Raw genomic sequence first — 139,859 nt, 5'->3', positions numbered from 1 at the left:
TTACGGTGGGAGTTAACCTCAGACACCGCTTTGGGGTCCTGGCTTAGTGATTAAAGCACAGACGGGGGTCGTTTGGTATCCGGTGAACAGAGCAGCTCATTGCCAGAATTTTTTAGGAAACTCATCACCAAAAGAAATTGTTTAGAAAAATGGAAGGGTAAAGCTGAGACTCCAGAAGAGAGTAAATTGTGCTAGTTTGGCACCTGATAAATAACATGCTTTGATTGTTTTCCATTAAGAAATAATTTTGTTTTGAAATGTGCTTCATCTTTTTATTAAGGTTATAAATATTGAAATTGGAACAAAGCATTTTATTCAGCCTGAAACAATATTTTCCCAGCTGGCTGAGGAGCAGGCGGCGAGGCACAGGGTGTCTGTCCCTCGTGCCGCTGGCTGGGGGAAAGGCACACGGGGTTTTGTTGGTCTGCGGGGGTGGTGACATGAGCAAAGCCTCTCTCTGTCTCTGCTGAACTTCCCGAAGCCTCGAGCAGGTGTTTGTTTGCGATTCAGCAAAGCAGCAATTCAATTACTCTGGGCAATAAATTTCAGGGTATGTGTTGGAAGCTCCACCACTTCAAGTACCAATGTTTTTCTTTTTCCTCCCAGTCTTTGAGCTGGTATCATCAGCGGTGGAAGTAATGAAGCCTGGTTTCCTATGGATTTCTTTCTCATGGTTGGATTCTTTGATAACTAAATAAGTGCAAGCTTTGACTGAATGCCTTGGCCATGGAAAAAGCTTCAGAAAAGCTGCGTTGTGTGTAAATTCGCTACTAAGAAGTGAGCTTGCGTTGCATCCTGCCCGTCTGTGAGGATGCTGAGGGACTGCCTATTGTCTGGCAACTATTTTTGTGAAACTGGAGGTATGTGAGGGAGCTGGCTCCATCGGATTCGGCTGCAGGTGGCTAGTGGGTTCATTTCTGGCTGTGGGCGGCTGGCAGACAGCTGCTCGGCGGAGCTGGTTTCCATAGGAAAGCAGGTCAGAAAGAGAGGTGGGTAGCGAGAGATCTGAGAGACGTACCTTCGGCGCGACCCTGGGGGAGTCAGCAGAGCGGCTTGTGGACTGGCAGGGGGAGGAAGGAGCAGGTTTTTTACTGGGGAGAGGGGCTGTGGGAATGAAGATGCCCTTTAACGTGGTGACAGACGGGATAAGGCTGGGGCAGGTAGCATCGGAGCTGCTAGCTAGCCGGCGGAGGAGGGTTTAGATGCATCAGGTTTTGTTTTGGGCGAGTAGCGCATCCACACCTGTCGGGGGTTAGTTAAACGGCGGGCAGCGCGTTGAGAAACGATCCATTCCTCCGCTGTCGACGCAGCCTCCATAAATCACTTCACCTTTTCAGCGTTAGTCATTTCCAGGAGCGTGCTTAAACAAAAGCAGCAACGAGACGCACGCGGGTGCCTGGGCGATGCGAAGCGAAGCACACGCTTCTTCTCCCGCACAGACGCCGTCCCTTCTGCCGAGCCCGCGCTCGGCTGGGCGAGCTCCCCCAGCTCTCGAGTTGCCGGGGTGCCGCTGGCGTTCTCCTGCTTCTTCGTCTTCAGCAGCCAACAAGGGAGGAGGAAAAATCGGGGCGGGCAGGGAAAATCAGGTTGGGAGAGTAAACTGACAAATCTCCCTCTGCAAATAACTACGGGTAAATTGGTAACTGGTGACCCAGATAAGCGATTAACACAATTGGTGAAATTAATTGATTGCAGAGCTCTCCTTTATGTAGAGCTCTGTCCTTTCTGAAGGGCTGTGGGAAAGAGCTGTGGACAATAGACATCTTCAGAAATTAACAGCGACTTTCAAGCAGAATAGATGATTAATGAGAATTTATTGCACTTGATGGACAAATGAAGCACCTCCAGTTTTCTTGTGAGTGATGTTCAGCTTGCCTTTCTCCAGTAAATGATCCAGCCACTCCAACTCGGCTCTGAGAACAATTAGAGGTAAAGAGAGGGGAGAGAAGGGAAGAACTGGTCCCTCTCAGCTTGATTTATTATCTAACTGTTTTGTAACAAGACTTCCAGTCTTGTAAAATATTAAATACATCCTTATATTCAATATCACATTTTGAAACATTTCATGCCTCATTTGCTACCGGAGTCAAGGACAACTTCACATTTTTCATGGCACAAGGCCCAGATTTGTCTATTTATTTATTTTTAATCACTACATTTTTCTTTCTTTCCCCCCCTTTTTTTTTTTTTTTTTTTTTTTACCTGTATCAATTTGGATTAAATCTTGGCAACCATAGCAACCTATTCCGCTGGGTGGTTTCAGGTCTGGAGAACGTAGGAACCTTGTTGGATTGGCTTATCCCCCACGGGATGCCGAGCTGTAGCCATCTAGAGAGGATTGTGGTTAGCAGGGATGGGCGAGGTGTGGGTTTGTGCTGAATGTCAGAGCGAGGCAGGCAGCTCTGTCTGTCACTGGCAGTGTCACTTCTAAACAAAAGGCTATTTTGTTTAACAGCTCACGTGATGTAATGAGGGGGATTAAGTGGAATTCGCTGCCGCAGTTAAAGGGAGAAGCACGTAACTCCTGCTAATTAGAAGAGGCTCAGTATTTGTCTTTGCCTTCATCTGTGTGGGAGTTTTTTGATTATTGCGTTTCCCATTGGGGAGCGACAGCTGAATCCTGTCGCCTTCTGCATCAAGTCGCCGGTGCGCTTCTGCTTGCAGGTAGGGATGGCGGCTTGGGATGTGACAGAGCCAGCGCTGCGTCTTTGTGGCTGGAACATGAGCACCACCCTATGTCAGGTGTCTGGCCTTGGGTGCATCATTCTAAATTCGTGTGTTAAGCCATGGATTTTCTATGGGACTACTTGAACAGCCGGGCCCTGCACAGGCTGAGCGGTGACACATCTGTGTTGGCTAGGAATCAGATATTGTAGGGTTCAGTTCTCATAGGGATACCTCATCTTGGAGCCATCCCACCTACCTTCGATGAGGCATCGTCTCCCTCTTAAGCCAGCATACAGGAGCTGGTCTGTGATCCCTCTGGAGGAGGTATCTCAGGTACGAAGCATCGTCCTGGGCTCAGTGTCTGATTTCTCTTTACAAAATCCTACTTTTTCGTCCAGCTGGAAGGTGACCGCACGTCTTTGTCTAAGAAAGTACAGTTAGAGCCACTTGCAAATAACTGGAGCTCAAGAAACCCTGCCTAGATATAACACATTTTTGAACAGCGAGAGTAATTAGAAACTGTAATACCTCCCCGAAGGCTTGTGGCCAATTGTCCATGAATGGCAACTCTACACTGCGATCGGATGCTTTTTCTGAACGACGTGCTCTAGTTGAAGTTGGATCGAGTTCAAGAAGGCCCGTGGCTGGTTGTTTTGGAAGGGGGCCTGGATGGCTGCGGGGATCCTTGCTGATCTGTAAGTGGGAGCTGGATAAGCAAGAGAGCCCTGCATTAACGTGTTTTTTCTACGAGCTCTTTCAGACTGCTCCAGCTTTGCCACTGAAGCGGAGTTCTTGACAGAATGGCCCGGAGAGTCTGAAGAGTTTGGCTGGATGGAAGATTTCGTGGTGAACCCGGCGGTGGTGTTGCCCTCCTGGTTCTCAAGGGTGCTCTTCTCTCTTCTTGGAGGCGGCCAGCACCCAGAAATTAAATCCTTTCAGGTTTCAGTGATAACATCTCCTAACAGCAGGCTCTTTGCTGCCTTGGGGACAGGTGGTCACCAAGGCATGGAGCCCAAAGGGAGGGACTTTGAACCTGTGGTCCGTGGCAAAGGGCTCTGTGGAAGAAGAGAGCTTCACAGATGATAAACAAATAGGCTTTCTCTGTAGGAAAGCTCGTCTCTGCACTGGAGAGCTTCTAAGATTTTGGATCAAAAAAGCTTGAAAGCTTTTCTTTTTAAATGAAAGTATCGATAGGAGTCAGGGGCCTTATTAGTTTAGGGACTCTTAAATATCCCACAAGGTGTTTATCGGCCTCTTTTAGTACATGATATCCTTTGAAAATCTGTCCCAGAGTACTTGAATCACTCCTGGAAATGGAACTTACGCCTCTGAATTACCTGGTTGCATGAAAACATTATTCATGGCTTCGGCTTTTTCTAATAGCCACGTCAATTAAAAGCCTTTCTGCATCTCGCTGTCAGCAGACCCCTGTGTACGGTAGGAGCGCAGGAGTTTAACTCAGGCTGCTCTTTATGATCTTTATGTTTTGCAAATGAAACAAAATTTAGTGAGGGAACCTGTCTTTGTTCCCCTCCTTCCCATACAGCAAACTAATTGAAAACAACATGAATGTTAATGATGCATTTCGCATTTGGAAGTTAGAGGGGTGATTAATATATTGTAGGCTGTATATTAACACCTTCTCAGGGGCATAATGAAGACGAAATATATGCTCTGAGATGAGGCTGTTTATTTCGCGGTGTGTTTCCTGTGTTCCACCATCCCTTTTCACGTTGAAATACAAGCTTTCTGATCCAGAGGGTTTTGTTTCAAAGCATAATTTTAAATCAATCAATAAACTTTTATGTCTTAATCCTCTTTTCCTTCCCCTTTTGGTTAGGTAGCTGAAACAAAGTGAATGGAGATGTGAGGGAGGCAGGAAGGGGGAAGAAAAGCAAAGGGATGGTGTGAAAGGCCAGTGAAGTGATGGGTTCGTGAACTTGAAGCTGTCGTCTCCTCGTGTTGGTTTGAAATGATCTGTTATTGGGGAGAAGGCGAATAGAAGGTAACCCGTTAGAGTCCAGCAAGGCATTTTTCCTCCTCCGCTCCGTGAGCGATGGCTGTCTCCACAATCCTTGTAGCGCTTTTTTTTTTTTTTTTTAATTACTGTGATAAATTGCTCTGAAGTCTCTGGCATGGCTGGAGGCTGAAGCTTTTGATTAATCTGCAAGGCAGCCGGATGCGCTGAGTGCATCCGTGTGGCAAGCCGCGATCAGCTGGCCCCTGCTGGTGTACCAGTACCAAGGCTGCTGGCTTAACTGGGCTGCTGTGGCCCGAGACTTCTCGAGCACCTGTGTGCGCGCTTCCTCATGCATGCCCTCACTCTGCACCTTGCCTTCTGAAACAGTTTGAAAGTTGTCAGCTTCCACGATTTTGTTGTATGAACGGGCGTGTAATTTTACCGGAAAGCTGCAGTTCCGCGAGTCCTGCATTTTTCATGCAACATCTGCGTTTCTTTTCTAAACTGAGAGTAAGTTCAGCTCTTTGTTTATGAAAAAAGAATAAACCAAGACGTTGGTGTTTGCCTCTTGCCGTGGCCTGATGGGCTTCCTGAGGACCACTGAAGGCGATGAGCATCTGCGTGTTTGTGTCGCTCCGTAAAAAGCGCTGGGAAATGACTGCTTAGCAGGATCTGGCCCTCGTGCTGCAATGGTGGTGGTGTTGTAGGTGGAAGCGTGTGGTTGTGGCTGGTTCTGTAACTCACTTCGGGAAAGGAAGGAGATCACACAAGCTATAACACATCTATAATTAAGTACAATGAACGGCTATAAAACAACAAACACTTTTAAGTGCCATTCTTGGCCGTATCTGAATTATTTTTCTCCTTTGGCAAAATCATTAAAGGAGAGGGAAAAAAAAGCAAGCGTGTATCAATCCACTCTGCGTGTTTGAAAGGGTTTTTTATTATTATTATTTTTTGATGAATGAAAATTGAAATGTGAGTATGGGCAGAAAGTCCCGGTAGGAAGGGCTGAGTTCCTCCAGGCTGTAGGCAGCCTCTTATTAATAGCACCTGGCACTGCTATTCCCACCGGACTGGTGATAAAGAACCCCAATTCTGGCTTTTTTCTCAGAAGGAGGGGGGGAAGAAGCAACCCATAATAATTACGACTTGGCAAGTCCAGTATTTATTGACTTTCTGAATGCTGATGAATGAAAATGTGCTTTATTAATTAAAACACATAAAATGCCTTTTTTCTTCAGACCTTACCTTTTTTTTTCCAATGTTCTGGCATCCATTTAACCCTACTTTTCTCTCAGTTGCGTTTGTATGAAACTAGCGCTGTCTCTGTGTGCTTTGCCTGAAATGATGATAGGCTCAAATTAAGCCTCCTGAGCCTCTTGATTTTCTTGGCGCTGTCTCCCCGCCTTAGGAGCAGTGTCCTGTGGCTGTGCCCATGATCTTAACCTGCTGTGGCTTGGCCTTATCTTAAACAGCTTCCTTGTTTGGGTCTAATTAATCTTCTTACAGTAACAGAGCCCAAGTGATAGAGCTATGGATTTCAGCAGTCCACTTGGGAAGATCTGAGATTGAGAGCGACGGTACCAAGAACGTTCTGGGCAAACCGTGTCATCGTGCAGGATTGTGTAAGAGAACAATTTTATCCTTCTTCTGTAATTTCCAAACCAGCTGTGGGAGGAGGCAGGATTTACTGCCGCTCTTCTCTGGCAGGCAGGGTTGTTCCCCTGACCTTCTGCTCCAGCAGACGTTCGAACCTGGACATAAATCTGGGGCTCCTGCTTCTCCCAGGCATCTCGGTGATCTCACTGCTGCCTTCTGCTCGCTGTTGCATATCCATCTGTCTGCCCGCCTCTGCTCTTGTGCTCACTACCAAGTTTTTCAGGTCACGGGGCTGTGTCCTCCCTTATCTGGTTCGGGTTGTGGCTATCAGGGAGCTGGAAACATGCACGAGAGGGAGAATTACGCTTTCATAGCTTTGGTGACACACTGGGTGTGTAACTTCGTTGGCCTGAGGGAAACTTGGTGCTTCGGAGAACATCAGGGAGGGATAACTGGCTGGAGCTGGGTTACAGTAGACTGGAAAAGTGGGATGGTGCAGGAAGCTCTAGGGAGATGCCAAGGCGTGGGTACCACCTATATCCTTGAAATTAATGATTATTTCCTACAAGGGAAACGCTTTTAGAGGAGGGAGAGGTAGGGTCCTGTACTGCCCGGCTGCTTGTGGTCAGAAATTTCCCAGCCCTCTTTTGTAGGGTTTGGCACAGTTGGTGCTATCCTTCTATGCTGTACGAGTGGCTGTGTTGTGTTGGCCCAGCTGCCAGCGCTCAAAAGCCCGTGAGGGTTACAAGTTAGTGATGGCTTTGCTCGACGATCTTGATGAGATCAGGTGGGATGATCCAATGACTGCATGGGCAATTGAAGTGTGCAGGAACGGTCAGGCAGGAGCCATAAGCGACTACTCGTAGGGCTATTTGTGCATGGAAGTTTCCATACCTTGACGCAGTTGAGCAGAGTGACTCCGAACTGTCACAATCCATAAGCGCAAGTCCTCATTTTCAACCTCTTTAGCAGCCTGCAAGAGCTGCTTCCAGAGCAATAACTCAGGCAGTAAGGAGTCCCTTGGTTCAGCGCGGTAATGGCTTGTGATGACTCCAAGGGAGCGATTTCCAGCTCCGTAATCCTCCCAGCCGTACCCACCTTCTGCAGTGGCATCTGTGAGGAATCACACCTGTGTCCCTCGTGGAAAAGCTGAACACGGTGGTGTTGGTGGGGAGCACAGGTGCAAATCTGGGGGGTTGTTCTGGGAGATGGAGCAGGGTGTTTCTGTCGAGGAGTCGGGTTTGGTGGGTGGGGACCAGCTCTGGGGCGAGAGGAGGCAAAGGGCTCTGGGCTGGCTGATAGAGCGGGTACGGGAGCAAACCTGAATGTCATTTTAGAAACCTTGAACCAAAAAATTCAGTCCAAGAGACTATTAAGACCAGGAGGAAGGCTCAAATCAATGGGCTTTGAATGAATTCCCATAAAAAGGAATAATCTGGTTTTGACTTTGTAGGCACGCTGCAGGAGAACGTAATCCATTGTCCCCAAAGGAGCTGTTTCAGCCCTTCTCTCATCAAGACATGCAAGGATTTTAAAACCTTCCCGGTTTTAGTGGGGCTGGAAAAGAAAAAAGGTGGGGGAAGGTGAAAATTAAACCACAAATGTTCACAATAAAATGATAAGAGATGGAGGTGGACGGAGAAGAAGAGAGCATCTGAATTTAGTCTCCGGAGACCAATAACTTCCTAGGGCATTTCTGACTGCTGTCTTCTGCCTGTGTGCTGCAAAGGCTCAAGTCAATCTAGTGCTGGGGTTTTGGTGTATCTTGGTGGCAGACGTTGTGATTCCCACCCAGCTAAATGCTTGGGTGCCCCCCACCTTCCCATATGAGAGTCATCTGAGCCCAAAAGCCAGGCATCGAAGTGAGCTCCGTGGTGGCGAGCACATGCCTGGATGTTTTGCTGGAGCGGGGCCAGAGTGCCTGGCATCTTGTCGAATCCAACCTCTCCAGGCATATGTTCTGCAAACGGAGAGGTTTCCCACCTCAGAGCCGAGCTGTGCCTGTATATATATGGAAAACTTTTTTTTTTTAGTGATATTTAATTTTTCTGGGGTGTTTCTCGTCTCTGACTCTCCAACCTCTTTAGAAAGGGAGGTGTGACCTTGTCAGCGTGAGCATATGTTGCTGTGCACTCTGAGAACGAGTTGAAGGCATCTTCTCTGTACGTAGCTGGTAAGGAGTCATCACAATCCACCTTTGAAGCAGTGTCGGGACTTCCCGGCAAGCGTGTGGCGCAACAGAAAAGGTGTTTCCGAAGCTCATTTGGCTAGATCCATGCAGTCCCTGGGCACGAAGGCCTAGTAGGGAATATTTCCCATTTCGTATAGGGGAAACAGTGGGAAGAAGAGGCAGCGAGTTATTTAAGGATAGGGAACAGGGCAGTTGCAGAGCTAAAAGTGGATTTGTAGAGTCCCAATTCAGTAGACCAAACCATCACGCTGCGCGTGTTATCTTTTACAGGCTCACTAGCAGGCACCATCATGTACCCACCCACACAGTCTTAATCTCAGTTGCTGTGTCAGACATTGCTGATGGGTGAACCCTGAAAACTGTGAGGCAATTTTGGAGGCATTGCCAAAATTTCCCTGGCTGTTAGTCTAAGAACGTCTGCCCCTTGGGTCTACCAAACCGAGCTAGGAACCCTTGGAGAAGCATCTGTTATTTCTAGCGGCTCATTTCCTGGGAAGCGGATTCCCCCACGGACTAGTGAGCTGTGATTTTGTCCCCTCCAGTCTCGTACAGAGCCTAAAATGGGAATGAAACCATGAAACTTGTGCCTCTCCCCACCCTTGAGCATGCAAAAATCGGAGCCCTGTTCCGGTGGGTGGAACAGAGCGTGCGGCTGAGACCAGGTCCTCTCTGTATTTGCTCGAACCTGCTTTGTTGGCAGGTGCGTCGGGTGCTGCCGAACACAAATCTTGTCTGAATGCTCCGAAAATGCTGTCATTATTCCTAGACCCGCCGGACTCCTACTGAGTCCAGACATTAGGAGATCAAAACCTGAAAGAAGTTTGCCAGCTCCGTCTCGTGAAATCTTGCCCGTAGTGTTTTCTTTGGCTTCTTTCAGTGGGAAGAAGAAAACTGGAAAGTTTCAGTGCTCGGTGATCGCAGGTCGATGTTCTGGCAACCGCGGGCTCCCTTCGTGGTTCTGGACAAACAGTTTTGTCTCTTTGTGTCTTCTGCAAAGCGCGGATGGATGCTGGTACCGAGGGGTGGGAGGAGAAGCAGTACGCCAAGCAGGCTGAGGAGGGATCCCGGTGTTTGCTTCCTTCTGGCTCTTGCTAGTGGCGATACCGGCGTTATTTGGACGTGGCTGTTCAGAGAGGGCTGCTTAGGCTCCTTTCTAAACCCCAGCAAATCTGCCCGCCAAGAGCTGCCGCCCAGCTTTGATACGCTATTTGCAGATGACAGAAATGAATTGTAGACACAGCGGATGGCTAAACAGATTAGTTACCACATCGTTAATTACCTTCAGCCCAGCGCTGTCCTGGACGAGGCTCTGAGGCAGAGCGGTGACCTGACGGTGCTGGAGCCGTGTCGCGTGTCCTGAGCCGTCAGCGGGAGAGTTATGAGAATCGCTCGAGCTGGTAAATTGCTGGCAGCTGCTTTTGTTTGGTGTGAGGGAGAGAGACTCTAGAGAAGGAATTTGCTTCGCATAATCCATTTGGATTGGGTTTGCAGTCATCTTCCGCTGTTACTGGTTTTGGAGTGGCTTTCGTATGCCCTGTCCCACTGCAGAGGGCAATAGGAACGGCCAAGCTGCCTGCGCTGCAGGAGGAAAAGCTCTGTGAAATTCCGTGGAGATGGCAGTGTTGTTAAAACATGTTAGCGTTTCATTTTCCTAGATGTTAGTCCCGTCTGCGGGCTCTGGCTGGAAACTTGAGGTATGCAATGTTAATGGCAGCATCTTTCAGTGAGCACGGTGGGGGCCGCCCTCCGTTCTGGGTTTCCCTTCTGACTTTGGCTGCCGTGTGGCCGTGGGCTTGTCGTGGCATGGATGACAGAAGCTCGGTGTCTGGGGGTGAGGATTTCATTTGGAGTCACAGGTCAAATAACTGCCAAAGCGAAGCAGAAGAGCAGGGTGTGGGTTTACTGGGGTTCGAGGGAGGGAGACGTGTTCCAAGCACAGCTGGCAAAATGCTGCTCCAGCCTTCCAGCCCCCGGGTTATTCCTGGCTGGACATGATGATGATGAGTCTTGCAGAACACTCTTCATCACGAGACCTCAAATCCCTTCACTGAGGAGGTCTGCAATGTTATTCTCACATCGTACGGTGGTAAAAGTAATGCATTAAGAGAGAACAGTTTATCCAAGCAGCAGAAGTGGGGATGAAGCCTGGTTTCCTGGAGGCTGGAGTCTTGCTTTGCCTCAGAGGAGCCATTGCATTTTCCAGCTCTTGAACCTTCCTGGTACTTTGATTTCGAAGTCAAGCCCTGCTGTTGTGGGAGGTCAGCAAGTTTATACCTCTCATTCGTGAGTGCTTGCTGGCCTGTTAGCTTCAATGAGACCCCATAAAGTGTTCCCAACCCCGTCTCTCAGCATCTGCTCTGTGCTTACAATGACAAAATCAAACACGAGTTTATAAACAGTATCACCCTTCTGCTGAGCAGCTGCTGTGAGTACCGCATGCCAGTGCTTTTACTCTCATAGATTGCTCGCAAAGCACAGGCAGAGGTGTCATAAATTTGCCAGGCTCTCTCTGGCATATGAGAGCTGCTGCAGCTCTCTAAACAGCCCTGGGGAAAAGCAGGCCTCGTGGCTGATTTGGGACTGTGCTCTCCCCTAGGATCACGTCCCTGAGCATCGCCTGGTCCTGAGCTTTGCAGGGAAGGGACTGCAAGCACAGAGACATCCCTTTGCTTATCAGGCAGCTGGGACGTAATCCTCAGCTTAGTGTGGTCAAACCAGGTGTAAGGGCTGAGTGGTATCAGTGAGCCAGCCCGGCACGCGGGCTGCTCCTGGGACAGCTCTGTGCTCCCGTCTCCCCCTGCTACAGCACGCAGCAGTTCGTGTCCCTCTGCTGTTCTCTGCTCCCTGCCCTCTGGCTCTCAGCTATTAACAGCCGAAGTCTGTTTATTTTGTTTGTTCTTCAGCTCTTTTCCTTCAGTGCGTAACCTTCACAGGCCCCGAAAAGCCATTTCACACCATCCCGGATAACTGCCAAGCGTGTGTCTGGCTCCCTGGCTGCAGCTAACGCCGTGCCACCCTTGCTCAAGCCCCTGTCTTAGCTGTGGGCATTTTCCTCGTCCCCCAGGCTGGGTGCGAATCCCTCGGTCCTCTCCTGTTGAGAATATCGGGGCTGGCTGCGGGATCTTGGTTTGATTTGAGCCTCAGCTTCCCTTCTTTGTACAGCAACACTGCTTCTCCTACGGCACTGCCAGGGTGGGCGTGCTGGGCCCTGAGAAAGCCAGGTACCCAAGCTCTTTGGCTTGGTTTCTTTGGTTGCAGCGAGAGGTTTTGGTGCACGTAAGGACATCCCCAGCACGTTTACTCTTCCTTGGGGGCATCCTGGGCTGGTCCCGATGCGACCGCAGCAGCTCCTGCGGTTTTGCTCTTAACCGGTGTTGTTTCATGGCTTGTCCAACGTCTGCTGATGGACGCTTGAAAGGGGATCGTGGCTCTGTGGGGAAGCTTCTTGTTCATTAGGGAGTTTACCAGATGAAAAAGTCACTGGGGCGGAAGGACCTATTTCTGTCTGTCACAAATCCCTGCGGCTCGTGAGCGAAAGGTCAGCGTGGCAACCTCCCCTATATATACCCTATGTATAGATAAACCGTGAAACCTTCCCTTCTCCGCTGCGAGCCACCCCTTGCTGCACCGCTTTTGGGTATTTCCTCCTGCAGGAGGAAGCAATGGGTCGGGGGAGATGCCGGTGCTCGGGTTTCTTGCTAACTTGGAGGCTTTATTCATGTCCCAGCCGTGCGCAGATGTTGCTTCTGCTGACCAGGAGCTGATTAAATGCAACACATCGAAGTCAGAGAGAGCTGGAGATTGCCCCTGCAGCTGCGATAGGCTGACAAGATGCTGCACAGCCCCAAACGCTAGTCAGGCTAAAATCAAATTAAAGTTTCCCAGCATGATATTTTAGGAGGGGGGAGAAAAGAAAAAAAGGAAAAAGAGATGGGAAAAGAAATACCCAAAACAAAAAAGCCCCCCACGGAGTTCATCTGGTGATTGGAGTTACATTAAGTGAGTGGAAATTAAAGGCTTTTCATAGAGATCTTCAGCATAATTTGATGGAAGACTTTAATTATTTCAAAGCGTCTACGAAAAGGAGCTTGGAAGGATTGGGTGGGGGCTCATAAAAATCTCTCTTCGCAAGCATTTCGAGCTGTTCTCGGGCTGAAAGGCTGCTGTCAGCTCAGGAAAGAGGGATTGGAAAATCCTGTGCCCCCCGTTCTCCCCAGAGACCAATTCCTGCCTGAGCGGCAGTCGCTCTCACAAGAGGAGGCCAGGGAGGAGGCGGGCGGAGGAAGAGCAGAGCCTGCAGTGCTGCCAAGCAGCTCTCGATCGGCCGCCTCGAGGCACGTAGGACGAGGAGGGCTCCTGGCCGTTAAGGCGAGGACGGCAGGCTGCGGTGGGCTCGGATCTCTCCTGGAGTTTCGGGCAGCAGAGCCAGAAAGCGCATCTCCTCGCTGGCACCCCGGGGAGAGGCTCCATTGAAGTCGTAATGCTCGAGTTGTCACCCATCCAATTCTCCCTTGGACAGCCCAGGGATTAATGGGTCTTTGTCTAGTCTCCAGGTTGACATAAATTCAAGTAGCTGGAGACCGGCCATTCTTACCCTGGGACTTGGATGCTCTCCTCCCGTCTCCAGCCTGCTGCATTTGAGGCAGAAACGGGGCTCTTCAAGCTCTGAATGCTGGGCTTTTCCACCTCCTCATCCCCGTTTGGAGCTGTCCTCGTCTTCCTCCGCCCACGCCTCCCAGCAGGGTGGCCCGATGGCATTGCAGGAAGGTGAAGGAGGGGGGCAAATGGGATCAAGGAGTGCTTTTGGCTGAGCAGAGCAGCCCCAGCCAAAACGCCCTGCAGGGCAGAGATTGCAGGATGCCGCCCAGAGCTGCCCTTGCTCTGACAGATCCGTACTGCGCTCCCGGACTCTGGTGGAGGCCGGCAGTCAGAAATGGCAGCGTTACAACGAAACTGGGAGCGGTGCCCAGTTTGCTGCAGCCCCGGGGTTGCGAAGCACCAGGGATTTCCCGTTAGGCCCCGGGATGCCTTTCCTTGCCGTGTCGGTTCGCGCCGTCCCTTCCGATGGGGTGAGCGGCCCTGGTGTCAGTGTGCCTGCGGGGGCTTCGTGGGGCTGCGTGTGCCCACCAGAAACTGGCTGGGACCCCCCTGTGCCAGCCGAGGTGCTGGTAGCAGCACTGCCCTGCTCTGCAGGGGTGCTCCGGGGAAAAACACAGCCAAAGAAGTTGGGGAAAATGGAGCCATAAGTAGGTGAGATGGGGAGGACAGAGGGATCTGCTCCTGGGGGCTGCATTACATAGGGGTGGAGGGCAGGTGCTGGTTTCTCCTCCCCCGAAGATGGGCAGAAAGGCGGCCAGGCACACAACCGAGTGGCAGAGGCGGACGAGGCCGATGAGCCGCCCCCGTCTCAGCAGCCCATCGTCCGAGGGGCTGGGGAGCCGCGGGGCCGGGAGGCAGCCAGCGGGATAAACGTCCCCAGCAACCCTCTAGAGAAACGGAGTTGGGTTTTGGGAGGCTCGAGTGGTTCTGGGATCGTGCAGCAAGGAGAGAGGCAGAAGGCACGGCGACTTCAGAGAAGATGGACCTGGAGGGGCAGGGCGTTTGTTCAGCCCTTTAATGAGCAGCTTCTGGGAAGCGCCGTCACAGCGTGTCCTGCAGGGTGATGTGGCTGAGGCCGTCCAGGGCCCGGAGTTAATCCAGCACTTCATTAACAAGAAACTACATGCTGTTTATGCTCTTTTTCTTCTTCGGTGTGTCAAAGGATTTCCGCGCCCATCTTTCTTCGCCGCATCTCTGCACTAACACCGCTCCCGCAGGAGCAGGAATTCGTGCTGCGCGTGCGGCCAGGCTCCTGCGGGGTGTCCCTGCAGGTCGGGGGCCGTGCGCTTACCCAGCGCTCTGTCATCCCGACACCGTCCCGAGCCACCTTCCTCCCACACCGTGTCTCCTGGGCTGATGCACACAGCATCAAGCTGATGCTTGGGGAGAGCGAAATGAGTCCTGTCCGAGCCCGCAGGTCGAATCTGTGGCTGAAATCCAGGTGTGAAATTGCCCTCCTCGTCTCAGCAGAGGAGCCGCTTCGGTGGAGCGGCTGTTTGGGCGCAGGACTGGCTTCCTACGCAGCGTGCCTCCGGGTCAGGCGTGCTGTTTGTGTGGCAGGAAGCGACCGAGGCGATGGCCGCTCGTTTTGCCTTTAATTTAAGGGTCTATTTGCACACCGCAGGCTGCCCTTGTGCTGATGACACCGGCGGCTGCGTGCTGGGGTCGCCGTCTTGGCGCGCTCTTCGCGGGTTTGTGGTTTAAGCGTTGGTGTTTGGGGGGGGGGTGCCACAGCCGAAATGGCCCCCCGGTGCCTGTGCTTTAACTTCTGGCGAAGTCGGATGAACGGTGGAAGCAGGGACGAGGGCCTGGGGCTGGGGTTGGACGTGTGGCTGCCTTCGCTCACCACCAAAATGTCCCTGTGTGCGTTTGTCCCTCCCCACCAGCAGTGTCCAAGCTACTTTCGGGAAAGGACAATGTGGAGAGGGGCGTTAACAGCTTTTCTGCTTGGGGTGGGAGAAGGACGAGGCTGCTGTGCTGGCATCTGGCAGCCAAACCAACTGGGCTGGGGTGGGGGGAAGCCTGCTGGGCTCCAGACTGGTTCGAAATGAGCTGGGCTGAGTCACAACTGCTCAAAATTTCCTGTGCTTGGGGCGAACCCGAGCAGAAGCGGGTGCCAGAGGGCGTGGGGAGAAAACCCAAGCAGTTCCTGGGAGCTGGGGCAGCCTCGGTCATGGTGTGCGCCTCGTGGCGGAGCTCAGCGAGCGCTAACTGATGATTTCCTCCGATGTTTGGGGCATGCATAATGCCTTTCCCTTGTGGGTGCCTTGGTGCCTAGTGGGAGTCGAGCTGAACTTGCAGTTCTTTCTCCTCTGCCGGAGTATTATTTCACGAGGCTCGTAGTCCGATAGAGGCTGGTGGTTTGGGGAGCCTGCATCTGCTTGGAATTTGGTTGAAAACTGGTCATCAGACTGCCCGTTGATTGGGAGTGGGCACATCAGTGGGTATTGAGAGCACAACTGTGTAAGGCGCACGTGCTCTGGTGCTTGGACAAGAGCAGCAAAACACGGATCAGGAAGAGCAAATCGAGGCTGTCAGATGTCTGAGCCCCCTTGGCTCGTCTGGCCAGACAGTCTGCGAATTGAGGCTTCGGGATAACAGCTGCCTCGGAATACGGGGCTGGAGTTTGGATGGATTATAGGTCAAGATGCAAACATTAAAGTTGGGCTAAGGCTGGCTAATGAGGACAACTTATGCTTATGGCTGGAAGAGAACGATGTGATCGGGGTTTTCGGAGTGCTCAGCATGGGCATAACTTAGTCCTTTTGTACTTTCCTCATTTAGCCGGAATTGATGTTAAGCCAGTGATGAGAACGGCTGAAAAGCCAGCCCTGGACAGGGTTGCTCCTTGCTTGGTTTGGAAATTGGATGTCGCTGATGAGGATGAGTGCTCTGGGAGCAGTTCTGAGAACGCTGCAAAGCCAGGAGCGCAGGCAGCCTGATTAGAGCTCACTCGGAGCTGCGGCAAGCAGAGGTGTTCAGAAGGGATTTATTCTGTGGGCGTATTTATTTTTCACGCCGAGGCGTCGTGCCTCTGCAGAGCTGTGCATTGTGCTTTGTTGGTGAAGCCGAGTGATCTTTGCTTGCTCCCCGTTGAACCCCAGGACACAATCCACAAGCGTGGTGTCATTCTTCTGCTTATACCACGCTGCGGAGAGGAAGGAAAGAACTAAGGAGAGGCCTTCAGGTGTCCCTGAGATTTATCCCATACCTAACTCTGCACAGGGATGGTAAAATGCAGGCTCTGTTTGAAGCAATGGTGAAATTCTTTGCTGGGTCTGGAGTTTTACTCCGGGCTTTCTGAAGGTCAGAAGTCATGGCTATTTAAAGATCCCTGCTGGCCTCCAGGTGCAGCAGAGTTTAGGAGCTGAGATCTCTTGCAGGGGTGGCTCAGTCTGGGCAAATTCTCTGCGAGTGAGAGGGCTGATGGCGTGTGGCTTACAGGAGAGGTGATAAAGAACTTACGCAAAACCATACGTAAAGTCCAGAGCTGTACACAATTTATGTGTGCTATGGCCGTAAGTGAGTTCAAGTGGCCGGAGATTAGAGAAACAAAGGAGAAGCCAGACGGAGCAGTTATCTTCAGGCGTGTCAGCTTCGAGTGGTTTGTTCAAAAGCACTTCTCGTATCATCAGGCAAGCTGCTCCGCGCCCAAATTCCCCAGAACGCAACAGACTCCACGAGAACAAGCACATTAAAGGCCACGAGACAGAGAGAAGAGGATGGTGAGAAACTGAGAGGTGCCAGAGCCAAGCCTGGGGAGAAGTCACGTCTCTTGCTGCGTTTTCTCTGCTGTCACTAGGCAAAAAAAAACCACACTTCTCTGGTCTTTTGCTCAGCTATGTATCAGCAGGCCTAATCGGAAATGTCCCGTTGTTGGCAAGCACTGCCTCTCCTCTGTGTGCTCACCGTTCCCAGCAGCAGGGTGCTGCTCCAGGAAGGAGAAGCTCTCTTCCCAGCGAGCTCTTCTTAGAAATCTCCGTTGGAGAGCCTCGTCCCTCAGGGTCCAGTCCTGTACATGTCCCGGTGAGAAAGGTTGGCGTTTATTTTTTTGGCAGGAATGCTGTACGTTTGCACTTTGTCCGAGTGGCATTCCTCACGTGCCCAGGGATCCCCTTGCTCTCTCCTCTCTCCAGCTGCTGCTCGCCGTGGGATCTGCTCGTCCTTGCAACAAGAAGGGGAAAAACGCCAGAGCTGCCCGTTCTCCTCCGTCCCTCTGGGACCTGCATGCTTCATCCTAGCAACCCAGTGGTGCTGCACCTCTAATTGGATGCTCTTTGGTGTCAAACTGTTAACCAAACACATAGGTTTCTGGTTCGAAACCTTTTTTTTTTTGTATTGCTTCTGTTACGAGCAGGATTAAAAGCTTCTCATGCAAATCATTTCCTTTTAAATGCGACATCAGTTACCGGCTTGGACTTCGGTCCTGCTTCCTTGTGCAAGACTATTTATTCCTTGCTACAAACCATTACTGCGCCAACTCTTTTGCATCTGGCTGTCGTGTGCAGCCCTACTGTTGCACGGATGTTCACCTGCTGACTCCTGTGATGGTTTTCCATGGGTACCTTTGGTTGTGCCCGTTTCCTTACTCTGGTCTGCAGAGATTTCCCCAATGCCCCTCCTCTGTCTGCTCCGAAATTTACCACCAGCCCTGTGTTTTCTTGTGCACGTTCTTACCTTGGCATCTATCCTCTTTCCCATCTCCTTTCAAATACATATGCTTGCTGTCTTCCAAGTGCGTACCCCAAAATCGCTGCCCCATGGCGATACGCAAACCAACCGAGTCTTCCGAGCGCCTTCAGCCAGTCCTGAGCAGCCCCCTCCCAACCTCAAAGTGCAGGATTTTGGAGCTGGAATGTATCAAAATGTTCTTTGGGCGATAGATGGCAGATGAATCTATTTATTTCACTTACAGTTTTGGCAGCTGTAAAAAGAAGCAAAACTAGCTCTTTTTTTGGCCATAAACTACCTCTTGCAGGTTGATTTGGTAGAGGCTCCTTTGTTTTCCTTTCTTTCCCCTCTTGAATCTGCCAGGGAGTTAAGTGAAATAAATAGATTAATCTTCTTTCTGTAGCCCAGAGATCAGGTTGATGCATTTAAGAGCTTTTTCTCCCCCTCAGACTCCCGAGATGTTGCGGATCCGATTCATATTTTAGAACTTCCTTCATGTGTAAAGAGGCGCGGTGGCGGCAATAATTCTTCGCTACCAGCGAACGGGGGGTAGTGCTTGGTGGGTTTCTTCTCTTCGGAGAGAGCTGAAGATTTTCCATCAAAGCATTTTTGATAAAAGGAATTTTTTTGGGGTAAATATCCATCTTTGAGGGCGGGGGGGGGGGGGAACGCTGAAGACTTCAAAGGGAAAGTCGGTATTTTTCACGAATGGGCGTCTTCGGGAAGGTTCAACTGCTGCGAGCCGAACGGCTGGAAGCAGCTTCCCCAAAGCGTATGTATTTACCAAGAAAGAGCTGTGGAGAGAAAATGTGGCAGATCCGGAAAAATCACCGGTTTCGAGGAGGATGGGGGAGGGATTTTCTGAGCGGCTGTTTTCTGCAGCCAGAGGCCGTCGCCGTGAGAAGGCCTCGCGGAAGGGGTCTCGGCCAGCAGTTCAATCTGAATGCTGTCACGGGGTGATGCTGGGCTCCTGGAAGCTGTTTTATCCTTTCCAACACGTGCGGTCACGTCACAGCTTGGTGGGAAATAGCCAAGCAAGTCTGAAGAACTGGAGGTTTCATGCTGTCCAGGCACCTGGGTCTTACGCTGCTTTGGGGCTAGATACACGGCCACTAAAATTGTGTCCTCTCCCAGCGAGATTCTCGTGTCAGCATCAGGTTTGTTGTGCACTAGGACAAAACTGTAATTTCAAACCTCTGCTCTTATTTGCCTGCTTTTCAAGCGAAACAGCAGTTGGTTTTAAGGCTTTTCGTTTTGTCTGGTTAAGCTTTTTATGAAGCCAAGGCTCTGGCTGTTTTAATTTCTTCGGGGTCCCCCAGGTCTCTTGGTAAGAAGAGGGTTGTTGGGCAACCGAGATGCTGCTGGCCCTGGAGCTTCCCCGTGCCACCACGGCTGGTGGCAGGTGCCCCATCCTAAAACCCTCGACGGTTTGGGGCTGGATGTGCTACAAACCAGCTGCTCCCTCCGTGCCAGAGGTGCTTGAATGGAAGCGACGACCTGCAGAGGGGGCAGGATGCTTCTGCTGAATAAGTGTGGGATAATGGTCGATAGGAGAGCCCCGGCCTCTTTATACGGGAGGAACAGCTGGTGCGAGGATGGATGCTGAGGCTTTCCGTGTGTGCCAGGTGTGGGAGGTAAGCAGAGCTTTTCCCGCTGCTTTTTTAGGTGATTTAGTCTCAGACACGGCCAGAAACTTTATCCAAGGTTAACAGCCCTCATCTTTGTGATGATCATTACCGGTGTGCCTAAAATGGCTAAAAAATTGAGGTGATGTCAAGAAATGCAGCTCCTTAAATCCCAAGAGCAGCTACGGTGAGGGCAGCTCCGGCCTGTGCCCGATGGCAGCTTGCTGTCCTCAGCTGGAAGCAAATCTGCCGCTCTCCTCCCGCCTCCAGCCGCTCCCCTTCCCCCAGCCTTGTCGTGATTTCTCCTGCAAGATAACAGCTCCAAGCCAATTACGAGTGTCTGAAGTGGGTAGAGCAGACGTCGCTGTGTGAGACCACAGTGCTTTTAACTGCGATTGTTTGCTAATAAAAAGAAATTGTGGGCACCAGGGAGGAAGAAAATCCCACGTGATCTGAGCTTTCTCTTTCCCCGCCCCCCCCCCCCCCCTTTTTTTTTTTTTAATTTAATATAAACTCTTGAGATGTGAATTGTCAGAGCCAGGGAGGTTTTTGGCAGCTGATCTCTGGTGTGGTGCTGGGGGTGCTTTGGCTCCTGGTCCTGCAGCCCCTTGCGCTGTCCGCATCCCCTTGGCTCAGCTGCTCCGACGCGGATCATCCCTTACAGGCTGGATGCTCGTGGTGCTCTACGAGCCCATCGTGTCTGCTCTGGTTTTTTTAATGCTGTAGTGTTCGGAGGCTTTGTGCTCTGCACGGTGAAGCAGGGCGGTGAGATGGGGGCGCAGCACGCGGGCAGGATCCCCCGTGTGCCTCAGCCACCGCCTGTCCTCGCAGCATCTCCTAGGAGAGAATCGGCTTAAGCCAGTCCCCTAGACCACCGTAAGCTGCCCCAACAAATGAGTTTTAATGCTATCAAGTCGCTGCCTGTAACGGGACTTCTGTAAGCATGACTGAGGGGGCGGGGGGGGCGTTCACACTCCTAATTCGCTTGGCTATGCCAATGAAGCTTTCGGATAGTGCCCGGCCCTGCGGGGCCTGCTAGGTCGTGCGAGGAGGCTGCGGAGGAGCAGATCACTGAAGGAAGCCTCCTGTGCCTCAGCCTGGGGCTCGAACCCCCGAAGTCTCCTTGTTTTCACAGGCCTGGGGCTGATAACGCCGCAGAAAATTTGACTTGAAGATGGCTGAGCCTCCACACGGCTTGTATGCGGAATCGGGGTGGGGACGTATTGTTTTTATCCCTGAGCAATGGTAGCAGAGGTTGGTCAGGCTTTGCCAATGCTGGGGAGGATTGAGAAAGGTGAGGCGAGAACTCAGGATTGTGGAGAGAGAAAGCTAAAGAAAATAATCCACGGGCATGGGACATGTCAGGAACACACGTGTCCTTCTGCTTCGCTGCCTCCAGAACTCTCTGCTCCTCGAAGTTCCTTGCTGCTTTTTCTGGAAGTCACGAAGGGGGGAAAGAGGAAAAAAAAAAAATAAAAATAAAAGAACACAGCATGGAGAATGGGGAAAAAAAATCCATTTCGAGTATCAGCTGAGCAGGTGTTTATCTCCAATATCCCCTCCCCTTGAACATCACCTGCTGTGGTGCTGGCTGAATGCCCCTTCTGTGCCACCACTGGTGTGGTGTGGGGCCAGAGGTCCTCCTGCACCCCGGCGAGCTCACCCAGCACGAATACCGCGAGGACAACGCGAGAAGAGGGAAGGCATGGTGGCTGAAAGTCAAACGGCCTCCTCGGTGCTGCTGGAAGCTGGAAGGAGACAGAGCTTTTGTCGGAACACAGAAATTGCCAGACTGGAACCGAGCTGCGCCTCGTATTGTTGCGCATCCCTTTTTAGAGCTGGCTGCTTCAAGAAGCGGGGCGAGGAGGCTTGCCCCAGGGGTGATCCTTCCAACCCTCGAACGCAGGGAGTGAGCCTGCGCCTTGCAGCGTGAAGGGTTTACCCGCCGTCCAAAAGCGTATTTTCTCTCTCGCTCCTGTTTTTTTTTCACTTTACTGTTGTAATAGTAGCTATTCATCCTCTGTATAAATGCCTGATCCTTCTCTCAATCTCGCTGAGGTTTTGACTGCAGCAATACCTAGTGGTAATGATTTACCCATGCTAATTATGCATTTTGCAGAGGAAAACATATTGTTCGCAGCTTTAAATGGAGTGATTTTTCAGTTTAATTGAACTTACATCTCTGTATCCCTGGGGCAGGCTCGCAGTTCAGTTCCTCCCCTCCTCCTGAGCCACGCAGGCGCTTTCTCAAGCCCAGCACCAGTCACCTGTTGAAATGTTTTTCAGGCTCTTTCCCTCCTGTCAGTTCCATTTAAATTTGAGCCTCTCTGCAGATGAAGCTTTGCAATAGGAAATAGCTCTTTGCCTGGTGGAAGAATGGGAGAGGCTCCGTTAAGTTGTTTGTTGATATTTCCTGACAGTTTTTCCGAATTCCTCGCTGTTCTGCAGCTGTTAAATTTGTTGTCTCAGCTGCGAGGATTACTCTAGCTTTGCTCGGGCTGCATTTTCTCACCATTCGTCAAGCTTCTGGTGTTGCACAGAGAGATCCATCAACACCAGAGCCACCTCCAGAGCAGCGTTTGGGTGGAAGTCTGCCTCCCCTGCCTGCCTGGGACCGAACTCGCTGCCAGTTTTGGAAGGGTGTTTGTGGTTTCTCAGCGAGCCTCAGACCACGGCGTACGGCTTTTGCTGTAGAAGTAAAAGGAGGCCGAATCAGGAAGAAGCGTGCATTGGGGTTTTTGAAAGCCTGGGCACGCGGAGCAAGGCTTTTGTGGGGCAGGTGCATCCTTGGAGGCGCTGAGCAGAAATAGCGACGCACCTGGGTTTCCTGAGTGCCCTTGGCAGGTCGGGCAGGGGCAGCGAGAGGGAGAGACGAGAGGTGGCTGCCTTTCAGGGGTGTCTTCGCTACTGGAGTGGCAGCTGCAGGAGAGATTTATCCTGTGATTTAACATTTTATCCTCCCTTTTGGCTCTTGCTGTGCCGACGAAGAAATTTCCTGCAGAAATCTCAACGTATCAGGAGGACGTGGCACTGGCAGCGAAGGAGAGCACCATCTCGCACGGTCGTTAAAAATGTAGAAGTAGTTTCAGAAGCGAGTTCCTTCCTCTGAGAAGCAAATCGTTCATAATTCTGCCTTGTATTTAGAGACTTTTATCTCCAGAGAGAGCTCCAAACCGTTTGGTATAGTCTTGATTTATTTTTTTTTTTTTCCTCCTGAATTTTCAGAGCTAAACTCGAAAAGGGACTTAACAGGGGAAAGAAAGCGTTACGTGCTTGTACTGTGCAGAGAGAAGCCAACGGCCAGTCGGTGATCCACCACCAGCTTTCCAGCAATGCAGGCACCACCTGGAGTGACCTTACGAAATTTTTTGTCCAGCCGTCCCACCCATTTTGGGGGATTCAGAGGCTTTTGGGGGGATACAGCGGATTCAGACTGCTTTATAAGCAGCTGTCCCTCAGCCAGGCTCGCTTGCTGTCTTAGCGGGTTGCCAGTACAGCGAAGAGGAGCCACGAACGCAGGAGCTGTAACCACGCAGGCTGAATTGAATAGGGGAAGTTCATCTGAAGCACTTCCAGCAAGCTGTGGCGAGGGTGAGTCGGGAGAAGTCATCCTCGCAGGAACAAGAATTAGCGCGGCGAATTGCTAAACATCCCTGCTCTCTTCTGCTCAGCCTCGGCTTCCGAGGCTTCCTGCTTTGTGCTGTGTGAAAGCAGAATCTCGTCTCCGGCCCTGCCCGTGCAGAATTTCGGTCTGCATGGGGCAGATCCCCCGGCCGTACCTGTGAGGCATCGCCGAAGCTGGGCAGAAAATGTTTTAAGGCTTCTGATGGGGCGACGAGAGGGAGGCAGGTGCACCTCGCAGCCGCAAGGCAGCAAAAGCTGTTGGGAGCGTGACTAGCTCAGCGAGGCAGAAGTGACTTGACAAAGGGGTTTGAACCGTGTTTACGGTGCTTTCATGGCAGAATTTAGAGAGGAGGGAGCAGGAGGAACTTGGGGCACCGGGGAGATGAAGAGAGCCGGGAGAACTGAAATGTCTCTTTGTTCCTTTGAGAGTAGAAACCCTGATGCTCGGCTAGGAAGAAAAATGCGCGCTCTCCCCTCCCTCTCATCCTACGTCTTGAGTTCCTCCGTTTGTTCCCACCGCTCGGCGGCTCAGGTGTGCTGTGGGGAAGCGTCCCCGTGCCGCACTCGGGGTTTTGCGAGCACCCCCATCCACCAGATGGGCTCGGGGTGCGGGTGGTAGGAGCCCGTGCGCTTCTGCTGTCTGGTGAACCCCAAGGTGTATTTCTGTTGCTGACAGCTGTTGCTTGGGTTCGTGCTCGAAAAGCAAAGCACTGGGAAGCTGCTCTTAGCAGTGGGTAATGCGCTAGGTGAGCGCAGCGTCCCTCTGTGCTCCGTGTTGTAGGTAATTACAGCCCCGCCGCTCACGGAGCAGAGCACAGCGGGCGCCCCGGGTTTGTTATTTGGCTTTGCTGTTAACTCCGGGCTGGGGATGCGAAGGCAGCTGCGTGCCCGGGGATCGCGTGCTTTGCCCCTTCACCAAACCCGGCTGCAAAGAGGAGAGGCGGCCTTGAGGTCTGTCCCTCGGAGCTGCAAGTCCTGGGTCTTTCGCCTGGATGCTCGTGCAGGTGGAGCTCATCCTCATGCAGGTCGCCTTTGGCTGGACCCCGTGGTTTATTTCCTCTGCCTTTCCTTGCTGTAGCCCCGAGGTACAATGAGGCTGCTGCCTTTTCCTCCACCGTGGTTGCCTTTTGGATGCAAGATGTTTGCTGCCGGTGGGATGGTTGCAGTTACCTGCAGGAAGTTAAGTCTCAAGACTTGCATGCGGCCACGTGGGAGCGCACCTTTGGCGAAGGAGGACGGGAGGAGAACGGGAGGAGTGCAGCCCCAGGCTGTCATCTCTCTGTCCTGTCGCAGGACGGAGCTCAGCACGGCGACGGCGAGATTTGTTTTAGCACTGCCATCTTCCCAGGCCTGCCTGGCTTTGCATCTCTGCTGAGAGGTCTGGGAGGGGACGCGTGCGGCATCGGTGCCCGTTCCGCGGCCCGGGCTGCAGCGCCTGTGCGGGGAAATTTGTCTCGATCCTGCTGTTTTTCTCAGTCTCTCAGAAAGTTTTGGAATAACTGCTTCAAAGCGCTCAAATGCTGTGTTGCTCCACTATCCGTCTCTGCCGCTGCCGGTGCTTCTGAGGAGCCAATTTACCATGTGCTTAACCTTCTCGGGCTTTTCCCCCGAAGGCGTTACTATAACTCCCACTGAAAAAAAAAAAGAGAAAATTGCCGTTGCCCTTCGCAGAGGTGGCTAATGATTTTTAGGTGGTTTCTGGCAGCTTCTGCTGCATCAAAATGTGCTGAGCAGGCACCTCCTGAAAGCAGGACACTGGAGATGTCCAGCTGGCACCTGAGCATGGGGTCCTTTGATTTTCTCCAAGCTGAGAGCTTTGGGACTCAGCTTCCTGGTAGCGATGTGATGCAGGAGAGCGAGCCCCGGGACCCGTAAGTGGTTCCCTGTTCAGCCCCTGCGTTGTCTTCATCCCTTTGGCCACCTCTCAGTGTTTCTTCTGCATCCCTTCCCTGCCTGTAAAAAGGGATTTGCCCCTCTGGGGAGCGCTGAGGCAAGGTGGCAGGGGTCTAAACGCAACCTAAAAGTAGCTGCGTTGAAAAACTGCGAGGAAAAAGCTTCAACTTTCTCGAGCAAAACTCCTGGTAACTTCAAAGGCAGATTAAAGACTTTGCCTGTGTCAGGACTTCAGCATTTGGCCCAGGAATTAGACAAATGGAATAGCGCGAGAGCCTTTGCCAGAAAGCCGGAGAAGGGAGAGATAAGGTAACATGAAATACTCAGAGTCAGCATTTAAGGGCATTAGTGCTCATGGAGATAATTTTATCAACATGAAGGACAATAATTAAGTAAAATCTCCGTGTCCCTGTTGGAAACGGTGTTTGTTAACAACCTGTTCAGCTCTGCTGGGGGATCTGCTGCGGGACGACGTGTGCTGATACCTGCACTAGCGGTGGCTCCGTGGGTTCTTCATGTATCCCTCGTTGTTCTGGCGGTGTTTGGACTTGGAAGGTGTTGGGAACGGGGCTGCCTGGTGGGAGGAGAAAGAAAGGGACCTGGTCTTTGGCTCATCCTGAATCCGAATCCTCTTGGGCGTGAAGGGGAGGGAAGGAGACGGGGGCTGCCATCGCTCACTGGGCCCGCAGCAATGTCAGGAACTGCTTTCTGCTTTGGTTGCCAAAGTGACTCAGTCTCTGACTCCCATCCCTCGCCGCGTGTTTTGCTCTGAAAATGTTTGGTCCTACCCTAAAAGCAGAAGTCAGTGTAATATTTTAAGTAGCAGGCTGCTTTAAATTTAAAAGAGAAAAAAATGAGAAATTAAGTAGATGTGACTCAATATTGATTTCCACTTGTTTTTGTGGAAACTCTAAAAATGCCAAGATGAAATATTTGGACTTTTCCTTGGGTTTCTTTTCCATATTTTGTTAGAAGCTCTTCGCCCAGTTCGACTCGAATTCCTGAATAATTCATAGTCTGTAAATAGCTTCCTCCTCCTCCCTCTGGTAAATAGACTCTTTGTCCCCCTGCCTTGGCACGCTCCGAGCAGTGTCATCGTGCTGAGTCGCCGCTTGGAGAGCCGGGGTGCTCACGGTGCCGTGTGTGCTCTCTCCGCAGAGTTATGTCATGCCCAGACCACCGAAGGGCTCCATGAGGATTTATAGAAGATGCCCCGTGCCTTGGCGCCTCTGGTGCTCCTTCTGCTGTGGCTGATGAGGATCGCTGCCAGCCCCCACTCCCTGAGGATCGGTGAGTACAGAGCTTGCTGCGACCTTCCGCTGGCTGCTTGGACCGCTCCGCGTAGGCGTGCTGGGAGAAAGCTCTGCCCGTGGTCTTTGGGCTGCTGGTGGTCGTGGTCGCGGCTCCGATGGGGCTGGGTCGCTTGCAGAGCTCCGGCCTCGTGCCTGCCTTCTTGAAATGTCGTCCCCATCTTGTAAACGCAACGCGGTGCATGGTGAGCGTACGCATCTGCATTGATTTTTACGGTGGTAACGCTCCCTGATGGGAATCTCTCTCTGTATAAACGTGAAGTGAAAGTCACTCCTCGAGGAGACGCTGAGGGATGAGGCTCTTTCCCCGACCCTGCATCCCCCCCTTGATGCTCGCCTGAGCTCCAAGCAGAAGGAAATGGTTTTCTGTTGCAGATTTATTTGTCCCCACGTTGATGAGCAAGGAGTGTTTGAGCCCAAACTGAAAGTGTCACGAGAACGTTAATAACTCCAGAATGCTCTGTTTGTAAGAGAGTCCTCGCATTTGTTCTCCTTTGGGCTTTATTAAAAAGTGTTCAGGAAGAGGCACCGTCGTCTTCACTCCCTGCCTGTGTGGATTAGGGAAAAGAAATGCATCCAGAAACCTGGTAATGAAACTTGCTTCACAGCACTGACACCGAGCTCTGCTGTTTGGAAAGCAAACGGCTTCTCCTGCCTGTTCTCTCTGGAGCTACCAGCTGTTTTTATTAACTATTTGTTGCAGATAAGCTAATCTATTCCCGTCCCCATTTGCAACTTTCACGGGTGACACTTGAAATCAAATTACTTCTCCCCTTTGCCAGCAGAGCATGGAGCAGCTCAGAAATGTAGCGAGGGAGGGTGCGTGCTGGCAGGAGCCGGGGTGGTTTATGGCCCCGGCATCCCTGATTCACGTGGAGCACTTGTGCTGGACCGTCTCTGCTCCGCGGGCTGCGTTTCACGTCGATGGGCAGATCCTCCACTTCAGGCAGCGGATGGGGATGGGGATGGACGGGTTAGGATCTGCCTGCCGTGGCTCGGTTTGTGCGTGCTCAGGGGTCCCCTGATGAATTTGGTGGCCGCTGTGAGGCCAAGTCCCTGCTGGTCTCTGGGGGCAGGCGAGAGGAAGCTGGGGTCTCAGTGTTCGGGACACTACCCACGAGCAGCTGCGGTGGTGGTAGGAAGTCCTCCTCCCTCCGTCTGTTCCAGGTACTGGTTTTGTCTTCCGTACCTGGTAGCTGCTCCTGGTAAAGGAGATCTTGATGCTCTGCTGGGGTTTTAAGTCACATCCCGAGTGTAAATGACTCGTGGGTATCACTCGCATGTCCAAGTTGCACGCAGCAGGGATGCAGGGTGGTGAACAGCACAAACACGCTGGTTAAATGTGAGCATCTCCCCACCAGCATCGTGTGCCTGCAGAGGCCCAGGGCTGCAGCAAAGCTCCTCTGGTGCTTTGGTCTCCATCCCAGAGGCTGCTCCGCGGGTGGTTCTGCACTCCCTCACGCTGCGGTCGTGCTCCCTTGGACCCCTCTCTCCAGTTTTAAAATCATTGTGCGTTTAGGAATTCTGTGCTTTTGACTTTTCGTGGCAAAAATAATGGAGCTGCTCCAGAAATCGTTGCTCTTAAAACTTAGAGCGCTGCTGCCCAGTCCTGGTTAGAGACGCTGGATTTCCTTAGCCTGCGTAGGGCAGAGAAGTGCAAATTTGCCTCGGACTGAAGCACTTGCATTTGGGCGCTGCAAAGGGGGCGTAGAACTCCGGACTTCAGCAGAAGGAGTAACGTTGTTGTGGGGATGGGAAGGAACAACTCTGATCCTTCTAAAATGCACCAGAGGTCGTGGCTTTTGTGCCAGATGGTGTTAAATGTTGGAGTGGCCAGAGACCCTGCGGCCAAGTCCTGGGGGTCTCCGGGTACCCGCCACCTCCTGGGAGTGGGACACCAGCAGTCCTGACCTTGGGCGAGCTCATGAAGGAGGAACAGCTTCTTAAGGAGTGACTCCAGGGGTTTGGGACCCAGTGAACCCAGCCCCATGCTGAAGTCTAAAGCAACTTCTCCGAAAATGGAGTCTGAAGCAGATGGGCGAAGAGCTGCGGGGGGGTTTGGGGTTTTGGTTTTGTCTCTTCGAGACACAGCTTTATTTTAAAAATATATCCAGCCAAAAAGTTAATAAAAAATAAAGTACAACATAAAAGGAGAGGAAAAATATTACTGGCAGCCCTGAAATCATTCCCCAAAGCATGCTTTTGGCAAGGCAGGGGGATACGGTATCTAGCGACATAAATCAATGCACTGCATCGCGAAGGAAAGCAGACCAGCACGAGCCTTTGAATATTCAAAGCAAATGCAAGCGAACACTCGGCATCGTTCTGCGAGCCGTCTGGTAATGGACCACTGAAAGGCGCGGTTTTGCGGTCGGTGTGCGAGGTGAACGCAGGCAGTGCCCTGCCCTGGTTCCTCACCAAGTAGCTGGAGAGGTTGTTGCTGCTGCGCCTGGCTGGAAGGAGGCAGGATGGTGCTGAGCCAGGGGCACTCGGCTTTCACACCAAGCTCTGAGCCCCCCCTGCTGCTGCTTTCCCGGGGCTTCAGGTGGGTCTTGGCCCTGACACCTCTCGGTGGAGTTTCTGGTGGTGGATTGCTCCGAGTACACGGTGAGGAAGGGCTGCGTTGCTTTGCTGGCGTGGACAGGACCCGCTGCGTGTTGCGTTGCAGGGAGCTTCAGAGGCATCGGCTGTGCAAAAAGGGAGCAGGACACAGGCTGTGGGTGCCCTTCCTCGCAGCCTTGCTGTGCACAGGCACAACTTGTAGCCTCCTGTCCACTTGGAGCTGTTGCAGTTCTATTTCTCCCCTCGATACACAAGAAACACCACTGGCTTGAGCCTTTTTTTCAGCATTTTTCTTCAGGCTTAAACTCTGCGTTCCCTTCTGATCCCATCCCGGAGAAGGTCTCCTAGATCATGTTGTTTGGGAGACCCTTGCGGGGAAAAACACGGACCTGCGTGCTCCATCCACGAGAGCTTCTCTCTTCAAAGAGTCTTGTTGATCAGCCAGCCCTCCTGGTCCATGTCAGCGAGGTTTTCTCTCCATAGATGCTCAAATGCTGATTGAGATCGGGGATGAAGAAGCAGGCAGGACTGGGCGTCTTCTCAAATACTTGAGCTGGGGACCGTTTAGCCCGGCTCCCCCAGCTCCCAGAGGACATCCGTCACTCTCCTGAAGGCTCTGCAGAGAAGATGCCACGCGGCAGCGCGTTATTTAACACCGACCTCACCCAGGGAGATGCTGATGGTGAAGGCGCAGTCAGCCCCCGGGGTGCTGCGAGAGGCAAAATGCCAACGTTAGCCCCCGGGGGCAGGCCGAAAGGCTGCCAGGGTTGTGTAGCAGGATGGGGGGGACGTGCCTGTGCCTCTTAGGGCAGGCAGGGAGAGCCGAGGCGCTGTGGCAGGTCGGCTGGTGCCAGCCCCAGCACCCCGGCGACAGCTTGAGGCTCCCCTTGCCCGTGCCGGGAGGCAGAGCAGCGTTTGGTGCTGTGACAGACAAAGCACCGGCTCCCTTCCGTACGCAGCGCTGCTTTCTGGCAGATCGCGGCCCTTTTGTGGATGATAGCAGTGCGAGCGCAATAAACTGCTGCTCACCAATGTGCTATTCCCCAGCAGAGAAATGGCCTTACCCTGGCTTTGAACCCAGCAGCCAGGCTGCTGCCATCAGCTGAAAGCAGAGAGACGATGCCTGAGGCTCACGTGGTGGTGCTGTTGCTGGAAAACCTTTCTGCTGGTAATTATGATGAGTGTTTCATAAAACAAAGCTGCTGGCAGGGGCTGGGTGCCTCCTCTCCTCCGGTCAGTTGTCCCATGGGCATGGGAGGGGAAGCACTGGGCTGGGAAGGCAGCAGGTCACCGAGACACGTGCGATTATCCGGCTTCTCCGTGTGCGGATCTGTTGTTTTTAAAGGCTTAAAAATAATTGAATTTGGAGAAGCGAGAGCTGTGCCCATGCTGCAGTGGCGGGAGCGAGTCTGGGCTGCAGCTGGGTGACATTGAGGTGGGGGTAGCTGCTTGCCCAAACGTGTGTCGGGGTCCCAGTCCCCAGGAGCCCCAGCTGGAGGCTTGCTGGGGGTGCCCCGAGGTTGCCCGTCTCCCAGGGACCCGCCTGGATGTGGCCACCAGCACCCCCAGCCGCTGAGCCCCCTGCTCTGGGTCCCTGAATTTCCTTCCCTTGCTCCATTTCTGCTTCGCTGGGCTCATCTGAGCGCTCACGTGTAGGGTTCGCCCTCTATTGATTTTATTTTTTTAAAAGGCTTTCACAGGACTTTCCTAGAACCTGAGCGCCTGAAGAAACAGAGAATTGGGCAGGAGGAGACGTGTCCACGTCTTCGTTGATGCATGACTTGCTAAATTTGTCTGGCTGAGCCATTATAAATGTTTCATTTCCCCCAATATTAAAAAGGCCCGGTTAAGTTCATTTAGGTGAATTAGATTGGTAGTTATTTGTCATTTGCTACCGAGTGGGGAGAGGAAGAGAGAAATACAATACCAATTTGTTAACTATTTGCCCTTTTAATTTTGTTTTCGTTATTCTTCCAGGAGAGTGATATTTTATTTATGTTTTCTGAGTTCTGTGCATAAATCATTATTTAAAAAAAAAAAATCACCCGTGGAGATGGCAGGCCCTTGGAGCAATTCGTTGGCTACAAATCCTCGTGGTTGTCCCCAGATGTCCCCTGCCTGGGAGGCAGGCGTAAGGCGTGTCTGTCTGTCTGTCTGTCCGTCTCCAGGCTGTGCCTTTGCCACACGACACACAACGAGCCGCTGGTCTACGGCTAAGGAATCCAGCCCTGTAATAATATGAATAATAAATTATAAGCAGATTTATGTCTCGGATCGATGCTACAGGGCACGGCGTGAAAGGAGGCCTGGACTCGGTGTGACGGAGCATCTCCTGGTGCGTTTGTACCCCCGTGGAGGAGTTACCTTCCCTGATCTGCTCCTTCGTGCCGGAGACCAGGCTACGCTGCACACCCCAAGAGGCCCCGAGCTTTGTTTTGATTCATTATTACATCCACATGCACATTACACAGGTATGCACCTTGGGGAAGCTGCCTGGCCACGCTGCAGCTCCTAATTCAGCAGGAAGTGGAAAATTTGCAGGGGGAGAGGGGCTGATGGCTGCAAATGTCCCGCATCACTCTTACAGGCACGCTTCCGTGGCGGAGGACGGACACGGAGAGGTGCGCGTACAGAGCTCTGCTTTAGAGCTCTGGTTTTTGCTCCTGGATGTCGAGGAGTGTCCCCGAGCCAAGGATCGGGATCTGAGAGCCACACAACCTGCTTTACATCTAAATACCGCCCCAGCCCCTGGGCAGCACTGTGTGTGTGTAGCCGCTCAGGCATTTTTAGGGGGGATCTTTTTCTTTCATAGAGTGAAAGCTAGTAAGAGCAAGAGCTACTCTGTCATGCCTTTCATTATTTTTTTCATATATATATATATGAATAAAAAAGTCAATTACATGAATGAAAGACGCTTGGTTCCCTGCCTAAACAGCTGCCAAAATTAATTCCAGCTCGGAGCCAAACTCAGCAAAGCCGGATTTTCTGCAGAAAGCTCCAGTGCGGCTTGAGACAGGCTCGTGCACCGCTCTGCGTTACCGATTGCCGCTGCCCAGCGCCTCGCCCTTGGCTTTGCCTGTGGCCAGTTGAGGAAGGATGGATTTCACGTGCTCGGTGGTGAGCCTGACTTCATGGCAGAATAAAGCAGAATTAAATGTCCCTAGCAGCCCCTCACTGGAGCGAGCACCGTCATACTGCAAGGCAGTGCTCGTTTGATGGAGAGCAGCTGTCTTGGCAGCTCAGAGCACCTGAAAACTCAGCGCCGGCGTCAGCAATACTTTGAGCTTTAAATTTGTTCCTCCCTGTGGACCAATTGCCTTGCATTTAAAGCACCACCTGAATTGAGCGGGATGTGGACAGGAGCTGTGCTGAGTTACAAAACCGGAATAATCACGCAGGGTAAGCAAGCCCTCGCTCCAAGCTGCAGCTTCTGGTGCAAGGCTGAGGCTGGGGCACCTGTGGCTGAAGGACGGGGTTGCTCGTCCTCAGGTGCACGTCCCCAGTGACTGGGGCACGATTTTAAAGGTGTTTTCAGGACATGAGGTAGAATATGGCCTTGCAGCTTGAGGCAGCAGCCCAAGTTCCTGAAGGTGAGCTGAGATGAAGCTGAAGTCATTGCTCGTGAGCTGGTGTAACCTTCCCGAGAAGGCAAGCTGAAGGGTGGCAGATGGGAGGACAAAGGCAGCGAGGCAACTCCAGCCCGTAACAGGCTGTTGGAGCAGAGCGAGGTCCCCACACTGTGAGCGTAAGGTAGGGTTTCCTTCTGTTTGAAGCATTATGCCTTGTGCTTCGAGGTTTATGCCTCGTTCTCCTGCTGGGTAACTCTTGGCAAGCCCACTTGTCCTTGCCTTTCAGGGCTGCAGGCTCAGGGAGCAGCTCTCCTGGGCACAACGCGTGCAGCAGGCAGCTCGGTGAGGTGTTAAAGCCCTCCTGCAAGCGTAAGGCAGTGCAGGGCTGTCGGGCAACCTTCCCAGAAAAGACGCTTTTGACCCAAAAGGGCGCTTATCTCAAGTGCCCCCTCTGCAGCTAATTGCTCGTGGCTCCGTGTAAGATACGCACAGCCTGTAAGGCTAAAAGCCCAGATTGTCCTGGCGTACGTTCAGAAGCTCTAGCTCTTGGTATCCAGGTGTTTTGAACCTCTACCATTTGAAAAAGCCCCAAGACCCGAGGTAGAGAGCAACCTGCTGACGGAGCAGCTGGGACGGATCCTGGCTCCCTGTGTGCTGCTGCCAGGCGCCCCGGGGGCTCTGCGAGGGGCTGATCCTGCCCTTCCCCACGCAGCCTGCCTCCTGCCTTTGTGCTCCTCTTGCTCCTTCTCTCCCTCACCAGGACCTCACCGTGGTGGGATTGAAGCTGCTGGCTGAGGGCTAGAAGGAGCTGAGGAGAAGGGGAAGGATGGAAGACCTTGAAAGAACGAGGTTTGTCTTGCTGTAGGATGTCTCCTGTGGAAAGCACAGAGCCGCGGGCTGTGCTAGAGGGCTGGAGAAGCAGTGTGCGTGTGGGAGACGAGGGGAGAGCACCCAGGGCATAATTCCTACCCAGACCAGGAGGGATGGCTGTCCTCAGCATGGATTTCGTTTGTTGCTGGGAAGGTCCAGGAGGGCGAAATCACGTTAAGGGCAGCGCCGTTCCCCAGAGCCCGCTGCTGAGGTGTCAGCTCCGGGGGGGGAGATGGGTGCAGGAAGGAGCACGGTGCTGCTCCCGGTGTGCCTGCGGGGCCAGCTGATTCCCAAGATGTGCACGGGGGGGGAATCAGTCCGTGCCGTGACGAGGACCGCAGAAACCTGCGATAACAGCAGCCAAATGCCTTTCTCATGCCTTCAGCATCCCTACGTGCTGCCCAGGAGCATTCAGCGCCCTCTCCGCAAGAGGTCTGGGGGCGCAGGCTCCTGCCAGGGGGAGCAGGCTGGGAGCGAAGGGGCTCTCGGGGCCAGCAGAGACCTCCCTGCAGGGGCAAAATGCAGACCTGGGCCTCGAGGGAGGCAGGGAGCAAGCAGGGTAAAGACTGCAAGGTTTTTGCTCCGTGGCCCATAGATAAAAGCATGGCCCTAAGCGTCGTGGGCGGAGAAGCAAAGAAGGCAGGTGCTGGTGTATCGGCGCGGAGGTGGCCTGAGCAGGGAGCTGGAGGGGAGCATCGGGGGGCATCTGCCGTGGAGGAGCAGCTCAGTCTGACAACTGCCAGCTCTGCCTCGAGCCCTGCCAAGCGAGGACGGTGGCTGGAAGGAGGCTGCAGGGAGGGGTGGCTCGTTTTCCCAAAGACACCGCTAATGAATTCCTCTTGCACCTCCAGACGCTGTAGGGATTTGGAGAGGCTAAATGGAACTTTATGCGAAAATGATGGCTGAATGTCAATTCTGCTGTCGAAGCCAATTTGGGAGCCGGAAAGTGCTAAAAGAATTAAGACTGTTAAATGGAAATAAGTCTACTTGGTAGAGATGAAATAGGGTTTAAATGAGTGAAATTATCTGTGGATTACCCTTGTTAGAGCACGGCCTTATTTAATAAACTGAGTTTTAATCTGCTGTAGGGCTTTTGGAGGAAAAGCTTAGCCTATGGGGTATGTCCATGTGAAGGGAAGGACGGGCTGTGCCTCCATCCTCCAGAGCCACGAGAGTCAAGGGGAGGTGATGGTTTGCCCGTGAGTGCTTCGTGCTTTATGAAGGTCTTGTTGACTGCTCGGTAAGTGGTTTGATCTTTGCTCAAGCTTGGGCGCTTCTTTTGCTGGCTTGATAGGAGGCTGCTTAGGCGATACCTTCTCGGGGTACCGTGCGTCCCTGCGTGGCTTTCCTGGCACGGAGCCACGCAGCACGTCGTGCTGCCAGGGTGAATAAACGTGGCCAGCCCCCCCTGGGGCTCTGGGAGGGAGCGCTGCAAGGGAAGGAAACCTCGCTGGATGCAGGAGGAGGGGAGGAGAGCACAGGAAATCTCGAGGGCTGCAATTTCATTACGAAGAGAGAGCCTAGTAATTATTAATAGGCCCTGATTATCTGCTTCTGCAAGAGCGGATCTGTTGCAGGAGAGCAACCAGGTGCTTCTAGCTGACTTTAGCTGCCCACCTGACTTAATGCAGATGTCACCTGTCATCGCACGTGTTTCTGACCCATCTCTCTCTTCAGCGATACTCACGAAAGCATAATTGCTCCAGATGCTTCTAAAACCATCCATGGAGGGAAGGACCTGACCTTAGCCTGAGCAGTCAGCTCGCAGCTCTGTGGGACTGATTTTTGCTGCTGCCGCCGGGACCTGAGCTTAAGACCTGGGTCTTACAGCAGGCAGGAGGGGCTGAGTGAGAGGTACAGAGGGGTTTTTACTCTCAGCCATGTAACTGTGTGGTTTCACAATGTTGCATGTTCTGTACTTGGAAAATACAAGAATTTTCAAGCAATTTTAGGGCTGGGGTAGCAGGGAAGGGGCTCTGTGCACCCTTATTTTGTCTCTGGCTGAGGGGTTTGCTGTTCCAGCCCTGTGCTCTGGCACAGTGCAGACAGCGGGGCTGATCAGTATGTGCCGTGTCCTCTGCAACGAGTCCTGGTTTCATGTCGCAGAGGTGCAGGCCAGGCTGAATACCGAAGATCTAGCCCTAGGCTCGTCGCCCACGAGCTTAAGATTTCCGTGATCTTCGTGCCAAGCCTAAGGGTAACGAAGTCGGAAAAGTCACAACGTGGTGTCAGCTCAGATTTGTCTGAGGATGTCTACATTGGCTACAGATTCCAGCCCATTCCCAGCCCTGATTTGCGGTGGTTCTGCCTGGCAAGACAAATACACCAACCTGTGCCCAAGAGGTAGGGTCGGCTGTCCCATCTCGCTGCTCCGGAGTTTTCCAGTCATCAGCATCCTACAGGATTTGTGCTTTTGAATATGCGTGCGCCCTCCATGGGGTCCAACAACACGTTTGACAGCATCCACCTTGTACCAGGTCTGATTCACAAGCATTTAATTTTGCCATGGCAGGGTGCCCCTAATCATCCTTGCTCCTCTCCTGCCGCTGCAGAGTTGTTTTCTGGCCGTACCCAGCTGCCCTGTGCGTCTTCCCATTTGACCAGCGGCAAAAGTCTGCTCTGTCATTTGGCTCCTGCGCTTCAGAACATTTTGTTCCGCGTCCCTTGCACAGAAGATAGCTTGGCAAGTTGCGAACCTTTAGCATTTATTATCTGCTGTGGTTCTACCCATTTCGGTCGCATGTGGAATTTTTTGGCATGCTCCTTTCGCTGGGGCCCTGGTACAGCGGGAAGAAGTTCAGAAATATGATCTTGGTGATAACACAGCACAAAGCAAAAGAATGGTTGGGTTGCTACCAAAATATTGCAGTATTTGTGCAAAGTCTTAGCTAACCCATGCCAGAGCCTCCCCAGCTGTGCAGGTTTGTTGCGGGAGCTGGTGCTGGGCCGTAGGGGCCCGGTGGGGCTGCAGTGGCGTCCCCTGGCACCAAGCACTGCCTTGTCCAGCTTGGCATGGCTGAGGAGCATTGCTAGGGTAGGAGGTGGGGCTGAGCACTTGGGTTTTGGAGCAGAAAGCTTGTGTTCATCGCTGTGGCTGAAAAGCCTCTTCTCTCACGCGTTTAAATCCCATGGAGCATCTCATTAGAAACAAATGATGCCTCAGGCAAGCGGAGCTATAGCAAAGTAATCTTTATTAAGCACCCTCAGTGGTCAGAGTTACTTGATGAGCTCCGGAGTTTTATTTGCAGGCAGCTTTGGGTTGTCATTTAGCAGGAAAGCTCTTTGAACTCCCTCCTTTCCCCGTCTCTAGGTTACTGTTTTCTATTTCTGTGTGTTTTCGGTCCCAACAGCCCTGCAAACGCTGCTGGTGGAATTGTTGATACTGGGAACAAAATGAATGGAGGAGACGGGGTGTGCACAGTTCAGGATCACGCAGCCAGGCTTCGGGAAGGGGAAATGAGGTGCCCTGGGTGCATCACAAATTGTACTGGGGGGGACACAGCCACCACCGTTTCCTTGGGAAATGGTGCCCAGAACCCCTGAGTCGCTACGGGAAGTTTTTCTCTGAATGCCTCACTGTGCATATTTGGGGCGGGAGAGCAGCAGCTCCTCTCGGGGCCGTCCTCCCTGCCCCTGGTACGTACAGCAAGCTGCACGGCCGTGTTTCCTCCATCTCTGGACTTTGCAAATTCTCCGCAGGTGATGGAAAACGAGCCATAAACTGCAAGCACAAAGGGCAGTGAAAACCAAAATAAATTGGAAGCAGCATCCTGCCAGATGCTGTGCGTTCTGCTGGAGGGCGGGAGGGAGAAGGTGCAAAGAGCTCCGAGAAACAAAGCAGGAGCACGGGGCGTGAGCGCGAAGGTGCCGCACGCCTCGGCCCTGCTGCTAACCCCGCTGGTCGTCCGGGGCTCTGCTGCTGCCCGGAGCTTCAGGGGGTGTTTGGAGGGTGACGTGGAGGCAAGCCCAGCCTCGCCCTGCGCTTGAGCGATATCAGGGCATCTCAAGGGAAGTCCGGGAAGAAAAGGAGAGAGAAAAATTCATCTGCGGCCGCTGTGCTTGGCTTTATGAAAAGGAAATGAATCGAAGGCAGGAGGCTCAAGGTTCGCCTGCGTCTGTCTTGTCAAGCATGTGAAGCTGACACAGCGATGGAGTCATTACAGGCTCCTGTGTAAATACAGCCTCCTTACTATTTTTTTCCCCCCTATAACATGTCTCATTTACTTGATAGTCTATAATAGCTCTGGAGGAGCAGTCGCTGCTTATCAAGTCACAGCCTCTCCTCGGTCATCTCAGCCGGCTCTAGCGCTCACGGTCCACGGGAGCTTTTTGGCAGCCAGCCTCTTGCACGGAGGTCTCTTGGCAGATGCTTTCGGTCCCCCAGCTCTGCAAGGTGGTGGGGACGGGGCTGCCGGGGCAGGCGTGCATCGCTGGGGATGGCTTTGAGCTGGTCACGGCCCCCCTGCTGCCTTCTCTTCTCCTCGTGGCCTGGGTCCCGTGGGTTTTGGCGGCAAACTGCAAGGGATGGGGGGCTGTTTGGTGTCCTGGGGGGACTGAGTTTATTGCGAGGATGTGGGAAGCAGCTTCAGGCAGTAGCTAGCAACGCAGAGAGTCTCTGAGCAGAAGTTCGTGCCACCAGGCGTGCTTTGAAAGACGTGCCCCAACACCTAGGGAATCAATGAACCTCCCAAAGCTTTGGTGCCTTGGCTTAGGAGCCGCCTCTAGCGTGGAGCATGGATGCTTTCTAACACTAAAACTGAGAACAAATGTCAAATAAACCAAACCAAGCCTCCGGCAGAAATGCCGGAAAGAACATCAGAGTGACTAACACCCAAAGCCCTTTTGAAAAGCAGTCATTTCCTGAATATAGCTGCACGCTTCCATTTTAAATGTCCTGGCTCTATTCTTTGCTGTCCCCCACCCCTCCATCTGGAAACAGTCCGGCGTTATTCATGCTGGAAAAGGCAGAACTGGCTCTCTGGGAGCTGCCTGAGCTACGGCCAGCACCTGCAGGGAGCGGCGCAACAGGTTGCTGTCTGCTTGCCTTGTATTTTATTTTATTTATTTATTTTATTTTATGTATTTTATTGTCATCTGCGGGCAGTGGGGGCTGCCCATCCGCAGCCTCCTGGCTTGCGCAGGTGAGTGCAGCTTTCCAGGGCTGAAGCTCGCTGCTCTCCCGGGAGGTGCAGGAGCACAGGCTCTGCTGTGCACCGTGGTAGTTCACGGTGGCTCGCTCTCGATGCTTAGGATATCATCTCTCCTCTCCTGGTTTTATCGATCTCTCTAGCAGAGCGGAGTCAAGCAGGCTCTCCAGTGCTTCCTGACCAGAGCTCCTAACCACCCCGAGCATCCTTCCTGGTGGTGCAGTGCTGCCGAGGGGATGGATTTTGATTTCGGGTGCATAAATGGAAAATGCAGTTGAATTAAATTCAGGCATTGCTTTTTCTTGCACCTCTCTTTTCTTTCCCTTCTGATTCTGCCAACAGATTTCAGCCAAGTGCACACCCGGGTTCGGAGACCTTTGGGCTGGCTTCAACGTTTGGCCACTTCCAGACGAAATGCGAAACACGGTCTTTCCCTTTACAGAAAATCTGTGCCTAGCTAATAAATCTAAAGGTATTAAGTTGAAAGCTGAGCATTTGGAAATATCCATGAAAAACTAGCATTGTTTATATGTGTTTTTCTAGTCGGGAAATTGAGGTGTGAGTGCTGAGACTGAGCAGATTCCTTGTTGTGCAGAAGAGTTTGTCTCTCGGGGAGCAGCAGGGGCTGGCCGCCGCGCTAAGGGACAGCGCTGTGCTCCTTGCTGGCTTTTTTTTTTTTTTTTTAATAGGCCTGGGCATGACACACCATGATTTGGATTTCAGTCTCAGCTCGCTAATGTGCTCCCTGACCTATGGTGGAAAATAGCACATAATTATTTCTTTACTTTGTGCAATTCAACAGTGCAAGAGCTGCATTAGAAAAGGCAGCCTAGGTGATTAGTAGAGGAGGATGAGTTTGTTTTCCCTGTCACGTTGCCTTTTAATTTGGTGAGACGGGATTGCTTGGTTTTGCCATCCGTGGGAGCCCTGAACCCCTTTACTGTGTTAAATCAGCAACAAGGGGAACCAACAGCAAAACCCTCAGTCTGCAGCAGTGAGGAATCGAAAAGCCGGTGCCTATGTGCTGTATTGCCGCCGTAGGGAGGCAGGAGCTGAGCAGGTGAGCATCCACCTCCACTCAGCAAAGCAGAAATGTACTGAGCAATTTGAACGGGACTGTGAGGCACAGAATTTGCTGCAGCAGGTCCTTCTTTCCCTCAAATCGTTCCTCAAAGTCAATCTGATCCTGCTTCGCACTGCATTTCCATGAAAGCTGGAGGATGCTGAGCAGATGCAGAAGACAGAAACTCTCTTTCAGGCTGGGATTATTCGACTAATCTTGTGATTATGGTGATAATCCCCTTTGCAATGGTGTCCCTCTCCAAGGAGTTCTTCCCTTGGGGACTTCCTAGTCCCAAATCCCATTTTCCCTTAATGCTGAAGTGCTCTGTATTATATTAAGGCTCTCCAAAGGATCCGAGGTCTGCAGGTCCTTTGGTATTTATGGCATTGGGGTCTCTGGTAGTTTAGCCATATGGCCTGCTGCCTTACTGACCTTCTTGGGGTTTGGGGTAGGGATGGAGCCCCAGGGGCTCTCCTTTTGGAGACGGCTTTTCAACCTCAAATCCGTGTCCTAGCAGCAGAGAGGATGAGACGGAGCTGCCCCACCAGCCGTGGGCACCGCTGCAGCCTGGCCAGCGGTGCCTGGGGCCCGATGGATGGTCGGCTGTTTTAGAAGGGATTTTTGGGCACCCACGGAGGGCAGGTGGCCGGCGTGCCGCTGCCTGCGAGGGCGGGCGGGGAGGCAGTGGAAGCAGCGCTGCTCTCCAGGCTCTAATCCCTTCCCTCTCCTGCTGCCAGGTGCTTGGCGGCAAATAAATATTTTGCTCACAACTCATTGGAGGTGGCACCTAACCAGATGTGCTCTCACTTGGTATGGGAGGAGATTTATTTGGTTGTCCATTTATAGCTTATTATTTTCTTCTCTCTCCCCCCCCAACTTAATAGCAGTTTACTATCCACCAGGGTATACATTTTCTTCTGATTAAGTGCCATTTAGCCGCTGGCTGCTTGCTCATTTTACTTTTATAGACACATTTAGAGCGGCACAGACAGAGGCACCAGCGCCTGGGAGCGAGGGGAAGGAGAATGGAGAGGCGCAGCAGCTTGATTAGATTGGATCCTAATAAAGTTTCTGGCTAAGCTGCATCACATCCAGATCTCGGGGCGGAGGTGCTGAGGGTGCACAGCCCCTGGGACAGCCTGCAGGAGCTGTGCCGGGTCCGGCTGGAGGCCTGTCGTGAAATCCTTGGCCATCAGGGGTTGTTTGAACTCCCCGTGGCTCGGAGCGAGTCTCTCCGGGGCGAGGAGTGATTTCCCAGCTTTCGGCAGCTGCTAATTAGTTGCAGATGATGAGATAATTTATAAAAATTAGGAGCGATTTTCTTCATTGTGCTAATATCGCCTGGCAATAAAACCGCTCCGTTAAAAGGGTGACTTTTCTGTAATGCAGGGATCAAGGGCTAAAAATACATCCGTGTGTAGAGCCCGGGCGAGGGAGCGCGCTCCTTAACCACACGCCACGAGGTGTTTCAGAAGTTCATCTCAACCGCGAGAACGAACTCAAATTGGAATGCAAATTTCGGCGGCGGCTTGGAGCGCTGTTTGGAGAGGGGGAAGAAAAAATAAAATAAATGTTTGATGGTGTCAGCTTGGTGGCAGGGCAGTGGCGAGGCGCTCTGCAGCCTGCTGGGGGGGAAGGCAGCGCCACGGAGCAGACAGCTTGCGTTGCGGGGGGGTTTTGGCAGCGCATCGGTGGAAGGAAGGTCGCTTCTCTCCCCGTTATTCCCCGGGAGCGGCGGTGACTGGTGACTCACTGCCAGCGCATGGCGTCATGCAGCAGCGGTGACTGGCAGGGAGAGCGATAAGAGGGATGTTTTTGTCTCCTGTGAAGTGTGCCCGGGGGGCAACAGGCTACGGGAGAGCGGCAGGGAAGGGCGCTGGCACCCTGTGCTGGTTAACCAGGGCGTAGGATTTGCTCCCCGTGCCGCGGCGGGGTTTGGAGGGCTGCAACGCTGGGGTGTTGCTGCTGAACCCCCGCGCTTGTCCCCACCTTCAGGTGTTGTTTGCCCTTGAGCTCGTCTAGGAGCTGAGCCCTGACACATCCACGTGCATTTCTGGCTGGTCCAGGGGGACCCGAGGAGCAGGGGCGGTGCTGCTGTGGTTGCTGGGAAGCCGGCGTTCATTAGGCTGAAGGATGAATTTTCTGCAGACTCCGAAGGCCTCCGGTACTCCATCAGGTTTCTAACGATTTTGTCACGGTGTTAATCCCGCAGGTGAGTGGCAGCATTTTGATATCAGCAAACAAATTACGTTTCCGCGCAGATAACCCAATATGGAGCCAAGCAGGAGAGCAGAAAACAATTCATCAGCTGGTAATGGGGCTGCAGGTTTCGGGCAGGGCCAGACTCAGCCGCTGTGCAGAAGGGAACCTGTGCCCGGAGAAGCCCTGAGCAAGCCCCAGGTGTACGGTGAGCGGGTGTCCACGCTGTACGAGTGCACACTGAGAAGCTTTTTCCGCTAATTTCCACAAATTGTGATGGCCACGGTTCCCAGCTGAGGTGGAGCCCCCTCGGTGCCACTGCTGTGCAGTGTTATTTTTAACGGGAGGCCACGTCTGTACCAAAGCGCTTACAGGAACGGAAATCGTGAGCAGAATGGGCAAGGTGGAGAGCATCACTTGCTCTGCGTGTCTCCTGCTGTGAGACCTGGGGAGTTTAAACTGGGTATCAGCAAGAATTTCTTGGCAGAAGGAGTGGTTATGCATTGGAACAGGCCGCCCAGGGAAGCAGTGGAGTTGCCATCCCCAGGGATATTTAAGATCTGTGGATGTGGCACTTAAGGACGTGGTTTAGTGGTGGACTTGTAGTGTTAGGTGATGGTTGGATTTGATGATCTTCTGGGTCTTCTCCAACCTAACTGACTGTACGATTCCACGTTGGTGTTGGTTTTGTTCACCAGCGATTGACACGTTGAGCTCAGAGGATGTTCTGAGTACAAAAGGTTTCCATACATTTTAAGGCTCTGGCCAAGCAGAGAGAAGAGAAAAGCACTTAAGAGTTATTAAATATATAAACAACATCGGTTTCAGAAGTTTCCTAACCTGAGAATAGCTGAAGGCTGGGAAGCTATTAGTGCGAATTATTGGATGGACTTTTGGTTTGACGGTAACATTCGTTCTTACGGTCTAGATATGAAGCAGAGGCGCAGAGAAAATGAAAGGAATCGCCTGTAGCAAGCTCTCAAATTAACACCTGCAACTCCCAACTCCCCGTCTGGTACGCCGTCCTTCAAGACTGAAAGGGGTTGAAATCCGCCGGGCCGCGAGCAGCAGGCAGCGGAACCTTGCAGCACCACAGAGCCGTGTCAGCAGATGCAGGCGCAAGGGGCCAAGCAGGTGCCAGCAGCTGGGTGCAGCACCCGGAGGTGGGAGCAGTTTGCTGTCCGCTGCTCGCTGCTGTCTGTGCGCGGAGCTTTTGCTGCCCCGGGCATCTGGTAGTGATTGCCTGGGAGCCCGCAGCGCGCGCGCACGCATAGGGTCGAAAGCAGCCTGAGCATGAAATTGCCTTCCCAGCCAGGAGGTACCAGGAGCGAGGGCGTCCCAAGGATGCGTGGAGCAGGGAGGGATGCCAGCGGGCAGCTGCCGGTGCGCCAGCCTGGCAGAGAGCGGCACACGCAGCCGGGGCGTGCAGGGTGGGGGGCGTCCGCGTGCGAAAAGCTCGGGGATGGAGCAGCCGTGGGGTGGCAAAGGAGCAGGGGGACCAGCGGCAGCTGTGCTGCTCTCGGTAGGCAGATACCGATGTGTGTGGTGAGAGCCAGAAGTGCCCGCTTGCTCTGGGGGCAGCAGGAGCTGCCAGCAGACTGCGTGCAGGGGGGCGTCGCGGGGTGCAGTGCCCCTCGGCATCCCACACTTGGGGTGAAACCCTCCAAAGCTCGGCCAGCGCGTGCTGCAGCTCCATCAGCAGCCACAGGCACTCCTCTGGGCCAGGCAGGCTATTGCAAACTGATCAGCAAAGCTTTTTGAGGAGGTCTCTGCACAAGACGAGCACTGGAAACTTCTGCTTTGCGATCATTCCCAGGTTTTGGGGAAGCAGAATTAGTTTAAACCGAAGTTCGTTCGTTTGTTTTTTTTCTCGCGTGAAAAAACGCCCTTCTCCCATTTCCATAGTTTCATGTTCATTTCTTCCGTTTAATGCCATCCTTAAATATCTTCTTCATCTTCATCTAAGTGATTTTCTCTCGCACTTTATGGCGGAGCTATCTTGCTCTCCCAATCTCTCTACCCTCTCATGTGTCAGTTTTAGTTGCTCCTTTTCTAGGAATAGCATGTTACGCTCCTTCAGCCTCCACGTAGATGTTGACACATAATTCCTTCCAGCATTTTATTAACCTCCTTTGGATCCCTGCTAATTTCAACATCTGTTTTTATAGTTGTGGGTGCCTTGCTTTATCTTTCTGTATGTACGCGTAGTGCTATGAGAGTAACCTCGCTGAGACTCCATTAGGAGGAGTTATGTCCTGGCCTAATGTTATCCGTGATATGCCTCTGAATCTTTCCTTATTGCAAGTCCTTTTCTAATTCAGTCTCCCCTACCTCTTCTCTTCAGCCTTGTTTTTCAAGCCAGAAGTCTTCTGATGCACCCTTGATGCTGAAAGCCCACGAGATGAGACTTGGTGATAGGCACACGCAGGAACTTTCCTAGCTGGTGCTGGGAGACGAGGACTTTTCTTTTCTCTGGAGGTTTTTTCTTTTTTGATGTCTTCCTCCTTGTGTCCTCCCAGATGCTGGATGCCTGATTCTTGCCAGAGACAGCGTGAAGTCTTGCCTCTTGTAGTCCAAAGGAGCGATCTGAATAATAATTATTAACCCAAAGGATGCCAGCTCTGCAAGTTTGTAAATATTTGAGGCACAGAGAGGCTAGGAGCTGGCACGAGTCCTTTCCTAGCTTTCCAATCTGACAGCTGAGCAGGAGTGCAGCAGACTCTTTTCATCGCTCTTGCAAAAATCTTGGATAGCATCTGGCTCTGGCCTCATTGAAGCAGTGTGGATCAGAGTGTTTAAAGGAAAAAAAATGCGGGTGAAGGGAGGCGGCTGATGTCTGTGTAGGTCCAATTTCTGAAGAAGCAATAAGTGTCAGGGCTTTGCATCAGGCTTCTGCAAGGAGTTAGGGTCCGTCTGGTCCAGGGAGGGAGACCTGCTCTGGGTGGGCTGGGAACTTTCCGTGGCAAGAGACGAGTGGGGATGTGAGAGTGTGAGCGACCAGCGTTGTCAGTCAAAATGCCAGTCATTGCCAGGCTCTCTGTGGGTTTCAGCAGCAGCTGGATGAGGCAGAGAAGGGAAGGGTGAAGCAGAGAGATAATGAGGAGGGAACCAGGCCATCTCTCATTAGCAAATGATGCTTGCTGCTTGGAAGGAAACAACAAAACAACTCAGTCCCCTTGCCCTTCAGGTCAATAAAATGAGCACTTACTAATGCGTGAATCAGAGACTCAACAACTTTATTACATGGGTAAAATCAATTGCCATTATCTAGCGCTCTTTCTATTGATCTGTGCTGCACTATGTCAACATGTTCTGGCGGGTGGCTACGAGCAGACGGTGGCCCACTTAATAAATGTCCATGTGCAGGTTTGCTGAGGCCCGTTAGGAGATGCACAGAACAGATCGGCCTCTTTCTTGATGGGTTAAAGCTTTTTTGGGTCTTCCCTTCGGGCTCCCTGCAGGTAGGTCCCCCATGGACGTGCTCTGAGCGGCTGGCCAGGAGCGGTGCCGCAGCAACGAGGCCACAAGCTAAGCAGAGCGATCAGCTTGCGATGTAAAAGGCCGTGCAGCCTTGCAAGAAGGGCTACCGGGGCAAATCTGTAGCTCCTGGACTGCTGCTGAGAGCCTCGGATGTAAATGACAACGTAGCTAATAAAGCCTAATTGCCTATTAAAGGAGGAAGCAGCCCCAGAGATGCAAAGGGCCAATTAACCCCAGGAGCTGGGAGCGTGGCACTGTATCGCTGTGCAGCCGTGTGTGCAGGAGCCTCTCAGAACCGGGCCCAGCAAAGCACCGGAGGTCCTCGCCAAAATCCTTTTGAAATTCCTCAGGCGTGCAGCGAGTTAAGTGCTCGCGTGCTTTTGTAGCTGACTGAAGGCCGGGTGAGTGGCTGCGTCTGCGGGCACACCCAGCGCAGATCTCACCGAAATCCTACGGGGATGAAAGGTGCCCTCGTAAGATGAAACGCCTCAGATGGCTTTTTTTTATTTTATTTTATTTTTTTGGATATGCTTAGCTCTGAGGAACTGAAAGCTGTACCTGGTGCAACAGATCCACGGGGAAGGCTTATTCCTGCGTGCCGGCACGTGTTAGCGGTGCGTGCTGATGCTGGGAGGATGCTGCAGGCTGTGCGCGAGGCGGGCGCTCGCTTAAACCAGGTACGTGGTGCCCACCGGTGCACCAGCCCCGGGGAGCTCTGCCAGAGGACGGCCACGCAGCAGCAGGGAGGCTCTGCTCTGATAACCGACGGGCCTTGGGAAGCTGAGATCATCTCACGAGCGAGCCAGCCCAGAGCCTGGTGAAGGCGACAGGGGACCGGGAGCTCCATCAATCATCCGGCCTCAAAACCTCTGCTGAGGTCAGGGCCCTGGGGAGCCCGTGTTTTGACACAGGCTTGTCACTGATTTGGCTAAACAAATTTCATCTAATGGCTTTGTCTTCTAATTGCTGCCAGTGTGCCTTATTAAAGGAAAATAGACGCTTAATGTTGCAAAGCAAGCTACCTTTTTTCGTCGTCTACTTTTTTCTGCTTGGAGAGCGCAGGCAAGGAGTTGGTGCATTTGACTAGGAATTGGGACCTGGCAATCTCTGCTTATTGTGAGCCGTGGGGCATCCCCTGGAGTCTCCGTGCGACAAGAGACTTGTGCTGGTGACCTCTGGTTTGTGCACGTGCTGATGTGGAAGTGAAGCAGCCCGAGCTGAGGGCACAGACTCGCCTCCTTCCCCCAGCAGTGGAGTTAGGGATGCTCGGGGAGGCTTTTGCATCGGCATGGTTGCAAGCGCTGAGAGCTGCCAAGCTGCTCTTTGCTTCTGTGCTGGGGTTTGGGCTCCCAAGAGCCAGCACAATGCATCGGGCGCGGCGGTCCAAGCACCCCATGGCCTTGGGGTCTGGGGAAAGAGGGAACTCAGGGGTTGCTTTCCAACTCGACTAAGGCACAGAAGAGACAAAAGCTGCTTTTAGCCAAATAGCCTGAAGTGCTTTGCTGAAATAATTTCTCTTATCTTTTATCTGCCTCAAAGGAACGCTTAAAAAATTATCGTGCCCATAGAGGGTAACCTGATGAGCCTAATTTGGTGCTACGAAAACACAGCCACTCGCTGCTTCCCGTTCCGTGTTCTGGCTAATTAGAAACACCTCCCCTGCTAGCTTTTGCTCGCTGTGCAGCGTTGTGTGTGTTCAAACACCCCGTCAAGAGCAAGAGGTGTCTGCAAGTGCGTGTCTTGGCTTATACGTTCGTGGAGGTAGGAGTTGACGTTGCTAATAGTCAGCCCTACAGAAAATAGGATGTGGCGTCTCCAGCTGTAAGGGGGAGCGTGCATCTCGCTGCTTCCCCAGCCCCAGGCAGCGGGGCGCGGGGGGAACGTTGCTGTTTGCTTGTCTCTTTTGCCTCGAGCTTTGGTTTATGTTAGTAACCTGTTTGCAGGCAACTTTGGAGGGGTTTGGGGGGGAAGGGAAGAGTACTTCTAGGGCTGCGGAGTCGCTTTCTGTTCGTTGTTGGAGATCGTGGTGGCTGAGGAGGATACAAGAGGGATGGTACCGCAGGGCTTGGCCTGGACGAACACAGCTTGGGGTTGCTGCCACTTCCTGACGATGCCCAGAGGGTGCAAGGGGACGGCATCCCATCCCCGGGGCCCTCAGAGCACCGAGGAATGTTGAACCCTCCGCCAAACAGATTGTTTCCCGTGGCCACTTGCAGGTGCCCCCAGTACACGTCGTGTCAGCACCTTTAGTACAAATGTCAGCAGCGGGGGAAAGGGACGGGAGCTCAAAGGAATCCGGTTGAGGTTTTCACCGGGGCAACGAATAAACCGGCGGCTGTTGCTGGTCTCGTCTCCAAATCGTTGGTACCTGGAGCAGGGCCAGCTTCTTCTTTCTCCGGGAGGCACCTACTGCTTCTTTATGGAAATCTCTGGTGGGACCTGGGGAGCAACGCTGGCTTGTGCTTGCAGCAAGTGGTGGCATGTTGCAAAGGCTAATTGCGTTTGGCCGGGGTGCCGCTGCAAAGCAGCATTTAGGGATGAAAAATTGCTGCAAAATTGAATCCCTGGTATTGCAGTAACCTCTGCCCCAGGTGTGCAACGCTCCCGCCCCCTCTCTCTCTGCAGGGGGAAGCGGGCACATCACGTAGGTGCCTGGGTAGCAGTTTACAGCAATATTCTCATCCGTGTTCGCACCCAAGCTCTCCCACGGGTGAGCATTCGCACGCCGGTGAGCCGCAGAACATTACCGGTCGTGCCTATCATGGCCGAGCGCATGCTGCAGGCTTTTGCTTAAACAAAACGCGGTGTGTTGAGAAGCTGCGTGCGCTTCTTAAAGAAAGCGAGATGTTAGCAGGAAGTCTGAAGCCAAACAGAAGGCTCTATTGACCGTCGGATGCTGTTGTTGAAAGGCTGCTGCAGGTGGCTGCTTGAGTGGAGCGCAACACGTAGGGTTGGTCTCCGTGTGGTGTTTTTTTTTTTTCAGACAGCTAAGAAACCAATAAAGTTAAATTGGTCGAACTGTCTAATGTGATTACAGCGAGATGGGGATAAATGTGGTTTCATTAGATCTTGTTTTGAAGTAGGAGACTGTCATTTTGTGATGGAAAGCCGAGATGACAGGGAGTATTGGTATTTGAAGTGCCTTTTTTAAGAATGACCTGCTCTGCCTTTTTGACATCCAGCATATGTATGCAGAAAGAGAGCACTAGTTTATTTTTTTTTTTTCTGGTGCAGCAGAAAATGGAAAGTTCCATTTTTAGCCTTAAGTTTTCTATCAAAGCATTTCACGAGGGAGGGGAGAAAACCTTGGCTAAAAATGCCTCAGTGTGTTTTCAGCGGGGCCTGCGCACGATCCCTGGACCGAAACGAGACCAGAGCTGGCGTGCTGGAAGCTGCTGAGCTGGTGGTAGGACAAGGTGCTCTTAGATTTCATCTCCCTCTCCTTGAGGTTTCTCTTCTGGGGAGGTGGGGGCTACGTCTCGGGATAACTCCAGTCCTTGACCCACCTGGAGTCTGAGCTGTGAGACTCCTGTCGTGCGAGCAGTCTCCTCACCCTCGGCACTGGGTAAAGACCCCAAAGTTGCCCCGTTGGTGCCTTGCCTCGTGGTGGGAGAGGGCTCAGAGGTGATGCTCGGCTCCAGGCTGGTTTCTTTGCCCCCTGCCTCAAATCTCGCTGTTGGTTATGAACTGGTTCAAAGGGACATCCCCGGGACTGCAATTCAGAGACCTCTAGCCTTAAAAACCCCTTTGTACTCTGATTTTTTCGCAAATAGCTACAAAGTAGATTGGTGTTTATGCCCCCTGTTGTCTCTGTGAGACCAGCTCTGGCTGGAGCCACGCGCAGATCGATCTTTCCTGGTGGCTGGGGAGGGAGAGAGATGCAACGCCTGGTGCCCCCTGAGCAGGAGGGGAAATCTGGGAGGCCGTGGGTAGAAAAGCACCGAGGAGGGCAGGACAGAAAAGGGATGGCCTGGATCCTGTTATAGAAAACATGATACGCCATTAAATGACTAATGCTGATGGAAAATGTAGCAAATGACTAATGTTGCAGGCAGAGTAATTGTTTGGAGGACTGGCATTTCTAGTATGGAAAGATTTAGAGGGAGCCTTCAGTAAATAAAGGAGAAATTGGTACTGAAGTTCAGGGCCGAGACTTGGCAGCTGAGATTGGAAAAGGGGGAGCTTGCTTTATACGTTTTAAGGAAAGGAAATAATTCTTCAGGCTGTGTTTTACTTAATTGAATACCATCAAGAAGGGCCGGACCAAAAATCTCTGCTCAATAGAACAAAGAGCACAGGCGTCACCTCACCCAGGCTGCTCGTGGCAAAAAGCCCTGGCCATTAACCCGTGCCCTGCAGCGCTAACGGGGACCTTCAGCATCCCTGCAGGTGTGATCCCGGGTAAATACAACCGCGCTCTCCCTTTTTGAGCTGTTACAAGCATTAATTAATTTGGTCCGTGGGCAATCTCTGGTGTAAGTGCTGGAGCAAGACTGCTCGTGCCAGGATTTCTGGAGCTCGCTGTGTGCGTGGTGGAGCAGGCGCAGCCTTTCTGAGCCGTGGATGTTTTCCGGAGAGCTGGGATTAGTTCGTTTCCTTCACTCGGGCTGGGGAGCTGTGGCAAATGGGAAACCCTTTGTGATGGACTGGCTTTGTTTTAGTCCGTAATTGGGATTTGAGGCTGTCTAGAAGAGCGTGTTTGTGTAAACTAACGATCCCATCTTGTTCCCTTCATCCATCGTGATCTCTCTTCTTCACCATTACTTTCCACTGGGCTAAATCAAAGTGCAAAGCTCCGGTTATCCAAGTTAATGACCTCCAGATACTTAGGTCTGGCACAAATTGGGTGCCATCAAATATCAGCTTTTGACCCTTGTTCCCCGAGGCTTTTACCCAGAGCATGGCCCAGGACATCCGTGGGTGGGTGCAGGGAAGGGGTTCGTTAACAGGGGCGCACCAAAGGCACACCGTGCTCCGATAAGCTGCTGTTTGGGGCTTTTGTAAGGTCTGTGGAGCTTTTGCGGCTTCCAGAGGGACAGGGTCAGCCTTTTCTTCCTCATTTCTCCCCAGACTGCTGTGGTCAGAGCAGCTGAATACTGAGGACAGTGCTCTGGACCTGGAGCCTCGGGTTCAGCTCCCTGCTGCCTCCGGCTTCGGTCAGGATGGGGCTGCCTGCAGAGCCCAGAGTGACACCGAGAGCTCGGGGGGTGCCCAGTTTTACAGCAGCTGGTGGGATGAGAGGGGAAAGAGCTGATGCTTTCCCATCCCAGACACAGTCTGGTCGGTGGTGGTGCTGGCAGAGTGCCCGTGCCCCTCTGCCTCTGGCAGCCCCCGGTCGTGGGAGCCCGCGAGCGCCGCGCCGAGCTGCTGCCGCTCTGATTAATGCTGCAGCAGGGCTTGTTATGCTGGAGAGGAGCCTTTACTCCAGAGACATTAAATATTAAAGGCAGCAATAGAGACACAGATAAACAAGAGCAAGTTATAAACTGTTCGTTTTGAGGGCAGCGGTGTTAACTCTGGCAAACTCGTGTTACAGACAGCTCGGGAACACGGGCCAAAGACTGGTGCTGCTGTTAAATCCGTGGATTTCCACCTTTCCTTAGAGTTCCTGAGTGTTTACCCAGCTGTGCCCTGCAGCGAAACCTTGCCGCCCACCATCAGGTCCCCGGTGCAGAGGGACAAGGTCTTCGGCCTGACACCAGTGCTCTTGCTTGGTCTGAGCCTCCCCAGCGGCTGACATCTGTGCCGCGTTTTCTCATTCTGCTTCAGCGCCTCTGGTCTGCCCGGGAGTTCGTTCTACAAGTCGCTGGATGGGCTTGGCAGGTAGCTGAAGGCTTGCCTTCTGAAGTCAGCCTCTGGCCTTGGGTCTCGTCAGGTAGCAGGTTTCACGTGTCCAAAACTTTATGCTGAGTGGAGGAAGCTTCTGAGGCTGGTGCAATAACATCAGCCGTGGGGGGTGGGACGAACCTCCAGGAGCTGGGCGTGGAAGAAAAATGCTGAATATTTCCAGTGCAAACTGCACCAGCAACGAGCATGCGTTTACCGTTGAGATTAACCGGCTCTCAGATGAGAAATGAACGTAAACCCGTATTTAGTAATGCAAAGTGCTGCTGACTGAACTCAAACTGCAGCCATTTATAACGGCATGTCAGCATTTCCACTGTGACTAGCGATGGATCCTTCTTCCCAAGGGGTGGGGTAGGGAAGGCTGCCCCTTGTGATGTCTCACGCCAGGAACAGCTGCATTTCGGTGTCTTGTCTGGTTTTTGGTTGCACTTTTTGGCTGCAACCCGTTGGTTAGGGTTGGAGAGGGAGGTGAGAGGGGCATGAGCCTTCGGGCCAGCCTGCAAAGTGCTCGAGGTGCCTCCTTGAACAAGCAGCCTAAAAACCGCTCCGTGCTGAAGAACTCGGGCTGGAAGGAGCCTTGAGGTTCCTGTTCCTCCTGCAGGGTGCGATGATGAAGCTCTAATTGCGGGCAGCCACCAGGCCACAGCCGCGAACATCTCGCTAGGTGACCGGGGGAACTCCGGTGAAGCAGAACCGTGGAACTGGCCAGCTGCTGGCACGCAGAGCAAAAGTCATCATAATTAATGTAAGAGAAAACAAACCCCCAACCGATGGCTGCAGAGGGAAAAGAGCAATAAAGCGAGCTCTGCCCTGCCATCCACGGGCTGACCAGTGGGGTTTAAAATCCCCTCTCAATAATGCATTCAGCAGCAAGGCAAACCAGACTGGGAATCCAAAGGTTTAATATTAGGAAAAAAAAATCAGGCAAATAAAACTTTGTTTAAAAATTTGCTCCATCTGTGAGAAAATTATATGCAGTTTCTTTTTTTAATGCCTGTGGGACAAATGCCTAATTTAATCTTTGAATTTTTGCATGGCCCTACTCGGTACATTACGGTGGTATTTGTGCAGACCTTTTCAAGCATTCATAGATGGTGGAAAGAAGACGTTTTTTTGGTTCAGGATCTAACCAGTCCTTGAATTGAACTACTTATTTCTCTCAACTGGATGTCAGCACATGCCAAAGCCTTGGCAAAGTTTCTACACCGTTCTTGAGAATAATTTAATGGTACCAGTTACCTGCCGGGGCAGCCCGTACAGCATGTAACTATAAGCACGTTGCTTAGCAAACCGTGCTTAAAAGTAACCTGCAGAACTCTGTTGTAATAGATTATCTGTCTTCAAAGCATATATCTGTCTTTTATTGACTTTAGTGTTTACAGAGAACATGAAGGATACATTCTAGCCCTTTTTACACATGCTTAATAATCCATATTGATGAATCTTGCCCTAGGTGTCCAACATTTTTATAAAAGCTTCAGTAATTAGCTCACTAAAGCGACACTTCATCTTCTGTTTGATGGAGCTGGTAGCGGCTATGAAACAGAGCCAGTGTGCACGCTCGGTCCTTGCTGAGGACGGCTTTGGGCGTTGGAGCGGGCTGTCCGAGCTCGGTGCTCTCTGTCCTTTGATGTTCTCAGCCCAGGACTCGGCTCCTTGCCGCGAGGTCTGTCCGTGTGCTGTCAGATGTTGCGTTTCCTGCACGTGCCGTGCGATGAAGACCCAGGTCTGGATCGCCGCCGTCCGTCCGTGTGTCCTGCCCGAGCTGTCCTGCCCGAGCTCTCGACCCCGGCGGCTCCCCGCACGTCCCTGCGCGCGCCGCTGCAGCTCGCGGAGCCCGGCTTCACCGCCGACGGAGAGAAGGGTGTTTTAGGGAATTGGATGGCGTACTTAGAAATCAGCCCTCGTCACTTATATTTATGTTATTAATTCACTCCCCTGCGATAATTGGCTATTGTACAAGGCCCCCGTCATCCTCGCTGGTTAGAGCACTTTAACGCAGTTTGTCTCGGCGTGATTTATGGCCGCGGTGCTCGAAGGGTAATTGAGGCTGCTGCTGCAGCAGCTTCTTGAGGAAACTCTGAAGGATATTTCGGAGGGTCAGGGGGAACGAAGGGTACGCACAGGCTGCAGTTAGACATCTGACTCATTCTCCCTTGCTACCTGCGAAGCCGGCAGAAACATCTGGAGGTCGCTTGTGCAGAAACACCTGCCTCAGCCCCAGAGAGACACACAACCACCTCCTCCTGCACAATATAAAGCTTACTGTCTCTTCTCAAATGAGACAGCTTAAAAGGGTGAGAAAAATGTGGAGCGAAGTGTTTGGCTAATGCTTGCTTTCAATGCACCAAGACCTGTTATCATTATTCCTTCCAGGATGGCTTCTGGTGGCATGGCTGGGAGATGGATGGAGCTATTGCAAACACTGCGATGGGAGCTGAGCAGCGTGCAGGCAGGGGAAGAGGGCTGTGAATCTCCTGGAAGCGTGTTTCAGCCAAGATCCTACACAGGCAACAGATGCTGTGCTGGTTTAACTGTTGATTTTTATAAATCCATTTCACCCTTGCTTGGATCCGTTGGTAAATCGCTGTTCTTTACGGCCGCAGCGGTCGCACACGGCTGGCCCCGCTTACTGCTAGGGGCTGCGCACATCCAGGTGGGGAGGGAGACAGAAGACCTTAACGCCGAGCTGTGAGCACCAAAATAAACCAGCCCCTTAAAATCAGGCGGCGTAGATCATTCCCTCTAGCTCGTGGCTTGTGTGTTCGTTTCCACTCCAGCCACCCCAGGCGAGGTGCGCACGCAGCCCACGGAGCTGGAGAAGTCACTGACATTTCCAGGCTCTCTGGTGTCACCTCTCTGTGTACCCAGCGTTAGCTGGCTGAAGTTATTTGTGCCCGAGCTTACCTGGGAGCTTATTCTGCCCGACCTTTCCTTTTGGAGCTCAGCTGGCGATGCCCACCCGAGCGGGGGGACCTGCAACCTGAGGAGCTGCAGAGGCTCTGCTCCAGCTCAGGGTTCTTGTTCCAGGGGGGCCTGGAGGGCTCAAAGGAAGAAAAAGGAGCCCAGAGTGCAAATTCATAAGCTGAGGACATCGATGAAAAAATTAGAGCCAAGAGAGCAGAAACTGGACATTTTGTGATCAATCTGCATGTAATGGAGGCAGAAGAACGAGGAGAAAGCTGAGCTGGAAAACCTCCCTTCTCCTCCTCCTCCCCTGTCAGGGATCAAACCCAGGACTACTCCATCAGCCCATAAAGCAGGCTTTTTAAAAGTCGTTGTGTGAATGTCGTACACCCGCAGTAAACACGAGAACGTTAACGATAGCCATGCCCGGAGTCTGAGTTATCGTAATACCATTTGTCTCGGTTATTGCAAAATATAACCTGGTGCAGAGCTTTGCTGAAGGGATCGTAAAGTTGGTGTGAAAGGGCTGGAAACAAAACAGAAAAGAGTTTTATAAAAAAAAAATAACTAAATCAGCCCTGGCTGTGGAGGAGGGCACGCCGGAGGGACGCTGCAGTTGTCAGGTCTGCGGCAATCCTGCCAATTTGCTCCTTCTCCGTGCCGCTGAAACAACCTGCCTCGGCCCCAGGAGGGCACGGTGCCCTCTGCCTTCCCAGACTGAGCCGGATCCCTGCAGGCTTTGAGCCGTTTGAGAGCAGAAATGCGCAGTGCTCACATTTTTGAGCCGTTTGTGATGAGAAGTGCTCAGGCAGACGATGCACGAGCAGCATCTTGCTTGCAAAGCGTGGGGGAAGGGGCTGGCGCTGCCCTTGCAGCGGCTGGGATGCGTCCTCCTGCTCAGCCTGCACCACATGGATGCGTCCCAAAAGCAAGTCACCGTCACCCTGGGCCACCAGTTAGTGCTTGCACGGTGCTGAGAGTGGACGTGGAACAGAGCTGGGGATGGGCAAGGAGTGCTTGGAGCAGCACAAGCCCTCGTGCCCTGCCTCTAGTACCGACCGACGGACCTGGCCCATGCCTTCCATGCGCCCCGCGAGCTGCCCGTGAGCCTCTGTAATTTTTTATTTATTATGTTATTTATTATATTCATTTTTACCCAACTCCAAGGCAAATGTTGAACTCTTGACTCCCACGCTTTAGGGCGGACCCGTCGGTGACAGGGCTGTGTTAAAGAGGAAATAATTTCCTTGCTGGGAGCGTTCTCTTTGGAGGTGGTGAGCAGAAAGTTCCTGCACAGGAATAGCCCCCAAATGAAATCTGTCTCATGGAGAACCAGGAGGTCTCCTCTCATCCCCCCAAATTTATTTATAGTTAATAAGACTGCTTGTTCTCTGGATCTATTCCAGGCTGAAACCAGGCTATAGATTTTGCAGTACTTTGGAACGGGAAGCCCCAAATTAAATCAAAAGTATTTATTTCGAGTATCTGTCTAGGCAGATGATCTGGTAGCAAAGACGAAAGAGGAGATGTCAGGTATTTTTTCTTTTGTCCTTAAAAAAAAGTAATAAGAGATTTTAGGTGATGCTGCTCATGTGCTAGCCTCAGACAGCTTTTTGTGTGATATATCGTGTATATATTACTTTTTATTCAGCCTGACGTGTATAAGCCGTGTATTCAACCTTAGTTTTGTGAGTCTTAGTTTTCTTTTTCCCTGCACTAGGTCTTCTCTCCGACACAGCAGAGGGTAAGGCACGGACTGGTGGTGCTGGCCTCTTGCGGAAAGCCGTTCCTTCCCCAGCCTTCCAACCTCGTGTTGGGCTTTCCTCCGGCGTCTCGTCCACTGCGAGGTGGCTCAGCTCACAGGGCTCCTTGGGAAAACCCTGGGCTTGAATTCCCCACCCCGCTCACACCGCCTCCGCTTGCAGGATTCGTTTTCAGTGGAAGCCTGGATGGCTTCTGACAGCGAGAAACAGATTTCGGTGACATCGAGAGCAGCCGTGAGGGTAAGGGCAGCGTTGTTAATTAATTAATAGGGGCAGCTGGGCTGGTTGTCCCACCGGAGTCGTGGTGCGTAGGTGAGCCTGAGAGCATTTCCCTGGGGACGTCCTGCGGGAAGGGGCAGCACCGTGCCTGGCTGGGAGGGACGCACGGGTGGGGATCTGGCCCGGTGCTGTCCGTAACCATAACCTGTAAGGAAAAGCGTTTTCCTTTTGCCACTGTTGGGCTAATTGTGTTTGTCAATTGTAGACTGGCTCCAGGAATCAGTAAACAAAGGGGCTTTGTTTGCCTGTACTCGACGAGCTGCATTCCTACAAAGCCTTCCCTTGTCCCTGCAGTAAATGGAGGTAATAACAAATCCATATTTCTGCTCGCCGGGTTTTCTGTTATCGGCATGTCTTCAGCGAGATAAAACAGGGAGCAAGAAACCTAACAGGTCTCTTTTTCCTTCTGCCTGGCTGTGTGCGTGTGTTTTCGTGTTTTTAATTAACCTTATCAACTCGGCACTGCGAGCACCGCTTCGCTGGGTCCGATGGCGGCTCGTGCGGGAGGCCGAGCCCCACCGGCTGTGCCTGGTGCCGATCTGGGGGGAGAAATTTTCCATCTATCACCACCGGTCTCAGCACAGGCACAGCAGTTGTAACCTTAGAGGTATCAGGGACCACTTTGCTGCCCCTGCTGCCCCTCATCTCCCCCTCCCTGGGCTGTGACAGCGATTTCTTTTGTTTCTGCCATCGACAGAGGTCTGTCTCGCAGACGCTCTCACCTGTCCCCGTGGGGAGCTGAAGCTGCAAGGAGGCTTTGCAGGGCGTGTGATTCTTTTTTTTTTTTTCTTTTTCTTTTTTTTTTTGTGTGTGTGCTTTAAGCAAGCAATATATATTCAAGACTAAAATTAAAGATACGCAGGAAATGAAATTGCTAGCATTGCTTCTGCTTGGCAGGGAAACCGTTTCCGTCCTGGCTAACGGAGGAAGGGTGCTGGTTGCTGGTCTCGGCTCCAGAAGCTCTGAGATGGGAGCAGAGCAGCAGCAGCAGGAGCAGTAGCAGCAGCCTCAGGCACAGGAGAGGAGGAGGAAGGATGGCTGACCGAGGCCAGGGATGCTTTTGGAGGTGCTTGTACATTGGCTGCATCCAGGCTCCGCTCCGTCCCCTGGGTTTCCCTGTCATCCGGCTCAGCTGGACGCGTGCCCAGCCCTGGATGGGGATCGTCACCAGGAAAAGTACTGGGAAAAGAGACAGAGCGCCGTGGCTCTGGGAGATCTGTGCCAGAGCCGTGCACATCTCTGGCGTCGTCTCCCCGGGCACGCAGAATTAAGAACATCAGGTTAAATAAGCTTTTTTGGAAAGGAAAAACCAAAGAGCGAACGAGCTCAGAAACTTAAAGGCAGGGATTCAACTTTCTCTTGCTGTTGGTTAATTTAGTGTGAAATGCGAAGAGCAGGGATGGGAGAAGTTGTGGCGTGGTTTCAGGATTGGCTCTAAACAAAGCCCGGTGCTGTAGCCCGAGGGCTACACGGGGCCGAGCGAGCTCGGTGAGGTCTCTGTAAGAGCAGAAACCCGGCGGCTTTCTGGCCAGCTGCTGAAAGCACCTCGGGCTGCGGATGCTGGATGAGGAAGGAAAAGCAAGGAAGGACCCAAAATACCTGCTGGCTGCGGCCGGGAAGCTGTTTCGGAGCCTGCCTCTGCTCGTTTCCCAAAATATCATCCCTGGGTGCCCGCAGACATCCCGACCCCCTGGGGTTCGGTACAGCCTGGGCAGTCCTGGGAGCGTTGCTTTGTTGGTGCGGAGCAGCAGACGATGCTGGGAAGTGTACAGGAGCTTTATGTTGTTTTTTCTTGTAAACAGTTCTAACAAAGATAAAAAAACAGGGCTGGAGGTGAGGAGAGGCACACATATAATTTCCAGTTGTTGCTTTCGTAGCTTTCTCAATTTGAACGTTTCCCCTTTGATGTCTGAAATGTGAGTCTGAATCCCGGCTTTCTCCACTCCTTCCCTGCTGACCTCGTCAGGAACGCTAAATGCAAGCAAAGAAAAAAAAAAAAAAAAAAAAAAGAACAATAAATTGCTTCATGTAACTCCGGACAGGAAAGCCCTGCACCTTCCCTCCCGGGCAGCCCTTCCATCTGTTACCTCGCTGTGCTGGCCCCGGGTTACCTCAGTCAGAAAACTTAATTGAAGCAGTGTCATGTCAGGAGAGAACGATGCTTCCATTTTCCCGGGCTCCCTTCTGTGACCTGTTTTGCTCTTAGCAGAATTACGCCGGGCTTCTCATCTTGTCAGACTTTTCCCATCTTCTTTCCAATAATGAGCTCCTTTATAATAGGTTTTATTCTCGCACGGGCAAAAGTGTTTGGTGTTGTTGCTTCCTTTGTTTTAATAGCTGCGTTGCAGTAAGCGAGGAACCGTGTGTGTTTAATACATACATGCATAATGCGTGCTGCTGCTGACAGGTTGGACTCGACTGAGTGTGCGAGAACAGCAGGATTATCCTCCTGCGCGTTCAGACAGGGAGATGACATAAGGAAACTAATAGGAGGTTTTTAAAGGTAGTTAGAGGCTTCGCTGGCTCTGAGCATCCCCTTCCTGTCGTTACGATGCGAGGTAGGGAGCTGATGTGCTTTCAAAAGTTATGGCTGAGCCCGTCCTGTGCACGTTCTGCTCGCTTTATGGCTGGGGCCGGACCTCAGTCATTTTTTTTAAGCACCTTTGTAGCGCAGGAAGCACAGCTAGCTAATTTGGCTGCCCTAGGGGCGCTGGTTTGCTCGCTGCCTTTTCAGGTGCTGCATCGCCTTGCATAGCTAGGGAAGAGCAATGCAGACATGGAGCACAGAGCTCGGTGTCTGTTTCCTGCCTCTTGCCTTTAAAAACCACTGCCCCAGACAGCGTTTTGTGTAGGCGGGTTTCCTTCCCTGCACCCCCCCAAAGGAGAGCGCACATGAGGAACAGATCGGAGGCGGTGGTGACATGAGGATGAAACCCACCTAGCTCCTCTGTGCTTGCAGGCTCATGATGAAGAGCAGAAAATTGGAGGGTTTGGGGCTCTGGCTTTGGCCAAGTCTCCCTCCATACCTCATCACATCCCGAGAGCCCCGTGGCACCCTCTGCAGCTGGAGCGCAGCGAGGGCTCGGAGCCCTTCGCACCACGCAGCCTGGTCCAGCCCCTCCCTGGGGCACCCTTCTGTGCCGAGAGGCTTCTTCCACTGCTTTCCCGTGAAAAGTCCTTGCACGTCCCTCTCCTCCCTTTTCGGAGTCAATATTAGGAAGTGGCAGTGAACGGGGGAGCTGTGTTTGTCCCGCTGATGCCAGGCAGACAACGAACCTCGTCTCGCCCAGATGGCGCAGGCTCTCCTCCAAACAGACAAACGGGGCCGGCGCCTTTGAAACGGGCCCAAACGCGCGCAGTTACGGTGATGGGATGGCAATTACAGCGCCTCCAGTGACCATCTGGACACACAGACTGATTTTCTACTTGGATAGAAAAGCCTCTCCTATGTCTCCAATATTAGGCGTGTATGGGGATGCTAATTGATTTAATTGAAGCTCTGAATGTCGAGCCGGGGGTCTTGCCAACCTTTTTAGGCTAGGTACGTGGCGGTTTTTAGTATCTGGGGTGAGAAAGGCGGGGTGGCCACGCTTTATCTCCAGCTGGGTGCAGAAGGAAGGGATGTTTGAGGTCCTTGGGTCTGGGACATGCGAGGTCCTGCTCTGGGGGAGAGGGGAGATGGGGCTGCTGCCTCCAAGCTCCTGCAAGCAAAGGGATGGGATTTTGCTGCTCCTGGTAGCACTGGAGACCCATTAGCCTGTCGGTTGGTTGGTTTTAAACTGAAGTTATCATTCCATGTTTTATTCATATTTACACACACACATATGTATTAGATTTTGGTTATATACAAAATAAAGTTATGGCCAGGTGATTTACATCTGCTGTACTGCTGTAGCATCTCGTAGCTCTCATCAGGAGCCACGTACCAGCTCCTGCACAAATCCCGACTCACAAAACGAAACAGGCATTTAGGAGATGTAACGAGAGCTCTCTGTGAAAAAAACCATTTACTGGGCTTGTTTCCATGAGAAATTTCAATGTCTTTCATGGTCTGAAACAAACCAGTTTGGGCCTAAAAGACATTGTCGGGGGTTTTCATGCCAACAAAAGATCACTTGGGTCTGTCTCTTTGTTTTTATTCTTTATGTGACCTTCTTCTAGTAAAAAATAGATGAATAAAACAAAGAGGAAACAACCGTGTGGCAAAGCTATCCACCTAAAGAAATAGCAAAAAAAAGAGGCCTCATGCGTAAGTGACATAGTCGGGCCCAGTTGTATTGGAAAGTGTTCCCAGAGGAGCGCGGGTTATGGCTTAGCACCGGTGATGTTAACGCGCTGGTCGTTAACATGCTTCATGGGGTTAAGGATGTGCAGTGGTGTACGACGTGATGAGTGTTCCCCAGGGTGAGTGGGGTCTTTAGCACTTCACCTCTTCCCCTGTCACTTTCTGCCACTCGTCTTGAGGGAAATGTTTGGGGTTTTTTGTTTTCCCTGTGTTTTCTCCTGTTTAAAGTCGGAGAGCTGTAGTGGCATACGGCCTCTATTTCCTGTCCATTTTGCTCTATCCAGACTCCTCATTAACTGCTTAATCAGGAACACAAGAAACCAGGCCAGGCATTTTTTTGGGAGAGGCATGCTGAGTTTGGAGGGAGCAAGGCAGCTCAGAGGAGGCACCTGCAAACAGCGAAACTTGGCCTGAAATCTTAAAAGTGCCGGGTAGGAACTGGAGGATGGGGCACATCTTGCTGGTGAGGTTTGGTGTGCGCAGGTCCACGAGGGTTGTAAGTAGGCATTGCAGCATCAGCTGTCCTTGGGAAGAGGAGGGGGGTACAGCGGGGGGGGGGGGGGTTGTAGGCAGCAGCTGATCAGAACCAGGACGACTGCTTAAATGGAAAATAATGACCATCCACGGCGCTTCACAGGAGCTGAGCATCAGCCCTCTGCACAACTTACTCCCATTAAGCCCTATCCGAAGGGTTACAGCAGCACACAGATGCCTTGTTGACCTCTCCACGCGGGGGCTAATCCAGAATGAAGCTACCAAGCACTGCGGGACGCCCCGCTGCTTCCACACCTGATAACCCTGCAGGCTGCTGGAAAGACCAGTAGGTACCTAATCGATACATCTCAGACATCACGGGCTTGTAGGGTCAGAAAGCAGTCAGACGTTCCCCAGCATGCAAAATGTCCTCCGTCACCACGGAAGGATGCTGCAAGGCTCCCTGGGGAAGGTGGTTTGGAGAGGGCTGGCAACCTGCTGGGTTGGCAACCTGCCCCTGCTGGGGCTTGCTCGTGTTTCTCCAGGGGGGAGGCTCCTGCCAACTGCCTTGCGCAGGAGGCTTCAGAAATCATCTTCCCTGGTGCTGGTGCACGCGTTAATTGGACTTGACAGATGCTAATGAAGACGAGGCTGTAGCTGAGAAAGGGTAGAAGGAATGTCATAACTCTTAGGAGGAAGGGAAAACAGAAAAGTCCAAACGTCCAGAAGTTACTGAAGGCAACTCAAGACATTAAGCCTTGCTATTTCTGGTGCCAGGGTTGATGGCTGCAGGGGAAAATTCCCATCTCGAAGGTGGGTAGCCTGTAAAGGTTGTTTTCTTTTGATGTTGGCATCACGGCTTGGTCTTGCTGTTAACCCAATTATGATAACAATTTTTTTGGTGAGGGATCCTGCACTGTTGTGTTGCAGCTGGGGAGCCCACACGGTGTAAGGGGGCACTGAGTCGCCGAATATTCCTTGCAAATGGTGATGGGGAAGTAGAGATGGCTTTGTGAGTGCCGTGTCTTCACATACAGAGCTTGTAAGCAGGACGTAGCATGGTCTCCTGGATTTGTGCCCATGCACCTCCTGGTCAGTGCGTAATTTGCCAGTGGCTGCTGCACGTGGGACACAGCGCTGTGCCCCAGGGCAGGGCTGCTCCAGGGAAGCAGGTCTTGGGATGGGGAAGATGCACGTTCAGTTCCCTCTCCCAGATGACAGGCAGGTCCCTTACACCCTTGGGGCTTTAAAATTGCATGAGCCCGATTTTAATAACCCCCCTGCAGAAATTAGGTCTTTGACATAGGGATTTCACCCCCTTGGGGCAGGATTGCTGTGTAAATGCCACTGCCGAATGGGGCTGCAGCCGTTCTCTGCCTCTGCTCCCCCCGAAACGGGGCTGACAGCACTTCTCCCCTCCCCGCTGAGAAGTGGTGCAGGGGTTCGTGCCTCGAGTGCTGTGGGCAGGGCGGAGGCTGTTTCACAGCGCCCTGTGCAAGCGGCTGGTAGGTGCACGCCCAGTTGACCTGTGACTGTGTAATGAAATGAACAGCCTTGTTTATCGGCATCGAATCAGCTAAAAGTGGCATCTGGCAATTGCATTTGTAGCGTGCTCAGAAGAGGATGCTGCGTGCCAGAGGCAGCGTTTCCCGGCGCTAAGAGCCTGCACAAGGACCCAGCGCCGCGGAGGTGACTGGCACCCTCGGATTATTGCAGAATAACCTCTTAGCAAAGTCATCCTGCGATCTTTACCGCACGGCTCCGGAGAGGACAGAAATCCTCCCATCACGGCTCCTTCAGATGTGTATTTCCTGATCGTGGGCTCTCATATTTTTTCTTGTAATTACCAGCAAACTGCCTGAAAAAGAGCCGAGATGCTTCTCCCTGCCTGGCAGGAGCACACCACCCACTGATGAGTCAGGGGAGGAAGAGCTCCCACTGCACGGCGGAGGATACTGGGGGAAAGGGATGGGAGAAAAGAGGGAAGAATAGCTGCCAGAGAGTTTTGGAATAAATGACATTTGTTTAAAGACACATTAGAAGATTAATGACGGGAGTTAAAGTATGAAAGCAACAGGGCCTAAGTGAGGTATTAATGGAGCCCATTTTCTTTGCCATCTCCTGCAGGAACTCTTTGGAAGTACAGAGGGGAAAAATCACTTTACTGTAATAACTGTTATTTATATAAGAGAACAACATTGGATGGATCAAAATGTGAGGTTTCAAGGTAATAACTGGACCCTCACAATCATTGTTATCCATTTAAAAGGCAATTTCTGGGATAGTGAATAGATGGAGGGAACAGCTCCAATCCTGTGACTGATTGTAAACGAGGTTTATTTTATTATTATTGCTATTAGCCAGTTCCCAATCTGGTAAGATTGTGTTAAGAAGAAGGGAAAAGCCTGGGAGAGCTGACGGGGCTGATAATCATCCGTACAGACTTTGCCGGGACCGCCTGACGGGCTCGGTGGTGACTCAGGGCCGCGTCTCGGCCCCCCCCAGAGTCAGTGCCAGACGTCCCATCGCAGCACCCTTGATTCACGTCCCGTAAGGAGCAGGAGGCACGCAGATGGCACGATCTCGTACTCCCCGAGAGCGGCCCCTTCCCTCCGCCTGTAATTCACTTGGGCAGTAGGTGGCTGCGGCGAGGCCGCGGGCACGGCGTGAGTTACTGGCGCCGGCCGGGGTCCGTCACCCGCCGATAGCAGCGCGCCCGGCACGTAACCAAGCCACGCGCGCTCCCGGCACGGCGTCTGCCAGTGCCCTTTGGCAGCAGCCGGCACGCGCGCTGAATTCAGCCCGTGCGTTGTCACGTCCGTCGGTGGCACGAGAGGGCGTGAGCCCGGCCCTTCGCAGGCGTCGGGGTGGATTCGTGAACAGTTCATGAGAACAGGCCGAGGGAAGCAGGAAAGGATGGTAATGATGTTCTCCATGCGGTCAAAACCTGATGGTGATTAGACCAGCTCTGGTTTTTAATGGCCATGGGGTTCGGGAGGGGCTGTGAGAGGTGAGCGGTAGCAAACCCCAGCCCCCAAGCTGGCTTTTCGCTCTCGGTCGCTCCCCGAAGCACTCGGGGTGTGAAAACCTCCCAGGCTCGGGGAGGAAACAGTAGGAAGTTGCAAAAGAGGGAAGGAAAGGGTCGGCCCTGTTTCCTATCGCGTCTCACGGAGGGAAGCGTTTTGCCCTGGATTTCTCTAGGACCAGGGCTTTTCCCTTTAACTCTGTGTGCTCCTTGTCAGCCGGAGCGTGGGGCTGCACTGTGATGTGGGTGGAAAGAGGGATGGCGAGGAGGGATTGATGGGGATGGGAGGCCTGGGTGTTGGGTGTGAGGCAGGGGTTTGCTGTCCTGGAGGAGGCCCTGGACACCTCCAGCGTGGGCAGAGGACGACAAAGCAGCGCTGTTTCTCCAGGCGAGTTCTGCTGGCTGGGATAATGAGAACAAATCGGATCAGCGAGGGCAGCGCACGCAGCTCGCTGTCTCAGAGATGTTCTCAGCGTTGCATTAAGGTGCCTTTTACAGATTTTGAGATCCAGGGGGAACACGGTGCCACCTGCGGCTAGCAACCCTACCTGTCCCGGTGACAGCACCAAGCACAGCCCCCAGCAGAGAAGCCCCGGCTGCCCGCGGTGGGAGCCCCCCACCCCGGTTTGTGCCCAGCCTTGACAGTATCGAGATGTCTGGCTAGATTCAGCTCCTCATTAAGGTGGTTGGACGTAGGAGGATTTAATGGTCTGAACCATGACTTTATTTAATTAATCAACATAAGCGTTGCGTATTTCTACCATAAACCACAGCCTATGGATAACTCTGTTGTTTAATTAAGCTTATCACTGCGAACCCGATCCAGTTCCGCGCTGCATTAATGTAACTAATCCAGCATCCTCTCGAAGAAGCATCGTAGTAAACTGCAGGGGATGTAATTCACTCTGCTCAACCCCTGCTTTACAAGACAAGTGTGGCTGGTGCTGGTGCGTCTCATTTGTGACCCAGTGTTGGTGCCAATTCCTCTCTGCTCCTGCGTGAGCGCGGTGCTGCTTCCACCACCTCGTACCTGAGCTGCTGGAGTCTGCGGGACTGTTCCTATGGGTTTCTTCCATCACGTTCACTCAGAACTTTTGTGTCTGGTTTGATTTAGTCCGTGCTGCTGAGCTTTTTATTTATCTTTGCTTTTTATTTTCTTTCTTTCCACCCTTTCCAGTTTTACATATTTCAAACTTTTCTCTTCCACGTTGCACAGATGCAGGGGAATCCGTAATGAGCTCCCAAGCTGAAAGCAAAATCCATTTGCCTAAAAATGCTTCTTTTCCTACAGAAATGTGGTACTAGAAACCTAGAGATACTTTGGGAAAAGTTTGAGCAATGTTTGAGGAGATTGTGGTTATTTTCTGTTGTGCCAATGATTCTCCAGGCAGTCTTTGTCACCCCGCACAGGCACGCTCTCCAGAGGATGCGAAGACAAATTGCCTCCAGCAGGGCTGTTATTGCGCATCACTTCAGGCACGAGAAACCCTTAGGTCTCTGTAGGTTCCTTGCCTTAAAAAGTAATCTAGCAACAAAGCGGAGCGGCTTTTTTTTTCCAAATGAGAGCCCCCACATGAGAATGTAATGTACTGTAACTGATGCGCGTTACCTGCAGATCTCAATTCATTTCAGCTTCCCTGCGTATCCACGCGTTTCTCGACCTCTTCCGAAGGGGCACGGTAGTGTTTCTTTGCTTCGTGGAGGTACCCCGAGGAGAAATATTCAAGGAAGTTGTGTTAGAGACGGTACAGTTTGCAGGAGGTGTCAGAAGGCTCCGTGCTAAAGGCAAAAGATGGGCTTCTGGAAACCTCGGTGGTGGCACTGTGCCTTTTTGCTCTAAGTCTGAGAAGAAATCACTTGCTATTGAGCACCGCTGCCCTGCAGTCGTGCATTCAGCTGCAGTGTGGATTCAGCGTTAGGGAAGTGGGCACAGGCACTGCTTTGGGGTTGGACGGGAGCCACTGTACACAAGCAAAGAAAGAAAAAGCCATTTTCCATCAACACATCATCATTTTCGTATCAATCAGGTATACAAGCTGGGTGTAGGTGAACTAGCATTTCCCTAGTACAAGGGATGCAAAGGGGGGGAAAACCACGTCAGAATCCAGGGCAAAGAGAATTCCTGTCTTGTTCTCCCACCCAGAAGCTGAAAGTCAGGGGAAAAAATGCTGTGAGCAGAGCACACCAGGGAGGAAAGGCAGGAAGACATTAAAGTAACCTATTAAATCGCTGAGGGCTGAGTGGCAAAAAATAAATAAATAGAGGCTGTGTAGATTGATGGAAATTGGATCTGAAGGGCTTCCACATCTGGTGTGGCAGCTCTTTAGCATCTCATTTCGGTGTGACTCAGCAGGAAAAGTTGTTTTTTCTGACAGTAAAACAAAGAGAGGAAAACAATCCTGAAGGGCTCGGGTGTCATTGTTTGGTAATTGGATCAAGCTCTTCCATGTCGCTTAATACATCTGGGCTCTCTGCAGTCGGGGTGAGGTTTCCAAGGTCACCTTTTCCCACCCTCGCCCATCTTCTACTCAGCTTCTCTGCAGCCACTTCCTCCTCCCAGGCCACGCTCTTCTCTTGCAGCTCTGTGCACCGACAGCTGGGCAGCGTGGGGACAAGGAGGTGCCGGCAGGTAGGACGTGGAGCTCCCCATGGGGCCGGGGCACGGAGCGGTGACTCCAAAGGCCAACTCGTGCTTGTTACGGCCAAATTGCGACCTGGTTTAGGGGCCCTGAATTGTCCTCTGTGGGTCCCGACCCTCTCAGCTGCTGGTAAAGGCTCCACGCGTAGTTTGAGCCTTCCATCCATGCCCAGCCAAGTAACACCGACCCTGGTCTTTATTTATCTTTAGGCATGTTTCTTTTGATATGCTGCCTCTCCTGGAGCTTCCAGTCTCCCCGAAGCTCAGCTAACAGCTCTCACTTGGCTTTTTCGATGTACCTGGATGCCTGGGGGTTGAAGCAGAAACGTCAAGTTTCGGTGGCACCACATAAAAAGGCTGAGGTGCTAGAGAAGGGTTTCTGAAGTCTTTTGGCATTTTACCTTTGATTATTTGCCATGTGTTCATACAAAACCTTGGGCAGACACTTCATCTCGTCGCACCTCTGTTCTTCATCTATCAAGAGCGACTGAAAGCCATTCCACCTATCATTTGTCTCCCACCTCTAAAGGCACTGTCATATTTGGGATCTGCATCCAGCATGGCAGGTCCTTGTCCTTGGGTATATCTGTTAGAGATTTGTAATAATAGCAAGGGCTAATGATTTGTAACAAGAGCAGAAATGGTGCAAAATGTCTGTAAGCTCTCCTTACCGGTGAGAGCAGAACCCCAGATCTCTCAGTGCATTTTTTTTCCTCTTCTCACCTTGACTTTGGGGATACATCCAAGGCTATTTGCTGTCTGTGCGTATGCGATTAATCAGCTGGCTGGGGGGAGCCTGGAAGTGGGGCCTGGTACTTCTCTATTCCACCACTTGGTCTGAGCTGTGCCTCCTCTGCAGTGCGCTCGTGTTTGCCAACCCGGGAAAAATCAGCAAGCGGTGCCAAAACCCTAGCTAGCATCCTTGAAAGGAGGGAGATGCAGAAAGAGGAGCAAATTCGCTCTTAAATGCAAAGACACCAGGAAGGGTTAAGGGAAAAATGGTCACAAAAGGCCTTTTCCAAACCCCTCTTACATAAATGAAACTCCACTGGTCCTAAATTCCTCTCATCCTGACGCGTGCTGGAGATTCAAGCAATGGCTCCACCTGCAAGAGGAGCAGAGCGTCCGTTTGGGCAGCGCTGCTCTCGTTGCATCGTTGTCAATCCGTAAATCCCAGAGCGCTGCAGAGAGCCGCGTGCGCTGGAGCAGCCTTGGCTGCCACTGAAATACGGCCGCCTCTGGGGACAGAGCCCCGGGCTGTTGTGATGCTCTGTCTTGTAGGTACAGAACATGCTTTATTGTGTGTATGTGACCGGGAAAGCGTGCTGCATCGTCTGGGGCTCTGCAGCCACTTCCCAGCCTCCAGAGCCCCACGGCTGCGTTGTGCATTGCCACCTCTCCGATCTCTGATTATAGCTATAAATCCTGGTGGACTTTCCCCATTTGTTTGTTGGCATTTTTTTTTTTTTTTTAAGCTTAGAATTTTCTGCATTGTTTCTTCCTTCGTTATTCTTTTTTGTTTGCCTGGCAGTGGCACTTGGGGGTTGTGTGGTTATTTTTCTTGTATTTATGCTCTCTCCTGACTTAATTAAGATCTTGCTTCTTTACTGGGCTCGCCAAATTTGCTGGCCCCACCAGGTCTTCCCACTGCTCTCTTCCTAAAAACCACAGCTGCTGCTGGTCACCTGGGACCAAGAAAATGGGCAGAAAATCTTCCTCGTGAAGCTCAACTCAGCTTGACGTTACTGAAGCAAGAGACAGGCAGGAAAACCACGTTCACAACTTCAGTGGATTTAGGCTGCTTTCCTAAGAAAACAGGACTTAGGCACTAATTCTGACTGCGTGTGGATACGGGTGAGTGTCCAGCCAGGAGCTGCAGTTCTGTGGCAATTTGTGGTCCAGTTTGACAGATATTTGGGAAATGGAGAGCCCCGTTACAAACACCTCCTGCCGTGAGCAGGGTGGCAGGGGAAGCAGCAAGGCACCACACCAGCACGTGCACCCAGGCTGTGATGGTCTCAGGGATGGGATTGCCTGGCTCTTGCTGGGAGATTTTTGGGCCCTTGTTTTCTTCCACGTGCAATTTCTGTGTCTGGGCTCTTGGGATGCCTGCAGGGAGTGGTGTCCCACCACGCCTTCCCGTCGCTCTGTTTTTAGCATTAGACCTTCACCTCCTTCTCTTTTCTACTCACACAAGGCGGACAGGCCTTCTTGTTCCTTCCTCCAGCCCCCCTTTCTTCCAGAGCCCTGACTGGTGTTCCCTGCCCCAGCCTGCCCCTGCCCCTCAGGGAGGTTCAAGCAGCCACCTCTCCTTCTCACTGCTTTTTCTCCTCATTTTTGGGAAGTCCCTTGAGGGGTTTCTCAAGGGATTAAACGTGACTTATCTGGTTGCAAAGGCGTTATTTGAATTTGCAGCTCGGGATTTATCAGTAGCTGTGGTCTGTGGCGGTGGAAACCCCCAGCAGTTTGCCGGCTGGCTTTGGAGGAGCTGGGTTTGCTGTCCTGCTTCTGCACGAGAGGCGAGATCCAGGTCTGGACGTGGCACTTCCATGTCAGACCCCTTCCTCATCTCTTTGCGCACCTCTGCTCCTGTCTCCAAGCTCAGGTGCTTCGCCGGCTGCCTCCTGGCGAGCTTTTTCTCTGGAAAAAGCAGGCGATCGTTGGGGGAAGAGCAGGACCTTGTCTCCTGAGTGGGTTTTCCTCCTTGCACATGAGCAAAGGAGGGAGAGGATGAGATGAGACCTGTCTTACAGATGCTTTTTCCTTGCCAGAGGACTCGCCAGAGCTTTTACCTGCCCAAACCAACGTGGCTGTGGGGTTCCCAGCTCTGCAGAGAGAGCTCGAGGAGGGCAGAGGAGGGAAGCAGCATTGCCTGGCTCCCTGGAAACTCCCCCTCCCAGAGAGCGCCGTTCTGCTTTTATGTGCACAAAGCAATTATTAAAGAAGAGAAAAGGGAGGCTGCATTTCAAGCAGCAGAAACTAAAGCCCTGAGCTGTTTTTATCACGTCTCCCCTTCCCCGTCTCTCCTGAATTCGCTCTCTTTGGATAGCAGAAAGGAGAGGGAAGCTCCATTTAAATGCAGATTTCAAATGTTGGCCAAGAGCAATAAATAGCCCTGCGCTGCGCGGATCAGACAAACATTATCCAGTCTCTTTGTCTGTGAAGGAGCGAGTTTATGTTTTTAGATTTTCTTTTTCCTCGATGAGATCTTCTTTCCTCTCCGAGTGATAGCATATTGACAACTTTTTATTTTAATCTTAAGCAGCACTTCAGAGATTATAATGGCAACACAATCCCACCTGTTTCTCCACTGGAGCTATACTTGGCAGCCCCGTAATGAGGAAGTCTGCAAATTCCCTGTCGTTTGCTGTATCGACAGCCTGAAGGGCTGATGCTGTATGCAGCAGAGGGGAAGCCTGCAAAACAAGGCGGTCCTGCACCCGTCTTTAGCCTGTTGTCCCCCCCCCCCCCCCCCCCCCCCCCCCCAAATGAGCCCGGAGCCTCTCGTTGGTTGAGTTAATTTGGTGTTAATGAGGTCAGGAGCAGGCGCAGGTGGGTTTGGGGTGGTGATGGTGGCAAAAGGGGTCGGGGAGCAGCAGGTGGATGGGCAGGAGGAGGGAGAGGAGAAGGAAGAAGGGAAGGCTTGGAGCTGTGGGGGCAATTCCTCACGGCCCAGGGCATCTCCTGGGGCCGGTGAGTCCCAGCAGGACGTGTGAGCTTTGAAGGGCGTTACTGCTGTGTGTTGGTTCCAGGATCGGCTCCTGGGGGAGGCGTTGGCTCTTCTAAGTGTCGAGACCTGGTTGAGAGGAGGTGACAGTTCTTGGCCGTTCATCGCGGGAGCACGGCGGGTGCGAGGACTGTGCTTACAGTATGAATCGGAAGAGGTCGGAGGTGGGATCTCAACCTGTCAGAGGAGAGACCGGAGAAATAGTGTGGGGGGCTTTACATCTTCCTAACTCAGAGGGACAGTTATGGACGGTGAAATCCCATGTCTGCTCAGCCAGGCCATTGCTAAACCTCCGTCTCCAAGCCACCTGAACAGAGATGTGTTTGCGCACGTTTGTGTTTCTGAGCTTGGTGTTACGTCTCGGCAGCATGGAGAGACTCTGAGGAAATTCAACAACGCTTAATAAAGTTAACGGGGGAAGGTCAGCTGCACGCTGCTTGTCGTAGCAGTGTACAAACCTCCCCGTAGCATCTGTTCCCTGTTATTATTATAAAAATGCTGCTTCATTAGATGTTGCTCGGGCCATGAATTAAGCGGTGACACGCAGTAAAACTTGAATCGTGCTGGGCTTGTCAGCGTGCGCGTGCCCTGAGCCCGGCGGCTGGCACCCTGGGGAGCCACGTGGCTGAGGGGAACAGAAAAATAAAGGCTTTCTGCTTTTTTAGTGCTGCTTGAAACCCAGCTGAGGGTGGAAAGGACTGAATTCGGGTGTCTGTGAACCGGCTGGTGCATTTAATAGGATGAGTTGCTGTGTCTCAGCTGTCTGGAACCACGCGTGCTGACAGCACCGCCTGTCCCCCGACAGCTTTTTGGCCTAAGGGAGTGGGACTGAGTTGTCCAGGGCAATGAATGCCCGTCCTTCTCCTGGAGGAGATTCTTCAGGGCAAGAGGAGAAAAGCAGAGTTGGAGCACCTGCCTCTCGTACTGCTGTGGCTGCGCTCTGCTTAAGGGGAGTGAAAACACCGCAGCCAAATGTCAGCTCCCCGGGGCACGTAAGGGCAGCCACGTGTGCCCGTGCCGCGGGTCAGGGCTTCTTGAATTTAAGGAGGTCACATCTGGGGACTGCCTAAAACCCGTCCGGGCAAAGCTCTCGTGTCCCTGTGCCCCCAAGGGCTGGGAGATCCCGGAGGTGAGGATGTAGGAGAGGCGAGGGATGGATCCTGCGGTTCCCAGAGGCCCCATCGTGCCACCTTGCGTGTCTTTGGCTACCAGCGGTGCCTCTCTTCTGGTTCTGGCTATTGAATCACCAACTCGGAGTGTTTAATTTGAAATTTGGGCTCGCTGGAAACTTCAAATTAAGAAGTCCCTTGCTGCTCGACTCCTGAGTGACTGTAAGGCAACTGTTTCCAGTGCACATCCAAAGCAATAAACTCGCCCGGCCTCTAGCCTCTGGGATCTGTGGGCTTTGTCTTAGCTGTAAGGAAAACCTGGGTGTATTGACTAAAATAAGAATTATTACTCTAACAAGGAGTTTTATCCATCATGATGGGAATATCCCCTGGGAAAAGATGTTGCCAGCCAGCTCCTCCTGAGAAAAGCTCAGCACCTCCGGCCCTCGCTGGCTCCACTTGCAATTGAGGCTCAGCCCCCGTGAAATCCTCTGCAGCCCGAACCGAGCATCGCCAGCCCCGGTGCTCTCGGCTCCTTCTGAAATATTTTCCCCATAATTCGTGGCGAAGGCAGTCGAGATTGGAGACATTTATTATGACGGGGATTAGAGAAGTGATTTTTGAGGCCAACAAAGTTCAAAGACTTTGCTGTAAGTTTTCAGGATTAAACATTTACTTGATGCAGCTTCCCATTTTTAATAGACAGGAATGGATGAAAGGGAATTTATATAAAGATTTTCGTTCATACTTAATGATGCCACTATTAGATGAGCTTTGGCACTGCATCCCAAGACATGAAGTTTTAAAACCAACCTTTTTTAAACATTAAATGACCTTTTCTATCCGCTCGCTCTAATACATAAAGATTGGCTCAGTCTCATTACCCAGTCTATCCTGGGGACTGGTTTAATGTGTGGTTAAAACTAACTAGTCTCCCAGAATTCAAGCAAACAAATTTTGTGGGATTACTACAAATTTTGTGGGGTTTCTTCTGCAGGAAGGTGGGACACGGTGCTGCAGTTCGCTTGGTGGCTGGTCCCCGCGTGCCACCACCGCCTCCACCGTGGCATTTGGGCCAGCTGGCTGCGTCCTGCGGTGTGCAGAGAAGAGGGTTTGGGCCCCAGGTGGGCTGCAAAGCTCAGTTTCAGTCAGAACTGAACAGGGAATTTATGTATTTTTTACCAGCCATAGGGAGGTTTTCAAGATTTCCAAAAATAGCAATAAAAAAAAAAAAGAGCCATCATCCAGAATAGAGACATAATATCACTGTGCAAACACGTGTGCTTAGCTGACCCGAGGAAATTATTAGAACCGCTTCAGCTTCGAGTCTTTCATTTTAAAAATGTGTTTAACTATATAGCGGTGGAAAAGCAAAGTGAACTTTGTTTGGAAAATGACAATCGAATAACAGACTTGGAAACGCTGTCCGGCGTAGTGGTTGTTGAAGCCCTAAATTGCAGAATGATGAGTGTGGGATGCTGCCGCACGCTCCCCCCGCCGGGCTCTAATTCTGCTCCGTCAGCACCCGGGAGGCAGGAGGCATTTTGTGATGCCCATCTGACTGAGTGCAGTGCCCTACCCTTTCCTGGAAGCAGGGCCGTGGTGAAAAGTGTACAGGCACCAAATGGCTTTGTAGATGAGAAATGGGGGCGGTTCAGGACCTTCTTCTGAGAAATGGGGGCGGTTCAGGACCTTCTCTGCCTGCTGCTGCTTTCCCAGAGAAGGGGGCACCTGAGCAAGCTGCTTGGTGGGCACCTTCCTCTCCCGGCTTCTTTGTAATTAAGAGCGGTCACCAGCCGTATCGACATCTGACAAAACTTGTGATCCGTGCTCCCGGCCTCGGAGGAAAAGCACAACCTTTTTCCTTGCCTAATGAGATTGAGATTAACGGCCCGAGCCTGCAGATAACGCTGGTGCCTGCGTGCTCGCGGAGCCGGGAAGCTGGTGTCGCCTGGAGGACCGGCAACGTTCGCCAAGACATCTGTGCATCTCTTCCGAGAAGTATTGCTGCGTCGCTCCTCGTCAGTCCCGAGTTCAGCCACGTTCCTATAAAACTTGGGAAGAGCAGGAAGAGGAGGAGTTCCCGAGTGGGTATTGCTGGGATGCGAAGTAAATCGGGGTAATGTGGGCCACCTCTGCCTCGCCGGCGGGGTTGGTGCCCGGTTACCTTCCACGAGGTTTATTTCCTGATTCGCAAATGGTGCAGAAAGGTGAATTTTTTGGCTGTCCCTTAAGTTACATGGAATACAGGACTGTTGGACATCAGCTTTCTAGAGTCCAGGTACACGTCCGTCCCCGTGAAGCAGACAGCTCTCCTTTCACGTATGGCTGTGCTACGATCCCACCCGCGTTTTCTAACCGGCTCTGTGCGCTCCCAAGTTTGAAAATGCGGAACTGGGTAAGTAAGAAGGCAGAAAAGGGAGAAAAACCAGCACGACGACGCGTTTCCAAGCTTTAAGAAGGCAGCCAGCTGCTGCAGTGAGCGCCACAGCTCCCTGCCCCAGAGCCCAGCGGAGCCCCGCTCATCTGCACGTGCAGGGCCTGCTCCAGCCCAGGCAGCTCTTCTGGACGGCGTGGCTCCCTCTGGAGCGACTTCAGAAAGGGAAGACGGGCGTTGGCGCCTTTCTGATGTACCCAACAAAACCCAGGCAACCTGGAGGAGACCCCCCATGAGCCGGGGGGGGCTGCAGAAGCTGCGCCAGCTCGATGAAAAGCTGCGATTAACGCTCGGCTCCGGCTGCTTTTTGCCTTCCGTCAAGAAAATAAAAATACTACCCCATACAATCTCCCTCTGCCTAACACAGATTTGAGTGGGTGGGCCCAGGAGCTGAGTTCAAGAGTCAAGTGCTTTCTGTTTGAAAAATATTTGTCCCTCCCCACCCACGGCTGCCCACGTGCTTCCCGAAATATTCCAGCTATCAGCACTGATGGGCTGCTCTCAGCACAGCACCAGCGCATTTTTATGAACAAAAGGGGGCTGTTTGGGGACGTTATTTCATCATTGGTGCGTCGGGATGTGGGGCAGTGCCCTGGTCCGTGCTGCCGGGGGCGGCACAGCCGGGGGTCCCGCTGCGGGAGCATCCGGAGCACGCGGGTGCCACGGGTGCCGGTACCACCCGGAGCTGAGCAGCGTGGGCAGCCGCAGCGTGCCGGCAGGTAACGCGGCCGCTGCTGCGGAGATTTGGCCTCCCCCGTGTCTGGCAAGGCCTGGAGGTGGGCGAAGCGGCGCGAAAGGCCGGGCGCGGGAGGGAGGTTGCGCTGGCGGGAGCGGCGACGCCGCTGCGGCGGCTGCTGGTACGGCGCTGGAGAGCCCGGGGGGCGCGCGGCCAGGGGCTTGGGGTGCGTGAAGTCCCTCTGAGCCTAACCTCTGCCATTCCCTTTGCTCCCGCAGCTGCCATCCTGGATGACCCGATGGAGTGCAGCAGAGGGGAGCGGCTCTCCATCACCCTGGCCAAGAACCGCATCAACCGCGCGCCCGAGCGGGCGGGGAAGGCCAAGGTGGAGGTGGACATCTTCGAGCTGCTGCGGGACAGCGAGTATGAGACGGCAGAAACCAGTGAGTATCTCTCCGTGGGGCTGGTCCTCCCCTGCTCTCCTCTCTGCCTCCTTTCTGGAGGCTCCTGGCACTCTGCGCTCGCTGCAGAGCACAAATTTGTTATAGCTGAGGCTTGGACCTAGGTCCCACCATGAGCATTGCCATCGCTCAGCTCAGCAGTTCCGTACAAGTTATTTTCTTCACTCTGCGTGTCAGTAAACAGGAGCAGTGATACAGGAGGTGCTGCTCCATTGTAAAGCCCTCGATGGTGTGCAAATAAGAGACTCTGGGCAAGTTCAGTGCAATTAAGTTATTTTTAACACCCCGCGGTAGGCTGTGTGTCAGCAAACATGATGGCTCTCTCAGAGCTTTAGATTGGCAGCGGATTTGTTTACACAAAGTGGAATTTTGAAGTGATGTTTGAAATCATGTGGATTGAAAAGAGCTATTTTTGAAAGAGCAGCACGCCTTCCATGTTACTTAAAATCCTCTAATGCAAACAGGTCTCTGGGATAGGTGTTCACGTCGATGCCCAACGCGGTAACTGCACGCTGGTGAATAAAATATCCCCGATGGTCAATGTCCCACAGGCCTCTTGGGAGCCGGAGAGACAGAGGCCAAAAGGATCTGCAAGAGATTCTTCTTGTAAAAGGGAAAAACGTTTTGCAATATGATAGCTTCTTTTTAGGATGTTTTCTGCAACAACATTTGAGTTCAGGGGAGGACTATAATTTTTTTTTTATTACAAGTTGTCTTGGAGAAGCTGGAGAAATCATTTAAACGGGGATTTTAGACTCATACCCCCATGGTTCTCGCTCCCAAGCCTGCGTATCCTGCAGGGCATCCCAGGAAGGCGCAGCAGGGTGCTGTGGGTCGGAGCAGGCTGCCTTTTCCTGTAGCTTTGGTCTCGGTGCTGTGCGGTCCTGAGCATCCCCGTGCCTGGGAGCCCAGCAGGCGGGAGCAGCTCCCCAGGCAGCTGGCAGGATGGGACCAGCAGCCCGGCGGGACCAGCAGGTAGCACCTTCCTTTCCTCAATTAGCATCTGCGTTATTTATAGAAGCGCTCGGTTAATAAAGTGCACGTCAGCGAGTACCTGGGCGCCTATTTATAGCGCCTGTCGCCCATCAGGCAGCCTAGATGAAGCTCATCACGTGCAGCATCGCAGGGGGTGTTTAAAACAAGCAGTTCTGTCTTTTTGGATCCCTCTTTTCAGGGTTTTCTTGGTCTTCCCATCTGGTCGGGATTGTGCGAATCTAGGCGCACTGGCTGGGTCACCTGTAGGATGCAAAAGGGACGGGGACAGCCTGTGTGTTTCCGAGGCTCTGCTCAGTTTGTCCCAAAAAAATACTCTCTGTCTCCCAGCGAGCCTCGTAAGAAACGACAGAATTGCCAGCGTGCCTTAGCCTGCTGTGCCTTTGAAGGAAGCAGTTTTCAGATCCATTCTTTCTCCTTTCTCCTAAACCCGTGGCGTGCGGCGGTGTTTCTGCGGGCTCGATCGCCAGGTGACCCCACAGCTGCGGGGAGGGCCGGCAGCTGGGTTTCTCTGTCGCTTGCGACGTTGCTCTGGGATTTTTCTGTTGGGATGTTTTTCGAGCAGAAGAATACTCGTTTGCCGAGGAGGAAGCGTCATGCAAGAAATTGTTGATTTCAGCAAATGTGGTGTTTGGGAGAACGTGGAAATGGGCTAAGTGAGGAAGAGGCAATTTTCCGTTTTGAATTTCTACCTCAGGGAGATTTTCTTTGTTTTCTTTACTTTGATTAAAGAATATAAGAAGCAGAAACTGGAGCAAAATGACTTGATTTCGGTGAAGTGAGAACTCACAGAATCCTGCAATATGTTATTTGCCTTTTCTTCAGAGGGAAAAATGTCTGGAAGCATTTCTTACAGAAGGAAAAATCTGGATTCTGCATGATTCCGCCATTAATGTCACTGAAGTTCTTGATTTATTCTGCTAGCAGAGGTAAATCAGATCCTGTAACTTAGATATCAAGCCTTTCATAGCTTTCAGTTGTCTGACTTTTCAGTTTTAACACAGCACTGATATTTGTTATCGCACGTAATATTAATAAAAGCAGTTTAGGTATTCTAACCTATGGCTGCAAAGCAGTTGGACAGCCGTTTAATAATACTGTTCTCAAATCTCATGCCCTTTGAAATCCCCCTTAAATATCACAGCACGCTCACCTGGCTGGCCTAGGAATGCTGCTGCCGCAGCCCGTCGCGGTGTTCTGCGCGTAACTGGAGCTTTAGGAGGGGAAAGACTTTTTGAGGCTTGGTTTTCCAAGCTATTTTCCTTCCTCTTTTCTCCTGACTGACTCAGGCATCTTCCAGTTAGGGACCACAGAATCACAGTTCCCGTAGCAGGTAAAATCTGAGTCAATCTTAATCATATTCATGCCTGATTTGCCATTTCAGTTCTATGTATGAATGAAGACAAACATTGACTGTTCCTGTAAGTGACACCTGTAAAGCCCCATGCTTTGAGATGGGTTTGTAGTGGAAGGTTGGGGATTGAGCTGTTTTGCCCTTCTAAGTAAAGCTTGTTTTCTCTTTGTGTTTGATGTTTCAGCTCCTTTTACAGAGATCCAAAACAGCTCGTTTAATCGTGTCTTTATCTAAAACACCTTATTCCTTTTGATGCCAAGGGAGGGATGGGTTTTCTACTTGTCACCCTGTCCCCTATCGTTTCATCCTTCTTTTCAGCATCCCTCTGTTGTTAATCCCAACATTTCAGGGCAGGCCAGCAGCCAGAGTGAGCAACTAGATGATTTTTAATTTCTATTTATTCACACCGCTATTTCAGAGCCCATTCAGTGACTTTGGTTCAAATGTGCTAAGAACTGTCCCGTCGTTTTTGTGATCCTGTTGGAGTTTGCATTTAAGCCAGCTGCAGCTGATGGGCTGGTTGTGTTGCTGCTAGGAAGCATGAAGGGTGCTGCAGGGAGCACTCCTGGCACTCTCCGTACCGCTCTCTCTTCATGCACTTGGTGTTTTTTGCACGAGAAGCCCGTCCTGACCGCTCCCCGTTGTTCAAGATCCCCTGATATATTTTGCAATCATGGAAACGCTGAGGTAATTGCATACCTTCCCTGCTCATTTATTTTCAATTAGAGGCAAGAAGCTTCTTTGCCTGCCACCTCCAACCCTCGCATCAGGTGTCTGTATGCAGCGAAGGAGGTGCTGTGCTCTGCACCGCAGGGGGATGCTCACACCGGAGCACTGCCAGCTCTGCTTCGTGCAAGCAGGGCTCGTGTAAATGCTTCCAAAGCACCCCGAGGTCCTGGGAGGGCACTGCCTGACCAAGTGGGTGTGCTCACGTGTTTGTCTTTGAGCCCAAAAAGGCACAACGACAAGTGGGTAGTTCTCGCATTATATATGCCTGTGCGTCCACGTGGGTGGTTTTTAACATTCACGTGTGTGTGAAGTCACCCCAGGGTCCAGTATTTGGTGGGATTTTGAGTTCTGGAGCCCATGAAAATTGGATGCTACCTTGGGCAGAGGTACGTGAGTTTGCATCGACCGACACCTGCACAGCATACAGCCTGTGTGGCACCCGTGTGCTGGGGTACAAGCAGCCTGGAGTGGCAGGGGCTATGCCACTGTTTGGGGTTTTGCTCTGCGCAGTTATCGGGGATGGGTTTTGGTACCGAGCCGACGTTCCTGAAAGCGTCTGTCTGAATCCGCCCTGCCCACGGTGGTAGCAGGGTTAAGACTTCTCCTCCTGCAGAGACCAACAGCGCCAGGTAATGTTGTGAAATGGGAAACGTGTTTGGATTACGGGAGGAGAAGCTCTCCTCGACATGGTCGAGGCCTTTGCCTCGGGCGCCTCCGCTTTGTTTCCATTCACTTTCCTTAATTTCACTGGATGTTGCACCCTTGGAGAGCGAAGCGGGTTCTTTTTCTTCTGACAGCTGTTGCATCTCCGTTGCCATGGCTACTTAACCCACTTTTTGTTCTCGGCGGGCGAGATGAGAAGAAAAGTGCTCGCCAAACTTTCTCCTGCGTGCTCAAGGCAAGTCCCCCCCCCCAGGACTTTTGCCCCGCTGACCCCTGGCTGAGCAGGGCTCGGCAGCCCCTTCATGTTGGTGCTGAGCAGCAGAGCACCCGAGGGGCCGCCGCTGTCTGCTGAGTGCCACTGAGACGGCGTGCGGGGTTTTCAAACGCCAGGGCTCTTACTCGAAAGGATCTTCTTGAAGAGGTATAAGTGCCTGTAAATTTTTAAGCAGAGAGGAAAAGCGAGCGCGGGGTTCCTTTGAAGATGCCACAGGAAAACATCGCTCGTGTTCTGCTTCAGACTGAGATGGTGCAGGGCGAGGGCGCGCGGAGGGGAGGAAAACGCCAGGGAAGGCGTTTGCCTATCATGGGCACTTTCTGCGAGAAGTCGGGGCAATTACCATGTGTAGGGACGTGGTAATGTATGGAGGTTTTTTCTAAGTAGTGCTTGGAGAGAAGTAAAACAAAGATCCCCAAAGGGACAAACTCAGGTTTTGGCTTCGTAATTCAGCCATGAAGCTACAGAGGCTTATGGAGCGTAAGGCTGGAAAGGACCACCTCAACCGTCTGGTCTGGTCTTCTGCAGAAGGTGGGCTGTAGGCATTTGACTACTGAACGCTACACCCAGCCCTGTATCTTGCTGGTTTAAAAAACAAAACAAAACCAAAGGCAGCACAGTGTATGCCCTCACCTCATGTCCAGCCTTGATTTAAGGACCTGAGGCTGATAGAAAACCTGCTCTGCCCCGTGGTATGACAGTTTCGATGATGAATTCTCTTCACTACAAAAAAAATATGTTCTGGTTTGAGTTTTTCTAGCTCTTCTTTCCAGCTGTTGAACACAGCTAACTTCTTACAGCCACCGATACGTAAACCAGAGACCTGAAGGGGCTGCGCGCTGAGGCGGACCAGCCGTGCCGTACTGAAGAGGCAGCATCTTTAAAATCTCAGCTTTTTGATACCTTGGTTTGGTTTTACATATGACAATGCTGTGAGATTGTTCCTGCCAGCGCTGATAAGTAGCTGTGGTGCCTCGCTTCTCCCCTGTGGTATCGTCTTTACTCAGGAAGAAGTCGCTCGGTGCCCATTGAGCAGTTTTGTCTGCCCGGTGTTCCTGCGGCTTCTCCTGTCCAGGGAGAAAGGATCCGTGCGTGGTGGTGCTGAAGCCACAGCTGGCAGCAAGCCTTCCTGGGCCCTGGGATCCAGGCACGAGGGGCTTTGCCTTCTGTTTGCAAGCAAAGTGCTCCAGAGCAGCGTTTCGGAGCGACACAGCAGGTTGGGATTGCAGCGGGCAGGTGCCACCAGCTGGGGTAGTCCTTGGAGCGCCACTCGGCCGAAACTTGCGCAGCAAATTAAAAGGACAAAAGGTTGCAGTTTAGCCCGGGAAGCTTGAGGGAAGAGATTTAACTTCTTCATTTTGTCAGGGCCTTTTGGTTGTTTTGCTGACCTTGGTGGCACGGAGCCAGAAGATTAACTGCTGCCAGAAAAAAAAATAAAAAAATAAATCAAACCTGGTAATGTGATCCTTAGTATTGCCACTGAGCTGTGCAGAGGATGAGGGACCAAATTCAGACAAGTTTGTTTGCTGCTGGAAGATGCTTTGAAGCGAGGTCACTGCTGCCTTTAGTGGCCTCCATAAACTTCAGTTTACATCGTCCCTGGAGCGTAACAGCGGGGGGCAAAAAAAAGCAAAATTTTAAGAGAGAAACCCTCGTTCTGAGTCGGGGTTGGGGATGGGGGGCTTGGGGGAGAGCTTGGGGGGATCTGGAAATGCTGGGCAGAGACGGAGAGGTGGATGCCACAGGCAGGGTGACTGCTTCAGAGGGAACAGGGGGATTTCGGGGGGACACAAATGGCAGGGAGGGTATTGTGTGTGTGCAGGAGGCGATGCTGTCCCGAGCAAGGTGAAGCAGGTACTGCCAGCTGGAAGCAGGATGGAGTCTAATGCATGTTTCATCTCTCTGCTGCCCACAGTGTGCCAGATCCTTCCCAAAGGGGTGGTAGGCGTCCTGGGACCTTCCTCCAGCCCAGCCTCCAGCTCTATTATCAGCAATATCTGCGGGGAGAAAGAGGTAAGTGGGCAAATCCTGTGCTGGGGCCCCACAGAGATCCTGCCCCCGCACCCCATCCTGCACCCACGGGCTGCCGGGTGCTGCTGGGGCTCCCTGGGGGCGCAGCGTTTGGCTGGGGGGTTTAGGAAGCCTGCATCAGGGTTTTGAAGTTCCCACTACCCTGAGCGGCGATGCCATCGTGCAGACCCCAGCAGAAGGGCTTTCTGCAGCTGAGAGGGTTTCAGCTGAGACCATCGTGTCTGTGCTGAGTCCCAGCCACAGCCACCCAGCCGACTGCAGACCCAACCTCCCGCTCTGCCTCCTCCCTCGCCTTGCTCTGCCTCTGCCATTTCTTGTTCAACCCTGGCACTCCTTTTGCCTCCTCTCCTCTCCATCCCTGCTCCCCAGGCCCTCTCCAGCCGGTGTCCAGGTGCCCCACGACCCCCAGTGCTTTCTGTCCTCGTGTCCCAGCTGCGGGGCAGCGCGGGGATGCTGCTGGGGGCAGCGACCGGCCCGTGGCACTGCAGGACACCCTTGGCAGAGGGGCCTTGCTGTAGGCATCTATTTGCTGTGCTCTGATCCACCGTGCCTTCTAATGATCAGAGCTGGCAGGTTGGTTTATCTCCCCTCCTCTTAATGCTCACGTTCTTGCAGGTTCTTCTTTTGCCATTTCCTCTCTCACTTCTGCCTCCCTCGTCCTTGTTTTCGTCTCTGTCACCTTTAACTTCAGCTTCCCTCACGTGCAATGCCGATGCCAGTATCAGTGCTGATGGGTGCGAGACCCCAGCTTGCTCTGGAGGATGCAGATCCCAGTCCAAGGGACTTTGTGTGTGTTATTCCGTGCACTTTTTGCACAGTCCCCTTGGAAAGCTGCACCCATTTCCGTCTGCTGCTGTTCCACCAGTGCAAGCCCTATAAATCTGCGTCCAGGCTGCGTGCCTGATTTAGTGCTTTATAAGCCTTGAACTGTCTTACTCTGATCTAGCTCTGGTCACGGGGAAGAAATTGAATTCTCTTCTCCCGGTTCATCCCTTTAAAGCCAGATAACATCTCTCAGCCCTTTGGTGGACGTTCAGGAGCCTCCAAGCGAGGGGAGTGCCTGAACGGAGCACTGGAAGTAACTTGCATTCACAAATGAGTGCTGTCCCTTGTTCTGTGAGAACTGCAAGTGTTGAGGAGACGGAGGAGGTCTGTTAGACCTAGTGCTCTGGGCTACAGCAGGATGGGTCTCCTGAGTGTGTTTTGCAGTGCTTTCTGCAGTTAAACGTCCCAGACACGTGCTCCATCCCAGGCAAAGGCGACTCTGCAGTAACAGATTGCAAATGTTTTTCCCCTAAAATCCCCATTCAGAGTCTGATCTAAGTCCCTTTATTTTCTCAGAAATGAAGGGCGAGTGCTGGCGCACTTCCGAGGTACGTGATTCTTGAGCATGATCCCAGCTGCCCTCCCGGTGATGTAAACCCGCAGCAGCTCCCCGTGATTTATAGCACGGGAGCATCGCTTGGTGCCGTTGCGCTAAATGCAGCGTAGCAGCCCAGCCGGAGACGTCACACTCACAGACCTCCACAGGTGAAGGAGAGAGAGAAAGTGTCCCGTAGTGCTGCTCGGGCACCGGCTGGAGGAGCGATGGGCCTGAAGCTCACCAGGAGCCTGCGGGAAACCTGGGGGAGGCACCTACGTCTCCTGCGGTGCCTCGCCTGCCAAAGATTCCCTTCCCTTCTGCCCAGGGAGGGGAGCTACAGGGGGCAGAGCCCTGGGGAAGGAGAGGAGGGCTCGGAGCGTGAGCTGCAGCCAGGGCTGCCATCAGCTCGGGGTGGTGGCTGCCTTCCCCCCCATCCACATCTCTCTCTTAGCGGTTGCTGCTGCAGGTCTCAGACTCCGTCTGGTTCCGAAAAGCAACCAACAGGCTCGTACAGGAGCTGCCCTGTCTGCTTTGCTTCCAGGAACCTGCCTCATGCTTGCGCTCTGCTCCTCCCCTGCTAACAGCGCTCGGGATGAGGGCTGCAGCGTGAAATCGAGGCAGATAGCGGCTTCTTGCTCTTTAACTTTCCTGTTGCTAACCAAACAGCTTACGCTGTCAGTGAAGCAGCCATCACAACCTACTAATGGCCTTTCCCAAGAGGAGAGAGATTGGAGGCATGGGATGATAGCTTCTGGAAGGGCTAATAATGGAAGAAAAGAGGACTCGACAGTCCTCTAATGAAGCAGAGGCAGATGTTTCCCTTTCTGTCCTCCATTTCTTCCAAATAATTCACTCGGCAAAAGGGAAATGATGTTACTGGCCCCCACGTGGCTGCCCCCCTGGTGTCTGGGTTCCTACGGTGCAGGGTGGCAGCGGAGCTGCTCGCAGGGAGCCCAGGGGCTGTCCTGCAGCACGGTGGCATCGCCATTCCCCTGCCCCCAGCACCCTGGGAAGAAACATCCCTCTCCCACCTCCTGCTCTGCTTTATTAACGACAAACACAGCGATATTGGGACTGGTGGTTACAGCCCTGCTGGAGCTTGCCCGCTGCACAGCCACCTGTTACCTCTCTGCTGATCAAAAAACCCCAAAGCTTCTGGCTGCTGCATCTGTTCCTCTCTCTCGCGAGCCTTAGCGGTGCAGGGTCATCGTGTTCCTCCCTTCATCTCTCCTAATTACCTGGTGGCACGCGGGGACTGCAGGCAGAGGCGCCCGGGCAGCACTTCAGCCAGGCAGCACAGCCCAGCACGGGCTGGGCACCTGCCTGCGAAGCAGCCTCCGCGTTTACCCAGGCAGCAAGCCCGAAATGAAGTGCGGGCCCGGCTACAATTAGTACCCAGTCTAATTAGGCTGAAGTCATCCGGAATGGTTTCCTGTGCTGTAATCACAAACCCCGTTGCCTTTCTCTGAGTGGCTCAGCAAGACTTTTCCTGATCCACTCCTTCCCGTGGCTTCTCAGGGCTGTGATAATTATTTTCCTCTGCTCCTGCACAGATCCCACCCTCCTCTCCTCACTCCAGTGATGCTTCTGCGGTTTTATTGGGACATTTCACTCTCCGCATGCTGTGCGTTTCACACCAAAGGTCCTTTATGGTAGATTTACTTGTTTTGATTTCTTGTTTCCCTCTCTAATTATATTCCCTTTCCCCTCCTCCCCACTTAGGTTCCTCACTTCAGAGTGGCACCGGAGGAGTTCCTGAAGCTGCAGCTCCAGCGCTTCACCACGCTCAACCTCCACCCCAGCAACACCGACATCAGCGTGGCCGTGGCAGGAATCCTGAATTTCTTTAACTGCACCACCGCCTGCCTCATCTGCGCCAAAGCTGAATGTAAGTCATTCCCAGGCGGGGCTGGCAGCCCCCCTGCTCCTGGTTGCCCTTTTTTTCCATCTCCCTTTGCATGCTCGGTGCTCGTTGGAGAAAGACCGGGGTGGCTGGTGTGTGACAGCTGGGGGGCTGTGCTGCCTTGCTGCCGTGCAACGTTTTATAGCAGGGGCTCTTCAGGCAGAGCAGCCTGAAACAAGGCAGACCCCCCCCCCAGGGCACGTTTTCCACCCTGGTGCCCTGTGGAGGTGTTTGTTGGAGGAGGAAAGGGCATGGGGAAGAGACTCGCCTGCCTTCTGTTTGACTATCTGTAGAGTGTTTTGCTTGCACAGATGGGTTTGGGGGGAAAAAAAAAGTCTTAAGCTTGTTTCTGGAGATTATTCTAGGCAATTTTTCACTTTTTTGAAATATCTCTCTCCCAAACCCACGTGCAGTTTGTGGCCTAAAAGCAGGACTTGATTAATAGCCTCTACACCGCACACCCTCTTGGGCTCTGTAGCCATACATCTGCTGGTAATTGTGCATCTGGATGCTGGAGTGTTCACCTCAGCGAGCCCGGATTCATCTCTGCATAACTCTCCTAGCATGGCAGGAGCAGGCTCTGCATCCCAGTGATTCGAGCAAAATGTGTCCTGTGCCTCTGGAAAGTCAGCGTGCGGGCGGGTAGCTGGTGTGGAGTAGCCCAGCCCATTTTGCTTTTAATTTCAGGTAGCCAGATTCACTAGCGCTAGAGTTTACCTTACCAGCCTAGACGGGGACTTAGAGGGTGTGCATGGATCCAACGAGAGCCCTGGAGTGCTGGCAAGAGCTTAGCAGTCTCCGATGGTGGGGCTGAGTATCTAGGAGAGGCAGCATCCTTCCTAAATTGGGACAGGCAGACTTCACACCGCCAGCTGGGCTAGTGGCACACTGGTGTGGCAGACTCCTGCACAGGGACAGAAGGAGTAAGACAGTGTTTGCCTTTTCTTTTTGCTTTATGAACCGAGGCGATGACATCCTCAGCATGTGTAATCATTAAATTGCTTTTCGGTAGGCATGCTCAGGTTTTACCCAAGCAGAGGACCTGACCCAAATCCTGCAATTAAAATAATTCAAATAGTCTTCCGCGTTACATTTAGCGCTGGGATTTTTCATTGTGGAACCCTAACCTTAAGAAAAAAGGCAGAAAAGAAAAAAGGAAGGAAAAAAAAAAAGGAAGAAAAGATAATTGGGTGTCCCGACCTGCCGTGCAGCGTGCTCTGTCCTGCCCTTGCTGCTGCCAGGCACAGAGCACACACACCAGCTCATCGCCCTTCTCCCAGCTACCTGCAAAAAAAACCCAAAACCCACAGGTGTCTCCCCTTGAATGCAGCCTGGTGTTAATGTGCCTCTTCATTTAACTGGATCAGAACCTCAGTTGGCAATTGCTTGCATCAGGTTATCACCCTTTTAATTGAATCAGGCCTGTTTATTTTCCTCTGGTGTTCCTGGGTAAATGTAGGATGTGCTGCGCAGCCCAGCTCCAGGGGAGCAGTGGGATGGGTGCCTTTCATGCCAGTGCCTCCTGCTCCTTGTGCTCAGCAAGGACCTTATCTGAGCTAGGACTGAAGCACAACTTGCTCTGACTGTTACAGAGCGCAAGAAAGGCAGAATCCAGCTTTGCGTAGGAGCACAAGCCCCCGTTTTCCCCTAGGACAAGCAGTGCTCCTAGGCACAGTCCTCAGACAACTGACTCGAGGCACTCTGGGCTTTCAGAAGGTTCCCTGGAGGCAAATAAGGGAGTATATGAGCTGTCTGCTCATCAGCGAGAGAATCTTGTTTTGAAGGATGTTATTATTTAGCTCCCTGGAGGGAAAGTCGTAGCTGTTTTGGTTAAAGTACAAGGCTGTGTGATGGGACTCCTGGGTCCCATCCCGTCGTGCTCGTACTGTCACTGGAAGAAGTCGCACCCTTCCTCTGAGGACTGATTGTCGTTTCTGCTGGCAGGAGCAGAAGATGACCCTCAAAGTCGACGGAGTTAGGCCAGCGTTAAGTGTACCGCAGTGGTGAATAGAATAAGGCTGTGTGAATAGAACGGGGCTGCTGATGGGAGCAACCTGTGTGATCCCTTGCAGAGGTGGGCTAAGGTGAAAACAAACCTTGCAGGAAGCAAATGTGCCATTCACGTGAGCCTGCACATGGAGCAAGTAACCAGGTGAGGTCCAGGCTGTGCCTCCTGTGCACAGGGGGAGTTCGCCGGCTGCTGAGAAGGATCAAGAGGAGACGTGATCCAGAGAAGCCTTGGCTGCTGCTGAGACCCTTGCTGAGTTCCCACCTGCAGCTGGGGAAAATGCAAGAGGCAAAAGCATTGTAAAGAGTTCAGGGCACACTCAGCTTGCTGGAAACCTCTCGCTGTGAAGGAGAGGCTGCTTGGCTTGGATGGATGCCCGTTAGCACGCTGCTTTGTTACCTTCGGGAGGTGCTGGGAGCCCGTGAAAGCAGTGCTCTCCGCTATTACCGTGTTGGGTTGGGTGGCTCCGTGTCCCCTGGGCTCCTGGTGAGGAAGGGGCAGGTGAGGAGCGGGGCTCTGACCCGAGCCTGGCCCCTCCATCGTCCCGGCCTGGCGCCTGCTCGTGGTTCTGCTCCTGCATTTCCTTCAGCTCAGCTTTTCTCCTTCCTTTTGGGCCGTGTGGCCACGCTAGCTGTCTGTGCCTTGCTAATGATTAAATCCTGTGGCCTCCGGTCAATCAAAGTTGACAGAGGAGGTTATTTCCCGAGGAAAACCAGCAGCTGGCTGGAAGAGACAGATTCTGTCAAATATTCTTCCTCCGCTAAGAAAAGCTGCAGCAGGAGCTTTGACGTCTTGTTAGACATCAAAGCAGCCATGCTGGAAGGAGCCCTTGCAGTGACCTCTCTGCAGGGAGAAACTTCAACCGGCCGTGCCGGAGGCAAGAAGGCAGAGAGCCGGGGGGGGGCAGGCCTCCCTGCTGCAGGTACTCACGTGGAGGGGCTCCATCCATCCTTCCCCAGTCCTTGCTGCCCCACGAAGGAGCCTGGGCTGCAGCCACCGGTCCTCTCCTTTGTCACGTGCAGCCACGGAGCTGCGGGGCTGCTTCCCACCAGGAGTGACTGCGGGGCAGGGTAGAGGTGCTTTTGGAACCACGCCTAAAACATCCAGGTGTCTATTTATTTATTTTCTCCTCTCCCTTTTACTTGCAGGCCTTTTAAACCTAGAGAAATTGCTTCGCCAGTTCCTCATCTCCAAGGACACGCTCTCGGTCCGAATGCTGGATGACAGCCGGGACCCTACCCCTCTGCTGAAAGAGATCAGGGACGACAAAACAGCCACCATCATCGTGCACGCCAACGCTTCCATGTCCCACACCATTCTGCAGAAGGTAGGTGCCGACCAAGCGTCACGGCTGTCAGTGCTGCTGCTTCCATCCAGCCAGAGACAGCGTGCGATGCACGAGCGTGTGCAGGCATTACCTGAAAAGGGCGTGTAAAAATTCCTGCAGTGACGCTGGAAACGTTCTCTGCTGAGAGAGGAATTGCCACTGTTGGAGTTTCTGGGGGAAATAATTTCCTTGTGCTTTTCAGGACTGCAGAAACAAAGGTTTAATTGCTCGGAGCTGGTGTGTTCGCTTTCTGGAAGCGGCGCCTGCCCGTGGCTCCTGGTGCCATCAAACAGCCCCGGAGGGCTGCTGAGTGCTGTGAAATTAGTCAATCAGTCCAATCGTTTTTCCTTTTTTTTTTTTTTTCTCCAAATACATTTCTAACTTTTTGCTTCCTCTTTGATTGTCTTATTAACCAAGATTTTATTTTAATCGTGTTTATTTTTAAATGGTCTCTTGCTGCAATTTTTAGCATTTGTTTTGATAGCCTACTTCAAAATTGAGCAGTGGCTCCAGATGGAGCCTGAAGTTGTGTGTAGTTCCCCACATCCTGGAAGGAACAAGAAGTGCTTCTTTGAATCAAGGCCGAATCCAAGCAACGGTGTCCCCCTTCCCTTTGGCTGCTCTTGCAGGCATTACCCACGGTGTCCTGGCTGTGTTATCAGGGCGCTTCAGCACCGTCTCAGGTTCATCCCTGATGACAGCCAGCTGAAAAAATTAGCGCTGTTTTATTATTCGCCCCCTAACAGAAGATTTTTATTCTGCTTCTTGCAATTTTGCATTTCTAAATAGGCACTTTGGGGTATTCTGGAGGCACCTCCATGCCTTTTTTTTTTTTAATTTTTGGGGTGTTTTTTTCCCTGGTCCCCATGTCAGTAGGGCAGGAGCCTGCTGCCCCCCTCCCTCCTGTTGCTGTAGTGACTTCCCGCAGGCACAGGGCAGCGCTCGGGCACCCCCAGCCTCCCTTCCCTGCTCGAGCATCCTCCTGCCACCACTGATGGAGATGTCAGAGACTGCTGCGATTTTCCAGCAGTTCAGTAAAACCTGGTGTAGTCTTCCCGGCCAGAGGATTGTAGGATTGGGAGGTTGTAAATAATGGGCTTGTGATGCGGCATCACAAGCACCTGGGGAGGCTGGGAAGTGTTTTCTTTACGGAGCTGCAGCCGGAGCAGGGGCTGAGGAGCTGCGCCCTGCCCAAAGGTGACCGAAAGCAGGAGAAATGCGCCAGCGTTTTGAAAGCGCCATGTGTCGGAGCTGCCTCGGCAGAGCTGGCCTGCCTTTGGACGACGAGGGAAACGGCAATTTCTCATCTCACCCTCCACATATGGTCTGGGGACACATGGTTGCTTCCTCGATTACCAGCCTGGCCCAGCCGCCCACCTGGCCGCGGGCACGCCGAGCGGCTGGGAGCGCTGCTGCGGAGCCGCTTTGTGGCTGCCTTAGATTTTCTGCCCTTGAAATCAAACAGGCTGACTTCAAAGTAGGTCACACAGCGCTGACATTATCGCTGTCCCCAGCAAGGGAGAAGGGAGGGACGTGGGTGCCACCTCTTATTGTGCAGGAGTTTCGAAACGAGGCAGTTTTTTGCAAAGCGGGCTGAATGCTTGCTGTGGGGTCGCGGTGCTCTTCTGGTCAAATGGTTTTTTGCTGTGGCCGTTTTGGCCCCTGTTCGAAGGACACAGGGTGTCAGCGTGTGACTGACGGGCTGGGCACAGCCAGGCCGAAGCCAGCATCGGTCCCTCCCTGCCTCCAGCACCTCCGGGCGGTCTGGGGCGATGGGCAAACCTCCTCGCCAAGGTCCGGCAGCTGATTTGAGACCAGCTGTGCTTGGCAGCGAGACACAGGCTTTCGGGAGGATTTGCAGATTAATCCTGAGCATCTGTTCCAACAACCAACTCCTGGTCTAATGAGAACTTTGAATTTTGGAGAATAACTTCTATGATCTGGTCTGTGGTCTCCAGAAGAGATCATCTCACAGACAAATCCACGTCCTTCTCCCTGCAGCCCCATACACTCTCACCCTCTTCTTTTCTGCTCCCGAGGCCATCACAACCCTTGTTAAATTCTGGAGAGCGGTTGGAGTTGCTAGGTTTCATTCCTGTTAATTAATTTTCGGGACTGGAGCTCCAATCTGGCAGACGTACGTGGGGAAGGCACCGCTGGGATGACTGTCCTTTCTCTGCGATTCCACGGGAGCTTTTCCTGCCTCGCTCGCCGCGTCCCAGTGCTCGTAGCGAAAGGAGATGAGCACTGAGCCCTTTCAGCTGCTGCGTGTCCTCATTATGCTCAAAAATTAAGTTAAAAAATTTCCCTCGTTAAGTTGATAATTGAAGAGGAGAAAAGTAGTACCAATTAACAGGGAAGCAAACCTCACCTAACCTCTCTTTCCTCAAAACACGGCAAAACCAAGGAACATCACCCAGGGGCTCTGGAGGCTTCAGGATCCCACTCGGGGGTGGGTACGGGCTGCTGGGAGGGGGACAGAAGCTTTTGCTCCCAGGGGCTTCCTTCTAGCAGGGTGTTTTTGTGGCGTGCCCCGAGGGCTCGTCGCGGGGTCTGGAGCTGCCAGGCACCCCTGTGCAGGTGCGGAGAGGAGACCTCGAGGTAGGCTTGGTGCTGCTGGACTTAATTCCACACTGTGCTGCTGTGTCCCAGCCATCCCGACACGTGGGGAGACAGCAGCGATAAGGACGGGAAAGGAAATGTGGCCCCGCGTCTGTGCTGGAGCTGAGATGGAAGATTGCCAGGCTCAGGTCTAATCTCCTTTCCTCTCCTTCGCAGGCAGCCGAGCTGGGAATGGCGTCTGCCTACTACACGTACATCTTCACTAATCTGGTAAGACGTTTTTCGCAGCTTTTCTCGGGCGGGCGTGTCGAGCCATGTTAATGGGAGCTGATCTCCCGGACCCCAGGGAGCACGGGGAAGAGCTGCCTGCGTGCGGGGCGGCGGGGGCAGGAGCCGGGCGGGTCCCCACACAAACCCCGTTAGCTAAGGGAAGGCTGGTGGGAGGTGAGAGCGCTGCTCCATGCCGTGCAGCAGGGTTTGTGGACGCAAAAAGGGTTTGGGAGAGATGCGGTGAGATTTGGGGTCCACCAGGGGATGGGTGGCTCCTGGGTGGTTCTGGAAGGGGCACGCTGGAGGTGTGAGCACAGGACCCCGCTCCGTGCTCTGGGAGAAGAGCAGGATGCAGGATGGAGGAGGGATGGTGCTGTAAATGTGGAGAGGCAGAGCGGGCATGACTTCAGCACAGCCCCTGGTGACTCGGCTTTATAGCAGCTAATAACGCTAATGGGGGATTGTGTGGCTAAATCCCTGAGCACCGGGCTGAACAAGGAGTAATGGGCTTAGGAGGCAGCAGGGGGAAACCCAAAATAAACATGAGAGAAACTTCTGGTGCTGCAGCAGGCTCTCCGACGGGCTGCCAAGTGGTGGGGGGAGCGCTGCCCACGGGGAGAGCGGGACCTGCCCGGTGCTGCTGGTGGGGGCTGATGGCAACCGGAGCGCGCGGGACGGGCTGGATGATGAAGTGACGGTGCCTTCCAACCCCCGGTGATACTCATAGTCTCTAATTTCTATTAATATTTATGCCAGGGTGTGCTTGTGCCAGGAAAGCCGAGAGCTGAATCACGCTTTGTGTTTGGGTGGGAGACAGACGGGAGCGGATGGAGCCAAACGTGTGGGAAGGGGAGCTCGAGGGGAGGGGGGGGGAAAGGAGGGGAAGGAAGGGGGTGAAAGCCAAGGTAGCAATTGGGGTAGGATGGGGAAAGGTGTCAGAAAAGGCAAAAATACAAAAGAAGGGAAAGTCCATGTTTCCTACCTGGACTAACATCATTCCGGTTCCTGCTCAGCACTCGACCCCTAGGTCCTGACCTTGCTCAGTACCAGCCCCGCAAGGAAGAGCTGCGCTGCTCCGACTTATCCTCATGTAAACGCTCAGCACCGGGCAGGGAGGGATGGACCTGGGGGAGAGCTAAGCCCCGGGACCTGAAGATCATTTATTTTAAGGCAGCAGCTGCTGCCCTGTGGTTTCTCACCCCTGTGCCACCCGGTGCAGCTGTACTGGTGGAGCTGGTAAGGAGCAGGGTCTGCAGCCCGTGTAACGCCTGCCCATCACACACTGCGTGCTGGAGGCATACGGCATTGCAGGAAAAGACGCTAAGTTTTGGTTAGCCGCAGTCACAGTGGGGCCTTAATCCATAATTTGGGCTTGTCAGTGCTCCTATAGTAGACGTAGTCAGAGATTTCCACTTGCACGTCACCAGCACAATGGAGTCTGTATTCATGGATGCTGCTTGGACAATGGAAGTAACTGTAGAAATTAAGCTCCCCACTGCTTAATTAAGCTCATCACCACACTAGTTTTGAGCATGGGTGTGATTAAGCATTTTCTTGGGGTTAAGAGGTGATGTTTGTCTTTGAAACCCATTCATCCAGTGTAATGAGGATATGAGGCAGGTGAGACAGGAACGAATTCCGTTGCCGTTTGCTCCCCCAGGATATTGTTCTGTTTCCCCTGCTTTATTTCACCACTTTATCCAAAAGACCAGCCCTGAGCAGAGCTAACGGAAATTTTGGCAGGGACTACCGAAGAAGAAAGGTGACATCGGGCAAAACCTGGGCAGATGGGCGAGGTGGTTAAGGAAATTAGTAATATTTAAATGGGGATGAGAGACGGGAGCGAGCAATTTAGACTAATAAATCTGGAGGGATTATCAAGCCCCTAATGAACCCTCTGAGATTTTACAGTCACTGCCTAATAGAAAAGATAAAATCAGAGCGAGCTGCTGCGAGGGGGAGCAAGCAAGAAGATGGCTCTAAATGGGGAGAGAGCCCATCAGAAGGGGAGCAGACGGTCTGCGCAGCATTAAGCTACCTGAAGATGGAAAAACAGGCCAAAAAAAGGATGGAAAAGGGGCGAAAATGCCGAATTAAACACCTGCCCCGCGGCACTAGAGGGGGTTTCTGTTCCTGTCTTCTGGCATTAATTTTATTTAACGAGCATATCCCGGCCGGCAGCCAGTTCTCTGCGGAGCGCTGCGTGGAGGCAAGCGGCCGCGGTCCCTCAGCCACCAGCCCGTGGGGACAGGACCGGGGGTCCCAGGGGTCCCGGGGGTGCCATCGGTGCTCGGAGGGGAGGCAGAGCAGTGTGCGAGAGCAGCTGCCAGCCTTTGGCACGAGGCCGCGGGAGCAAAACGAGGAGGAAGTCCTCAGCCCCCGGTGTGTTTCCATTGGAGCCGAGGCGAGCAGCCTGATGTAAAAATATCCACGGGCTAATTTACCGCGTGCGAATTCATTATCAGCCGCCTTCAGCCAGCTCTGGGGACCCTTTCTGTCAGCAGCAGAAGCTCCACAAATTTTCCTGGAGCCCAAACGAAACCCGCAGATCAGAGCAGGGCTGCTGCGTGCTCCTTCCCCTTGTCCATCATCTGTGTAACGGGTGCTCTTGAGCCGGGGGGCGACCGAGCCCCCTTTTGTCCTCGTCCACCTTGTAGGATCTCACGGTTTGACCCAAGCTGAAGAACACCACTAGGTAATGTTTGAGAGGGGAAGGGTACAACTCAAAGCCCGGTTGACAATTAGATTTATGATAATGCTGCTAATAAGGCCAGTGCATAGGTAAAGCAGTGCAGGGAGGCTGCTTTGAATTGGGAAAAAAGGAAAGAAAAAAAAGTTCCTCCTGGTGCTAGAAATCCTGGAGATCAGCAGTGCAGGGCAGAAGGGGTGTTGGATGCCTCCAAAATCCTGCGGTACAATTAATTCTTGTAGCTTGTGAATTCTCTGTAGCTTGTTGTTGTTTTTGTCTTTTTTGTTCCTTTTTTTTTTTTTTCAGTATAACATATGGACCTCAGGCTGGGCTTAAATTTCAAAACATTTATCGAGGAGATTAGATGGAAATAATTGAAACAATTAAAATTATTACTGTAAGAAGGGAGGTGTAAAGGAGTTTTACTCGTGCTTTGAGTCAGGCGGTCTATTGAGCGGCTGCAGGTTTGTTCCCCGACAATATTGTGCGGAGGTGTTGTTGCTGATAAAACAGCTGCCGTATTCGATTTCCAGAGCCCAGATAAATCAGCTTGGCTTTGTTTATTTGTTTCCTATTGTTCCTTCTTTGTTAGTGATTTATAAAGAGGTTGCTCTTCATATAGGGCGAGTTTTCCAAAGCTGAACTGTCGCTCCGGATGCCCCGTTGGGACCGGCGAGGCAAGCAGCGTCCAAACGGCCCGGGAAATGTCACAGATTTCAGCTCCACCGCGGGCCGTGGTGCTCAGCCCCGCTGCACAAGGTCCGTAAGCATCCCTCGCTCTCTCCTGGGCTCCGGTGCGAGTGAAGGGCGCAGACTTTCTCGTTAGGCTTTGACAAATTTCACCTCACCGGCCAGCCTACCTGCCCGGCTCCCCGTAGCCGATGTAAAGCTTTTTGAGGAGCCCCGGTCGTTCCCTGAGTTTATGGCTTGTGTTTTCGGTGGCATGGGGTAGGAGGACAAACAGATCAGGTTGGTGCAGGGATGCCAAAGCCATTTCTCCTTAGTTTGGTTAGCATGAGAAGAGGAGGAGTTAGGCAAAGCACCGATTTGTGCCTCTCTGCATCTTGCTGCCTGCCTGCGCTCCCTTTTACCTGTCTTGAGTCTTCTTTCTGCATTGTTCAGAGTCCTTTAGGAAGCCCAGCCCGTGTTTGATTTCCAGTTGGTGAGTAAATCGTTCTCTCAGATACAGCCCAGGCCCTCCGCTGTGAGAGCAAACCTCTTTTTTTTTTTTCCTCCCTCCTCGCGCTTTCTCGTCCTATTTGTCTCACTCTCCCTGCCCCGTTTCCACGCGCCGTCCTTTTCAGGCCCCACGCTCCCACTTGACCCCTTCCTCTTTGAGCCTTTGTCACTCCTCAGCCCCAGGCTCCCTGCGGGGAAGCTGAAGTCAATCGCTTGCACTAACGATGTGGGCAGCGCGTTTTCCTGAAGTGCTCTGTTTGAAGAGCAGCCTCCAAAATCTAACAGCTCTCCTTGCATGAGGAGATAAAAGGCCCTTCCTTACCAGCACACGGCTCCGATGCTTTTGTGATGCTTCAACTTCGGAAGAGCAACCAGATTATGTAGGGACGGCTCCCCTAAAGCATCACCAAGTTCACCGAGATCCCGGTTCCCCTTTAACTACGTGAACAGCCGAATAACACGGTGAGTTGGGAAGGTCGTCCACATCCACTTATCCCCTCAAAAGGCCACGATTCATTCCCGTGATGTTTTTTTTTTTCTTCCAGATAAATCGATTTTAACGCATGGTCCATTACAAACTTACTGACTCTGCCGATAGTTTATAAATAAGCGGAGCCTTTGAAGAAAACCATAAAATGCTTAACATAATATTGCCCACTTCAGTAAATAAATAAGTGTCTTAGAGGAGCTCAGGAATGATTAGCGCGCTCAGCAGCTCAGCCCCGAGGGCAGCAGGATGCAGAGTGCCAGCCTGGGAACTGTAATCGGTGTTTGGAGGGTGACAGCTTACTTAAGCACCCTTGCGATGGAAGTTCTGCCAGCGTGAGGTCTTAATAATAGAGAAATGGAAGCCTTGGCCCAGCGTTCTCCTTCCTATCCCACATAAAAATAGAGGAGGAACAGTACAGCATGTTCTGGAGCTCCTGGTGTAAATCAGCCTCTGTCAGGGGGACGCATCCTTGGCTGGGATGGGGCTGAGCTCAGTGCAGGCAGCTGAGAGCACCACCGGCAGGCTCTGCTGCCGACCCCGGGCAGTGACAGCATCAGCGGGTCTCTGGGGCTGCTCACCAGCAGAGCCAAAACTCCAGTGAAATCCTACCAGTAATTAAGAGAGGAAGATAACCGCGTGTGCGGGTGTGAGCGGAGGGAGGGATGAAGGCATCTCGGTACCAGTGCAGTGAGCAAATGCTGGTTATTGCATGGGTTTGGGATGAGGTGAGGTGGAAGTCTGCCCGGACGGGTGAGAGCAGCAGCCAGGGAGGACCTGGGCAATATTCATGGGGTCTGCTTTGGTCCACGAGTGGGTCACTTAAGGGCAGATCCGGGAGGATGCTTCATCAAACTGCTTGAATTTAAGCGATGGCTTTGATGCTTTGCACCAAATTTGCTAATCCCCATCTCCTGGAGGCTGAGCCTTGCTGTCAGGTTTTTCACTGCTTGCTGTTTTCTCTCGGCACCTCAGTTTCCTCCTCTGTACAATGGGTACAAAACCACCTGGCAGGTGCCTCTGGAGTGCTGCTGCTATCACAGGGCCGGCACGAAGCGGGCACGGAGCGATGTGCCTGCGCCCCGCGGCTTTGTGCTCCTGACAGATCGGAGACGATCGCCTGTAAATCTCCCAGCCGTAACTCACCACCGGTGACGCCACGAAACCCGAGCTCGTGGCTTTAAAATCATGAATTACCGAGCTTGGCCGGGTGGCTTTTATTAGGCAGGTTCTCCCAGTGATCTAAACGCCCGGGTCGCTCCCGAGGTTTTGCCTGCTGCTGTGAAGTGAGAAGGCAGGTCGAGTGCCGCATGCAGCACGCCAACCCAAGAGTGACTTCATCCTCTAATAACTCCTCCAGTGTCGTCTCCCAGGGAACCCCTTTGTATTCAATTAGCTAATGTGTGCCTAGTGCTTTGAAAATATGGAGTGCCATAGCATCACTAAGTGTTGTTATTTAACGGCACGTATTTAGTGGCTGCAGCCCTGTAGCAGAAGTCAGAAAATCTGCACTGTAATTGCCTGGTGCTGCTGCAGACTTTGCTGTGATCTGAGCAAAGCCTGGGGACTTTTCTTCTGTAAAAGTTCATTAATTTTGGCTGCGGACCTTCAGGGCCTGCTTTTTCTGCCGTCTCATGAAACAGGATATTGACTTTTGGTGGGTGCGCTGAAAAAACAGACTCGGAGAGGGGGGAGAATTCAGGCAGCCGGGGTTTGTGCATCTGAAATTAGGCTTGGAGGCGGTTTTTTTATGATCTTTGTGCCTCGGGTTGCGCTGGTGGCATAAGGGAGCTGGTCCAAGATGGGGGGCAAAGTGCTGGTCAGGTATGGTGATTATTATGGGGTAAGGAGGGGAAAAATCATTGGGAGTAGAATAGAGGAGAGGAGAGAGGAGTGGAGTTGTTCTGTGTCAGCTCTGCTGTTGAAGATTCTTGCTGGCTTAGGTAAAAGCCATCTTCGGTGTGTCCTGTTGAGCTGACCTCAATGAGCAATTCTGGGATCTGACACCAAATCCCTGTGCGCCCTCTATGGAGCCGTTTGCCTGTCTGAGCCTCGTTTCAAAAATACGAACCGTATTTCTCTACCTCAGTCTGAAAAGGTAAACGTGGTACCGCCTGCATGCAAGTACCTGGCAGAGGAGGCATCGAGGAGCAGTGCCACCAGCAGGATTTCCATCCCTGATCCTCACCGTGCTCGCTGCTTGCCAGGCAGCATTAGGGGATGCTCCGTGCCGTTGTAGGAACGCGGGTGCTGCTGCTGGGAGGCACAGCGGGGCCGGCGGGTTGGGTGCCGAGCCCTGGGGTCTGCTGGGAGGTGCAGACCTTGAACAACAAATGAGTTGGTGTTTGCAGAACATGGGTTTGGAGGTGCCAGGCGTGCTGAATGACCCTGGGGGAAAGGGAGAAAAGGAACAGGGACAGAAGCTGTGCTGGCAGCTAGGGGGTGGCCGGATGCTCTCGCCCCTTTGCCCTCCGTTGCAAGCCTGACCTTACCAGAGCTGTCTGATCCCACTGCAAAAGAAGCATGTGCCCCAAGGACGGTTTGTCTGTCTCGTTGCACAGGCAGCACGTGGTTTGTTTGCTCGTTTCTCACCTGGACCCACAGAAACACTTGTGCACGTTTCATGGAAAAACACTTGAAAGAAGAGGGCTGGAGCTAGAGCAGGGGGGAGAGACAGGAGCAGTGCAGGGACGGGGCTCGCCTCCCGTGGTCCCCGCGTGCTGGTGACGGTTGCTTTCTGAGCAGGACTGCAGCAGAAATGGGGTTTTCTGCAGCTGGAGTTTTGCCTAGAAGTAGACAGATGCAGAGAGAGGAGGCTGCAGGAAAAGACAGAAGCTCGCGACGAGCATCCACCTCCAGCGCGAGCTGGGAGAAAGCTGATGTGAGGATTTACACCCAACAGATCCGGGGCTCTTCGGTGCACAGCACCTCGTTTTCCTTCTGCGTGCGGGGCGCTCGGGAGGCCACTCGCCCTGTGCACCGTTCGCCTCGCAGCTCTGCTGGGGGAGCCGTTGTTTTGCAGGGGCTCAGCGCATCTCCTGCTGCTCCCTTCGCATCCAGGAGCTCCTCGGGCCCCGGTCCTCATTAGCCATCTGCCCTCGCTGCGCCGCTTGACAGGATGCCGTGGGTAAATGGATAACCTGTCAGCAAGGCAGGAGGATAATATCATTCAAATGAATCAATAGTTCACAGGCAATTTCATGTTACCTAACGTTAATGCGGTTGTGTCCAAAATGCACTTAATCCTGGGTCTGATCGCATTCTCGGGGGAGTTTGCCGGGCTGGAACAATCTCGTAACTCCATGTTTCGGAGATTTACAGGCATTGTTCCTACGCGCACACATACGCAGGAAAGATAAAAAATGACTTGACTCGCTGAGATCCCCTAGTCCACGGAGCCAAAAGACATTCATATTAGTGATGGAAGAGATTGGGCACCCAGCAGTTTCTGAAACTATTACTCCCACCTTCTCGCTCCATTTTAGCAATTAGCAAAAGAGAAATTAGTGAGGAAGGCACCATTATTTCCTGCTAATAGGACGGGGAGGGCTGGACGCTCCTCCAGGAAGCATGTCCGGCTGTACAACCGCTTCCATTGGCATCGAGCTCTCCCTTTTTGCTTGTGGTTTATTTTAACACCGTCCTTGGCCACTTTGCTCCCTCCCCATGGACGTAGGGCTTTCCGGTGGGTGGCATCTCCTCCCAGCACCTGGTGGCACTGCAGGGTTGTGCTTTCCGTGGGACCTGTCCCGGTTTATCAGCTCGAGCTTGGTGTCGCTGCCTTGGCACCGCGGTGGTGCGGCGCCGTCGCTGCGCGCCTGATGTCCACAGCCCAAGCTAGAGTCTGAGTCAGGCGCTCTCGGAGGAAATTAGTGCCATTTGCTCTTCTTAATTTCTTTCCAGACATGGCCCTTCACACTCTGGTGGTCTTGCTGGCCTGGGGATTCCTCCTGGCCGGGGTTTGGCTGGACAGCCCGTGCCCGTGTGCTCGTGCCATCTGGGGCTCTCGGCTGCACGGGAGCACTTGTCTCGGAGATGAGAGCAGAGCTGGGGCGTCCCTGAGATCCCCCGGGGATGCAAGCTGGCTCTGCCTTCCCCATCACCATCTTTCAAGAAAGAAATTGCCCCGGCTCTTTGTTTAGCTGAGCACAAGGCATGCAGGGGAAGCGAGGCATCGCTGACCCTTTGCAGCAGGTTGCCTGCTCTGCCTGAAAAATACCCGGTGCCTCCCTGCCTGCGCTGAAACCTCTCTGTTACTGGGAGCCTCCTGCCAGAGAGCTGGTCTGGAAACCACACCACACTCTGTTTCTAAAAGAGGCCCGTGAGACGTGGCTGTACAGTTTGTTTTAAGGATCTGGGGTCATTGAACTTCATAGATGCATCATACTGAAAATACAGCTTTCCTCCTGTGAAGCAGGGAAGTCCTTTCTGCCAAGCCTGCTAGCCCAGCTCAGGTGTGGCTGGCAGAAACCATGGCTCAGAAATGATCTTTCCAGAACCTGCTGTGGAGGATTTGGGGTCTGTTTTTGGAAAAATAAAGTGCTGGACTTGGCTGACATCTTCATTAACAGCCTGCTGAGCCCCGTCGTGGTCAGCACCCCGGATTTCCTTACAGGCTGGTGGGAGGATTTCAGCCCCAGCTTGGAGGTGGTGGGTTCAGGTGCTTTTGGCTGCATGGCCAATCTTCCCTTCACTTATATTGTCTGGTTTTGATTTTTTTGGGTGCCCATTTGCTTTCCTGATCCTGCTTTCTGTTTTGGGCTGCTTTAGGAGTTTTCCCTCCAGCGCCTGGACAGCCTGCTGGATGACCGAGTCAACATCCTGGGGTTTTCCATTTTCAACCAGTCTCACGCTTTCTTCCAAGAGTTTGTGCAGAGCCTCAACCAGTCCTGGCAGGAGAACTGCGACCACGCTCCTTTCACTGGCCCGGCAGTAAGTAAAACCCTTCCATCGCCTCGGTGAGTCAGAAGCTGCTCTCATCCATCAGGACCGTGGGGCAGAGGAGGGAAAGACCAAGGAAAACCTCACCCTTTGGGGTGAGAGACCGTTGGGAACCAGGTGGATGGAGAGCTTTAGAGGGCTTGGCTGCGCTCGAACGGCTGTGCAGCTTTAAATTAAACCTAATCCGAATTTGATTTGTATTTGCATGTGAGTGCAGGGGATGGTGCAGCTCCGATTCAGTGTTCCCCAGGGGAAATTAGTCCCTGTGTATTTCCCTTGGGAAAGTGGCTTGTGCAAGAGGAAGAGGCAGTCTGGATGCACGTAGCATGGAAAAGGCTTGGGCTTAGGCAGATGCCACGAGGCTGTGCTGTGCTGCGTGCTCTGGCATCTCCCTGCTGGGTGCAGACCAGCCCTGAAATCTTCCCCAGGGACTGCTGGGAGCTGAGAGGGTTTGCACAGCAGCGTTGCCAGATCGGGACGCAGGGGGCTGCGGCTGGAGCTGCGGGAAGGGAGGCAGAAAATGCCATCAGTGGAACCTTTTGCAGCTTTTATAATGAACTCAGAGTCCCCTCGACAAACTGCGGCAGCAGTGTGCTGCTGAAAATCTTATTATCACTACAAAGTGATCTTAAGCAGGGAAAATAAGGAGCTTTCTGCCCTTTGTGTCCACGTCCTATTGGCTTGACATGGTGCTCAGGCCGTGCTAAGTACGTGCCTGCGACCAGCCTGCGCTCCCCTATCCCAGCCCTCCTGCACCGAGGCAGCTGCTGCCTGCCCTGCTGCATCTCTGTAGGGTGGCTACCAGGAAGCTTTCCCTTTGGCTGGTGGTTGCAGGACTGTTCTGAGGCATTAAAAATAGATTTCCTTCCAATAGCACAAAGGGAAGACAATAGGCAGAGGAGTGTTGCAGGTGTGATGGGGAAATAACGGAGCTCATTGCTCCTTCTTACCCTGTGTTGTCCTAAACGACCGGCAAAATCTGTAGGTGGACGGATGCAAGTGTATGCCTCATTGCAGCACTTTCCCTGTTTGTTTTTGTTTTCTTTTTTTTTGGAAGAGTGAATGAGTTCAGAGCTGAATGGAGCTGTTTGGTTTGTGAGCCTGAACCTCAATCACCCATCAGCGCAATGCTAAGCCAGCTGGATGCTCCTTTCATTCATTCCTAAAGAACGTTCAGCAGTACAACGGGCTTCCTCGCGGGCCAGGGAGGATGATGCATCTGGAGAGGGGGCTCAGCCAGGCTGCACCACCCCGATCCTCAGCTGCTGCAGCCCGGGAGCATCCCAGAACCTGCCCTGGGGCTTCCCAAACTCAGTTGTGTGGCTTCTCTTGGCACATGCCATGCCCCAGGTGATGAGAAAAGTATCTCAGGCTGTGAACATTCAGAGCAGAGGACACGTGAAATATTCCCAGGTGGGATGCGTTTCCTCTCCTGCATCTGCCAGGGAAATCCACTTCTACTTTAGTCTGCTGGTGGAAGTCTGGCAGGTCTCACATCCTGGAGAGCACCTCTGTGAGAACTCCCCTTTTTGTCCCAGGAAGCAGGTTTCTCTTCCTAAAAAGAGAAAAAGGAAGCTCAACAGCTGGGAGTGACAGGAGGGAGGTTTCCTGTGAGCTCCAGGATCCAAGGGCTTTCTTGGGGGAGCTGAGAAAGCATCTGAGGAAGGAGGAGGGAGCTGCTTGCTCTAATGCCATTCTCATTAATCACATTGCAAAGAAAGGAAATCAGAGAAAATCATTCAAATTACAGATGGCTAGATTAGGTAATTAGAATTTAGGCTAAAACAGATGTTTGTAATTAAGTGTTTATGTCATTGAATAAAATCCAGATTGTAAAGTCTATTTCACAGGATTTTAATGGCTTTAATTCTCTGTGTTATGTTTGGGGCAAAGATACAGATGACAATGTTTGAGTAGGAAAAGGGGAAAAAAAGCCTGGCAAAACCTGGGCTAGCCGAAGCTGCTCACGTTTCCCTGGAGAACAGCTTGCCTTTAAACATGGCCTTTACGTGGGGGATTTCTGTACCTAGAAAATAAAGTGCTAATTTTCACGTAGCCACGTTTAAGCCGTGGTTAGTGCCTGGAGGGGATCTGGTGTTGGGAGGAAGGTGTGCGAGGAGGTGTAGGGCACTGGGGAGGAGGAGGTGAGGCACGGGGGCACTGCACACACCAAGCCCTCCACGTGCAGCCCCTCGCAGAGCCGTGACCTTGCAGAGATACGGTACGAAGCCAACAGGGATCGGCACAGATCAGACGATGTGAGGAGGAGAATCGATTTGTTAGCAGGCAAATTGGCTTTTTGTGACAGTGACAAAGCTGGGGTTCGAATGAGAGCATAAAAGAAGTGAGAGGTTTTATGGGTGACATGAAGAAAGCTGGGATTTCCTGGCGTGTAGGAGAGAGCTGGTGTCACCCCCCAGGTAACCACACAAGAAGGCACTTACCTACCCAAAAAAAGCCAGAGACCAAAGAACGGAGAAGAGCTGCTGCAGTCCAGTGCTAGGTAATTTGGCACAGGGATTTAACAGCAACAACAACAATAAAAGAGGTGCGCTGAGGGCATGGGAGGGCCTCTTGTTCCCTAGCGAGATGACTCAATTTTCTGCATCACAACCCCCCCCCCGGTCCCTGAACTGCTTGAAAAAGTACATGGGGACCACCTGAAATCCCAGCAAATTGTTCGAGGCTAAGGAAAAAATATTCCAATCGATAATGTCAAATGCTTCGCTAAGATTTACGAGTCTCTTGCTCACCAGCTAATAAGAGATCATTAACTGCTCGGGAGAAAAAGTGGAAATCAAAACCCAACAGGAGACAATTACAAAGGCAGGGCCAATGTCCTGATTTGGTATGAGATGGTGAAATTTTGGTGTCACAGGGGTTGCATTTGCTGTCCCAACATTTTTGACTGGCCAACTGCGTTTAATGTGGTTCCTGATCCAGGAGAGCAATTGCTCATTGTGTATGGTGTCCTGTAACCGGAACGGGATTCAGTCCACAGTCAAAATTAAATGTATGCTAAAGAGCTTCACTGAACGGGGGCCAAGGATGGGACAGGCAGGAGAGTCAGACCCAAGACTGCTCGGGGCTCATGGGAAGGTGCCCAGATACTCTTTGAGTAAGGCAGGAGCATCAGGTACGTTCAGGAGGAGAGATGGAGCAAATGCGAGTCAGTACCAGGGGAGAGGAGTTGGGAAAAGGAAGGATTGCCGGTGCCGTTAGAGCTACAGGTCAGGGTTTTGCTGGCATTAGGCTGGAATTGTGCCTTTTTACTCCTGCCAGCTTGTATGTTTTAAGGCTTTGCACTGCTCGTTACCTGCCTAAGCCCCGGCCATTGCAGTTGATGAGGTTCCACCACTGGTCTGTGTGAGGTCAAGCAGGGTTGAGTCTGGCTCGCTCTGTCCAAATTAGCCGTGTGGTTGAAGCCCAGGGTTCCTGGGGGGGATTGAACCGGGTGAGATTGTCCCCGCAGGGCAGCTGGCAGAAGCGAACAAAGCTGAGCAAGCTTCGGAGGAGGAACAGGGCGCGAGGCTGCAGCTGAGCTGCCCGAAGTCCCCGACAGGGCAGGGCAGGGGACAGGAGCCCCCGGCTGGAGCTGGACCAGCCCACGGCCGGAGCTGCGACAGTAAAGGATGCTCTGGGAAGTAGCCACGAGGAAATTGTAGCCTTGGCAGTAACGAGCTGCAACAGCTTAATTCCAGCAGAGTCAGGAGGTGACGATAATTAGAAGTGAGATCTTAGCCACACCAGTGAACGCGAGGGAGCAAACGGCCAATTATTGACTAGATCAAAACCCTCAGAACGGTGGTGGGTGGGCAAAAGAAAAGGTCTGTGCGGCTGGATGGACAAAGCAATCTGATTAAAGGCAAACAAAGCGAAGGTGGGAAGGCGAGGGAGCGAGCTCTGTGATGCTGGATGTTGCTTCAGCAATGCCACTGCAGTGCAGGTGACAGCCAGCAGGACGCTGGAGGCGGTGGCACGGGACAAGATGGTCTCTGTTGCACCAGAAAGCCAAGACGATGTTGTTTGAGAAACAGCTCTAGCAAATCCTCATTTCTCACAGATCTGCCACTCACAGCAGTGCTGGAGGGAGGATCCTCTGGCCCCTAATGATGGCTGATGCAGCCCAGGTGTGTTTCCTCCTGTGGGTGCAGGGTTCCCCGTGGGCAGCAGATGGAACAGGCGTCACCAAAGGACCAAAAAACAGAGGTTGCTTAGAAAAAGTGAGTTTCTTTTTCTTCCTTTCCCCCGCAGCTCTCCTCCGCCCTGCTGTTCGACGCCGTGTACGCCGTGGTGAGCGCCGTGCAGGAGCTGAACCGGAGCCAGGAGATCGGCGTGAAGCCCCTGTCCTGCGGCTCTGCCCAGATCTGGCAGCACGGCACCAGCCTGATGAACTACCTGCGCATGGTGAGCGGGGCTGGAGCTCGCCGGCAGCGAAGGGCGGGCACGCACAGGCTGGCACAGGCCTGGAGCACAGAGCATCGGTCTGTTTGAAGGCAGCACTGGGAGGGAAAAGAGAGGAGATCTGAGGACTGGTTTGGCGCTAGCCTTAAAAGTACATGAAAACTCCCTTTTTCAGGTTTTGCTGCAAAAAAAATTGAAGTTCAATGAATTTTTTTTTTTTTTTTAAGTGTGAATGTTTCTAAGTGATGTGAGTTCTGTTTTGAGTGAACTCGAGCTGATACGAGGTTGCACAGTACAGCTGCTTAGAGCTCGGTGGCCAGAGAAGAGCTGCCTGCGAAGGGCTTTGAGCCCCTTTGAAGCCAGAAGTGTGCTCGCTGGGACCGACCCAGCCTGGCCCCACGCAGGATCAGGCCCCACGTAGCTGAGTTTATCGATCGCACCCTCAGAGCTGAGCTGGGCCACGCAGAACGAGCGTGGGTTTTGAGTCTGTTTGGGGTGCAAATGAAATACCATGAGACGAGGAAATTTCATGAGGGTTTTTTTGCTGGAGGAAGGATCAGCTGAACCTGAACCTTGTGCTGCTTCAGTCCATGTACGTGAAGCCTTAGTCAGAGACAGCAAAACTCTTCAGCTTCCCTCTGCTCTGCTAACAGGAGGCGCAGGAGCTTGCCCTTGGGGCTGAGAAGCTCTCTGCAGCAGCAGGCGAGCGATGTTCAGCCCGCGCGGCGAGGCCAGGCACCCACCTTGGCTCCCTTTGCAACACGAAAACTGCACCAGCGTTGTGCCGTCGCTGCCGGGAGGGTGCCTGGGCGCGTGCCCACCTCGACGGGCGCTGTAACTCACTCTCTCTTGGACAGGTAGAATTGGAAGGTCTCACCGGCCACATCGAATTCAACAGCAAAGGCCAGAGGTCCAACTACGCCCTGAAAATCCTGCAGCACACACGCGGTGGCTTCCGGCAGGTGAGGGAGGTGGTGTGGGCTGCTGGGGACGGGCTGGGTGCATCCTTGCAGGGGTTCAGCTCAGGATACCGTGGGTGAGGGGGGGGACAGACCCAGCCCTTGGCAAGAGGAGGTGTTCAGCAAGTGACAAGCTCACACTCATGACGCTTTTGTTCTCAGGCTCTCGTTTGCTTTTTGGCTCAGTGCTTGTAGATTCCTCACTGCATTGGTCCTTTTTCTACGCGTTACCCTCTTTCTGTTCAAGTGATGTCTTCAGTCAAAGTTAAGGATGCTGTGGGGGCCGGAGCTTGGTGCCACTGATATCGAACTGTTGCGATTAAGTGACACAAGGCCAAGGAATGAGGCTTTTACTGGTAAATCCAAACCTCCTTCAGGAAAAAGGAAAAAAAAAAATGGAAGCCCTTGAAAGAGACTTTTTGTCTGTCTTATTTCCATGCTGACAGCACTACACCTGCCCTTTTCTTGGAGATTGCCGTTTCCCCTAGATGCTGGCAGAGGACAAAAGCTGTAGTGTCTTACTGTCCTGCCCCACACCAGCAGAGCCGTCTGGCAGCAGTGAGCTTTAGCCTCGGCAGGACGTTGCCTGCCAGCCCTTACCTGTCAAGTGACAGCTCAGCTTTGATGCTGCCTTCAGCTGGCTCCGGGTGAGCAGGGCTCAGGATGGCAGCCTCCCCGCAGCAGGATCTCTCGGAGCACCAGTGCCCTTTGAATCCTTACCCAAGCCCATCATGCTCTGAGTAAAAGTGACAGATCCAAGCCCGTCTGCATTAACAGGAGCCTACGTTCAGCTCAAGCAAGGGAAGCAAATGCTGGAAGCCTCGCTACGACTGCTGCATTTTCCATGTGCTCGAACGTGGCAGGGAGTTCGTGTTAAGTGTGCAGGGCCTCCTGGAGCAGCCCTGCTCCGAGAGCTGCGTTACCCCTGGCAGCCCTGCCGATGTAGCTCAGCTCCTCACTTGGGTGACAGAAACGATGGCTTTTCCTTCCCATCACTGAGTAAGCATCCCTGCTTAGAGAGGATCTCCCCTTCCCGGGCAGGTGATGGTGTGAGGTCCCTGCCTGTACTTCAGGTGGGGCTGGGTCGCTCTGTGCTGTCCCTACTGACCTTTTCCCTAGCTTGCAGGCTTGCTTTGGGGTTGAAGGGTGGTGCTGGTTCCCAACCCTCTGCAGTGGGAGGGCTGCAGACCCCCTCGTGCCTCTTCTCTCCCCTTTGCCCTGTGGTCCCTCAGTGGTGATGAAGCGCAGGATGAGCGATGCCGTGGGGTGCTGGGGGGCATCCCAAGGAAACGGGACCTGGTGCCTAAAAGACAAATATCTCAGCTCTTCCTCCACAAACCCAATGAAAGGGGAAAGCCATTTGTGATCTGTTGCATGCAGGAGGTTGGTAAACAAACAGCTTCACGTTTCGGAGGTACCCAGGAAGCCTGGGCTGGAGCGGAGTGTTTTCAAAGTTCCTGTCAGAGAGTGATGGTGACAAATTGCTGCGAGTCACAGCGACACAGCGCTGGAACGGCAGGGCAGTCCCTTGGTGTGTGCAGCTGCCTGCTGGGAGTGTTTGGTGGCTGCGAGCCCTCTCCATCAGGAGTTTTTCTGCCTAAAACCTGCTCCGTCTGCCCACAGCAGCCTTTCTGCCGCCGGCTCTCCCCTTCTCAGGCAGCCCCACGGAGGATCTCGCCTAGCAGCAGAGCCACGTGGGACCTGCTCGCAGGTTTTAGGGACTGTCACCCACGTACCCAGCTGGGACGGTGGCCCCAGATACTGCTGCGATCTCCTCCACGGCTGCAGAGGGAAGCCGAAGCCCTGGAGGCTGCAGCCTCTCCACCATGCCATAGGTGGTTATCTTCTGCTCGCCAAGCAGGCTTTCTGGGATGAAAATAACTAAATAAATCATTAGAAATCATTTAATTAAACCCATCGCGAGGGGACAGGGTAAGGAACAGGCATTCACATCCTGGGGGCAATCTTGTTCCCAAGGGCTATATTAGCTGATTTGTCCAGGCTCTCGTTTGAAACGCTCCTATTCCCTTCTTATTTTTAATCAAGCTCACGCTCTCTGCCCATTTCTCTCTCTTTCTCTCTCCCACCCTCTCTCCTTCCATCTACCGAAGCCACAGGGACTTCCAGCTCATCAGCTTTGATAGAGAATTCACCGAATCTTGAAGCTGATCCAGATCTCAGCCAGCAAACAAATTAGAGACACTTAGATTTTAAAATTTGCTGTTGCTTTTGGGCAAGGAGAGACAGGGCTTTTTGACATCCAATTCTTAATACATTTATGTAACGCACTGAACGTGTTTTTTCCTGATTTAGCTTAACTAGTGGAAATTTTTCCCCAGCCATATGAAAGCTGCTCTCTGCTCAAAGAATGCCCAATAAAGCACAGGCTCATTAATGTGTCGGTGATCCATAGATCTGACAAGGACTGAGTCGGTAAATGTCATCTTTTTATTTTCTCCCTTTCTTTGCCCATACAAAAAGCATCACTCAGGCTTCTGGGCAGCGATTTGCACTGAATGCCGCGCTGAGGTTTGGCAGCTCAACAAGAGGGAATGAAGAGGGGCTGGGACTTGCCTGGCCCTGGGGAAAGCGAGAGGAGAGGCAGGGGGAGCTGGAGCCCCACGAGGGGCAGCTTGTCCCCAGCTCTGGCTGCGATGTCCTCGCGTCTAGCTGACTGCTGGCGTCCAGCTCTGGAGCAGTGGAAGTGACGGGGGTGCCTAATTGCGGTGTTGATGAGCTCCAGACGAGCTACCAGCTGATAGCTCCGGGACCCTCCGCAGTCCCCGCCGCATCAAGCCTTTTTAACGGAGAAGCGGCTGATCGGTCTCGGCGGGGCTTGCTCCTCTTTAGCACGGGTTCGGAGACGGACCCTGCCATCGTCCATCCTGCCTGGGCGATGCCGGGTGTCAGTCGTCTCCTTTGGGGGACAGGGGAGCTCTGGGGGGGCTGTGTGCGCGCCTCGGGGTTGGGCGGGTTTCTGTAGCTGGCTCTCTGTGTGTCCCCTGCCAACTTCTGCCTGCTTGCCTCCGTCTTGCAGTGTCCTTCAGGAGTCCCAGCCACCTGGCAGCTTTGCGCAGCGCCCTCTGAGGGTTTTCCTTCATTTGTTTGCTTTATTCCCCTTTCCACCCCCCTCTCCAGACACTAATTCCTTCCTCGCTAGGCTGACGGAGGCACCGTGTACCAAGTACCCACTTAATTACATCTCCTGCTGGCACAGGCCCTTCCCATCAGTGCCAACAGGATCTCCAGGTGTAGGCCTGATGAGAAATGGGAGCAGTTCGTGCTCCTTCCTTTTCCTGGGGCCACAGAGGAGGCGGGGGGGTGATGGATGCGATCCTCAGGACGGTGCTTGCTAATCGTAGCCCAGAGGAGAGCTGGGTTCGCTGCACTGGAGACCTGCCTGGTGTAAGACATCCACGATCAAGGCTGGCTTTACCTTAATTTTTAGGTAAAAGAATTAGGGCCTCCTGAAGTTTATGGAGAGGTCTTGCCATGTTGTCTCTCGCTGCCGTTCGGGCCTGCGGGGCACTGAGCAGCAGACTTCATTAAGATCATTAGTGCGAGGGGCTTTTTGTCATCCTGTGCCACGAGGAGCTCGCGAGCCCAGGCATCATTAACGTGGCCGTGTCTGAGCGGAGCAGCTGAAGGATTAAAGGAGCAAGCCACACTTGCGTTGCTTTAACTGCTGGTAATTTTCTCCAGAGATAAGAAATCTTTAAGTGCCACCGATCCCAGTAATGCCTTGTGCACAGCAGCTGATTTGAGGGGCCTCTCCTGCCTGTGGGGATGGGGCAATGTCAATTCCTTGCTTGTCCCAGGCTCCAGCAGCTGCTTTTTGGGCTGGTTTGCACTGAAACGGGGCGTTCGCTCCCTGCTGATCACAAGGGCTTATATCAAGAAAGGTCTCCTGCCCCAGGACCCTTTGCAGGCGTTGAGGGCAGGATGGGCAGAGCGGGGCTGAGCGCAGGAGGTGCTGAGGGGGTCTGCTCCTTCAGCTCCTCCGATCGTTGGAAGCCCTCTTTCGGATTTTTCAGCCTGTTTATTTCTGGCTGGTTTCTATCTATTTATTTTTGCGCTAACGCTATCGTTTTAGCTTCAAAATCTGTTCTACCTCTTTTTGTATGGGCCTCCTCCACCTGCTGTATTTTTACAGACCAATCGCAGCCTCTACTAAAAACTCCCGCGTCCTAAAAACTCTTAAGTCCTAGTCCGGAGCCTTAACAACACAACCATCTTAACCACGTCTGGGCAGAGCGTTCGATTATCCCCTAACGCGTTCTGCAGATGAATGTGTTTTCTGTTTTTCAGAGGCTCTTTATACGTAGATAGAGATGATTAAAATCACCTTGACATCCGTCTTGCAGGAGAGCGGGGAGATCTGAGGATCCCAGCCATCTTCTGACACGTCAAACTTCAGATGTGGCGAACAGCACGAGGAGTCAATTAGTGGCATTGTCACCCTGCGAGGGGACAGTCGTGAGCTGGAACAAGCCAGGATGGGGTGGAAGGACCCCGGCACACGGGAGTGCTTGGCTTTGGTGCTGTGTTCAAAGCAAGGTCAAATCCACTGCGCTGTCAGAGGAGGAGGCAGTCAATTAGTCTCAATATGCCAGCAGGGGAGGGAGGAATCTGAGAACAGCGAAGGCTGTTAAAATTAAAGTTAATCTGTCACTAATCTCCGCTTGTGAAGTCTAGGAGGGGGGAAAAACAACGAGGCGATGTTTATGACTGCTCTCTGGCTCAGAGAGGCAGTTAGAGCAGAGGGGTTTTCGTTCAGCAGCCGCTGCAAGAGGCGAGCACCTTGGCGCGGAGCTGGGGAATGCAGGCTGGGTGAGCTCCCTGTCCGAGAAGTGACTGGTAAATTCCCGGTTTGAGACTCTTGTTCCCAGAGATGTGTCCTGCCCTGCAGTGTGACCGTGCTGCTAGGAGCGTGATGGGAGTTAAGCCACAACCAGCTGTCAAAACAACAGGATGCCCAAGACCTGATCCAGTACAGCCATCACTGTGCCTCCATCTCCCCTCAGGGGCTCAGTGCCCCCATGCTGGGTGCAGCCCCCAGAGGTGCTCGCAGCCCGTTCAGAGCTCCTTGCCACAGTGAGCGCCTTTAGCAGGGCGTTGCTGATGCTGCAGAAGGTGCTGAGCTGGCAGCTCGGAGGAACGATCCCTGTTGTGTTACCCGCAAGGGCTTGCTCCAGCAGCCGGGACGATTCAGCCCCCACTGGCGTGGCGGTGCTTTCAGGCTGCGTTCGGCTCAGCACAGGGGCTTGGAGGTGACTGCGAGGTCCTCAGCCATCCGTCACGCTGTAGGCAAAGCCCTGACCGCGAGAGGATTTGCTTGAGCCCCACATTTATGGAGGAGCTGTGAAGACACGTGTGCATTTTGGGGTCAGCCACCACCTCTCCCGGCTGTACTTCAGTGGTGTTGGAGGACTTCGGCTGGGGCAGCTCTTCAGCAAGTGGTGGGCTGGGACCTGATGGGATCAGAGAGGATCTACAGAAGAAAAAGGAGAGAGGAAAGGGTCTCAGGGAGAGCGAGCTGGCCTCCCTCAGCTGCAGGTCTACGTATGAGACAATAAAAGGCTCTTCTAGGGGGCATAAGGGAGCAGGATCCTGATATGCAAGCTCAGTAACGGAGCGTTCACAAATACCTTTTACAGGGCCAGCCGGATGGTTGTCAGTCACCGGAGCCATATGGTGGGAGCGTACAGTAATTTGTCCTGTAAATTTCCTTATTGTGCTGTTTCTCTCTCCAGATCGGCCACTGGCACGTTTCTGAAGGACTCAGCATGGACAACAGGATCTTCTCCTCCAACATATCCGACAGTCTGTTCAACACCACGCTCATTGTCACCACCATCCTGGTAAGTGAGGGGGTCACCTACAGTTCCCATTAGCTCGTCGCCAGCCCAGTGCTTAGGGGTGTCAATCAGCTGCAATATTATTCTCTCCTCCTACCCCCCTCTGCCCCCAGCATGCAGTGTTGCACACTGATTTCATAAAGAACAGACGATCAAATCTCTAATTACAGCACTGAGGACAATTCATGACAGTGTAATTAAACTCAAGTTGATGTTTCATATGGAAATGATATTTGATGAGTTCAGAAGCAGCTGGGGAGAGGGCTGGAATGGGGATAAGTTGCCATTTTACATTCATCTCTGAATGATGTTCTTGTTGTGTGTACAGCTGGTAAGTTGGAAGGGACAGTTGTCCCATCTACCCATAAAAATTACTAAAATTGGCTGAGATGGGCGCAACTTCTATGAACCAAGACCTCACGGGTACAGGCAATGCACGCAATTACCCTTATAGAAGTTCCCTGTCCGGTGCTGGGCTGGCACCCATAATTTTTTCCACTACTTCTGCTGGAAGACCCTCAAAACCCCGAAGCACGCTGGGCGTTATTCCCTTGCATCCCACTAAGTTTGCTGAAAGAGAGGCCGAGCTGGAAAAGTTGGCCCAGGTGCCCCGTATCAGAGCTTTCGAATCCCAGCCCCTGCAGGGAGCCCCCTCCCAGCTGCGCCGTGCTGCTGGGACGCCCCGGCTAAGATGGGAATGACAGCTGCCCAGTTTCGATGCAGGAAAACCCGTACTTAATGCTGAAGTGGAACCATCAGGAGCTGGAAGGCAACGACCGCTACGAGGGCTTCTGCGTGGACATGCTGAAGGAGCTGGCCGAGATCCTGCGCTTCAACTATAAGATCCACCTGGTCGGCGACGGGGTGTATGGAGTCCCGGAGGCAAACGGCACGTGGACAGGGATGGTTGGGGAGCTGATTGCTCGGGTAAGTGAATTAACCGCTCCTTTTAGCTGTGCTCTAGTGGGACTTGGCAACGGCAAAGCCTGATGCTTTCTTAAGTGCTCCAGGATGATAAGGATGGATGGGGGTTTTAGTCTGCGTGCAAGGCTCTGACCGGAGGATCCCTCTTCAGTGTTTTCTCCCGGTTGTAAATGCAGTTGTTGTGTCAGTGTGACAGTGTGCGAAGTCACGGCGGGTGCTAGTGCCCCTGGGTGCTCTCAAGGCTGTTTGCTTTGCCTGCACTCTGAGATCCCTGCTCGACACCGAGTGGTGTTTGGTTATTTTTTTCACAGTGGAAAAAAATAATGAAAACTTGACATAGGAAAATGTGCAGGTACTGGCAGGGTGGGCAGTAGAAATCAAAGCAAACTTGCGAAAAGGCACTGTTTGAGCAGGGAGGGAAGGGAGTAAGAATCCCATTTCTACCCAGAAAAGTTTGGGCAGGTTCATTTCAGCACCTCGACTTCCGGTATTGTTTTTGGAGAGGAACAGTTTTTGCTCACTGTGCATGGATCGAGCTCTGTTCACATTCCTCCCCGTGGCAGTGATGTAGCCCGAGAGCTGCCTGCTTTTGCTGGGTCTGACAACACTTTGTGCGTGTGCACGCTCCTGTGCCCCCCTCCCTGCTCTTTGTTTTCCTCCGCAGCTAAAGGTGCTCCTTCCCCTGGGATCCCGGAGCTTAAACACAGTTGATGAAATGCTCCGAGATCCTTAGTAAAACAGGCTTAGCCAAAGCCAACATTAAGATTGATGCCATTTAAACCGATTCTTCCTCGCTGGGTTCCGCGCTGCCTTGTCATTACTGACGTGCCTGCGAGAACCCGGTGACAGTTTCTCAGCTGGTGGCAAATCCGCGGGGAGGTGTGTTTGTGATAACCCTCAGCGCTGTGCCAGAGGAGCACCCGAGCCACCCCATCACTACCCTTACGGCAGCGGTGGGTCCTGCTGCAAAGCGGAGGAACGCGGACCCGATTCCATCCCTCTGGGGTGAGCATCTCTCCATGATGCCCCCCAGCATCCCGCTGCTTCTCCCCCAGCAGGCAAAGGGGGCCTGGCTGATGCTCCCTCCTCCCTTAGCAGCTCCATTTGAGTGTCCCAAGCCAGGTGGGAACAGCTCCGGGTCTGAGCGAGGTGCTGAGGGGCAGGGTACGTGCTCAGGTCCCCGTTCAACCGATGCCACCACCTGGGTCGTCCTTCCCGGCACAGCGCGAGCTCGGTGCCAGCTGAGATTCCTCCTCCGCAGCCTCTGGTGAGGAGCCTCCTGTACGGCTGTTTGCAAATGCTCTGGGCTATTGGCATAGTTTTCGTGCACCTCTCGCTCTGTGTATCCGCACGCACAACTACGTGTCAAACGGTTCTGCAGCGCTTCTTCTGGGAGGCGAGAAGGAGCAGGGTGTGATGTGTGATCTGGGCGGGCAAGGAAGGGAACAGCCGTCGGGTTTTTGGCCTGCTGGCCCTGGCAGCACCTCCCCGTTAGATGGGAGCTCCTGGAGATTGCTTTTGGTAGCGGTAAGTGTTTTAACTTCATCTTCACAGAGAAACAAATTGTTTCTCCTTCAGCTCGAGCTTTATTTAGGAGGATTTTTATTTCTGCTTCTGCAGGACAGAGCTGGCAAATCTGTGCGAGGCTGAATCAGAAATCGGAGATGAGAACAGGCGTTCTCTGCTTGGTTCTCTCTAGGCCCTTCAGAAGCTTTAGAAGGGTGATTTCAGCGAGTTTTTGATGGGTCCCAGGCCTGGCAGGGCAGAGCTGGCCGTGTGCGTGCTGCTCTCCGTCCCGCCTGGAGGCTGAAGCACCAGAGGATGTGTTGGCTACCGTGTTCCTCTGCCAGGGGATTCATTCCTTGGGCACTTTTCTCCCTCCAGCTCAGCTCTGTGCAGCCTTGAGGGCATTAGTCAGGACACAAACCTGCCGCAGGGGTCAGAGCATCCCAAATCCTACCCAAAAGGAAAGCTTGCACCTGACTCTTATGCGGTGCTGTATTAATGTAAGGTAGGGATTCCTTCCTCGCCCCGATCAGCTTCTCATACAGTCAGCTTTGGCCAATGTGCATGTAAGTGTGCAGGACCAGAAGGTCGGAAAGTTACCCAGCTCCATGCAAAACCTTCCCTCTATTTTATTTCCATTTCTGTAACGCCCCCATGGCACTGAAGCTGCTCCGAGCAACTATGGGCTATCTGGGAAAAATATTTCATTTTACTGCTGCTGGATTGACCAGCTATTGATTTATTCCTTAGTGCTGAAAATTCTCTTACAGCTAATTGTGCGCTGTGATACGAGTGAGATGGTTTCTGTACAAACATCCATTTGTTGTTGACCCAAATTCACAAGTCGATAAGATTCACGAATCTGATTGACCTGCTCACAAAACCGATTAAGAGCTCAGGAGCACGAGGAATGGGATGGCTCGGGGGGGGTTGGAGGAGCTGCAGAGGTCCTGGCTCCAGGTCAGCAGCCGGACTCGCGCTCAGATTGGGAACCCTGTAAGCATCGTGGTCAGGTGAAGGAAATGCAGCCTGGGAGAAGTCACCTGGAAGGACTTGAACCCCTTCCTTAATGAAGATATCACAAATTTGGAAGCCGCCAAGCTAACCGGTCACCGTGCGCACGTGGGGCAGGACGGCTCAGCACCATTCCTGTCCCTCGAGTGAGCAGGGCAGCAGAGCTGCTCTCGGGATGGAGCAGGCTTCCCTGATAGCCCCGCTGGGTCTGGCACAGAAGACTTCAGTCTCCAGCAGCTGGGCTGACACCTTACACGCCTGCTATCCATAACGAGCAAACAGGGGGGAACAGCAAATCTTCCTCTCGCCTATTGTTTGCCTTTGGAGCCTTCGGGGACAACAGCACGGAAGGAATTACGTCTCACTTCTTCCTGCCGCGGTACGGAAGCCTGGCTTTGACTCCCCGATGGTTGTCTTGTCTTCCCTTTCTCTTCCCCAGCACGTCCTTGAGCCGAAATGAATTCGCTACTCAGCTACAAGCCAACGAGTGTATTTTCCAGGCGATGTGACAGCTCTCTCTTTGTTCCACCACGGCTGTACTCGCTGTCTGGGTAGCGGAGCGCCTTGGTGGCTGTGCTCAGCGCCTGTACATCAGCTCTCAGCACGCTGCTGGTGCTCAGCACCCTTTGCTCCTCCCGAGGAGCCGTGTTTGTGCCCGGGAGCGCCTGCAGCAGCAGCGCCTGCCTTCACCCACCTCGGGGCTGCCCCCGGGGAACAGGGCTAAGCTGACAGGAGGTGGCGTGGTCTTGCCAGGAGGCTTTACCGGCAGGAATGTGGTGCTGGGGTTTTGCTGTGAGGCCTCCCAGGGCCTCCCTCTGACAGCCGGACCAGTGCCCTGTTCAGCTGGGCACCAGCACCGGGTGCCTGTCCCCGCCAGCACGCTCACCTGAAGGACAGCACAGCCCGGGCAGGAGCACGCTCCGTGCAGACTTGGATTTCTTTTTCTGCAGCCTCTGTCAGCTGCCCAGGCATCTTTTGACGTTTAAATAGCAGGGCGGTGCAAGGTGGTGGGCGTGCTGGTGGGCTCGTGGACCAGGAGCTGGCCCTGCGGGGCATTTAGGTACAAGGGCCAGGTGCCACGGGGACAGCAGTGCTGGCCCGTGCCGTGCCCATGGGTACAAGCCCCATGGGTGGCGTGAGGCTGGTGGTGCCTTAGGGTGCATCAAGGGAGAAGGGGCTGGGGAGAGTGAGCTCCTGCCGTCCCCCCCTGCACAGCATCGTCTGGGGAGCGATGGGGTGCGGAGCAGTGCTGGGCCTTTGGCTTCTGCATCAGTGGCTTGAATCTGGCTGAGATCAGCAGCGATTAAGGCTCTATTTAAAGCAGGGGAGGTGAAGCTGTGCGTCTTGCAGTCCTGAAAGGACTTGAAGGCTTTGGGGTGAGGCTTTTCCAGCTCCACTGCTGTGACCAGGGGAGGTGCTTTGTGCTCCGAGGCCCTCTCCTCAGCTGCTCCAAGGATAGGGAATGGAGGAAGGGGATAAGAGGGAGAAGTTCTTCCAAAATTGGCGGAGTCCTGCAGTGGGTGTTGGTGTTCAGCGAGAATAAGCTGTGTGTGGGTGTCGAGAGGGAGGGAGGGGGGGGTCTATGTGTGTGCTGGGGGGCTGTCAACGTGCCGGGGGGAGCTGGGCAGGTGGGAGGGAGGTGTGGGTAGGCGAGTGGTGGAGGTCGGTGGTGTGCTGCTGCTCTTGTCGTGCACACGGTGTGCATGCTCACATCGCTGTGGTGTGAGCTGGGTGGGTGTCCCTGCCGGTCCTGGGTGGCTTTTAGGGTCCCCGTTCCGGGTGCGTCATCCCAGCTGGCTCTTGCCAAGGGCACAGGAGCACCTGGCAGAGTTTCTCCTCCCTAGAGATAGTGCAGGGGGAAGGCAGACCTGAGGCTGGTGTCTGCGCTCATTACTGATCTTCCCGTCCCCTTTTGTGGCTTTGATGGAGGGTGGCAGCCTCCGGGGCTTTCAGGCTGTCACTTTGCATACGGCAGAATTCACAGACGTCCTTCAAAAAAAAACCACAGTTTTGAGTGACCCTCACCTGGCCCTGGTTTTAAATGCAAGAATGTGCGTCCCTGGCGGCCTGCACAACCCGAAATAGCTCCTCGCAGATCAGATGGGCAGTCTGTGCATCAATCCAGCAACCAAACGGTGCCACAGGACAGGGCTGCAGACCTCACAGCAAGGGGACAGAATAAGAAATACCTTCCCCTGCCCTTGGCCACAGTGTGTGCTGTTGGCAGTACCGGCAAGGAGGGCACAGGGGATTTAGGAGCCGAGCTGCTGTTGAAGTCAGGGACTCATCCTCCTGCAAGAAATCCCAGGTTTGTGCTGCCGGAGCCACCCTCCAGGCGTGCGTTTCGCACCGAAGCACGGCCAGCCCAAAGCCTGGCGCCGCTCGGACTCTCCCCGCCGGCTGGAGGCTCGTGGGTGGCAGCAGGGCTGCAGCAGGGCCGCCCACCCGGCCCTGGTGTTTTGGGAATTTCGTCAGGATCGTTCCCGGCCGGGCTGCGCCTGACGTCAGGCCCCATTCATCACCATTAGCCTCCAGATGAGCCTTGTCAGCATCCGCAGCGAGGAGGCGGCTGCCTCCTCCGGACTGACAGTCCCCGCAATTTCCTTCGTAAGGCTGCTTTAATTGTTGTTCCTCCTCAGGAGCCCGGCTCAGCCTCCGTGTTTAACATCCTTTCCAGGGGCAGCACAAGCTTGTCTGCTGATGCCGGCAGATTCCACGGTTAGTGCCAGGTACGGTCATGGCGGCTCGTGCTTTTATCCCCGACGCCAGCCCACCTGGGCTTTCTCTCACCCAGTGAGAGTTTTGGCCTTGTCTGAGCGGTGCTTTGTTAAAGGAGCGCCTGTTTCTACTCCCCAAATGCTCTGGGTCTTTTTCTAAGCCGATTTCACGCTGACATTTATAGCTGCAACTGTGCTGAAGGCTGAAAATCCCACAGCGTTTGCCCCTCTTCCCCCCATCCTTCGCCTCCTGGTTTCCCTTTCCCCAGAGCTGGGACGCGGATGGAGCGCAGAAACACGAAACGAAACCCGTTTCTCCCCCAAATGCATTGTTCAGGCTGTAAAACGCTAACTCCCACCCGTGCTCGGGTGGGGAGGGGAGGAGAGCGCCGAGGTCTGCAGCGCTGCCTGTAACCAAGATACGCTGACCCCGGTGAATCACACGAGTTGGGTGAACATCAGGAAGCGAAGGCGAAAGCACGAAATGGATGACGGGCAGGCAGGGAGCACGCTGCGCGCCGTTCCCAGATCAAAGTTTCTTGCTGTCGGAAAGCAGCCCTGAAGTTGCCCGGCTTCTGAGCCTGGAGAGCGGAGGGAGAGGGAGCCTGAGGGAGCAGAGCCGCAGACAAAGCCGCCAGCAGCCAGGTCTCTGCTGCGCGGAGCAGCTGCCAAAGGAGGAGGCGAGCGTGGGTGTGCGGAGGTAACAGCAGCCTGCAAGTGGCTGGGGCTCTGGTGCTGCCTCCTGGGAGGACAAAAGTTGAGACAGCAGGGAAAGAGCCGAGGGAGAAGGGCTTTAAAAGAGCAGAGGGAGATGGGCTCTAGCTGCCTTCACACCATTCAGCACAGGCAGCGGGTGCACCCCGTGAAAGCCCATGCCCACGGGATGTTCTCCAGGTGCTTCAGCCCGATCCTTTAGCGCCCCGTGGCACTTTTTGGAGAACTGGGAGAGGAAATCCATTGTCAGGATGAGCTGTATCTTCACCAGGGGCGTTGCTGGCAGAGCTCTCCCCGGGACAATGGTACCTGCAAACCCTTTTAACGCAGGCAGGAGAGGGTCAGGAAGCTTGAGGCTTTCCCTGCAGATAAAATTCCTCACATGCCATGTTCCGCAGATGAATTGATCCCATCTTTGTAATCTCCTGGTGTTTACATAGGGCTGAACTGCTCACACTCGATGCTATGATTGCTGGTGCCTTTTAAAAACCCTGTGGGTAAACGTCTGGCTAGGCAGAAATCCTCCCCAGCTCATAATTCACTCCAGCCTGCACCTCCCAGGAACCTGCAATAGCTGCTGGGAAACAATTGCAAAAATCCGGCAGTGGGCTTGTCCAATAAAGCCGTCCTGCACAGGCTGTGAAATATCACCTTCTCCATGCCCCGTGCCCCTTACCTGCTAGCGGGCAGGCTTGCTGATCCCCTTGCCTTTCTTTCCCTTTTCCTCCTGCCTTCAGGCTGCAGTGAGGCTGCCCTTTGCTCCTGCAGCTCCTGCCTTTTATTGGCCCGTCCTCCCCATCTGCCTCAAAGTGGTTTTGGGGCCGCGGGAGTGAAAGACGTGGGCAAACCTCAGCCAGGAGGCACTTGGCCCTGTTTTTCTTCAGGAAAAAGAAGCGAGAGCAGCAGGGGCAGAGAGCGTGGCACGAGCGGTGCACCAGCAAATTTGCCTTTGAGTGGTGCATTTGCAAGTAGGGCATGGATCCAGGGAGATAAGCCGCATATTTTATCGGGTCTTCAGGCCTGATGGTGCCTTAGCTTCTGCACAGACCTTATGAAACGCGGGGACAACATGTGCAAATAGCTTTTCTTCCCCCCCTCCTCCCCTTTTTCTTTCTTTCCACATGCATAATTGTCATCCTGCAAAGCAGGCAAACAAATGTATAAGAGAATGGAGGAGGTTTCATTTTTATAGAAAGCAATTACCGACATTAAAAGAGCTACAGTAATAAATATAAGGAATTTGAATTTTAAATATTATCTATATTACAAGGGTATTAACGTTGGAATAAATTTTACACACCCCCCCCCAATCTCATTTGGTTTGCAAGTCAATCTGGAAATTTTTACGCCAGTCCTCCGAATTTTTTGGAGTCTGAGCTGCAATTTTGGGAGTCTGGGTTTGGCAGGCTTGTAAACTTCATGACTCGGGGTTTGTGAGCAATAATGGTGCTTTGTTGTGGTTTCCTACCTATGGTGCTTGCAAGTAACAACAGCCTTGTCTGGAAGGGAAGGGGGCGGCTGTGTTTAACGGGGGCTTTGGAAGCGGGAGGCTGCAACCCACAGCTACAGAGATGCAAAGAGTGGTCCGGAGCACGAGGTGGGTTATGCTTTGGGGTGTCCGTGTGAAACACGCTGGGTGAGCATGGACATCACCAGGAAAACTGCTGCTTTCCCCAGAGCCACGTCTTGCCCTGCAGCAAACGCACCCCGTCCCATCGGGATGGGACACCCACCTTCCAGGATCGGGTGCATGGCCCTGGGCGTGCTGTGCCCCCTTCCCTGCCTCTTCCCAGGCTCAGGGTCCTCATCTCTGCTCTCCTCTCTCTCCAGAAAGCCGATTTGGCAGTGGCGGGGCTGACGATTACCGCGGAGCGGGAGAAGGTGATTGATTTCTCTAAGCCATTCATGACTTTGGGAATTAGCATTCTCTACCGAGTTCATATGGTAAGCGACTTATTTTATAGCCATTTACGTCCCTCCATTATTTGCATGCAAACGCGCCTAGTTACAGAAGAACAGTGAATAACTCATAAAAATATTTTCTTTTCCTATTTAAACACAAATGTGCTGGACGTTTATTTTCATTTTCACCCAGTGTCAGCTCGGTGCCTTCGGTTCCCGTTGCTGAACCTCCAGCCATGCTGGCTCCCTCCTGGGGCACAGCTCGCTGCTCCCCAGGGAACCAGGAGGTCCCCGGGGTGCTGCTGCCTCGCAGGGGGGCTCTCAGACACCCTTGCTCCTGCATCAGCTTTGGGGGGGAGCCCCCAGGAGGAGCTGTGCAGCTCCAAGCCCCCATTTCCCAGGTGTTGCAGAAGGCGAGCGCGACAGGACGTCTGTCTGTTCCCAACCCATGGCTTTGCAGTGTGCTCTGTACAATGCCAAATGGGATGAGAATTACAGTCCTGGTCTCCTGTCAGCACAACAATAGCAGCCAAAGGGATAAAACAATTAGAGCTGCCTCTCCCTGCCCCCTCTCTCCCTTCGCAAGGCTGTTGGAGATGCAGTGTTCTGCACGAGCATAAACAAACTTGCGCATGCATCTCTCCGCGCTGAGTGGCTCCTGCCAAGAACAAACAAGTAATTAAAATCTAGTTAAAATTCCATTTCTTCTGGTACGTGCAGAATTTAGGATCAGTAGTTAACCGATCAGAAAGAGACAGACCCTTTAGGCTTCGGCAGCTGTGAGTTACTGTCCCTGCCCCGCGACCTTTCCCTTCCCACCGCCAATTCCCCCGTGCATCCAGGGCTGTCCCTGCCAGCGTCACTTGGCTGGGATTATAATCGAGCTCCTTGCTTTCTCACATGGGTTTTAAAGTTTGGGGATTGAGTCCTGTGTGTGTTCTGCCCCCGATCAACCCCACAACCTCGAGCGAGGTCCTGCTCCTCGAACGGCGTGAGGCTGATGGGGAACCCCCATGGCAGGGGGGTCCCCAGCTTCTCCTGCTGCGCTGAGGAGGCTGTCTGAGAGCTGGGCAGAATTAACTCATTAACCTGGTAAATATGTGTTTAACACAGAAAGGCTCATCGCTCCCATTTTCCTGGAAGGATGGGGTTTGCAGAGCAGCTGTGGGCGGCTGCCCTGCCCCTCCCTTCCCTTCCCCACCCCAGCAGACGTCCCTGCAATGTCAGGAATTGCAGCTGACGCATGTTCATCGCGGTGCAGCTCAGACGTAGGCTAATAAATAACCACAAATGCATCTCTTGCTGAGGAGTAGCCTCTGTGCCCTAGTCTCCTCCCAGCGTGATGACATTTTATTTTAATTTCCATATAACTCCGCTTGCAAATGCTTTCTCCCCCTTTTCTCCTCCCCACCCACCCGGCCCAGCCACCACGCTGCGCCTCTTATCACACATAACCGAAGATGGCAGCTTTAAATGGGGCTGTCATTTTTCTCAATTCCACTCGTTGTGATATAATCAAGTATGGATTTCTGACGCGGGGGCTCTAATAGGCTTTCTGACTCGCGGGCTGCGAGGAGAAAAGGCTCGCTTTGTTTGTTGCCTTCCCATCCTGGTGGGCCCTGCGGAGGGCAGGAGGTAATGACAGGTGCTCCTTGGCAGGTGCCTGCTGCTTTTTTTTTTTTCCTGCGCGGAGATATGTTGGGAGGCTGCTTTGTTTGTAGCACACGCTTGGTTTTGCTCACACCTGCCTCTGTGGAAGGGATTGAGGGACCAGCTTGCACGTGCTCCTCGGTCATCAGCCCTGAAAACCTTTGCCGTGCTCTCCCTTGAGATGGGAAAGCGTCGATTTAGTGAGCACGCTGGAAGAGCTGAGCTCAGGACAGGTGAACTGAGGCTCGAAGGGGCTCTCTGACTGCTGCAGAAGATGCAAGAACTGGGGGGGACCGATGCCACAGCTCCTCCCCAGCCAGTCCCTCCAGGCTGTCCTGGTGAGCGCATGGTGCTGGGGGGCAAACAAGGAGCTCAAGGTGTCTGCCACGAGCCTGAGCCCTGCTGAACCCAGCAGGACGTTTGGTTCCTCCTCTTTTCCCCGCATGTCCTGCACAGTCAGGCTCTGACCCCAATATCTGCCCCCTCCAGAAACCCACCTCCTGCCTGGCCGAGCACGAGGACTTCCAGGAACCCCCGAAGAGGGTGAGTGAATCCCTCCTGCCTCTGTCTGAGGATCTGCAGGAGGCCTTCATCAATCATTGGGCACTTTGAACATTTCTATTCCAGGAAAAATAGCTCTTCCAATTAACAACACTGTACTGGGACCTGCTAAAAATATCTGACAGACACCAGATATTGTCAGTCCCATCTTCAAAACAGACAGATAAGAGAGAGTTTGTGCCCTCCGTGGGAACAGAATATCTTTATTCTTATCCACGACTGTGAATGAAAAGAATATGTAGCAGCAGCCTGGAAATGACTGCAGCTGAAGAGAAGCAGAACTACTACTGCTGCAAGTCACAGGAGAGACTCGCTGCCAAGCCTGGAACTTCCAGCTTCCAACGCAATTTCCCTAATGAGCATAATTTATTGACAAACTGCCCCGGAAACACGGAGCAGACGTTGAGGCCCTAATTACAGAAAGGGACTTTGCTACAGGAGCATCTCACGAGGGAGCCTCGGCTGAGACGCCGACGATGCCTGGGAATTCCCTGCTGGCTCTGGGATGCCGGGCAAGGATGAGCTGCTCGGAGCCGATTTTTTTTGGAGAAGCTCCCATTTGCTCGGCTGAAGGCAGGAGGTGCCTTCCCACCTCGTAATTCCCCTTTCCCAAGCTTGTATCTGAGCTTGCAAACCCCTGTGGAGGGAGAGGCAGCGGAACGAGCCTTGCTGTAGGTGATAAAGGGAATTAGGGGTGCGTGGGGCACTCAGGAGAGCCGTGTGGTTGCCGAAGAAGCTTTGGTAACACCTACCCTTGGCTCCCAGTTGGCATCACGAGTCAAAAATGGACACGGAAAGGTGTGAACCACTGACTCCTAACTCATCTTTTTGTTACAAGGCTTAACAAGCCAGAACCTCTGAAAATACTACTGTAGATCCCAGCCTCCAGCTCCTCTTGTCCTTAAGGATACAGGGACGAGATGTTACGGTGTAATTTGTAGGGCAGAGTTTGCTGTAGAAGGTTTCAGAGATACTACGGTCCCAGCTGGTGACTGGAGCTGAGAATATCACAGTATCCTAGATATTTTTGTCAGAGGAAGGTCTCTGTGCAACAACTATTGCCTTTTCTAGCAACATCTCAGTCTTCAGAAGAATTTCAAGACCTTGTGAAATTCAGTTTTTGCATAAGTGTAGGAATATTTCAGTAGTAAAACAGTCTTTTTATAGAAAAGAAGGAATTTAAAATGCCCCTCTTGTCGCTGTGTAAGGAAACAAAACTCATCTATGTTTCCTGGGGACTTTTTGTGAAAACAGAAAATCGTTCACTGCCTTGGGATTAAGTGCACTTCTAAAATGCTTTGGTCTACCCAAGGCACCGGGTTTGCTACAGCAACTGGAGTGAGGTGGTTTTTGTTACCAGCTGCTATTTATTAGTTTGTGTGTGCCATGAGCAGAGGGAGGCAGTGGATTACAGAAAAATGAGGGCTCCAGACCCTAAAGCCTGAGGTTTTGTGGTGCAAGGACTGACTTTGCTCACCTGCGCACAGCCTTAACGAATGCTTTTAGCCCCACATTAGGAGTTGTGAGTTTTTGCTGGGAGCCTTTTGGAGGAGACAGTAAGCGAAGAAGAGTGCTGAGCCCGATGAATGTTGCCTGAACACGGTGGGAGAGGAGCATCAGATGTGCACGGTGCCTAAACAAAGCGCGTTCTGCTCCACGGAGGAATTACAGACTGCACAGAGAGCTTTTTGGGGTTTTGTTTTCTTTACTCCTGTGGCTTTTACTCTCTTTTTGCCTCTCCACCGAGCGGCACTGAGTTTGCTCAGAGATAAACCAGCGCCTGCTTCCCCTCCTCGAGGAGGCTGTGCTGCAGAGGAGCTGCGTGCGCGGAGCTGGTGGCGGCAGGAGAAATGCTCCCAGCAGAACGGGAGGTGTTCAGCCTGCGAGAAACTTCCAGAAATCGATCCTCCCTTTGTTCCAACGTCACTAAACTCGACGAGATTTCGGTGGTGGCAGTGTCCTTGTGAAACTTGGAAGGTACTTTGGGAGAAGGAAGGTGCTCCTTTCCAAGGTGGTGTTGCTGAGGTAGAAGCAGGAAATTCTGACGCATCCTGAAGATAAAAATACCGTGTTCTCAGAGATAAAAGTAATAATTTTATTGAGTTTTGTACAGCAGGAACATTTCAAGGCTGAAGAAAGCAAGCCAGAAATATTGCAAAAGGGTGGTTTTTTTTTTCTTTTTTGCATTAAAATGTTTTCTCCCCACTCTGTCGCTCCCACCCACTGCTGGCACCCAGGGGTGCCCCTTCGCAGCCACCACGTGCGGTGTGAAGCCTGGTGGGTGACCCAGGGCTCCCCCCTTGCAGATCCCGCAGGCGAGCGGGGCAGCGCGCCCTGCCAGCGAGGAGAGAGGGCTGCGGTTGTCATGCCTTTCCATCAGTTCACCTGCTTGTTTGCCTGGAGGAACAAAAGCCCTTGTTTTTGTAGGGGGAGGAGTGGACTTAGGAGAGGGATCCCGGCGGGGAGCTGCTGCAGGGCGTGCTCGCTCGTGGCCGTGTCTCACCCCTGCGAGACTTTTGCAAATCTCCATTTTCTTTCTTTTATTTCCCTTCTGTAGCTCCCAGCCACTGTCACCATCAGGCCAGGTGTGTCTCTTTGTCTCCTTTTAAGAACGAATTGCTTGATTTATAGAAAAAAAAAAAAAGCTCAAACTCAGTTTTGCTTCCCTTCCAGGGCCGCAAACCTGGCTACTTCTCCTTCCTGGACCCCTTTTCCCCCGGCGTCTGGCTCTTCATGCTGCTCGCCTACCTGGCCGTCAGCTGTGTCCTCTTCTTGGTTGCTCGGTAATGCGGCCGCCGCCGCCTTTCCTTTCCTCGCGGTGCCATCTAGCGTCACGCTCCCAGCCCCGTGGCGGGGGGCTGCACGTGGGCACGTCCCCAAGGCCACCAGCTCAGGGGACGCGGCAATAGGGGCAGGGTGGTCCCAGCCCCCAGCTGGGGACGGGGATTTTGCTGGGAGAGCATCACCCGGTGGCAGCGCTGGGTGGCCACGGGCATGGCTGGGATGGGGGGGACAGGAGCGTGCGTGGCCCCCGTGGTGCCAAAAACTGCCTGGGAAGAGTGGGACAAGGATTGGGATTAGGGCAGGGGCTGTGCAAATGGTGCTGCTGGCTGTGGGTTCTCAGATGGCAAAAGAGAAACCCAACGACGTGTCTCAACCACGAAGGGCAGATGCCAGCGAATGCGTTGAGAGATTTTAATGCGAACTGCAGGACGTGTGTCAGTCCTTCAAAATGTAGTGTGTACAGAACGGGGAAGTTCATTAATATCCCTCCAAAGCCTCCCAGCTGACGTGCAGAGCCTCGCCTGACAGCTCTCAGTTCAGATTCCCTATGACTAATTTAAATCAGCCTTAAAAAATGTCACCGAGCGCTTTGAGCTTCTCTGCGGCGTCTCCCATCGAGGCACCGGGTCAGCGCTCCAGGGGCGGTGCTGCGGGGCTGCCTGCCCTCACCTCGTGGCAAACTGCTGGAGTTGGGTGCCACGGACGGGGCTTTTCGCTCTCAGGTAGGCTCTGAGCTGGAGATGCACACCGAGGTGTGCTCAGGGCTCGAGCGCTGCGTTGGGACGTGGTTAATGCCCAGTCCTCGTTACGAAAATGGAGCTGTGCTGTCACTTGGTCCCTTAGCATGGCCGAAGTCGTCATGCTGACAGGGCTTTAAGGCTTTCTTTGAATCCCGTTACAGCCTCAGCAGCACGGTCCTGAAGAAACCATTGAATAATGCAGCCGCGCACTCTGCAGACTGAGATGTGGAGCCCTTCCAGCCCCTCTCCATGTTTTAAACATCCTCCTCCAGCAAGGTGCCTCTGCCTGGCTTCCTCTGGAGGCAGAGGTTTGGATGCTGAGCTCGGCCGTGAGGAGTTCCTGACCCTGCAAACTTCAGAGCTCTGTCCCAGCTCAGTGCTTGTCTTACTGCCAGTCCTGGGCCCCAGCACGAGGTCTTCAAGAAATAACCTCCATAACCAGCACTGCAGTGAGGTGGGAGATGCAGGGCTGAAAGCTGACACTTCGTTTGGGTGAAATGCTGCACAGTCTGGCACAGCCCTGCAGCTGTATTGCAGTATCCCCAAAATAAGCCGCCCAGGAACCAGCTCTGCTAACCATTAGCGATACAATGAACCGCAGCGTAGGATTTAGACGACTTTCTTAGCAACCAGGGAACCGAGCATTGAAAACAGCCCAAAAAAGAGAGCCAGGCTGTCATCACTTCAGTGACATGCTGTCATTTGTTTCAGATTCCCACCCCTGTCCCATCCCTGTGAGTGCTGAAAGCTTGTGATGCTTTGAAACATCAACACTTGGCTTCAAACCAGACCTGGGACCTAGATCTAGACCTTGCTGGGGCAACCAGACCTTCTTGGAGCAACCATTTGTGACAATTCTTACTTGATGATGATGTTCGGCCAGGTCTCACATATTTTGCTTTGGAACTTCCCATGGATGCTCCTTCTCTGGCAGGGAATGCAGCAGGAGATGCCTGATTTCCATTCTGCATTGAGACCGTGCGCTTCTGGAATTATTATTGCCGCTCTTGTCTGCGTTACAAATTCACACGTAGGCCTTCAGCCTCCCCACAGCCCTTGGCCAGGTTTTAGCACAGCCTCTCAAAACTTTTGCAAATCTCACAACAAAACCTCTGGCTCCTGAATCTCAGAGCAAGCATTTCACACAGCTCTGAGCCCTGGGCATCGACTGACAGCAAAGAGTTTCCTCCTCAGAAAAATCTGCTTCCAGGAGAGTTAGGGCTTTTCAACTTGCCTTTTTTTTTTTTTTATATATACTTTTTTTTGCTGTTTTTCACCCAAGTTTCACCCCGTTTCCTAGCAAGTTACCTGAGCTACCTGTTATTTCTCCTTCCAGGCTGACGCCGTATGAGTGGTACAGCCCCCACCCCTGCTCGCAAGGCAGATGCAACCTCCTCATCAACCAGTACTCGCTCGGCAACAGCCTGTGGTTTCCAGTCGGGGGCTTCATGCAGCAAGGCTCCACCATCGCCCCCCAGGCGTTGTCCACGCGCTGCGTCAGTGGAGTCTGGTAAGAAGGTCAGCCTTCCTCGAAAGGAAGGCAGCCCTCGGGGTCAGATGGAGAGGCAGGGGATGGGGGTGGAGGTCAGACACAGCCTGTGGAGAAGTTTACGTTGGAAATGAGGAGACATTTCTTCTCAGAAAGAGCAGTCGGGCATTGAAACGGGTTGCTCAGGGAGGTGGTGGAGTCACCATCCCTGGGGGTGTTCAAGGAAAGGTTGGACGTGGTGCTTAGGGACATGGTTTAGTGGGTGACATTGGTGGTAGGGGATGGTTGGACCAGGTGATCTTGGAGGGCTTTTCCAACCCTAATGATTCTATTCTCAGCTCACTGTCTCTCTCACTGTCCTCGCTTCCTCTTTCCCTAGGTGGGCCTTCACCTTGATCATCATCTCCTCCTACACGGCCAACCTGGCAGCCTTCCTCACCGTGCAGCGGATGGATGTCCCCATCGAATCCGTGGATGACCTGGCTGACCAGACAGCCATCGAGTACGGCACCATTCACGGCGGCTCCAGCATGACCTTCTTCCAAGTAAACCCCATTCTTCTGCTAAGTGGGGCAGGGGGTGCGGAGGGCACCCTTCGGTCAGCTTTGGATGCTGCCCCAGCCTGCCAGGCCTCTTTCTGGTGTGTGGCATCCAGGTTTCTGGCATTGAGGAGACATTTGGGGAGCTCCCTGGCTGTTTGGTTGCGCAGGGTTAATTCCACCGTGTGTGGCGACGGGGTAAATGGTGGAGGTGGCACAGCAGAGGCTAGGGAAGGTAGGGATTTGTAAGGCAGCAGCCAGCATGCTTTTGGGATGCTGGAGGACTGGGCTCAGGACATCTGTGCTGGACCCCAAGGGAGCAGACCTTTCAGCTCAGACTCAAAAAGTGACTTAACGTTTGGAGTTCCCCACCACGTAGGTGAGAAAGGGGTGCACATCCCCACGTCAGCAATGGCACAACGTGGTCCTCAGCAGCCGAGCGTTTGCAGTCGGATTTCCATGTCCCTGTGCATGTTTGATGTGATCTTAGCTTCTCTGTCAGAGTCCCTCAGGTTGGGTAAGCAAAGAAATGTTTGCAGTCCCCTGGTAGGCCAGCTTATGGAAATGTGCTGGTGCAAAGCAGAGTTTGCATGGGGTCAGGGGCACTGAAAACACACAAGTCAAGCATGTGCAAACTTGATACATGCTATTTAGCCCAGTTTCATTTCTGGCTTCCCTCCTGGATTCAGAAGGGAAACAAATGAGTGAATCTTTCCTGCAGTGCTCTGATGGTACACAAAACTGCTCGAGGATTATTTGTTTATTACATGTTGAAATACCAAGAGGAGAGAGAGAGAAAGCTTTTCTCACTTCTCTTTTCCACTGAGTCTGAGCTGAACTGGGAAGAAGCCTGAGAAACATCTCAAGTGAGCCTGAGCTTTTCAGCCTTTCTGCCCTTCAGGGGTTTGGCAAAAAGCTACTTTTAAGCAGAACGTCACACCTAAAATGAGCCGAAGAGCCCAAGTGAATAAAGTGTCTGTGTACGAGGCACTCAGTTCTTCCCAGGCAGACTTTGAAGGCTAAAACCATGCCTGTGGTGCCTGGTGCGTGCTGGAGTAGCTGGTGGTGGAAAAGAAACGAGTGCAAAGTGCTCTCGGACCATTTGCAGCCCCGTTTGCTGGGATCTGATTGCCTTGGGTGTCAGGATGGTGACTGAAGTGCAGCAGTGGGCTGAGCAGGCATGGCCAAGGCTGTCCTCGCCCCGCAGCACCCATTGCTGGAGCACCTTGCTTTGTGTCCAACCAACGTTCAGCCAAAAGCCCCCAGTTCTCATAAGCAGGCACTTTGGTTCCCTTTTGCACCAAAATCCCGATTCAGGGAGCAGCAAAATCCAGAGAGCTTTGACTCTGTGCCCAGACCTCGGTGCTCTTCTCGGGCTGGTGATGTCTGTCTCTGGTGGCCTGCTGAGCACAAGGGCATGGGAAGCGTTCAGTGGCTTAAAGAAGCCATCCGTCAGCTATTTCTTCTGGCTTTTTCTGGTTGTTGGCAATACAGTTACGGAAACTGCATTTTTTGCAAACTGAATTTATGCAAAGAGATGTAATGGAACTAATTGGGATTAGGTATGCATTTCATGCCCAGCCTTGCCAACAAAGTCTCAAATCCACCAAGACATTTGGGCCTCTGAATCTCGTTGGAATAACTGGAGGTTAGGCAGCCGTGTGCGAATCAGGCACCAGATCTGTTTCGACCCCTTTTTCCATCACGAAAGGGGACCCTCCTTTTTACAGGAGGGTCTAATTCGGGGCGTACATCGCCTCAAGGTGCTCCCACTTATCCATGCTTGCCTTCTCTCTCCGGCAGAACTCCCGCTACCAGACGTACCAGCGGATGTGGAACTACATGTACTCCAAGCAGCCCAGCGTCTTCGTGAAGAGCACAGAGGAAGGGATCGCGCGTGTGCTGAACTCCAATTACGCCTTCCTGCTGGAGTCCACCATGAACGAGTATTATCGTCAGCGCAATTGCAACCTCACGCAGGTCGGGGGCCTTCTGGACACCAAGGGCTACGGGATTGGCATGCCCGTCGGTAGGCAGTGAAGACAAATTCTAGTCCTTCTCAGCTGTCAGCAGAGGACCGGAGCATTTGAAAAGGCTGAACCGGCTCTAAGGCCGAGGTCACGTTTCACGGCTCTGCCCAGGGTCATTTTGTTTTAAACTCAGGAGGAAAATCAAACGCACTGCAGCTGCCCTAGGTGCACGCTCAGGGCCAGATGTGCGAGACCCTGCTCTGGTCCGGAGCCAGGTGACACGTGACTGCGGCTCTTTAAATGATTCGTGTGAAAGATGTTTCAAGATTGCTGCTTATTTTCTGCATACATGCTCTTTGCTGACTGTTTCCCTTTTGAACCAGTGGTTTTTGAATCGTTTTGTGCTTCTCGTTTCACCTCAGAAGTGCTGTAAAAGTAATGCTGGTGCAACTCCTGTAGTGTCTCAACAGCTGGTGGTTCTTAAAACTCCCAGACAGAGAGAGAATTGGACGATTCAGTCCTATCTCATCTACTGATCAGGTTCCACCAAATGCAGGGCTTTTGTCTTTGAAATAGGAGAGCCAACAAGAGAAGCCCATCTCCCAGGGCAGCAAAGAAAAGGATGTAGCGGTTGTTATCCAAAACGATCGCTGATCTTTGGGCCAGTCTCTCAGGCTCGACGCCTGGTCCCTGACCTCTGAGCACCTTGTGTAGCCACACAAAGTCGAGCTGAATGACGCAAGAACCCTCGCACAGGCAGCTACTATAGCTTAGCTGACATGAGTAAGCTTGTAAAGTCACGGTAACCCGATCGTGAGTACAAATCCGTACTTTCATGACTAAATTTGTTCTGACATTGTCTTGTTGAGCAGTGAAATCGTAGCAGATAAGAGGAGCAGAAAGCTGCTCGCCAGGACAATAGTGCAGAGTTACCAGGAGAGCTGCTGCCGTTCCCACGGCCCTTCTTCTGCAGCTCTGGCCCCGGGAATAACGGGGCCTGCAGTGGGGCTGGGTGCTGAGCATCCTCTCCCGTGAACATAGGTTGGATCCAGCGCCGTTGCAGTGCACCAGATTGAAACAGGAGCCTTAGAGCAAGGCTAGCAAAGCTCTCCCTGGCTACAGACTCCTTTAAGTGCCGTATGTGGGTCTTGGGGTGCAGGCAGAACTGCTGTCTGCAAATGAGGTGAATTTATGGACAGCCGTAGCAGGGGAGCAGTGGGTTTTGAGGGCTGGCACGGAGCAAGAGAGCTCCCAAGGTGCCGGGAGGAGCGTTCGGGGCAGGCTGGTGGCAGGGCAGCGCGCGGGGCCGAGCGGGAGGCAGGCGGGCCGGAGCGGTGCCTTAGCGCCTGCCTCTTGCTCTTGCAGGCTCCGTGTTCCGCGACGAGTTCGACCTGGCCATTCTCCAGCTGCAGGAGAACAACCGCCTGGAAATCCTGAAGCGCAAGTGGTGGGAAGGAGGCAAATGTCCCAAGGAGGAGGACCACAGGGCCAAAGGTACGCTGCGCCCCCCGCCCGTGGCTCACCATAGGGACCAGGAGGTAGGAGCATCCCCGGCAGTGGTGCAAGGATGAAGGTCCGTCTGCACGTGTGCACTGCTGGGTTTTCCGCCGGAGAATCGCTTTTTCCCCTTCTCCTGACCCGAGGTTCCTTCCTTCACAATTCAAGGAGAAAGCCAAACAGCTCTGCGGTGCCTCATGCTGTGTGTTTTTGCCTGGGGCAAAGATAGCGGAACAACCAAATGACAAATATTGGAGGCATATGGAGGGGAAATTAGCTTCTAATGAATGTCTGCAGCATTACATGGGAAAATGGATGGCTGAAGGGATCAGACCAAAATCCTGGGTTCCTGCAAAGGAGATGGATCTCCACCGCAGGCCCGCCGCTTAATGGCTCCGAGTGAAAGCGCCTTTCAGACAGCTGGGGGAAGGGACACAAGGACTTTATTACTACATCTGTAAACTGAGGAGCAAATTCTTTTGGGTAATGCTATGCAAATTGCCATAAAAGCTACCACATTAGGCTGATGTCCCAGCATGACAGCAGTTGCCAGCTTCCCGCAGTTGCTGCATTTTTTCGTTTTGGCAGTCACCCTTTCCTCGGCGAGCATTTTCTATGAGGCCAGCAGTGCCCAGTCACAAGGCGGGTCCTCTGACCTCTCCGAGTGCAGAGACAGAGCCGAGCCGGCTGCACGACTGTGCTCGTGTTTTCCTGACGATACAGCAGACGTTCGGCTGTGCATGAAGCTTGTGAGCTGGCCGGATGAGGCCTCAAAGGGATGGGGTGCTGGTTATCCCTCCTGCTGCCCCGCGCGTAGCCCTGGCTGGTGGTTTGGAGGCAGGAGGTGCTGGGCCAGAGCAAGACAACTGGCCTCAAGGCAAGGTTACAACCTAATAAAATAGTTGTTTGAAGGCAAGCAGGAAGGATGGAGGCTCTTCTTCCATGTACCTAGTGAACAGTGGAACAGGGATTGGAGAAGGTTCCGGTGGTTTGTTCGCCTCGTTAATAAATTCCCAGCTGTATCCTATCAGAGACAAAGCGTAGGTGTTCTCAAGGATTTGGGCAGGGAGGTAGTAGAGGGGATAAAAACTGCCCACAGAGGAAAGAAATCCCTGTCTGGTAAGCTTGGAAACGGGTATCTGATCTGACACCCGGGCAGAACCGTGGAAGGATGAAGAGAGACTGATCCTGGCCTTAAATTTGGATTTGAGAGATGCTGGGAGGAGAGGATGGCCTTTGTCTTGGGTCTAAACTGTGATTATGGGATATGTTTTCTGCCCTGTAATTGCTGTCTTAGTGGAAACGTCTCTGCGATGGGCTGATTTACAGAGTCACTGGATTGCTCTGGAGGCAATGCCAAAAGAATGATGGAGAAGGAGGGAGAATTGTGACCTCTTACGTTTTAGAACAAAACAGGTCAGCGATTTACAAGGATTTTGGTGAGATTTAATGTCTAAAAGCCATGCAGAGATTAAGTCAATAAATCATTGATTCTTGCACTTTGATTTAATGTTACAGAGGGGAGAGGAAGGTTTTTATAGATGCTCTTGTTGAGTAATGGCCTCATACCGTCACCTCGGTGCAAAACACCGCATGCTTTTTAGTAATCAGCCCAATCAGGAGCCCTGGCCACTTGAGACCCAAACCCAAGAAGCCGAGGAGAGCAGAGCTGTTTTTTGGGCAGCATGCGCTAAGAGGCAGGCACTGCTCCCTGGATCAGCTCCTGCTGCAGCACCCTTTCGGTCCCATTCTGCAGGGCTCAGGCAGTTTTGGGGGGACAGGAGTCGTGGTGGGAAGCAAGGTGACATCCCTGGCACGTGGGAAGCTCGGGGTGGGTTCTTGAGGGCTGGGTTTTCCCTCCGGCAGTGAGGTTTCTGGAGCACAAGCTGTTTGGGACAGGCAGGTTTAGGACCTAACCAGGTACCCCTGGGCAACATCCCCACATGGCCACCAAGTCACGTCAAACAGCGCTGGGTCGTGGTCTTGTCTGGAACCTCTCCCTGCTACTGCAACACAAGCAGCTGTAATCATTTTTCACCAGCACTTTGTAATGCGATCAAAGGAGGTTTTCTTCGTACCAGCCTCCTTTAAAGCCCTTTCTTGTCTTCGTCATCTCTACCTCCTTAACAGCATTGCTCATCTGCTGTCGCAAAGTTCAAAGCAACTAGAGCTGGGTGAATAATTTGCAGGGATTAATGTACCCGACTGATCTCCCATTTTTTCCCCCCTGTTTTCGGTTTGTCCACAAATTGCTTTGTACTTTCCTCCAATGTATTTGCTGTTTATCTGCAAAATCATCATTTCTGAGAATGCGTCTTCGATCGTGCAGTTATTGCAAGTCATTTGGTTTGCCATCTGAGTCATGCAGCCAGCTATTAATAGGACAGTGCTGGCTCCGTGGTTTTGGTCTCTGGCTGGGTGTGCGCAATGCTAACAGCAAAGGGTTGGGATTTCTGCACAATGATGCCTGCAATTTATGTCGTGCCTGCCTCCCCACAGCGCTGTCTCTTCTGCTTTGTTTTAGGCCTGGGGATGGAGAACATTGGTGGAATCTTCGTGGTTCTCATCTGTGGCTTAATCGTAGCGATTTTTATGGCAATGCTGGAATTTTTGTGGAGCCTTCGGCACTCTGAGCAGTCAGAGGTAAGACCTGAAAGTGTCCCGAGGGGGTAAAAGTGCTTATGGCATTCCTAGTGCTGAGACCTCAAACACAGGAGAGCTCTGGGTGCATCTGGCAGGGTTTGAAGTTCAGGGACATCTCATGCACACCTGCACCCTAAGATCGAGGCTGTAGGGATGCTCCAGGGGCTGTTGAAGGGATCAGAGGTGCACAAGATCCAGGTACTTTCCCTGGAGGCTGGAACATCTGAGAATTTCTGCCTCCGACAGGTTTGGATCCCAAGCTGATTTGGAGATCCAGAAGGGTCTCCAACAAGAGGTGGAATCTCGTGGGCTAAAACAAACGTGAGGGTCCAAGTGCTGGTATCAAAATCCAGTGGCCAAACTAGAACCTGATCCCGTGGCATTTTGGCATCGGGATCCAGAGCAGAGGCAGGGTGGCTGGGCTCGCAGCACGGTTGGGTGAGCAGCGTGTCCTGGCTCTGCCTTCCAGGTGTCGGTGTGCCAAGAAATGGTGACGGAGCTGCGCGACATCATCCTCTGCAAGGACAGTTTCCACCCCCGTCGGAGGCGAGGGGGGATGACACGGACTCGCCCCGTTATCCCGGAGGAGCGCCGAGCCCGCAGCACGACCACGCTCAGCAACGGGAAGCTGTGCAGCGGGGGAGAGCCAGACCCCCTGGCACAAAGACTGGCACAAGAAGCTGCCCTGGTCGCCCGGGGCTGCACGCACATCCGCGTCTGCCCCGAGTGCCGCAGGTTTCAGGGGCTCCGGGCACGGCCGCCTCCGGGCTCGCCCGCGCAGAGCGAGGAGAGCTTGGAGTGGGAGAAGACCACCAACAGCAGCGAGCCCGAGTAAAGCCGGGGGGCGGTTGGGGGGAGCCGGGGTGGGCCGAGAGGGTCCTGTTCCATTTTACAGAACACGGACTTGTACAATGTCAAACTCGTTTTTAAATTAAAAGCAGTTACCCAGCTTCTCCAGAGCACGGCAGAACGCCTTGGGGCTGACGCACAAGCCCGGCCGGAGGGTGGGCTTTGGAGAGGACGCGCGGCTCGCCGAAACCTGAGGCACCAGGAGCGAGCTCCTCTGGCTGGGCTGCCTCCAGCAGCTGTCTCCACGCAGCTCCCAGGTGGGAAGGAGGGGACGAGGCGGGTAATTCGTGTAGCAGACATCGCCCACCCGGGGGCGAGAGTTCTTCTTGGAGCTTCTCCATCCCAGGCCAGCAGGAAGGCCGCTGTCTCCCCATCACACAGACTCACAGGGGGGTGTTCGCATCGGGCGGGGGGAGGGACTTTTTATTTGATGTGGACGAGGGACGGGAAGGGAGGAGTTATTATTTTGTTTCGTTTCGTTTGGGGTACTCCAGGACCTAGTCTCCAAGGCACCAGGTTCCAGGTGCTAAACTTCTTCCTTTCTAGAATGGGGCAGGCGGCCTGAGAGAGGGAGGAAGGGATGGGACGTGCTCCCTGCGAGGAACAGCACGTGCTGAAAGTCCATCTGAGGAGTTGTTAACGTACATATATATATATATACAAATATATATATATATACATAGATATATATATATTAAAATGCCAAAAACCAACCAACCAACACAGTGAACTCAAAGAGGCCTTGAAACGCCTGGAATTTCAGGGGTTCTGTGTCTTTCGTTTAGTTCTGGGGTTATCTTTAGCTTTTTTTTTTTTTTTTTTTTTTTAATTCCCTTCTATTTTTTGGGGTGTGGGTCGGGGAGCCCTTTGAGGAGGGGGAAAAGAGAGCAGGGAACCGGGTGGGAGCACCCTTCCCACCAGCTCCCCATGCCCGTGCCCCACGCAGCGCCCGGGGCGGCTCACTGCCCGCGTCCAGCAGCGACGATGCCGCGCGCGGCGTTGGAGAAAACCCATCGGGGTGGGATCTCATGTGAGGACAATATTCACCTCCCTAGCAACAGCAGCAGCTCGCCCTCCACTCGGTGCAGACGTGGGTTTCACGGCGACGAGTTGAATTTTCTGATTGAAAAAACAAATTCTATGCAATTTCTGATTGTAAAAGGGAAGAGAGGAAAATGGAGAGGGGCAGGGGAGATAAAGGCTTGAGTGAAGGTACATCCTGTTCTCGAATTGTTTTCTTTTCTTTTTGTCTTGAATGTACTGAAATAAAAGATGTCCTTGTATAATTATGCTTATTCTCCTCTTTTCCTCCCCGTCCACACTCACAAAAGTCACGAGACGGCTTGCCTGGGGAGAGACCCAGCTGGGAGGGAGGAGGTGCTGTGGCTGTCCCAGGGCTCTGCTGCCTGACTGCATCTGCACCCAGGGTGCTGCCGTTATCTGTACCTGAATGGGAACAGGAGAAAACAGAAAAAAAGTAGCTACAGCCTTCCTAAACCAGTTAACCAGTGCTGAGGTTTAGGTGCTGCAGGTCAAACCCGTGGTGTTAGCGCCTGCAGGAGCTGCTGCTTCTGAGGATGGGCAGGGAGCGATGCCCCAAGGTGGGCACCTTGGGCCTGTTGGTGGTTTCCAACCCTGCATGAAATCAGCATCCACCACACAAACAGCAGCAAAACGTGCACGGCAGGAAGGAGAGGATTTAGAGCTTGTTACGCAGGACGTCGTGTGTGATGTTCACAGAGGTCCCTTCACGCCCCCACGTCCATAAATCCACGGGATGTTAGAGGGTGTTAGCCTCTCTCTCCCTGGCCAAGCGGAGAGGTGACGGTGTCAGCGTGAGGCTGGAGACGAGGCCGGGCTCCACCAGAGCCCGGGGGGGGCGCAGGGACAGGTCCCCAGCCGGGGCCAGGCAGCAAAGCCATCGCATGGAGCTCAGCGAGGAGCTGGCTTTGGGCTTCCCAAGTACCGAGAGCAGCGCCAGAGACGTCTGAGAGCACCCATGTTGCTGCTAAAGGCCGACGTGTTCGTACGAGCAGCGGAATATATTCATCAAAAAGAAGCTGCTTTTTAAATTTTATTTACAGATTAGCAGAAGAAAAGGCTCCATGAATCATTTATCAGACCTGATGTTTTTTCACCCCATCACCGCAGTGAATAAAGAGGGAACTTGACAGAGCCAGACATTATTCCTCTGCTTCTCCAAAGATCTTGCAGTCATCTCCTCAGACAGGGGATGTCAGGAAAAAATGATGAGAAACCACCTGTTTTCTCTCCATCTTTGCTTTTTATCTCTCCTGTTAGCTTGTTCCACCTATATGGTATTTTATATCTAGGTCTGGATTTTAAGGAGATTTTTTTTCATGTCCCTTGCACAATCTTCTCTTTTTTTTTTTTTTTTTTTTTCTCATTTCCCCCCTCTGTTCAGAGTGTTTGCACTCAGAGCAGAAATGCGGCTCAGAGTACTGGTGGACAGATAAAAGCTGCTGTCATTTTGGATACCTCTTCTAGTGTCTGTGGAGGGTCCTGGATTTTCTGCTCACTGGTAAAAACCTACAGGTTTTACACTCTGGAGGGACCACTGGCAGAGATGGCATGCTGCTCATCGCCTGGGGATTGTGTTCGTGTGCGTTTGCATGCCCGGGATGGGTTTACATCTCTCATGGTCTCTTCTCTCCCACTTTCTGCCCTCATCTTTGAAACTATTGTGGGGGCCTCTTTTGCTTGATGCTAATGCGGTTCAAGATCTAGAGCGCTTTGCTGTCCAAAAGGCACTTTCCCAGAATGGCTGTCTCCTGATAAAACTTGAGTAATTCTAGTAAGATATCTCTGCAAATTCCACCGGGAGCCAAAGATTAGCTCTATTAACATGTAATACCTTGCTTTCTCCTTTCTTACCGTTTTGCTTGATCCTCCTGCTGCCCCCTGGCTGTCTTCCAGCCCCTGTTCCCGGCCGGCCCTGCTGCACTCAGGCAGGTTCCTAACCAAAGGGATCTCTCCTCCTGCGCTAAAAACCCACATTTGTGTTGCTTGTCCAGGCAGGGCCATTTTCACCTAATGATAAAAAGCTGCTCTATCCCCTGAGGTCGCATGGGCAAGGGTATTAGCAAGGCTGGGGGGCACTTACTGAACCAAATAGCATAGGCAAAATAGAAAAAGGTTTTTCTATCCTGAAAGATAGGAATATTTTTAGTTATTTCAGATCCACAGAAAGCTTCCCTGCTTCTGCCGTGCCAAGTCTGCTTCTCTCCTTGAGCCTTACGTGTTTCACCAGGTAAGTGACCCAAAGGGCAAAGGAAGAGGCAAAGAGAATAGCTGCTAGTGGGGTTTGCTTTTTTTTTTGCTGAGCTCCTGAGTTACAGAAAAGGTCTGGAAGACCCAGCATCGTATGTGAGCGGGTGGAGATAAATGCAGTGCTGGGAAGTGCAGCTGTGGGCAGGGGGTGATCAGTTTTTGATGGTTCTGGGGTGATTGTCTGAATGGCAGGAACGCACTTTGGGAAAAGGAGGAGACCTGTGGGCGAGGTCTCCTTGGTGGAGGCCAGCAGCTGAGCTGGTTTCTAAGCTTAGGAATGAGCAAAGAAGCAAAGATGGGCTGCTGCGGTGTTAGACTCGGGGTGATGGTGTCACGAACCAGCTGACAGGAGTGAAGAAAGTCCCCTCCATCAGCTCCCGTTTAGCTCTGAGATTAATCACCTGCAATGTATTTGTTTCTCTCCTGTCCTTCACCTGTGTACACACCGAAAGTGATGAAATTTCTCATGGTGCATAAAATATGGCTTCGACTTGAGGGAAAAGGCAGCCCTGCCCATCAGATGGAGAGCCAGCCTTTGGAGGCCAGATTGTAAACCTCGTCGGCCAGACACCCCTCCAAAGCGAGGGAGATGCCCTGCTGCCCCACGGGCATAGCTGGAGGCAGAATCGGGCCAGCGATGTGCGAAAGGAGTTGCAAGCAACCATCGGGAAGGAACCGAGGAGCTGCAACGTGAAGAGAGGCAGCAGAGCAGCGGGGGCAGCGTGCTGAAACGCCTGCTGGGCAGAGCACAAAGCACCCACGGTTCCAGCAACCCCATTAGAGCCTGATGGCCGCTAACTGATTGAAAATACAGGGCTGGACTCTCCTGGGTACAAAGTAGCCCTGTCGAATTCGGTATAAATAGGCTCCTCGGGAACTTGATACCACGCTGGGAAAATCAGCCCCGTCCCTGCCGGATCAGACAATGGGCAGGTTTATACAGCTTCCAGGGAGGTTTTTGTTTGTTTGTTTGTTTTTTCCTGCAAAGGGGAATCTGCCATGCTCCAGCTGAGTTAATGGTCTGGTTTGTGGCAGGACTGCCACAGCTCCTCTCGGTAAGCAGCGCAGGAGGATCCCCTGCCCTGCCACGATCCGCAGCTGCCTCGGGGCTGGAGGCGCAAAGGGACGTGCAGCAGAGCAGCAGCTTTCCAAAAGCCCTGCAAAGGCCAGATCAGAACAAAATGAAGGAGGCTAGCGTAATTAACAAAGGCTTTCTCCTCTGCTACGTTTAGGTCTGCAGTTACCAATGTAGCTGGCAGTTCCCAAAGACTGAAATGACAGGAGCTGGCTGTAAAAGAGATAACTGTCAGATTAGCCAGGACATATTTCCTGCCTAGGTTTTCTATATCATGCCTATCTTGAAATATCTCCATGTATTAAAGGCACTGCGTGGCCATTTGTGTTTAAAAAAGTACCCTTTGCAACGTGATAAACAATGTTTTATTGCAACTGAAAGACCGAACATTTCTTGTTTCTTGACTTAGGCTGCTTTGAAATATTACATTTTTCCTGCTTCAGTCACTTTGTATGGACCACGGCTCTTTGTCGTTCTTGTTGTGGCGGCTGGATTTTCACTTTCTCAGGTATTGAGTTTAGGGTACCGGGGAGAAAAAATGTCTGGGCATTGGTGAGGAGAAGGCAATTTAGACACACCATGGGCAAGAGCCATGCTCTTTCAAACCTCTTATCTTCCTTCTTTTCTCTTCCTCTATCTCTGCCTTCCAAGCACCTTTCTCTTTCCTATTCATCCCCCAAAAGCTCCTCCTCATGTTGCTCAGCCTCAGAAAGAAATGTCTCCAATCGGCTTTTGCCTGAACTCCCAGGAAATGTTCATGAATGTAGTCCTCTGGCTTTTCAGGCTTAGCTCTTGCTGAGCCGAGATTTAAAGCAATTTATTTCTAAGCCAAAAGTGAATGCAAATGAGGGGAAAGAACTGGGGGAGGAAAAGAAAAAAAGACCTTTTATTCCCAGGTGAGCACTAAGATGACTGATCTGTCTGCCTAAAACCGATTGTTCTTCCAGAGTCTACGGCAAATACCCCTGCGCGTTACTGAGAGCAGCCGTAGAGGATGCTCTGATTGTTGCTTGCTGAACTAAACTGGGACAAGTAGACGAGCACACAGCCTCTGGTTTTATTCTCTGGCCATGGATCAGCCACGATGTCTTTAGCCCTCGGGCAGCCGAAATGGAGGTCACGGCATGGTAGGGAGCCAGGCATAGGAGGAGGCCACCAAATGTCTGTGCTACGAGGTCCTGCAAATCAAATTGCTCTCTTTTGGGAAAAAAGTTTGTTTGCTGCCCATTTCAAACAGTCGTGACACGCTGCTGGCTGTGTGACCAGGCCAGGTGGCTGGATATTTCTTTTTGAAGTTAAACTTTAAGCATAAAGAGCTTGTACAGAGTGCCTTTATGGGG

General features: G+C 52.8%; 1 protein-coding gene across 1 annotated transcript; it reads left to right on the top strand.

Moving 5' to 3' along the window:
• Positions 1 to 26,040: 26,040 nt before the first annotated feature.
• On the top strand, positions 26,041 to 134,323 carry GRIK4 (glutamate ionotropic receptor kainate type subunit 4). The gene is made up of 19 exons (XM_035555685.1): positions 26,041 to 26,122; positions 74,478 to 74,642; positions 80,589 to 80,686; positions 83,790 to 83,955; positions 87,127 to 87,305; positions 90,084 to 90,137; positions 99,263 to 99,424; positions 103,688 to 103,840; positions 104,695 to 104,799; positions 110,550 to 110,657; positions 111,378 to 111,581; positions 119,360 to 119,473; positions 124,316 to 124,425; positions 126,503 to 126,676; positions 127,035 to 127,200; positions 128,998 to 129,223; positions 130,530 to 130,658; positions 133,186 to 133,304; positions 133,774 to 134,323. The coding sequence occupies exons 1-19, from the start codon at positions 26,041 to 26,043 to the stop codon at positions 134,137 to 134,139; spliced, it is 2,880 nt and encodes a 959-aa protein (XP_035411578.1). The 3' UTR covers positions 134,140 to 134,323.
• Positions 134,324 to 139,859: the final 5,536 nt, after the last annotated feature.

The sequence above is a fragment of the Cygnus atratus genome, chromosome 22 (assembly GCF_013377495.2).
Source record: "Cygnus atratus isolate AKBS03 ecotype Queensland, Australia chromosome 22, CAtr_DNAZoo_HiC_assembly, whole genome shotgun sequence".
Lineage (NCBI taxonomy): Eukaryota > Metazoa > Chordata > Aves > Anseriformes > Anatidae > Cygnus > Cygnus atratus.
Note: the sequence above shows the minus strand (reverse complement) of the source record. Positions and strands in the feature narration are given on the sequence as shown.

What these genes read in the sequence shown, in the direction of transcription:
- GRIK4 (XM_035555685.1), top strand. Translation starts at nt 26,041, where the DNA reads ATGCCCCGTGCCTTGGCGCCTCTGGTGCTCCTTCTGCTGTGGCTGATG. An exon ending in CCCCCACTCCCTGAGGATCG is followed by an intron (nt 26,123 to 74,477) that starts GTGAGTACAGAG and finishes TTGCTCCCGCAG; the next exon opens with CTGCCATCCTGGATGACCCG. An exon ending in CATCTGCGCCAAAGCTGAAT is followed by an intron (nt 83,956 to 87,126) that starts GTAAGTCATTCC and finishes TTTTACTTGCAG; the next exon opens with GCCTTTTAAACCTAGAGAAA.